The sequence below is a fragment of the Euprymna scolopes genome, chromosome 33, assembly GCF_053919585.1.
Source record: "Euprymna scolopes isolate OS-2025 chromosome 33, ASM5391958v1, whole genome shotgun sequence".
NCBI lineage: Eukaryota > Metazoa > Mollusca > Cephalopoda > Sepiida > Sepiolidae > Euprymna > Euprymna scolopes.
Window position 1 is genome coordinate 4,277,949 of NC_136514.1, and position 144,179 is coordinate 4,422,127.

The following is a 144,179-nucleotide window of genomic DNA, read 5'->3' on the forward strand; positions in this document are numbered from 1 at the left end:
AATCAGATCTTTTTTATATTTTAATTTTCAAGTTGTGGATTTTTTTTATGTATCCATTTTTATGGAAATTAGATTTAGATTACTTCAAATCGCTCTTGATGCAAGAAGCTAAAAAAAAAAAAAATTTTTTTTAATACTCTTTCAAGGTTAAAAACTAATCAAGGGTAAATGTTAGATAGATTCTGACTCAAGGAATAGCAATTCTTTCCTAAGAAAAAGTAGGATCTGGACTTTGGGTTAAGATCCGTTAAGTAAGATGACCTCTGGTGTGAATGTGGTATTATGGTGACTGAGAACTCTAGGTAGGAATACCTTAGACAAATCAAAAGTAAAGTGACAAGAATGACCATAGACCTCCCCCCCCCACTTTTTTGATTGGCCTTGTGCCTAATTTTGTTTTGTTAACATCTGTTTTTGAAATAAAATATATAAATTCAAGTTTAGTATCTGTTCTGATGCTACATTTAAATTAATTTGTCCTTAGTCAATGTGGAGGAAACCCTTCTATACTAAAGCAATTTTTATTCTTACTTACTACCAAACTGCCCCTTTTTGGGGAGCTGGTTTTCCCCAACATTAAAAACGACCTTGTGTCACATATTGTAAGGAAGCAATTAAACAATTAAATACCAATTTTTCAATCCAAATTAAATCATAATCAAACTATCTCCCTTTTTCATAATATTCCTCAGTACTAGGAGTTTGTCCCGGGAATCTCCAGAACATCAACAGGGCATCACCAGACCTCTGCTGTACATCATTAATTGACAAAAGTATTAACTTGAAAATAGATGACGTCATAAAGGATGATGAATGAGAGCTTTTTATGATGTCATCCATTTTCAAGTAAAAATATATTTTTTTCTTTGATAATAATCATTCATTTTTTTTACTCCCCCCTCTCTCTCTCTCTCTTTCTCTCACTTTCGCACACACACTCTTTCTCTCTCTCTGAACAAGTAATACAGAATTTCTTTCAAACATAACTCAATCCCAGATCTAAAGTGTACTTTAACATGTATGTTGCATTATTCAAATATAAAGGTTGTTTGTTTTATGGCATATCAACCATTTTCAGGTTATTTAATACCGAATTCAGTCATATCGGGAAAAGATTTTATGCTACAAGTTTTTTATATATTCAAATAGTTAATCGTGGTGTTTAATTTGTTTTTACGGCATATCAACCCTTTTTGGGTTCAAGCGTTTTGGCAAAAGTTTTATACTTTAAGTTCTTTATAACTTGAAATCTTCATAGTCTTTTGGTTGACTGTTTTGTTTTATGGCATATCAACCCTTTTTTTGGGGGGGTTATTTAATGCTGAATCCAATTATCTTAGTAAAAGTTTTTATGCTTTGTAAGAAATTATACGGTCATAATACAAGCCCTAACTGCCATTGTATCGATTGATTTGATTGGTCGAATCTAACCAGACATGTCAGGTGCCTTTGGCACTAATTTATATTTCCTTTTCATATTTATCAGTTCTTTTCAGACCAGTGAAGGAAAAAGGACTCATTTTTATTATGTTTTCTCGGAAGGATTCTTGGGCATTAACATTAGTGTCCTCTTTACTTCAGATCTCAGCCGTGGATGAAGTGTAGAACATTTGTAAATACCTATGAGTTAGGCTCACTTATAAGACAGAATGTCTTCAACCACATTACGGACTTTTCTTATTATTATGAACCTTTCATCTTCGGTATGCAGCCTGTTTGCATTGCTACCAATTTTTTAGGGCCATGAGGTGCAATGGAGCATGGCTAATTTCATCCTTCCTTGCAACAGACTACGACAACATTGTAGAATGCAAAAAGACTCAAACTACTGGTTCATTGAAGCAAACTACCAGCTCCAAAGTTGGATGCAAAATGGGCGCACTATTTTGCAATAATATCCTGTGTACCAATAAAGTTTGTCTTGAATTTTACAGGTTTGTTGTTTTGTGATTGTCTCATTTCTTGCCTTCAATAGAGAGTATCGAATGAACATCGATAAAATTCCCATCTTGACATAAAATAATTCATACAGTTTCATGCGTGGTATTATATTAACATGCTGAGAACCTGATCGATTATTATTATTAGAAAAATAGAACAATGAGATTTTGGAAATTGTGGATTTACATCTTGGAATGTTTAGTTAAGAATTTAACTCAGAAATAAAATAAACAAACTCGATTTAGGAATTTTCAGAGTAGTTGTGGAATTTGGTTTACATGAAGGATAACTTTGGACACATGATTGGGGTTTTGCTGATATAATAGGTAGTTAGTCAGCAGAGTAAAGCTAATGAGTTGACGAGAAGCACGTTAGCGAGCAGACATGTGGCTAACACCATTTGAAGCGGAAAGTGGAAGAACCAGTGAAAATATAGAAAGAGACTTAGTGTGCCAAGCTCCGATAATGGAATCCATGAAAGCCGTGAAAAATATAACTCGTTGTTATGGTGTTCTTTCAGGGTTTGAACAAATAAGAAGGTATGTGTTCCTTTTGGTTTGAAACAAGCAGACATATTGTTATGTTTGAGTGTAAGAAAAGCTGTCTATAAAAGTTTATATGTCACGTTTGTTAACTATATGTATTTGTGAAGAAGCAGTCGCACTCACAATAAACCTTTTATATACATGCAAGACACAATCAATATTTCTATATTCTGCATACATGTATTCATTGGATATCAAAGACACCGTTATATACACCACTAGATGATATACGAGTTCATGTAATATATATTGACACATATAATAAATACAAACACACATATATACAAGACATATCTATATATATCTATATCTATATCTATAAGCGAGATAAGACACAGATTAAAATCTGATGAAAAATTCTGATAGATATTACTAGAGGTAATACTTTCAGGGTGATCCTAGCCAAAAAGAGAAAGCTCAATATTTAAGAATAGAGCAATATATAAATTTAGTTGTTAAATTTAAATTCTGAAAATCAAAATATAGACACATCTATAATGTGTCTATATTTTGATTTTCAGAATTTAAATTTAACAACTAAATTTATACATATATATATATATATATATATATATATATATATAGTAAGTTATGAAAATATGCTACACAGAATATTCCGCGTTTCATTCTCGTGAGAATTCGTAAGCATGACGAATTCTCACAAGAATGAAATGCAGAATATTTTATGTGGTTTAATTGTCATATATATTTTCATAACTTACTACCTAGCTCTACATATGTATTGAGCACTGTTGAAGTAAATACTGAAAATTTACGCATAGAATTATATCTTTGTACATTAATTTATGTGATTAAATGAAATAGTTACATATATATATATATATATATATATATATATATATATATAAAGAGAGAGAGAGAGAGAGAGAGAGAGAGAGAGAGAGAGAGAGAGAGAGAGAGAGAGACCCCAGCTATCCAACACATATTCTTTATATCTTCAAGTATTTATTTATGATGTTTGGTTTGGTTGTTTTGTTTTGCAACACATCAACCCTTTTGGGACTATTTTAATGTTCAAACTTGTTATTTTGATAAACGTTTTTATGCTTCAAGTTCTTTATATCTTCAGATATTTATTCATACTTTTAGAGTTGGTTGTTTTGGAAAGGAAAAATGTCGTTTTTATTTTGGATTTGCAAAACATGATTGAGTTTTGCAAAGGGACAAAAACAATAACATCAATATTCAGTACATTTTTAATCAAGGAGCCGGTATTTCCAGACAGCCTGATCTTGTAGCATCGGATCAAGTATATAGGGAAAGGCTTTAAGGAAACAAACGTTGATTAACTCACATTTAGTTTAATTATAGGAGATAGATTTTGGAACTTTGTACCGTTCGCCCACTCTAAAATTTCTGTTAGCAACAATTTTAGTTCTTTGAGATTATTTATTAACCATCAATTCATCCCGGCTTTGCTCGGACCCTATATACTTTTCATAACTTTATGTGCATTTGTATATATATATTAAAAAGTATGATTCATGTCCAGGTAATCTACATCTAAAATTTCAAGTGTTTAGACCAAAAATTGGCAGAGAAGTTTGGTAGAGTCTGCAAAGGACAACTTTCAACTTCAACCTCTTGGGAGCCAAATTATCGCCCAAAAACTGATGATAAAGCTTGCTGCATGTTTGAATATCCTTTATGTAAAATTTCAAATGTTTAGACCCAAAATTGGCTTGAAGTTTTACCCCTTGGCAGCAAAATTTTCGGCCAAAATACAATTAAAAAGCTTGCCCTATGTCTGAATACCCTTTATGTAAAATTCTAAATGTTTAGACCAAAAATTGGCTGATTAATTTGGTAGAGACCACAGAGGTAAATTTTTTTAAAACTTTGACCTCAATTTTGACTCCTTAACATTTATTGTTTTGGGCTCAAATCAAATCAAAAAGTTTGATCCATGTCCAAGTAACCTACATCTAAAATTTCAAGTGTTTAGACCCAAAATTGGTGGAGGAGTTTGGTAGAGTTTTCAAAGGTCAAATCGTTGAACTTTGACATCTTGCCAGACAAATTTCTGGCCGAAAACCGATTAAAAAGATTTCCCCAAATCTCAATACCCCTTATGTCAAATCTCGCGTCTGTAGACTGAAAATTGACAGAGTAATTTGGTAGGCAAAGGTACACACACACACACACATACACACACACACACACACACACACATACACACACACACACACAGATATTTTCACTTTTACAGATATATAGATTTTTACTGCTTTTTTAATTTTTTTGTTTGTTTTTATTTTAATGTATCACAGATTTATTAACATATAGCTACCCATTGGAAACTCTTCTGAAATTAAAGATGGCTTCCAATTCAAGAGTTTGTGTTAAGAACAAATTCCTATCCATTGTCTATTGATAAATCCGTTTAATACTTAGTAAACTTACTTCCTTTTTTTTTTTTTTGTCATCGATTCTTTTTTTTTCTACCCCCTACCCCCACCCCAGCACTCAACGAGCATAATTTCACACACAGAGGATTTGCTAGCTCAAACTAATAATTGTTAAACTACTCTATTGTGATAAAGGGCAGCTTTATAGGGGGCAACCTGGGTGAGGAGTTGAGCAGCAAAATGTTTGTTCACATTACATTTAATTTTCTCAAAGTTGGTACTGTTTGGGAAACAGAATTCCAAAGGCAAGCACGTCAAAAAAAAAAAATTCTAATAAATGTACTGAACAGACAAAGAAACGCATTTAATTGTATTGGTTTTTATCTTTCCCTCCAAATTCATTATAGGCAAATAATCGAACACTTCCTATGCACACCTTTTCCACTTAACGCCACAGTGTGTGTTCAGGAAAATATTTTAGATTTATTTCGAGATTACTACACCTCCCAAATCCTCTTTCAAAAAAAAAAAGGGTAGCAACCATTCTCCCTCCCTATAGAATATCTATTAACATGCCATCACTTAACACCGGATTTACAATTTACATAAGTGAAAAAAATATTACTTTACAACTAAAGTCCATGCTTCTGGTATTTCTATTCGCTTGATAATTATACATTCAGCATAAATGAACACATTTAATGCTTCCATTCTAGTTAAAAGGTAAAAGTTTCTTAATAATTTCCATTGCTTCATACTCAATGGGTTATAGCAATAAAAAGAGGACATCATTCTAAATAAAGAAAGCTAAAAGTTATCGCTCTTTGACAACTGGAGAGTTTAAGAAACCAGGGAAAGACTTTTGTAGGGGGATACTCCCAGGCATTATCTCCTTTATCTTTTAGGGGTAGTGTATTATCTATTCGTTATATCATGCTATCAGTCATTACCTCCTCCTTTGGGAAGTAGTATAGCAAATGTTTGTTCATCATGACGTCATTCTCCCAGGCATTACTACTTCCTTTGTTTTTTTGTTTTTTTTTGTGGTTGGAGGGGGCATCCTCTCAGGTTTTATCCCCACCTTTGAAGTGTATTTTAGCATACTTTCATTCACCATGATATATTCCTCACAGATATAAACCTTTTTTGGGTGAGCACAGTGTAGTATATGTTCGTTTCTTACGATACCATCCTTTCAGGATGACTTTGTCGCTTTTGGGGGGGGGGCAAGGAGGAGTGGTGTAGTATATTTTCTGTTGTCATACGATGCCTCTGTTCAGTCCCAAGAAACAATGGACACCCATCTAAGCGTAGCTGTGTGTGCAAATATGAGGCAAGGGTTGCGCAGTCGCCAACCACATCTCTCCTGAATCAGCACTGCTTGGGTCCAGTGACAAGGAGAGGCCCAAGACTGACTGGAAACAATGCCGAGATAAGCAGAGAGCACATACAGCACCTGGAATTCCCAAATGGTCACCCATTTTAGTACTGACTAGGCTCAATGTTGCTTAACTTTGGTGACTGACAGAACTGGTGTGTCACTAGTCCACCACCTCGCAAATAAATATAAAAGCGAAAATGTATGTATGTATGTGTGTTCGCTTTTTCTGTGTGTCTACAAAAGGCTTCTTTCAGAGAAGCGGTTGGTCGGTTCACAACTTTTTAAAACTTTTTATATCACATATAAATATCTCACAGTTAACAACGAAGCTCGCCTGTCTATTTAATTTGTTTGATTTCGGGAAGATAAATATTCAATATTTGTCGCATGTGGGTTAGTCTTTTTCCTATAAGATCTTGGGGGAAAAAAAAAGCGTTCAACAGTAAATGAAATCCTGCAGTCAAATTTGACCTCATTAACTCATTAAAACGAGCACCTGCTAAATCCAAGTAATTAAATAAATTCAAACGTGTTTCCATAAACATGTCGCGGTAGGGCAATCGTTAACGTCGCACATTTTTTTTTCACAACTTTGCCTCAACGGTTCCGGTTCGATCCTCATACTTACTTTTTTTACCTCCCCCCACACCTCCAAACACCCGGGTAACGCCGGATACCCCTTACTAGTACTAAATATAATTAGATCCTTCTTAGACAATAGGACCGTCCAGGTTGTCATTGATGGACGTACATGCAAGCAGCATAATATTAATGCGGAAGTGCCTCAGGGGTTGATCCTTGGACCACTATTATTCCTGATATTCATAAACGACCTCCTTGATAATATTGTGTCTGAGATTTACTGATGATACAACACTCTATAACAAGCATTATAAGATGCCTCTCCAACCACTGATATCCATGACAAATAACTCCCTACCTGAGAATTCTTCCTTCAGACTCCTCATATTAACATTCATGGACAATATGAACTGGAACAAATATATTGAGGACATTGCGAAGACTGCTGCAAAGAAGTGGGTTCACTCTATCATGCTAGAAGACTACTCACACCTAAGAGTATCCTGTATCTCTAAAAAGGCCATCATTCGCCCATGCTGGTGTATCTGCCATTATCTTGGATAGGGTCCAAAGGTTCCACTTTGTCAACTAAGCTTCAACCCCTGTCCCATCGCCGCAATGTTGCATCTGCATGCTTGTTTTAAAAGTATTTTAATGAAATATGTTTTGATGAACTTATTGCATACATATCCCCGACAAATTTGCTTAGCAACAAAATCTCACCCCTTTACTGTTGAGGTCCCCAAATGTCAGAAAGCTTTCTATTCTAATAGTTCCTTCTCTCAAACAGCTAGACTTTGGAATTCCTTTCCTGCTGTCTGCTTCCCTGACTGTACTGATATGCAGAAGTTTAAATATAATGCAAACCAAAATCTTGCTAATCTTTCCTAGGAATGGTCTCAAATAGTAGCCCCTTACATCCGATATCCCTTGTTAGGAGTGAACATGATTAAAAAAAAAATATTATCTTCAGTTTATTACTTTTTCGTTCAGATTATCAAAACATCATTTTTATTTTTCCACAATATCCTCACCTATGTTCACCCGAAAACGACCCTCTTCAATCAACAGAAAGGTAGTGTAGTAGCTGAAACTCGTTACAATCACAGGCAGAAGTTAATTCTCGCGACTCGAGATTTGAAATCTATTTGCTCCCTAGCTTGTCCAACTAAAGCCAGCTCTCAATCACGTGACCGAATACATAGAAGGTGAAATCTGAAACTCTTAACCCTCTTTCATCCTGACCCTATCGGGCAGCAGACATGAGCGTGGGGCTTGGGCCCCCGGCTGAACGTAAGTACTACAAGCTAACATGGCGACCTTTCAAACTCCCATTTATTTCCATGTGCGGTATCCAAAAGAGCATTCTTCATCATGCTAAAGAACATACACCGACACACACACACACACACACACACACACACACACACACACACACTGCAACACGTGGCCACACTGAATACCTCTTACAAGAAAAAGGGTCTCCTTTACTTGTAAGTAAGAAGAACATTAGATAAGTGAAAACGAGATTGGGATAAGCCGAGATTCGAACTTTGAAAATGAATTTCTCCTCATTCAATTTCATATAAAATAGTTTAGATGTGTTTGTTTGTAAAAAGAATTAAATTTTTTTTATGAAAACTGAATTAAAATAAGGTCAGCTAGAAAATAATGAACAATGCAATTTAGAAATATATTAAAAATAGATTAGGTTGAAAAATAGGTTACTGAGAATTCTTTGCCTGCAGAAATGGTTTGGGAACATGTGCCGAACCAGGTATGTTAATGCCACATGAGTCAATCACGTTTTGAAGCCATACATGATGTCATAGCAGAAAGGGAATTTCTCAATATAGGAGCTAGTCAGTCGAAGATCAGGGGCAATCAAGAAGTCAGGCAGTCAAGTCCGGATCAAACGGTCAGCAGATTCGGTCGGACAGAGCTGATGATCAGAGAAGGGTCCCTTTAGAAGCGAAGGGGTAGAACATTAACGTCATCATCATTCGACTGGTCGATATGATAATAAAGAAGATCATCATGTTTTTGTAAAACTGTGCTGTGTCGTCATTCAACAGATTGAAAGTAATGTGTAATCATCTTTAATGAACTTTGTATAACACCCCCTTCCAAGTAATGTGTCCCCCTCTCCATCATAAGTAATGTCCCTTCCTGTGTTAAAAGAACTGATCAGCCTCTCCTCGCTATATGTGTTAAGAAGAAACACTCCAGAACTGTATAAATGTCTCTCTTCTCTCTCTCTCTCATCATCGTCTATCCTGTGTTACATTTCTCCATCTCTTCTTAATATGAACACTATTATACAACATACCTTTCCCCTTCTTTCTCATTTAACTAGTCTCCTCCATTCCGAGGATTACTTTTTTTGTTTTTGTTTGTTTTTTATTACATTTTCACCCCAAACAAGGCACATTGCCACTTTGGTGTAGGGAGCTACTACCAGAGGCAGGAACTACTGGGGCACTATGTTGGGATTTGGGCAGCAAGATGTCGGTTCACTTTACACTTGAACTTCTGCATGTCAGTACAGTTAGGGAAGCAGGGACCTGGAATGGAATTCCAGAGTCTAGCGGTTCTGGGAAAGAAACTACTGGAGTAGAAATATCTTTTACATCTAGGGATCTCTACTGTGTGGGGGTGGGATTTAGTTGCCTGTCGGGTTTGTCGAGGGTGTCTACGTCGTGGGGGCACAAGTGTATGCAGTTCGTCAGAGCATTCACCATTAAAATACTTGTAGAACAGAGGAATGCAACAGCTACAAACAGAGCTGTTCTCTCCTCAACAAGCCGGCAATATATTAAAATCTATCTTTACACAGGAACACCTCTACCTACTAACCCGTTTCTCTCGTGCACACGCTACTGACGAAGATGACAAATAAAGTTGTTTATTAATTGTTAAAATGAGACTTCCTTTCGTTGTCTTCGTTATTAACTAAAGTAGTCATCTTCCATCATGATAATGCTCATCCTCACACAGCATTACTGACCAAAGATCTTGGAGAATTTGTTTGGGAAATCTTGCATATTCTCTTGATTATTTGATGATTTAAGAAACAAACGAAACCATCCGGCTGTATTTAGTTTAACATCACAAGAAATGATTGAACAGGTGTTAGAGTCATGTTTCACATGAAAATTTAAAGAATGTTTAGGAAAGGTAATTGTTTTACTTTCCTAATAAAATATACAGCACAAAATCGCCTGTTCTTTCCTTAATTGGATTATTTCGATTATCGATACTTATCATTCTGATACAAAACCTATCTAAGAACACTGCTAGATACATAAAATGCATTTGTGTGAAATTTCATAAAAATCGACCCAGACGTTTGGGAATCCATAGGGAACTCACACACACACACACACACACACACACACACACACACACACACACACACACACACACACACACACACACACACAAAGTTTCTTTTACATATATATGTAATATATATAATAGTAGTTTAGGAGTGATAATTGTTTTACCTTCCTAATAAAATAAATTTAAAGAACACAGCACGAAAGAACAACAAACTTCTTGGTATTTGTGCATTTAACAAACCAGACGTAACTCAGCATTTGCTCGGCTTTGTCTGACGCATGACGTCAACAGCCGAGTTCTCTTTTGGTGGAGGATCAGTCCTTCACGACCGAGACAATTTTTTATTTTTGTACCTTTTCTCCACGTTAAACAACGACCCTGGTGTCTAACTCTGTCCCGTGGGGAGGCATAGTAAATAGGTACAACAAAATAACTGTACAATGAAATTGTAAAATGTAGAAACATAAAATTAAATAAGTAAATTAGTATTATTGTTTGAAATTGTTTTCTGTTTGCAAAATAAATACATATAAAACATTTTTTGTAAACAAATAATAGTAATTATTTTTTTTTAATGAAACGTTTTTTTTTTGTTTTTTTTTCAACTATTTACGTAAAATGACCAACAAAAATGATATTTGTAGGATCAATTTTTTTTAACAAATAATAGTGAGTAATTGCTTTTTATGAAACGTTTTTTTTTTTCAACTATTTGCGTACAAAAAAAAGAAAAAAATCGTAAGAAAAAGGAAAGGAACAAAACTTTCTTTTTTTTTAACAGGATCTACAAAATTAAGGCTGCTGTGGTTCACCGTTAAATAGTGATACGCCTCTCCTCCCACTTTGCTCCAACAGTCTGATACGACCGTGTGTGGTCCCCGGCAGAATGTATTTTCTTATTAGTGGAAGGAGGGTTTCGGCATTCCTATTTGCTATGTTACCAAAAAAGAAAAAAAAAAACTCCTTTTCGGCGAGGTCGGCGTATCCACCGAGGACCCAGACCAGTGTTAAACGTCTGCCACCGGCGGTTGAAGAAGACAGACTCGTCGATTTCGACCGTATGGCCTGCTGGGCCTCCTATCTGCCGGGGATTCCTGAGAAAGTAATCCCGGCATATTATATCTTGCAGGAAATTCTTCCAGTCCACAATTGTGTGGCATGACCGCAACCCACATTCGCACTGAAGATTCCTAGTCGCCGCCATCTCGAACGCCCATATTGGAATTCTCGTCTGCTGCTCGACGCACACGCACGTCGAGTTGAAACTAAGTACACAGCGTTTTGATTGGCTGATGACCATGTTTCGTCAGACAGCAGCAAAACCCGAGCTGTTGACGTCATGCGTCGGACAAAGCCGAGCAAATGCTGAGTTACGTCTGGTTCGTTAAATGCACAAGTACCAACTTCTTTTTACCAATAACAATTTGAAATATTTATTTGTAGCACGAACTGGCAGGTCGGATTGCAAAAAAGGAAGAAGGAACAGAAAGTTCTTTTGAGGTTGTTGTCGGTCAGTCAGTACTGTCTCATCCCCAGCTAATAGCAGTTGTCTTCAGTCGAAACCGTCGATGCTAAAGCAAGATGTTAGGTGGACAGGGGATGAGAGAAGAGGTGTTTAGGGAGCAGATGAATCAATGCGCCCTGTTAACAGATAGGTCAGCCTGTGGCCGAAGAACTCATTGATTCACCAAAGAAAATAGTTCTCCATAACTGCTGCAAATGTTACAAATGAGGCATTTATAAATTCGTTAACAGAGGCAATCAAGTTATAGAGGTAAAAAGTTGTTATTCTTATAAATAATAATTTTCAAAAACAGGTTTTCATTTTCAAGATAAAATTTTAAATCCACAAAACCTTTTGCACCGACCTATTATTTTCTCAGAAATATACATATTGTTCGAACATGTTTTTCCTCACATACACACACACACACGCATATACACATCCTCATACACACACCCACATGTACGCACGCACATACGCACAGACACGTACATATATTCACGTTCACATATATACACTCACATTCACATGCATACACACATACATGATAATGCACACACATGTACGCACACATGGGAAACGTCACTTCCCCTGAAAGGAATTCCAGACATGTGCAGTCAGAACACTCACCCTGATATAAAAGTCAACACAACCATTCAACTTCCTCTTTTCTTCCCTTTTTGCCTGGGTTCATCAACCAGGCAAGTTTTGCATCCATAGCTCTTGGCTTGAAGACTTTTCCATGGGGACGACTGCTATCATGAACGCACGGTTTTGCTGAGGCAAATACTCCCTTTCTATTCCCCTTTCTACGTGCAGGACGGCTATTTCTCGTCCTCGACGTCATTCCTTTCTTTTCCAACGCCTGAATGAACACGTGTTTCACCTAAACCATTTTATTTTTGACAGAAAATAAATGACATGTTTATTTTATCCAGCAATTGAGTTTTTGTGTCCTTCATTCCATTCGTTTCATTATTTTCTTTTGTAGTGAGTTAGGGTATTTATATCCTGGTCCGCAACAATATCAGTATATATTAAAAAAATAAACAAGAAAAAACATTTTCTCAAAAATATATAATATATTATTAAAAAAAAATTTTTCACAAAGGCGTACTTTTATAATTATTTACAATTAATAATTAAAAAAATATTTAAAGGTTTTTATAAAATTTTTATAAGTGCATTGAATTAGGAAAAAAATCATATGTATTAAGTGATAAAAAACATCAGGCCAATAATCTCTCCCTCTTAAACAGCCCCAAAAAGTCTACAATCTGCAATCCACACTTTCAACTAAACTCCAACCCCTGTCCCATCACTGCAATGTTGCATCCCTGTGCCTGTTTTAAAAGTATTTTAATGGAACGTGCTCTGATGAACTCATAACATTTGTGCTCCCTCGGTGAAAATACCCCTGATTAACTTGACAAGCAGCAAAATTCCAACCCTTCATTCTAGAGATTCCTAAATGCTTCTACTCTAATAGTTTCTTCCTTTAAACTGCTAAACTTTGGAATTCCCTCCAGTCTCCTGCTTCCCTGATTGTATTGACATGTAGAAGTTCAAGTGAACAGACATCTTTCTGCTCAACTCCCTACATAGTGTCCCTGTAGTAAAATAGTAACCCCTCTCGTCCAAATGGCATTGTGACTTTAGAGAGGGGGGCCTGAATAAGAGTAAAAAATATATAATTTATATATTGAAAAAATATTTTTAAAAAGAACTATTTTTATAATTATCCATAATGAATTAACTGGCATATTTTTGAGTTTTGGTAAGTCTTAATAAATGCGGTTCAAAAAAAAAAAAAAAAAAAAAAAAAAGTGATATTGTTATAAGGTTCTTATTGTGATATCAACTGCAGACGACACTTTTTGATCTCACCACAGCTGATATCTCACGATAACCTACGTGATGACGCATGGTCTCATCTCAGCCAATCAAAAACCGTTTTACATTCGCTCCGAACTTCCTGTGACATGTAAAAACCAAGATGGAGGGCAATAAGGATGAAAGCGAACGATGTATTTTGATAGCAGAAAAATACATCGCCGCTGGCGAAAAAGACAAAGCACTGAAATTTTTAAACAAAGCGGACAGGTTGTATCCGTCTGTGAAGGCCAGAGGTAATGTTAAACGCCATTTTCTCTTCTTATATATCGATTCACAGCAATAAACTTGCCTGTCTTATTTATTAATAAATCGAGTTTACCAACGAAGATCGAACACGTCAGGAGGCTAAGGTGGTCAGATCGAGTGGGATATGCAAGTCCACGGCTTTCTTTCCATATATATCCTAGTCTTTCGTATGTTATATACGTAAAATATATCTATTGTATTTATATTTGATACTTCTTGGGTCTCGTAAACTTTTATTTGGCTTTCGACATTTAATTTTATCGTCAGTTCATTTTCTATAGCTCGGTCCCGTGTGTTTTCTACGTGCCCCCCTTTCTCTTGCTCCTACCATTATAAATCCTACTGTCACCATTACTCTTTTTCTGCCGGATTATCACACACACATATATATATTTTTTTTCATTGGCTTTCTATAAACAGTCCTAGAAATCTGTGTTTGTATTATAATAGTGCTCAACAAGTAACGCTGTAAATTTAGTTAATATAAATTCAAATTTTATTATATTCTAATTTGAATGGCTTTTATTTATAAAAAAAAAAAAAAAAAGAAATATTGACTTGAAATGCATTTAGATGTGTGTGTGTGTGTATATATATATATATATATATATATATATAAATTCACCTAGAGCCTAAATGCCTAAATGTCACCATACTAAGGAATAGAATAAAATTATAAACTAAAAAAACAAAACAAGCAAACTATATTCTCCAACGGATGGACATTATATATATTTCAGCACAGGAAAAATTTCAGATTTGAGAAAGACCGAAATACATTTGTCATGTTTTAGTTTCATCCTGTATTTAAAAACTTTGCTAAATTTGTACCGAGTTTTCTCTATTCGGAAATATTTTGAATTTGATGTTTAGAATTTTGTAAGGACCGAACATGAAATCCAATTTTAACTTTATATCATTTGTGGTGGTGGTGGTGTATGTATATGTAATGTGTGTATATATATATATATATATATATATATATATATATATATATATAATCGGTAATTTTTTTTTTAAACGTTTTTGTGTCAATATTTTTAATTAGTTATCTCATTCATACACTAACCATTTAATTTTTATTCGGAAATTAAATTTTTCTTTAGTCTTGCTCGCTCACAACGAACACACACTTTGTTATTGCAGCGAAATTCCGAAATTGAAAATATTGAATTTCAAGTGAAACTAAGATTTACTGAAATTCTCATGTCGTAGTAATGAGTATATCCAAAAATTACGAAAATTAAGGTAGAAAATTTGAACACAATTAGCAAAAATTAAGTTTTGCAAAAAAAAAAAAGAAACCGGGGAATTCTAATCGCAATAAAAGGGAGGTAAATATTTTCTGAAAACGAAAAATCTTTGTTCAGTTTAGCAAAAGTTGAGGTGCTTCTTCTCTTTTGTTACAGCGTTATTTGTTAAAATAGTCTTTTCAAGTTTTACGATATCTTTTTTAGGTGTTAATGCACTTACTGATCCGCGCTATTATTAAAATCGTATTTCCAAGTTTAATTGAAGTTTTATTATTTAAAAAAAAAAAAATTTTTTTTTTTTATTCAATTGTAAGGTATAGAATAGGTACAAAACACCCTCCCCTCCCGTGTTAAGAATGGCTTTTTAAATGTTATTATTTCAGCACAGATCAATACTGCAGTGCAGTAATACTGCACTGCAGCCACTGCACTACTAGGGTCAATTAATAAAAAAGGGTACTAGTGCACGGTGCACTAGTACCCTTTTTTATTAATTGACCCTTCCCTCCCCATGATAAAAATGGCTTCCTAAATAATAACTGCCATTATTTCAGCACGGTAACGAAAGTGCATAAGTACCAAAGTTCATTGTTGCTATTGAAAACTATTTCCATTAATAATTAATTTCCTACCGTGTCATTATTCATAATTTTTGGATAGTTTCACTACTGTGACATGATAATTATTGGCTTCACTTGGAATTCAATACATTTTTCGAATTTCACTACAGGAAGAACCTACAAGTTCTTAAGCGCCAATGGACAATAGTTCCCAATAAAGCTTAAGGTTGAACTTTTTTTTTTGTCAATTCATCCAACACTAAAGACTAGAATTACGTTTTTCGTCTTTAATTCTTGCCCCCCCCCCCCATCACCAAACAATACGTCTGTTCTTTTTTTCTTCGTTTAATATTTATTTAAAAAACAAAACAATTTTATTAAATTAAAAAAAAAAAAAGAATCGTTTATCATCGGCAATTATTTTGCATCTCGGATTATTTCGGCGTAAATACATTTTTTTTTTACCAAGCTTCACATTAAAAATTGACTTTTTTTTTTTTTTTATAAAATATTGAATTATTGTATTTCCCTAAAAGACTTTGTTAATCGATTTTTAACTGTATCGTGAATCTTTTTTCGATGTTTTGAAAAACAAAAACCTTTTTTCCAAAAATACGTCATTCATTATTCGGTGCCTCTTGTCGTGCAGTTTACCAAACACATTAAAAACATATTGAAAAAGAACTACATTGTATGTACCCAGAATGTAATAAAATTCTCATTAAAAAAAAAAATTAACTTAATTTGATCAAGTATTTTTTTTTTTTTATTTTGAGTAAAATCAAATTTTTAATGAGAGCGATCGTGTCGCGGCCAACTTGCCTATTTCGCGAACGAGGAGAGGATACTTTTAAACGCAAAAGTGATTAAAAAAAGGACCAACTGAAAAAGGGATTAAGAAAGGACAAACTCTAAAATAAGTGAAATAAAACTAAAATATTTATTTACGTATTTTTTTCTGTCCATGTTTCAAAATCTCGTCAAATTTTGACACTTTAAGCGATGATTGAGTTATCTCTCCTGGCGCCCCCCCTCCTTGTCTGCAAAATAGGCAAGATGGCGGGATACGATTGATCTCATTAAAATTTGATTTTCTTCTGTAAAAAAGAAAAAAAACCTGCTTGATCAAATTAAGCGATTTTTTAAAATTTATTTTATAACTTTATTCCATAAGGGTACATACAATAGTTTTTTTTTTTTTTTTTTCTCAGTATCTTCGTTTTTTAATGTGTTTGGTAAACTGATCAAGCAAGCACCCGTCATTCTATACAATTATTCGATTTTAAAATTTACACTGCAAATTTAAGATTTTGTAACAATCTTTTTTTTTTTTTTTTTTTTTTTTTTTCAATGAAAATTTAATAGTTTAGGTGCTTGTCTAGATCAGCCCCTAATGCTGCTAACATCGACTCTGTAAATTTCGGTAACGAGTTACAACAGCTAAAAGGAGACCATACAGAATTAAACCCATGCGGCCGAAACGGAAAGCTAAAAGACCGAATCATACTTTTTATAACTTTAAATACTAGAAACAAACTCCTCAATAAGAGCAATAGAAACATCACTATTAAATAACACAAAGAAAGACAATGTATATAAAAAACTTGCCACTTCTGCATGTCAGTGCCATGAGGCGACTGTGACAAGTTATCGACTCCTGTTCTTTGAATGAGAAATGCCCTCTATCAGCCCGTGAACCTCAAATATAAACAAGTGTCTCCGTGAAGGCAAAAATACATAATAACGAAATAACACAAAAATATCTTAAATGCAAAACATTTATTGTATAAAAATATAATTTTAATGTTTTTAATATTATTTCTTTTAAATGAGTGATTTATAAGTGAAGATAAAATGTTGAAAACATGAAACATTTATAGATTGTTTTTAGAATTTTTTTTTTTTCTTGTATGATTGTATAAAATTTAGCAACATATAATTTTTTTTTTTTTCAATAAGATTGTATAAAAATATATCAAAATATAATTTTAGAAACATGAAACATTTATAGAGGGTTTTTTTTTTTTTTTTCAAGGTGGTCACCACTTATCAAGGCCCGAAAGCCACTCAGGGATTAGAGTTATTGCATGTACAGTACGTTGTACGTTAGTGTTGAGATTTCATAAAGTGTCTACTTAAGGGGGCGGTTCATCAGGAATTTGTTTACGTTGGATTTGAAGACATCCAAGTTGTAGTCAGGTGGGAAACAGGCAGACGGAACAGTTCCACTGGCGTGCTGTTCTAAGAAAGAAGCTTTGTTCATGGAATCTACGTTTTGATTTAGGCACAGATAGTGGGAAAATTTTTGACAGGTTTAGAATATTTAAAAAAAATTTTTTTTTTTTTTTCACAGTAAGATTGTATAAACAGATATCAAAATATAATTTTTGGTTTGTTAATAGAGCAAAATATAATTTTACTATAGAAGTTTTTATTTATTTATAAAAATTTATAGAAATGTTTAAATTTTTTTTTTTTTTTTTTTTTTTTTTCTCCATGAGTGATATGATTTATCGACCCCTGTTCGACTGACACATACCCTCTATCAGCCGCTCTTGAAACCAAAATACACACCTTTGCTTCATGGCACTGTCATGGAGAAGTGCCAAAAATTCTTTTAAAAATCAATATTAAATATTTATGAATATTTTTACTGTTTTATTGCATCTTAAATTCTAATCTTTAAAACTAAAATCGAAAAGTCGTATAGAAAACTTGGTACTGGTGCATTACTGTCATTTTTTTTTTTTTTAAGTTTGAAGAGTTCGCATCAGGGGGAGAGAATGCAATTTCAGAGGCTAGGGATAAAGATAAACTTACACTGACTGTTCAAACAATAAATTTTGATTATTTATATTTTATTTGTTACAAAATATTGAAAAATTAGAAATCTCTAAAAGAAAAATAACTATTCAATCAATAAAACAATATTTTAAATTAACAATCCTGTTATCTCAAAGTTAATTGTAACAAGTATTTAACATGTTCTGTAAATGGATGTTAATATTTAGTGCTAACTAACACGATTAAGATTCTTCATGAGAGCTCATCGTTCAAACTCCCCAGCTTAACATTCACAGGAAACATGAATTGGAACAAATACATTGTAGACATTGCCAAGACTGCTGCAAAGGTGGGTTCCCTCTACCATGCTAGAAAATTACTCACATCTGAAAGTATCATATCTTTACAAAGCCATCATTCGACTATGCATGAAGTAGTGTCATCACATCTGGGCTGATGCATCTCTCACTAGTTTCTCGCTCTCTCTTTTTTAGTATCCTAAAAAAAAAACTCTCCAATCTAATAGGTCTTACCCTATCAACAAAACTCCAACTTTTTTTACATTTTCACCCTAAACAAGGCATATTACCACTTTGATGTAGGGGGCTACTATCAGGGACCTAAGTTCCAGGCGTACTATGTAGGGAGTTTGGCAGCAAGATGTCTGTTCACATTACACTTGAACTTCTGCATGTCAGTACAGTTGGGAAGCAGGAAACCGGAAGAGAATTCCGAAGTCCTGCCATTCTGGGGAAGAAGCTATTAGAGTAAAAGGCTTTCTTACATCTAAGGATCTCAACTGTGTAGGAGTGGGACTTCGCTGCTTGCCGGGTTTGTCGGAGGTATCTTTGTTGAGGGAGTACAAGTGCTTGTAGTTCGTCAGAGCATCCACCATTAAAATACTTGTAAAACAGGAAGAGGGATGCAACATTTCGTCGGTGGGACAGGGGCTGAAGTTTAGATGACAAGTCAGGACCTATTAGGTTGGCGACTCTCTTTTGGACCCTGTCCAGGAGTGAGAGACTATTAACAGATGCACCAGCCCAAATGTGACGGCAGTACTCCATACATAGGCGAATGGTGGCTTTGTAGCGTTACAGGATACTTTCGGCCGTAAATCTGTCCCATCTCTGCAGTTACATCCCTGTGCTTGTTTTACAAGTAACGGAATGTACTCTGAACTTGTAGCACATGTGCCTTCTGGATGTACATACTCTCAACTAACTTGATAAGTAACAAAATTTCACCCCTTCACTATGGAGGTCCCTAGATGTCGGAAAACCTAATCTAATAATTTCTTCCCATGGACTGATAAACTTTGGAAATTCTCTGACTATACTAACATGCAGAAGTTTAAATGTAAACAAATATTTTGCAGCTCAACTCCCCATACGTGATCTCATTTAGTAGCCCCTCACATCAAATTGGGTGAAAGAGTCTTTAAAAAAAGCATGTAACCCTTATATTTTCTTAGCACATGGCTTCTTTATCGGCCATTTTACTGTTTTATTAGATTCTACCGAAGACAAATTTTTTCAACTAAAAAAAAAAATTTTTTATCTGGTTATTCTGAAGTCAATTTTAAACTAAATGATTTAAGGTTGTGAAAAATTGTCATCCCGCAGTAAATATCTATTTTTTATTGAATATAAATATATTGAGATAAAAAAAATAATTAAATAAATTTTGTATTGTATCCTAACCTCATTGAGGGCGGGGGCCACAAAATTTTAGGTATTTGGCATTAATCATTAAGACAAATTATTTTTCCATTCAAATTTTCTTAAAAAAAAAAAAATAAATAAATAATTGGAAAATTTTTAATTCTCTTAGTTTTTTTTTTTTTTTTTTTTTTTTTTTTTTCATGCATATCAACGTTTTTTTATGAAAAGTTTTTTTTTGTTTTTATACAAAGGAGTCACCACTTATCAAGGCCAAGGAGACTACTTGAGGATAAGGGTTAATGAGTGTATGATAGTCAATGGAATAATATCGTAGTAATCGTTAGTAGTGGAAATTTGGTAAATTGTATTAGTTAAGGGGACGGCTCTTCAAGAACTTGTTGAATTTGAAGATAACCATATTGTAGTTAGAACGGAAAAGAGTTCCACAGGTGGGTAGTTCTAAGAAGTTTTGTTTCTGGAATCTGCGTTTAAGTTTAGGCACAGATAAAGAGTGGGAGACATTATTGGCAGTGGTTTCAGCTAGATGAGTGTTTTTCATGAAAGTTTGGCTAGGAAGGACCATAGATTGAAGCTCAGACGAGCACCTGCCATGAAAACAACCATAGATTTTTTTTCTTCTTTGTTGCAGTTTTGATATTTAGACACTTCAGGTAACCAACGTCTCACACCTGTCCTCGATGTCTCACACCTGTCCTCGATGCAGTTGACACCAGCTGGATTGTATATTGTCATATCACTTGTTATCGACTCGAGCCAGGTTTACTACACTTCCTAGTTTCTGGGGTATCCAGCAATCCTATAGAGTTGATGGAAGAGGCAACTTATGTCCTGGTTGAATCATGTGGGATGCTGAGTGCATAAGGCATTTGTAATCTCACTAATACCAAGTTTCTAATGAAGTATAGTTAACGGGATCCTTACCAATTGTAGCTGCACATCCACCTTAGCATGGTTCGATGGTTATGCCAAAGCTTTTGTAGATTGAAAGCGTCTGGTGTCCATGTTTTATTGCTGTGTAAGAGGGTAGTAAATACTAACTGAAAAGACTTGAAAGGTTGAAAGATTAAAAAAAAAACTTTAAAAAAATCTACACTGAAACTTTTGGAATTAAAAAAAAAAAAACCCTGAAAAGTAAAGAATTAAAAATATCAAAAATTTAGTCTTTGAATAGTTCAGTGTTTCATTTCCTGATCATGTTTAAATCTGTCACCAAGTTTCAAATGGTTTTGCTCTGGTTTATGAAATTGGGAAATGGTCTCAACATAAATCGCAGAAAAAAAGCACGAGTTCTACCTCATCTTTGACTTTTGGATTTGGTCAGTTGCTGAAGAAAATCAACTTTTACTTGCTCCTTTTCTTTAATTCCAAAGACGATTTGATAAACCAACGTTGGTATTTCTTCAGAAACGTCTTGATGTCAGATCTACTGGCGTTGTCTCATCAGTTTTTGCTTTGTCTGCTTTATAATCATTTTGTTCAACTTTGAGACAATATCTTTTGGTGATGTATCCATTCTTGCAAAAAATACTAAGATTTGTATGTTCAATACATCAAGTTTTAAGTAGCTGAGCAGCAGCTTGGTTCCCACCAATTTTGGTGAATAACAAACAGGGTCCTGACAAGAACCATGTCCTAAATCTGTATCTGTGCCTAAATCTAAACGCAGATTTCATGAACAAAAATTCTTTTCTTAGAACTGCCCGCCTGTTCTGTTTCCCAGTTGAATACAAAATGGCAGCTTTCAAATTCAATGGAAACAAGTTCTTCTTGAGCTTTCCTCATAAATAATCAAATTCTACCCACTTTACACCATTAACAATTACTGCACTACAACTTTACATTCATTAACCCTTATCCTCGGGTGGCCTTCAGGCCTTGATAAGTGGTGACTCCCAAGTAAATAAATAAAAAAAAAAAATGTTCTAAAGCCAAAACTGTTTTTAGGACTGCTCGCAACCACTGCAAATGGGTCATAAAAAAGTTATGTCCAATCTGTTAAGGCTTAAGTGGCAAGAAACTTGGTTCTCCAGAGTTTTAGCGTAAAACAAGCTGGTTCTTGAGTAGATGCGATTGGATATACTGGAAGCTTGTTATTTCAGCATCTGGTGTTGAGCTGCAGAAAAGTGTACGTTGAAGTCTTTTTGTAATTTAATACTATTCATCGTTCTTACTTTGATTGCATCGTAAAATCTTTAGTGTTGTTCATAACGGCAGTATTTGAAGCTTTTTCATAATATTTTTTATTTAATAAAATAATAAAAAAAAAAAAAAATTTCAATGTAGCCTGAGACCATCTACTCATCTTTGCTGGCGGCACTGAAGTTATATTCGAGATTAACATTGTTTGCTGGATAGCATATTCACTGAAGTCGTCACATATTGTTTTTTTTTTTTAAATTCACTTGCAAGACTATATTTTGACACAAGTAATACCAGTAGATTTTGCATCATGAGTTCAATCTGTGGAAAGTACCACTGTTGACTTGTCGTGGTTCCAATGTCACTGACATGCGAGTAAGTTTGGATCCAGCTGACAAGTGTAAAGAGCAAGTTGGGCCTGGTTCCAATGCACGGACTGGACTTATGTCCCACATGTGAAGCTTTTTTGTATAATCCATCTATAACATCAGTTTTGTTTGCTTGTTTTATGGCATATCAACCCTTTTCAGGTTACTTAATGCCGAATCCAGTTATTTTGTAGGTTTTTATTCTTCAAGCTCTTTGTATCTTCAATCGTTAGTTTGTAGTGTTTGGTTGTTTTATAGTGGATTTTATCGTTTTTGTTCCCTGTTCTGCATAACATGAATGAGTTTTGCAATGGGAGAAAGGAAAAGGGTTTACAGTATTAATGTTTCGTACATTTTAAGTTAGAAAACTAGTCAGGAAGTGGGGGAGAGAGAAAGAGAAAGGGGGAATAGGGAGAAGGAAAAGGTGGGTGGTTGTTTTTCCTTTTGCAGAAGGAAATAGAAAAACAAAAAGCGTCAATGTTAGGTGCATTTCGTCTCGGGAAGTCAATATCTTCAGACAGCCTGATCTGGTATCACCGGCATGACATCAGTATTGTCCTTTTCATGGCTTCTTGCTTGTCTAAAGCCATGAAGGCAAGAATGGCTTCATATGTGCAGTCATCGTGTAAAGCTCAACTACTTTTCCTGATCATGTTTAATAATTTATCGGTTCACGTCGTCTTGTTTGAATCGTTTAGTTTTGTTTTTATGTTTATCCTCTTGTGGGATGCTGTGAGTGAAGATAAATGCGAGAATTTCTTCTTCTGTGATGACAGGTTTATAAAACTGAACACAACTGTTAAACAAAATACACTTAAGAATAAGAAATCCAGTACCGTTTTTCTTTGCAGAACAATGCGTCCAGGATAACCGCAGTTTGTAAATGATTATTGAGTAGTTCTGTCTTTTATTTGAAAACAATTAATAAATGATTGACACGACGTTAATGCATTGCTCACTTCAACTGAAACATTGTGAAAACAACACTCAAGATGAGAACAGTAGTCTGAGCTATCCAAATAATACAAACCTTTTTTTTTTTTTTTTTTTTTTTTAATTCATGAAGACTTTTTTATTTGATTCAATTTGATAGTTATAACATCTTCAAAGGACGTTGTTCTGAGGTTTTGTCTGGAAATGATTTTTTTTTTTTTTTTTTTTTTTTTTTCCATGTAAAACACCAAATTTATTGTAGAATCATAATAATGGTACTATATATAAAAAAAATCACTTTTTTGTATTCCAATTGACCTTACAAAGTTCTAATATGTATTCAAAGTAATAATCACTGATCATGAAACAATATAAGATTTGAATGCAAAATAATTTTTTAGAATCAATGTTATCGTTACGTTATATGACTATAACTCTGAGGATAAAAATATCGCATGAAATGTTGTGGAGACAGATTTTATGGAAAAATAATTAAACAAAAAATTTTTAAAAAATGAAATAAAACGAGAGATTGCCCAGTTTCATTTGGATCAACAAATGTGTTCAGAAAAAAGTGAAGATTATAAATTTGAGAAAAATGACAAAAACAAAAGCTGTAGCTACTAGAAAATAAGTAGCGTGTGTGAAAATACCTTCATTAGAAAAGGGGGGGCGTGAAATATGGCCATAGAAAATGAGTCGTACTTAGTTGAAGTTGATAGAGCTACAGCGGCGTATATTACATGATGTATGATTTTTACAAGATGTTAAGTTTTGGTAAACGAGTAAGCGCCAAGCCTGAAGTTGATGCTGTATAAGAGAAGGATGAGAGCACTTTTTTCTTTCTTTTTTTTTTTTCTTGATCGCCCACACTGAGGATTGAACCGTCAACCTTCACGAGAATATCACTTTTTACAATTGATTTTTCCAAGTATTCTAACCACTGCACCATGGGTTCTTGCGTGTCGGATATGTGACACAGTGGTTAAAGTACTTGAAAAAATCTATTGTAAAAAGTGACCTTCTTATGAAGGTTGAAGGTTCAATCCTCAGTGTGGGCGACCAAAAAATACAATTACGAATTACTTAGAACCTCTATCCAGTCATGGCTGAAAGAACAGAAGCACACTACCTCCGTGAAATAAATAAAAAGTTCCGCTCCAAATTCCGTTCAAATTCCCAAGTTCGACAAGATACACCTGAAGAAGGTCGGAGGTTACATTGACTGAAATGTTGTGAAAATCGCACTCAGGATGAGAACAGTAGTTTGACGAATCCAAATAATACGATTTAGTCTTAAGTTTGTAAGATCTAAAACTTGTTAACTTTTAGTAGTTTAATGGTTGATTGGAGAGTGTCAAGATTACAACAGAAATTTGGTCGAGTTAGCTGTGTATGTATTTTAGCAAAGAGTCCTCATTTTCCAAGGAAAAACATACCAATGCTGCAGTCGGCAGATGCATCCAACTTCAGCTGACACAGAAATTGTTGCAGATGTCGAAACAATCAATATATTATCTACCTAGGCAACACAATTGATTCCTGCGGGCGAAATGGCACAAGCATAAAACAATGTATATGTGTCACAGCAATAATCTTACAAAATACAGGAATATTATTGTATGTGAGCAAGATGGCATGCAACGCACATGTCTCACTATTGTATAGCTGCAAGACATAGTTGATGAAACGCCAAAATCATACAATCATTAGATGGAGAAAATTGCTAATTTCATTGGAAAGGTTTCAGTGAAAAATGAATCTGTAAAGTTTATTTGATGCAAAAGTTTTCCTTTTCTTGCCTAATGCATTTTTTGTGATCAACAATCTGCACTCAACCAAGTCAATCAAATTTATGACAGCAAACACCCGTCAAATGTACACTTTACATCCAACATCTGTATGCGTTTCATGAAGATAAACCGGACTGCGTATTCTGTATAGAGGTGCTTTCAATAAGTTTCCAGACTTTTCGTAAAAACATTTAAAATTATTGTAGACTTTTGAAAATTTAGTATGTTATTGCCATACATCTTATGAGATGACTAATTTTTATGATTTCAGGTTCAAATGAACAGCTATAGCAGGAATTGGAATACACCCTACTAAAGCCTGATTGTCAGAGTTGGTGACTTTTAAAAATGCATTGTGGGCATGAGGACACTTTAGAAGAATAATATGCAATAAAATTCTGTTTTAAACTTGTATGGAATGCTTTAGATTGCTTTTGGACCATCTTGTATGAATCGAGCACCAGTTTTTGAGTGGCATAGGAGATTCAAGGAAGGCAAAGAGTCCGAGGGATGATGAGGAGTAAGGAAGTTAGAACAACAGAGTTGATTGGCCAAATACAGAATTTCATGGATAAGGACCGTTGTCTATAGAGACAATAAGTGCAGTTTGCTATTAGTGTAGGAACTGTACACATAATTATTCACAAGAAATTGAAGATGTAGAAGATTTGCGCGACTGCACCACTCCACAACTTCATCCTTGACTAAGATGAGCATCAAGAGTTCCTCACCCTTCCTATTCTCCAGACCTTGTTCCCTATGACTTTTGCTTATCCCCTAAGCTCAAGGAAAATTTTAGAGGCTGTTATGAGACAACTGAGGAGATGAAAGAGGCTGTGATGAGGGTCCTTGATATGCTCACACAAGAGGACTTTAATGGGGCCTTCCAGAAATTGTTGGAATGATACAAGTGCGTTGCAGCCGGAGGAGGTTACTTTGAAGGGGATTAGTTTCATGTGTGTACTGACAATAAAAGTACCCATACAAAAAAGTTTGGAAACTTATTGAAGTAACCTTTTACACCTAAGTAGACTGCCAGTTGGTCAGAAACTGTTTATTGGGTATTTGCAGATAATCTCTATCTGAAGGCAGTTTTTGTATCTGCCACTGAGGGACCTGATGGATGGAAGATGGTCGCTCTTCACTATTAAAGCAAGTTATTCAAGAAATGCATTTATGTTATTTGTAATTTTTAATGTTAAAGACTGGCTTAGATCAGTGAATTAGGAGATAGATTAAATCTTGACCGTAAAGAGAGATGTTTAGAGAACGGGTAACTCCAATGATATGGCAACACTAAAAGAATGGGTGAGAGTTCTTGTGTTGAAAGATTTGCAACAATTTTGGTAGCAGAATCAGTTCACGGGGGAATGCCAAGAAAAATTTGAGGAAAAAGAGATAAAGATCTGACCAGAGAAAACTTAGTTTGGAGTCAATTTCTAAAAGCCATCCAACACATGCCAACACATAAAATGGATGTTAAACTGAATATAATGATGCAATTCTGAATTTTTGAGATGAGATGTAAATGCTTGTGTTGTGTTGATTAATCGGACTATTATTCTCATCTTGGGTGTTATTCCCCCCCCCCCCCTGCATTGTGTTAAAAAAAAAAAAAAAAAAAATGCGCATGGGTATCGATCATCTGTTTCATAAAACATTTTTTCACTAATATTAACAATTAGTATAGATATCCCGAAAAATTGAGTCCTAAAAAAGCCTTTAACAAATATCTTAGTGACCCCTAAAGATTGAACCTTCTTTATGACTTACGGATCCACCCTCAAACGCACGGTTCAAAATCTTATAATGCAAAGTCAACCCTCTTTTTCTTAGTAGAGAGAAAGAAGCATGTTTTCAACATTTGAAGAAGGTCGCAGGTTGCAGCAACCGGAACGTTGTGCTAATAACACCCAAGATGAGAATAATGGTTCAGTTAATCAACATAGCACATGAATATGATGATGTTTGGCAGCATTTGCATAGTTCTTGGTTAAAAACTGTCTTTATGATTGTTTGTTGAAGATCTGATAGACTGAACGGCTAAACCGTAGAGCAGTGGATAAAAACAACCCCACAAAATAAAATAAATCTGTAGATATTATTCTGAAAAGATTTGAGAAGGTCAGTGAGCAACAGATTTTTTTCTCTTTAATTGGATGGTATTAATTACACTCTGGAGTGACCTTCTGTTTGTCTCTCGAACAGCTGGTATACCAGAGAGAAAGGACACCAGTTGCTCCAATTTAATTTTCATAAATAATTCTCAATGCATTAGAGCCACTGTTATTTCCTTGTAACTATTGAAATGATGTTGATGTTCAAATACTTAATGTTTTATTGACCCCCAGCATTGCCCGGGAAGGGACACGCTGCTGGGGGAAGGGCTTAGAGAAAAATAATTAAAAATTTAGTCATGCTTATGTGTGTATATGTAATGTATGTGTGTGTTTCTGGATATTTATTTAATGATATGAAAAAAATGTCTTTTACTATTCAACAAAACGTGTGACAGGCATAAGATGATGAAAATTTAGGCATCTGCCAAGACAAAAAAAGAAGAAAAATTTATGAGTGTAAATTTGATTCTATCTTTTGGTATTTAGAATGAAAACTACTGGTGGGTGTGTGTGTGTATATCAGGGCTCTACGGACAAATTTATCTTTAGTTGACCTTTGGCAACTAAATATTTTCGTTTACTTGCTGAATAGAAAACTTTCTAGTCAAATCCACATGATTTTTAGAATATGACATTTTCGTTCTGTGATGAGTATGTACATCATAAAGATTTTTGTTTTCTTTTAATAATTGTAATTCTAAATATACAACAAATTGTATGTTGATACTTGAAGTTTTAAAATAAAATGTATTTTTTTATTTTTGAAGAATTTCAGATGTTTATACCTTCCAAGTCTCAACATAAAATTTAGTGAATTTAAACTTATTAAAAAAAAAAAAAAAAATACAGAAATCTTTTTATGTGCATACTTGTCATGGAACGGAGATTTCATGTTCCAAAAATCATGTGGGTTTGACTAATAATTTTTCTATTTGTCTAGTAAACAAAAATATTTAGTTGTCACTGGTTAACTTAAGATAAATTTGTCTGCATAACACTGATATATAATTTGGTATCACTTGATAAATACTGCCTCTGGTTGAAAACAGTTGATGTAAACGACTTTTGCTGTTGATTAGGTCGAGGGAAAAGTAAAACTAACCCCAACGTATACTTTTAACGTTAATGTTGCATAATGTACAAATAATTGTAATTGTAAAGAGATACAAGAAACAAAGATGTCGAACTAATGGTAAGCGTTTCTTTTGATATATGTTCTGGCTTGTAGTTGTTGCTGCCATCAATCAACTTTCAAAGACTTTTGGTAAATTGTGCCTTTCATGTTTCTTTCCATGCCGAAAAATGTATACACACCACATTTTAGCAGTTGTCTGTTGAGAACTGTTTTCTTTTGTGTAAGTTTACTTTCCCACACTGAGTGATTGATCCATTTTTTAATTGGAATATTTTGCATGTGTGGTACTTTTTTTATGCACAGTATCTTCGCCAATTTTCGAGCGGTTGTATTACAGGCATCAGTTCAATTAAAAAAACTTAGGGTATTTTGACTTCTGCTTTCTGTTTAACGGAAGTCATGTCAACGTATAGCTAGGAATAGTCTCTTCTGATTAATGTTTACGTAATAGTTTACCTTTATAATTAAGAATTTAACACCTGAATTTTTTTCCCTTTAGATTTTTTGCTAAAATATTTTCTTTAATTTTTTTTTTTTACAATGTGTAATAAAAACAAAACATTTCAAAATCAAGACTTACAAAAAAATAATTTCGATTGACATTTTATTAAAAATAAAATCATTACGAAAACTCCCGCTTTCCTTTAGTCCTAACATTCCATGAGCGATGCTTCCGACAAAGAGGAAAGAATTGCTGTTTTCTGGGTTAGAATCTATTCCATTTAACGCTTATCATTGGCTAGTTTTTGACCTTGAAGTAGTATTTTTTTTTTTCTTTTTAAGTGGTCTTGTCTGGCGCGATCCCCCACCCCCATGAAAAAGCATTTCAAAGTGAAGACCAGTTATTTATGTAACGTGGAAATACGTAAATATCAGATAGTGCTGTTCCTTTGTATACAGTGTCGTCACTTTCACTAAACAGAAAGCGGATATCAAAATGATGCAAGTTTATTGAATTTGACCCAGATATCGGATGTGCATAATGCGTGTCCCAGTCAACTTGAAGTAATCAAACCGGGCGCACGTTGTGACATGCAAGGGATGTAAGCTCTGATTACGACTGATGTGTATAAACGTCTGAATGAGAGATATGAAATTTTTTAACCTGTAACGCCATTGTCTCTTGCTGGTGAGGGAAAGATGTAAATAAAATTAATTTAAAAATAATATATATATATATTTATATATATATCAATTGATAAATACTCCCTTTGGTGGGAAACAGTTGAGTTTTTTTTTTACATAGGCATCACCACTTATCAAGACTAAGAGGCCACTCAAGGATACGGGTTAAAGAGTGTACAGTAGACAATTGGACAATATAGTACTCGTTAGTAATGGAAATTCGTTAAATTTGTTAACTTATATGGAACGGCTCATCAAAAACTTGTTTACGTTAGACTTGAAGACAACCATATTGTAGTCAGCTGGAAAGCAAGAAAACGAAGACAATTCCATAGTTGTGCAGTTCTAAGAAAGAAGCTTTGCTCATGGAATCTACGTTTAGGTTTAGGCACAGATAAAGAGTGGGGGGAAGCTAGTGATAGTGTTTTCTGCTAGATGGGTGTTTCTTGTGAAAGTTTGGCAAGGGGGGGGTCATAGATTGGAGCTCAGTCGAGCACTTGATATGAAAATAACGATAAAGCAGAGACAAACTCGCAACATCTCTTCTGTGAGAAAGAGGTTACAGTTTGCGATGCTACGAAGTCTATTTTAAACTCTGTCAAGGCAGGATAAGTCCTTTCTAGCAGCTCCTACCCAGATGTGGCAACAGTACTCTATCCTTGGACATACCTGGCTCTTATATAGATAGAGAATTGCATCAGCAGTGAGATATCTACTCGATCGATAGAAGGATCCCACCATTTTTCCAGCGGCGTTGGCAACGGATTTAATGTATGTGTTCCAATTCAGATCAGGTCAAGCCCAGAAGCTTGTCAAAATATGAGGCCTCCCCAAGACGAGAGCCATTCATTTCAATTGATGCCAGATGGGGATCAGTGTTGATGATGTAAAGATAAAAGCTTGGTTTTAGATGCATTAAAAGTAACCAGCCACCCTTTTCCCCATTGTACCACTTGCTCAAGATTAATATAGAGAGAATCGAATCGTTTACGGTCTTAGATGTGCTGCCATAGATGGTAGTATCATCAGCATAAATGTCTACGAATGATGTAAGGTGTAATGATGTAATGTAGATCAGGAAGAGAGTTGGGCCCAGGATGGACCCCTGAGGGACTCCAGCATTAAGTGAGCTTCTGATTTCTATCCATCAACTACCACTATGATGTATATGACTTTTGCTATTGATTAAATCTGATGTAGCAGTGGGAAAAGTTAAACTAACCTCAATGTATACTTTTAACGTTAATAGGAATACATAATGTTGCATAATGCACAAATAATTGTAAAGAGATACAAGAAACAGATATCGAACTAATGGTAAGCGTTTCTTTTGATATATGGTCTGGTTTGTAGTTGTTGCTGCCATCAATCAACTTTCAAAGACTTTTGGTAAATTGTGCCTTTCATGTTTCTTTCCATGCCGAAAAATGTATACGCAACACATTTTAGCAGTTGTATGTTTTGAACTGTTTTCTTTTTTTCTGACAAAGAGGAAAGAATTGCTGTTTTCCATTTAACACTTATCATTGGCTAGTTTTTGATCTTGAAGTAGTGTTTTTATTTTTTATTTATTTATTATTTTTTATTTATTTTTTTTGAGCTCCTTATATCAAGTGGCATGGACTCGGGCTGATGTGTACAAACGTCTGAATGAGATGTGACATTTTTTAACCTGTAACTTAAAAATTTGCCATAGTGTCTTGCTGTTTGCTCGTGAGGAAAAGATGTAAACAAAATTAATTTAAAAATAAAAAAAATGTTAAAGAAATTTGTCCTAATCAATCTAATAGAAATGACATAAGCAGATACTCTTCCGATTAAGTATGACAATCGTGAGCAGTCACCTGAGATCAGAAATGTTCTGTTTTTCTATCCTTGTAACCATGTCACTAATAAGAATGTTGGAGGTAAAGATTTTACTGGGCTGCCATAATCCGCCTGATAGTCAGGGAGCCAAATCTTGAACTGACCACTAAGGAGGCCGTTCTATCAGCAGGTGCAAAATTCTGGGGCTTCTGTATTGCCATTTGGTGAATGGATTCTGGTCTATGCATTGGCTTCTAGTGGGGTTTCTTGATGCCATATTAGTAGGTAATTGTTACGACTTTACCTCATGGTTGATGGTCAGAAATCAGAAACTCACAGTATTAATGCTTGAGTCCCTCAGGCCCAACTCTGTTCCTGATTTACATCAATGATCTCTCAAATCACCTCCTAAAATCATTTGTAGACATTTATGTTGACAACACTACCATCTATGGCGACACATCAAAGGCCGTAAACAACCTAATTCTCTCCGATTCTCTCTCCTCTGATCTTGAGCATGTGGTACAATGAGGAAAGAAGTGGCTGGTTAATTTTAATGCGTCTAAAACCAAGCTTCTATCTTTACATCAATGTTCTGATCCCCCGTCTGGCATTAATTGAAATGAATGGCTCTTGTCTTGAGAAGGCTCCATGTTTTGACAAGCTTCTGAGTCTGACCTTTCCTCCTAATCTGAGATGGAAAACGTACATAAAATCTGTTGCCAAGGTCGCTGGAAAAATGGTATGATCGTGCTATCATTCCAGTAGACATCTCACTGCTGATGCAATTCTCTACTTGTATAAGTGCCAAGTACGTCCAAGGATGGAGTACTGTTGCCATATTTGGGCAGGAGCTGCCAGAAGCAGCTTATCCTGCCATGACAGTTCAAAATATACTTTGTAGATTTTTTTTTTTTTTTTTTTTTTTTTTTTTTACACGGTGGTCACCACTTATAAAGGCCCGGAAGCCACTCAGGGATAAGGGTTATTGCAAGTACAGTACGTTAGTGTGGAGATTTGATGAAGTGTTTACTTAAGAGGGTGGTTCATTAGGAATTGTTAACGTTGGACTTGAAGACCTCCAAGTTGTAGTCAGATGGGAAGCAGGCAGATGGAACAGAGTTCCACAGGCATGGAGTTCTAAGAAAGAAGCTTTGTTCATGGAATCCACGTTTTTATTCAGGCACAGATAAAGAGTGGGGGAAATTTTTCATAGTGGATTCAGCTAGACGGGTGTTTTTCATGAAAGATTGGCGAGGGGGGACTAGAGATTGGAGTTCAGACGAGCACCTACCATGGAAATAACGATAAAAGAAGGATAGGCTCGCAACGTCTCTTCTGTGGGAGAGAGGTTGCAGGGTAGAGAAAAGGGCATCCCCCACTAAGCCACAAAGTCTATTTTGTACTCTGTCAAGGCAGGATAGGCTGTTTTTAGCAGCTCCTGCCCAGATATGGCAGCAGTATTCCATCCATGGACGTACTTGGCTTTTATAGCTTAGAGGGGGATGCCCTTTTCTCTTCTCTGCAACCTCTTTCCCATAGAAGAAACGTCTCTGCTTTATTGTTTTTTTCATGGCAAGTGCTCATCTGAGCTCCAATCTTTCCCACATGGTCTGGCTTTCATGAAAAACCCTCGTCTAGCTAAAACCACTATCATTAATTTCCCCTACTCGTTATCACTGCCTAAACCTAAACATAGATTCTTTTTTAGAACTGCTGGCCTGTGGAACTCTATTCCATTTTCCTGCTTTTTATAATGGACTAAAATATTGTCGTCTTCAAGTCCAATGTAAACAAGTTCTTGATGAGCTATCCTTTAAGCAATCCAATTTACCAAATTTCCACTACTAATAATTACATTTTTCCATTGACTACCGTACACTTAACTCTTATCCTCGAGTGGCTACTGGGCCTTGATAACTGATGACTCCTTGGGGGGTGGGGGGGAGCTATCCCTTCATTCTTACAGAACTGCAATTCGTGCTTTTTAGGCTTTTGTTTATGTTTTTATATTTTCTCATTGCTTATCGTTTTGAAAAAAGAAAATCTTAGAACCATTCGTTTATTTTGAACAAAAGCTATGTACACACGATTTGGATTCAGCGGACTACTGTTCTCATCTTGAGTGTGATTTTTCACGTTTTCATCAATGTAGCCTCCAAAACAGGGTTTAAGAACAGGTCACTGGGCAAACTTTGACAAGAATAACCTTTTTAACTCAAATTCCAAACACGTCGACCAATGAGGCTAACTTCAACCGTTACACACACAACATGAGAAATAAATGATAGACACGCAATCATAACCATCATAACAATGATCAACAAAAAAAACCCCTTCATTTATAATATAACTAGCAGGCTGCCTGGTTGTAAAATATGCATAAATTATTGTATTTTAATGCAGATTTCTTATTTGTTATTAACAGAAATGCTGTAGGTATTAAATGTAATGTGAAATTCTTAAAAAAAAAAAAAAAAAAAACCCCAAAAAAACTGAGACATGTGCATGCAAGTATTATGTTTTTTCTAAACAGTTCATTTCTCGTAAGTAAAAAAAAAATAACCGAACCAGGATCGAAACCAAAACCTAAAGACAGGGAGTCAAGTACGATAACCATTAGGCCAGCTTGAGAGGATCTTGAAATGTTTTCAAACCTACTTATTATTAACATAAAAGAAGCTGTCAGGTTTCTCAACTGCACATGTACAGTGGAACAGTTGGCAAACGGATAAAAATCCAATCACCTCCACTTACTACTTTGCTAATTTTGACCCCTTAGCAGCCCTTTTTTCGGATTAAAGAGTTTTCCACATGTCTGAATATCCTATATATCAAATTTCAAGACTGTAAATAAAAAATTTGAGTATGTAGGTTGACAAGTGTTCTCACGCACACACATTCTCACTTTTATAGGTATATAGATTAGATTAGATGGCTTATATTATTTTTTATTAATAGCCCAGATGCATGAGTATCGTTGTTGTACGGCTTTCGTGTTAATGCCGATGTTCTTCAAAGTTAAGCCATTTTGTTCTGAATAAACTTGAAAACCTTAACCTCTTGATGTTATTTTATTTGTTTTTGCGATACGTTTTGAATGAATTTAATTATTTAGATGAAAGTGTATTTTTAACTAAATGCGAGTTGGGAATAATTTTCCCTTTTACCAATTTTGGTACCTCCAAATGGGGGGTCCTGGATATGACCTTAAACTATATCCGATGGTGAGGCCCCAGCTTGCTTGAGTGTTTTTTTAACTATTCTGTACTTTCAACTAACAATTTCATTTGAAAAAGATATATCAGAATTTGAATTGAACTTGTAGTACGGTATCTGTTCAGTGCACATTTACTTATAAGTATGGCAAATCACTTATAATTCAATGGCTGTAAGTTTTTTTTTTTTTTTTTAATAAACTATTATAAACAGAATGACTCATAGAAATCTATCTATATTCTTTTTTCATTTTAATATACTTTCATCGAAATGTTTGTCATATCACAAAAACTATTTTCTTTACGTCAGAAGTGTTACGCTCATACATTAATTCCATAGCTAATCTAACATACTGACCCAACGAGTCATGGGTAGTCTAGTATCTCTATATTAATAATTCACTATAAATTTATATCAAAGAAAGGCCTTCTAGAGACTGAGACATCTAAATTTATTTGTTTTTTGGTCCTTTCTACAAATGGTAATGTAACCTCACTTAAGGTTACCCATGTGTGTATTGTATTGCTACACAATAGTGTAGGAAAGTTTCCCTATAAACTGCAACATGGTTGTTTTCAAGTCTAATTTCAACAAATATTTGTTGATGTCTTTTGTAGTATTCGATTATCCAATTGAAAATCTCACTCTTATCCTCAGATGACTTTTGGCCTTAATAGGTGGTGAACCATTAGTATTGAAATTTTTTTTTGGGTTTTTAAAATTTAAAAAAAAAATAATAAATTGTATAGTTTACTAGATGTACACGGTGTTGCCCGGTATTAAACGTAACAAATTCCTTTAAAAAATGAAGTATAAAAATGAAGTATAAAAAACCGAAAATAAACTGAAATGTACCAATTTTTAAATTTTGACTCCTTAGCAGCGCTTTTTTTTTTTTTTTTTTTTTTTTTTTTCAGATGAAAACCGATTAGTTTTCCACATGTCTGAATACCCTATATACCAAATTTCAAGTCTGTAGATAAAAAATTTGTTGAGAAAATAGGTTGAAGCATCTTCACACACATTCTCACTTTTATAGATATACTAGCAGATTACTTGACGTTGCCCAATATTAAATGTAACATTAAATTCCTTGAAAAAAAATGAAGTAAAGAAAACGGAAATAAACTGAAACGTATGCATGCAAGTATTATGTTTTTTTTTCTAAACAATTCACTTCTTGTAAGTAAAAAAACTGAGTTGAGATCAAAACCAAGACCTAAAGATAGTTAAATATGATAACCATTACGCCAGCTTCAAATGATCTTTAAAAAGTGTTTTCAAACCTACTTATTCTTAACATAAAGAAGGTGTCATTTTTTTCACATGCACATTCGTGAAACAGTTGACAAAAAATAAAAATCCGACAACCTTGCGTACCAATTTTTCAATTTTTACCCCTTAGCAGCTCTTTTTTTCTGGATGAAAATGGATTCAAAAGTTTTCCACATATCCGGATCCCTATATACCAAATTTCAAATTTGTAGATCAAAAATTTGTTGAATATATAGGTTGAGAAGTGTCGACGCATGCCTATTCTCACTTTTATATATATAGATTATATGATCGTCATAGTTGACTAAGTTGTTTACTAAGCATGAAGAAATGCTCATACGTCTAACTTGTTTAACAAGTTCGAAAACAAAAAGAAATTGCTTTTTATTTAGTAACAAGTCAGCGTATTTTTGCATTTGTTTTTATTCAGAACAAAAATATCTGATATTTTTTTAAATCTGCATAAAAATGTGATTAAAAACCTTATTTGCATTAAGGTGGAAGGTTTATTTTACACATGGAAATTATTTTGTTTTAAACGGAAAGTATTTTACCCGTTATTAGAAAAGCACTTGTCTATGTACATGTTGGATAGAAATAACTTTTGATGATCGCATTTATCATGAAACTCATCTGTTCTTTCAATGTGGCCATACCATCAAAGTCTCCTGTCTTATATGATAAAATTGTCACCCTAGAAAAAGATGACACGATTCCATTTCCGTTTGATGAAAACTGGTTTTTTGTTGCAGACCATCTATTAGTTGGCCAGTTGTGTACAAATCCCAAGATCGATATGAGCCTTCTATCATGTCTGAAAGTGATACAATGTTCAACGAGCGAGATTGGAGATGCGTCGCTGTTCAACTCATGCTCTCTATTGATTCAAGTTATGGTAACAGGCCCATTGCCATCACCCTCAAAATGCAATGTTGGATTGCCACGAATAACAGGGATGTGCCCAGGGTGATAAAAACAATTTCCAGCCACGGTTATGGTCTTAGGTGTGGTTTCAAGTGAAGGCCACATCATGCTACTTCACATCTTCAAAGTAAGCTTGAAAGTCAACACCAAACGTATCTTGAAGAGTGTGGTGATCCTCTGGTGGCATTAGGTGGCCGCTGGCAGACTCTTGGTGTGGCAGCAGGATTCGACACCAGCTCACAAGTCCAAAGAGACCCAGGCTTGGCTTCAGAAGGAGTGCTACAACTTTGTACCCTTCTCTCACTGACTCCCCCCTCCCTCTCCTCCTCAAACCTGAACTTGCTGGACTAATTCGTTTGGTCATACGACAAGAACATCACCAACATGACCTCCTACAACACGAAAGCCAGCCTGATCGCTGCCATCTGCCTAGTATTCGCTGAGCTCCCTCCTGCGCTTTTGGAGAAGGCATGCTCTCAGTTCCAGACCTGTATTGAGGCAGTGATTTAGGCTGAAGGCGGCTACATTGAATAGATGTCAGCTCTACTACATAATCAAGTTACCTGAATTGATTTTTACAATGAAAGTTTTAAAATAAGACTAGTGCTTTCTTTAAGGCGGCAAATTTATTGTTCCACCTTGAACGTATCTCCCAATTCTGTGCAAATTTAATAACTTTGAACTCCTCTCTAAATGAATCTAGACTTAAGTTGAAAAAATATAATAGTTTCACATTCGATCTAAACTTTCTTGAACAAATCAACAGAACAATTTAAAGGATATTCTTTGGAGACTCTGGCTTGAGTTTGATTTTGTAGTTCAAAGTTAATGAGGCAAAGGCAAGCTTTACTGCAAAGAATGTGATGTAAGAGGACACTATACTCGTTATTGCTTGGAGACGAAGAAAGAAATACTGGCACACAAGGAAGGGCTCTCTTTCAATCTTTGCTTTTATAAACAAACTCGTTGCCCGGGTGTTTGGAGTTGTATGTTGAGCAAAGAAATAAACAAAAAAAGTGGTAGTAGGAAGACGGGCTCGAACCCGTACCGCGAAGGAGGAAAAAAATGGGGGAAAAAGTGACATCTTTGCTGTAACGACCACCGCCAAACCGGAGGTGATAGGCTGCAATTAAGGCTAGACAATCGAAAAAAAGGGGATGACTTTCGACAATATCGGCAAAAAAAGTGACCCCTCCCTGTAGAAAAGGGCTCAGTTGAAGGTGAATAAATTAATGTTTTTAGCCAATTTTTCGATATTTGTCGTCTGAAAGGTCGAGCTTAAAAACGATACTGATCTTGTGAAAATCCGTCGCCTCTATCGAAAGTTTTAGGCAGACATGCAAACATACATGCATTTATATATTGGTAGCTCAAATTTTCGACCCAAACTGATTAAAAAGCTTGCCCTATCTCTGAATACCCTTTATGTAAAATTTCAAATTTTCTGAGTAGAGACTGCACCGGTCAATGTTTTTTTAACTTTGACACCTATTATGACCCCTTTAACATTTATTGTTTTGGGCTCAAATCAAATTAAGTTAGATCCATGTCCAAGGAACCTATATCTAAAATTTCAAGTGTTTAGACCCAAAATTGGTGGAGGAGTTTGGTAGAGTTCTCAAAGGTCAAATCGTTGAAATTTGACCCCTTAACAGTCAAATTTCTGGCCGAAAACCGATTAAAAAGATTTTCCCAAATCTCAGTACCCTGTATATCAAATTTCGAGTCTGTAGACTGAAAATTGACAGCGATATTGTGTAGGGAAATGTATAGACAGACACACACACACACACACACACGTTCACTTTTATAGATATATAGATTGTAATGTATGTATAGAAATATTGATATCTTCAACATTGTTCAAGTTGAATGATGCTACTCTTATGCGATAAACTTTTTGAAAGTATCATAAGATATCAACACGTCTTGTTACTGTATCTCACACTTTACGAATTGCGATGAAGCTTTCAACTTATCAGACTACTTTCAGGGTCTGATCCATCAACTTTATGATTCCGTAACTTGTTAATTGTAAATGATGTAGGTACATCTCTCCAGACGGATGGTACCTGGCAGGTTCTTTGATAGTTTCTGAGTTTCTGGCTAGAAATGGCTGCGGAGATGTGTGATTTCACATTTAATTGTATAAATAGATAAACGCTAACATTTTGGTAATTTTCATACAAATTTATTTTTTTAAATCTGATCGAAAAGACGAAATCAATAACTCAGTTCCTCCAAATAAAATACTAGAGAACAACAAAATAATGATGCGGAAACAACTTTCATGCCATCATAAGGAAAAACAAAAACACAATCATTAGTATTTCTGAATTCCATTGACTTACTAGATGTTTGCCCACAAAATATAATAATATCCCTAAATGTATGCCTCTTGTCTTGAAGAGGCTCCATGTTTCGACAGGATTCTGGGTTTGACCTTTACTCCTGATTTGAAATGGAAAACTTACATCAAATCCGTTGCTGGAAAAATGGTTGGATCATTCTACTGCTCCAGTAGATATCTCACTGCCTATGCAATTCTCTATCTGTATAAGAGTAAAGTACGTCTTAGGATGGAGTACTGTTGCCACATCTTGGCAGGAGCTGCTAGAAGCAGCTAATCCTGTCTTGACAGTTAAAAATAGACTTTGGAGCCTAGTAGGGATGCTCTTTTTCACTTCCCTGCAACCTCTTTACCACAGAAGAGGCGTTGCGAGCCTGTTTCTGCTTTATCGTTATTTTCATGGCAAATACATGTCTGAGTTTCAATCTATGGTCCTCCCTCACCAAACTTTCATGAAAAACACTTGTCTTTCTAAAACCACTATCAATAATTTCCTTCACTCTTTATCTGTGCCTGAACCAAAATGCAGATTCCATGAACAAATTTCTTTCTTAGAACTGCACGCCTTTGGATCTCTTTTCCATTTCCCTGCTTCAAGTCCAATGTAAACAAGTTTTTGATGAGCTGTCCCCTTAAGTAATCCAATTTACCAAATTTCCACTACTAATGATTACTACGATTTTTGTCCCATTGACTACTGTACACTTATTAACTCTTATCCTCGAGTGGCCTCCAGGCCTTGATACATGGTGACTCCTTTATATTAAAAAAACACACACACAAAGGGTATAATTAATGAAATAGTTTTTGCACAGCAATATGCAAATTAGTTAATTTTTACTACTGAGATTATATGTAGGTAGCAGTATAGAAAACGGAAAAGGTGCTGCTATTGTGTAAACTTGAAATAAGGTCTTTTGATCTTGTTATTCATGCAAGAAATGAGTCCATCTTTCGCTTTATTCATTAGTATATCACAAATACTGACTCAGCAGGTCACTGATGATCTTGTAATTGAAAGTTTCAGAAATTTTTAGACAAGGACTAACAATTTGGATCTAGCACTCGTGTAATGGATAAAAGTGCTAAGTTATAATCAGTTGTAAGTGATAGTCTGCTGGAGGTTGATGGTTCAATCTTTAGTGTGGATGATACTAGTAAAAAAATTATGAATTATTAGTTTTTGTGAATCCTTTGAGATGAGGCTTCATAATTTTTTTTTTTTAATGCCAAATTCATGGGCGCAGTGGATAGGAGCATTGTCTAAAGATAATGGTTTCAATCCTACTTAAAGCAGGCCATAGTTGGCCAAAACGTGGTGATACAACAACTATGGAAAGCAGTAATTACTGGGAATACAGTTAGAAGTCTCAGCATTCCTATCCCAGCGTCGTTAATCACCTGAAGAAGGCCAGAGGATAAATTGACCGAAACGTGGTAAAGGAAGATAAGGATAAATCTAAAAAAAAAAAAAAAAAAAAAAAAGTGCCCAGGGTGGCCAAAAGATGAGGTATAAGGACAACATCAAAGCAAATCTAAAGCGGTTTCACATGGACCTTGAGACATGGGAGGACGTGGCTGGGAGCAGGTTGGCATGGAGGAGCGCTGTCCACGAAGGTGCTGCGCTTTATAGTAGTGACCTAAATCAAGCTGCTGAGGATAAACGCAAGCACAGAAAGGACAGATTATCAACCAGACACTCCCAACCCCACCCCACCACCACTACCTTTATCTGCCCAAATTGCACAAAACAAATTGGGTCTAGGATTGGGCTCTATGCTCACCTGAGGACCCACAGAAGCCACAACGGAGGACAGTCTTACTCGGACACGAGTGACCGCCGATGATGATGACTTTCTGTTGATTAAATAAAGAGTTCCGTTTCTAAAGAAATGGCAGAAACACTAGAGGAAGACCTCCAATCTGTAGTGGAATGGGGACAAAAGTGGTTGGTTGCGTTCAATGCTGCCAAGACTAAACTAGTTTCATTCAATAATTACAAGAAACCCTCTCTACCACCCATAGCAATGGCCAACGACTCTTTATCTGAGAGTCCATCTTTCAAACTCCTTGGCCTAATGTTCACAGGAAACATGAGTTGGAACAATTACATTGAAGGCATTGCCAGGGCCGCTGCAAGAAAGGTGGGCTCTCTCTACCGTGCTAGAAAACTACTAACACCCGAAAGTATCCTGTACCTCTATAAGGCCACCATTCGCCCATGTATGGAGTATTGCTGCCACATCTGGGCTGGTGCATCTGCTACTAGTCTATCGCTCCTTGACAAGGTTCAAAAGAGAGTCGCAAACCTGATAGGCCCTGAACTGGCATCTAAGCTTCAGCCTCTGTCCCATCGACGAAATGTTGCATCCCTCTGCCTTTTCTACAAGTATTTTAGTGGTGAATGCTCTGACGAACTGCAATCACTTGTGCCCCCACGACGTGAGCACCCCCGACAAACCCGACAGGCTGCTAAATCCCACCCCCACACTGTAGAGATCCCTAGATGTAAAAGATCTTTTTACTCCAATAGTTTCTTCCCCAGAACCGCTAGACTCTGGAATTCCATTCCAGGTCCCTGCTTCCCCAACAGTACTGACGTGCAGAAGTTCAAGTGTAACGTGAACCGACACCTTGCTGCCCAAATCCCTACATAGTACCCCAGTAATTGTTGCCCCTGATAGTAGCCCCCTACACCAAAGTGGCAATTTGCCTTGTTTGGGGTGAAAATGTAATAAATAAAAAAAAAAAAAAAAAAAAAAAAAGAATCTGTACAAATTCTTGAGTTGACAAGATGTATTGCAATTTGATTGGATGTTACGTCGCCTGAAACATTGATTAGATTTGGTTAGCTATTCATTATACAACTAGCATGAGGTAGGATTGACCTTACCAGGTTGTAAAATACACTTAGATATATTTTAATCAATGCAGATTATGTATTTATTATTACAGAGCCAATTCTCTATTGAATATTATATTGTACCTAAGATATAGTAGTGATTTCAAAAGTTAAAAAAAAAATATGACTTGGATACCATCAGTTTGAATCAAAAACAAAACATTTAGTGCTCCAGCCACATTCCCTACCGTTTGAGCTATTGACAGATAAGATTTAAAATTAAATCACTTCAAGCTATGAATGAATTTGTAAAAAAGTAATAAAAATATATTGGCAAGTTGGAATGAACATTTTGCATTTCAACTTACTGACAGATTTCTCTAAGCGTTATTCATCCATCCAAACAAAGATTTTACTTGTTGTAAACCATTGTTAGTGTATGATTACTATTTCCTCTTAATTTCAGTCTTATGTGGTCAGGTTGTTTATCGGTTAAATATTTTTACACACACATACTACTGTTTTATTTATATAGATAAACGGGACCTGTAGAAATTCCCCAGGGGACTCATTCATATGTAATATATTGATGTTTGCATTCTGTAGATGTTCAGTGTAAATGGAGACGCTCTATTAGTGTAGCTTTTTTGTTAAAACTGCAAAAGTATTTATCTTAGCTAGCACGAACGCCTGGCAAAGCCCGGTTGTAAAGTACGCTTCAATATGATATTTTAATTCTTGCAGATTTTGTATATATTATTATAGTTAATGTTCTATTGATTTTTATATATTAGAGTTGTGATTTCAAAAATAAGATAAAAATATATATTCATATGACTTGGGTGCATTAGCTTGAACCAAAATAAAAATTTATGAAAAAAAAAAAAAAAAAAAAAAAATATATATATATATATATATATATATAAACTTGAGTTCCTTCAGCCATAATCAAAACCAAAACTTATGAAGAATTCTTGATAAAATTATTTATAAAAAAAAAAAAATAGAGAACTTGAGTGCCATCTGCTATAATCGAAACAAAACTTATGAAGAATTCTTGGTAAAATTATTCATTACAAGAAATGGAAGTACATAACAATTAAACGACCCGGATGTAAGCATGACACAGAAAATAACACCCACGCTATCGTATTAATATATTGATTATACAAATTTGATTAGTTATTCTTTTATTTTCATATGAAGTTATGTCTTCAGTGAGACTTATGACCAATCCTTTTACATTTTTTGACGTTATTTATATAATGTGAAGAGTGTTTGTACTGCGCTTGATGAGTGTCATCCTTGTTATATAAAGAGATTAATCTGTGAGATGAGCTTGCTTGCTCTTGTGCAGGTGTACTGAACACTATGCTATGATACCTTCTTCTAGCACCGGCAAAATATCGCCGACTCTTGTGTAACTGTGTATCTTGCTATTTTTTTATTTTATTTTTTTTCGAATCACTTAATCCTCTCCTGTGTATCTTTGACAAGATGTATGTGAAATGATTTGAGGCTTTTGGCTGTATGCCAATTGTTGATGTGCAATCATGTTGCGTTATTCAGTGTGTCGCTAGAGCAATTGCTTAGTTGTGGACGGATGCTGCTACTGCCTCCTTTTTAGCTTCGTAGACACATACAAGTTAGCTTAACTTTTATTGTGTGTGTGTGTATTTTAAGGTTATCATAGCTATTTTTGTAATCTCCTCATTCAAATATATATAAATATTAAAGTGAGAATGTGTTTGTGTGAGGACACTTCTCAACCTATATACTCAACAAATTTTTGATCTACAGACTTGAAATTTGATATATAGCATATTCAGATATGTGGAAAACTTTTTAATTGGTTTCCTCCAGAAAGAGGGCTGCTAAGGGATCAAAATTGAAAAATTGGTATGTGGGGGGGGGGTCTTCAGATTTTTATGTTTGTCAACTGTTTCACGAATGCGCATGCATGAATTGTTCACGTGACTGATTACTTAAGTTAATAAGTAGGCCTAAAAACACTTTTTTAAAGACCATGTCAGGCTGGCCTAATGGTTATCATACTTGATTCACTGTTTTTAGGTTTTGGTGTCTAACCATTTATTATACATATTGAAATCGATTGCATCTTTTTTTTTCTATTTAGAATAAACGCTAATACGTTGCAAACATGTTTTAAAATAATAAAAAAAATACATTCTTTATTCACAAACGGCAAAAATAATTCATGTGAACTTTTTCAAACATTGTTGCAAGGAATAAATGCTGTTCAAATTACAAATTTCCAGTTTTTTTTGTTTTTTTTTTAACATTTTTCATTTGAATATTTTTTTTGTGACCAAGAGCGGAGAACCGCTTGAAATATAAAATATTAAATCCAAAAAATATTGTTTTTATGCTTCAAAAAAAGCCTCCTAACCTTGAAATCACTATTCTAAAAGGATATGTGAACTTTTAACATTATATAAAAGTTTGCAAAAGCTTTTAATAAAATTTAGAAAATAAACTGTTTTGAAAACACTTGAAGGTGCAAAGATTTAAAAAAAAAAAAAAAAATCGACCCCCCCCCCCCGTTCATCCAGTCCTGTATCGTAATTTCAGATCATAAATATCCATTTTTTTTTTTAAAGTGTAATAATTTTTATATCTAAAGAACTCATGATAATTGTAATAATGCTTACATTGGTGATGCCAGATCCACTTGGCTTCATTGATGTCAAATGAAAACACAAGCTTCATCTTGTTGATTGCCTTTTAAAAAATCCTATTTATATGATTGGTCGACGTAATTTTACAAAATATGTCTACTAGCTAATAATATCTACCCGACGTCTGGGAATCTAGTTTTAAGTTTTTAAAAGAAAAAAACTATGCTGTTATTTTTACTGAATAAATTTTTCCAAATAGGATTGTTACATTTAACATGATTTTTGTAATATGATGTTTGTTATAATTTGTAATGTTTTTTATAATTTAATGTTATTTTATGTAGGTCTATCTAGTTTCAAACTATAAAGGTTATGACTGAATCTGTTTTGTCCATGCTATATTTCATTTTCTCTTTGTCCATTCCACTTTTTCTGAGAAACTACTGGGCTGATCTGGCTAAAATTTTGCATGGACCTATGTTATGATGAAGTGCAACAAATTAAGTATTGTAGTATCCATTTTGTGCACAGTTAGGGGATTAGTATTTAATGCAACTGCGAGGTAAAATACCAGGTTGAGAAACTGGTGCGGTCTAACATTCTCTCGAGAGTAGATGGGACTCTCTTAAGCCATGGTAGGCATCCCAGTTAGTGATGGCGTCATGATAAAAAATACCCTTGATAGTGTTATATAAGCAGGTGTATGAATACGCTCTATAACGACATACGCGTTGAATAGTTGGGTTTATCTTTTTCTGTATATTTGTGTACGTGTAAATGTGTGTATGTATATACGTTGTATCATTTAGTTGATCGTCTAGTGTGTATATTTTAACATTTATGCAACAGTTCTAACGGAAACGATTGACGTGGACGTATTGAAACCTTTGCAGACAAACAGTTCTTTTAACAGATGTAAATAACGCAACACATACCTGAATTATTTGAACATTTATTTTCATGATCCGGCCGGCATTTTCAGAGATTACAAGTTCTTACATCTTGGCTGCATGAAATAACGCTGCTTCCCGCGTCATGGAAGCTGACTCTTGAGTCATCCATTCCCTCTGATGTCCAGCTAACGACTGCCTAGAATCTCTCCAAATCTACATACATCACATCTCATTACGTCTCATCATTACGTGTCTCAGACCAACCTGATGTAACCCCAATCTAGTTATTTGTTTATGCAAACCCCAAAATAATGTTTACATCTATTTTCTATTTTGACATTCCTTTTGTGATTTATATTGTATGTCAATCATTTTTCCCCAATTTAATTGTTTATTTTTCTAATCATGAATAATTGATCCAGTAACCCTGCGGTTACTCGGATCAACTTGCCACAGTTAACAGATACTACGCTATGATCACAGCCCAAAGGGTTACAACATTACAATAGCTCTGTCGAAGCATCAAGTATTCAGCTACGGACAAGATTTGAATTACACTACAAAAATGATCGCAAATTTAACCATATTCAGCCATCAAATTGGCATAATGCACGCATTCTAAGTCAACGGGCTATAACTTTTGCCTGTTTTTAACATGCAAAAAAGTCAAATGTATGTATATTTAGAGATAGGCACAAAAATTTAAAACGATACATCTTTATAGATTATTTTTATTTTTTTATCTTTTAATATTTTCTATTTTAGATGTTTTTATTATTTATTTATTATGAAAATGTTTGAAGAAAAACATGTTTTGAACTTTATTCATAAAAATGTTCAAATATGTCAGTTGGTAGGCCCCAGCTACAACCACTATATAAGACCCCCCCCCCATTCTCTAACTGTGCTTAAATCTAAACAGATTCCATGAACAAAGTTTCTTTTCCAGAACTGCCCGCCTGTGGAACACTGTTCCACTGGCCTGCTTCCTGGTTGACTACAACATAGTAGCCTTCAAATCCAATGTAAACAAGTTCTTGTTGAGCCGTCCCCATAAATAATCAAATTCTACCCAATTTACACCATTAACGATTATTTACTCTACCACCTTACATTCATTAACCCTTATCCTTGAGTGGCCTCTGAGTCTTGATAAGAGGTGATTCTCCAAGTAAAAAAAAAAAAAAAAAAAAATCTGAAGGTTTCTGTTTTCTGTCATGATTACTGCTTTATTTGTTGGGAATTATTAACTATTAATGCAATAATTTTGAATTTCTAAAACTTAAGATCTCCGATATAATTCGAAATGTGACAAATTTCATAATATATAAGGTTTTAAAAAATTGCAATTGACGGACAAATTGACAAAATCTTTATATATAAAATTTAGTCATGAGGAACATTGGATTGGGAAAAAGTGAACATTGCTTCAGTCCATAGGATTTGCTCTAACAGTAGATAGAACAAATATTAAACCAGGATTGGATCAAAATTTCTTTGATTCGAGCGCCAAAATTTTATCGTTCGTTTTCATTAAAAGTTGTTTTAATTTTTAAAAATTATTTGTTTATTTTTAATTTTATTTATTGCCAAGTTTCAGTAGAAATCAAATCGTGTTCCTATCCTTTTTAATAGAATTTTTAGAAATAGAAATTTTAAGCAAATTTTAGTTTTTTTTTTTTTTTTTCATCCATGAAACAAAATGTTTACATTTAACACAGAAACACCACCAGTTTACTTTTTGAATTCTTGTTTTTATGTTTTTATTTTAATTTTAGTGTCAATCGTGTTCCTTATTTTCTCTTTTGCAATAAAAAATTAGTTGATAAAAAAGTTCATGTTTTTTATATTTTTATTATAAGGGTGAAACAAAAACAAAAAAAAAATAAACAAAACATATTTGAAAATTGTATCCATTTTGTGCTTCTATCCCTCAACTGACAGATGCAGGCACCATCTGCCGGCGTGTATGAAAGTTAGGGTCTGGTTTTATGCGCAATTACCAGAAACTCTTGATTTTCTTTCTTCCATCAGGGAATTCTCCTAGCATTTCTCAAAGCATTTTCTCACAAATAAAGACTCGAAAACCCAAAAAGGAATTTTCATAGCTGGCTTTTTATTTTTTGCCTTTTGTATATCGTCTTTTTCTCTTTTATGTACAGTGGGTGTCTTGCTTAACCCACTAAGAGAGTCAATGCTCAGGAGTTCCTTGCAATCTTTGATCATCTTGGTTCTCTCTCCCATTTTTGATTGCCATTAACATCAAAAATGTTTTTCGTGCATTCTTAATCTAAATGATGTTTTCTTTTTAACTCAACAAACAGCAATATATCAAAACCCATTCAAATCGAAAAAGTTGATTCCTAATTAAATTCCAAACTTACATTTTATCGTATTTGGATACTTCATACTACTGTTCTCGTCTTGAGAGTTATTTTCACAATGTTTTCATCAATGCATTCTCCGATTATCTTCAAGTGCATCTTGTTGAACTCTTAATTTGCATGGAATTTCAAATAAGACCTTTTATTTAATCCAGCATGCTTTCATTCTGTCAGTTACCACCAAGGAATTTGCAATTGCATTTTAAGTGTCACCCCCATGTGCGATTGATTCTTCAACCTCCAGAAGAGTGTACCTATTTACAATGCCTCCCCACGGGACAGAGTTAGACACCAAGATCGTTTTTTAACGTGGAGAAAAGGTACAAAAATAAAAATTGTCTCAGTCGTGAAGGATTTCTCCTCCACCGAAAGAGAACAAGAAATGGAATGGCAACATCCGAAGAACAGACATCACACTTTGATCTTGGCCAGAAGAGTGTAACTTACAACTGAATTTTATCAAGTACTTTATCCACTACACCATGGGTTCTTGCAGATTCCCAAGTTCAGCAAAACACCTGAAGGTCAGAACTTACATTAATCGAAACATTGTGAAAATGACACTCAGGATAACAGTAGTCCAAAGAATCCAAATTCCAAAAGAGTAAATTCTATCGGCGTACAATTGGTCATGTTCTATACACGATGAGATACTACAAGAGATACTACAAAGGAATTAATAATAGCTTTTTTTTTCTTTTTTTTTTAATCCTAAGCCCATTAGGACCACATTTCTCAAATGATCAACCATCTAAATACATTTAGTCACAACAAAGTAGCAGTTAAAGAGGAGTTGAGAAGACAGTTGACAATATGCTTTTATTCAGAACAAATCTGAACTATTATGTCAACAATCATAAAGGTTGGGTTTATATACCATGAAAAAAAAACAAGGACCTCTCGCTTCCCCAGGTGTTGCAAGCCATTATAATCAGTCGGCTCCTCGACTCTGTCTCCTTAAACCTGTGAACTCTAATCACCACATATCTCAAAAAGACCATCCCCCTCTAAATGATGTCATTAGTATACGTCACTAAGATGATCACCTGATGTTTTTACATGTCATTATTTCTAAGTTGTCAACTAAATTGTTATGACATTGTTTTAGTTCACATTTCTAGTAACTATTACATGTAAATAAATATCTATATATTTTGATTATTCTAAAACATATTTTAGCTGCCCAAACTTTTTGGTTTGAATAATTATAACAATCGTCAACCAGCCACCTTTCGGCGTTGCTTGGTTAATATCTAACACTGTATAGCAGATAGAATCTGTTAAATGTTTGAAAATATTACAAACCTTAAACATAAAATTCTTTTCCAATAATAAATGGAATCAGCATTAAATAACTCCAAACGGTTTATATACTGTGAAAGAAAACATACTATCCGTTAATCACCACTAATATTACTTTCTCTGGCTCCCCATGGATAATCTCATTACAACAGAAATGTCTGTTATATTCGTATGTATAAATTAGTAACTGTCTTGTCCTTAAATGGTCATTAGGATCGCATTTCTCAAATGATCAACCATCTAAGTACATTTAGTCACAAAAGACTAGCAGTTCAAGAGGAGTCGAAAAAGACAGCTGACAATATGCTTTTATTTGGAACAAATCTGGACAATTATGTTTACAATAACGTATGGCATGAAGGTTTTCTCAGGAAAATCAGATCATGCGGTATCACTGGACGAATACTCAACATAATTAAATCCTTCCTATATAAGAGAAAAATTCAGGTTGTCCTCGACAGTCATGCATCTAAACAACATGATATAAATGTGGGAGTGCCATAGGGGTCCATCCTGGGACCTTTATTATTCCTAATATTCATAAATGACCTCCCTGACAAAATTGTCTGTGAGATGGGTATATATGCTGATGACACCACGTTCTATAACAGACACGACAGGAAAACAATTGAACACATATCTAAAGAAATGGCAGAAACACTAAAGGATGACTTCCAATCTGTAGTGGAATGGGGACAAAAATGGATCGTCACATTCAATGCTGCCAAGACTAAACTTGTTTCCTTCAATAATTACAAGAAACCTTCTCTACCACCAATAGCAATGGACAAAGACTCGTTATCTGAAAGTACTTCTTTTAAACTCCTCAGTCTAACGTTCACAGGAAACATGAGTTGGAACAATTACATTGAGAGCATTGCCAGGACCACTGCTAAGAAGGTAGGCTCTCTCTACCGTGTTAGAAAGCTACTAACACCCGAAAGTATCCTGTACCTCTATAAGGCCACCATTTGCCCATGTATTGAGTATTGTTGTCATATTTGGGTTGGTGCATCTGCTATTAGTCTCTTGCCCCTAGAAAAGGTTCCAAAGAGTCGCCAACCTGATAGGTCCTGAACTGTCATCTAAGCTTCAGCCTCTGTCCCATCGACGAAATGTTGCATCCCTCTGGCTGTTCTACAAGTTTTTAATAGTGAATGCTCCAACAAACTGCAAGCACTTGTACCTCCTCAACGTAAATATCCCCAACAAACCCGACAGGCAGTTAAATCCCACCCCTACACAGAGATCCCCAGATGTAAGAGAGCTTTGTACTCCAGTAGTTTCTTCCCCAGAACTGCTAGACTTTGGAATTCCCTTCCGGGTTCCTGCTTCCCCAACTATACTGACATGCAGAAGTTCAAGTGTAACATGAACTGATATCTTGCTACCCAACTCCCTACATAGTACTCCTGTAGCTTAGACCCCTGATAATAGCCCCCTACATCAAAGTGGCAATGTGTCTTGTTTGGGATGAAAATGTAATAAAAAAAAAAAAAAAAAAAAATTACAAGTGATGTAGTATTAGTCCCCCGACAAATGAGAGATTGAACCTAGTAATTCACTCTCATTGGTCTGTTTGTTTACATTTTTCTCAATAACCACACCTTGGAATTTAAAATTTTGCACAAACATTAGTCATGGTGAAAGTAAACTTTTTACCAGAACAGATTTTCCAGGATAACTCTGATTGCCTCCATAGGGGCATTATAGTAGTAAAATTGCCCCCAAATTGTTCATCCATTTGTTTGTTCACACTCTTCTCAATAACCACATCTTAAATTTTTTTGAATTTTTGCACAAACATTAGTCATGGTGAAAGTAAAATGTTTATAAAAAAATATTTAATTTTATCATTTTTTTTTTTCAGTTTTGATTGAAAAATTGAACACCCAAAATGGTAGTACTACTGGACGTAGACAGAGTGCACCCGACAATAATATTCATAAAGAGAAATCATCAAAAAAAAGTAATTCTTCAGAGCGGACTGAAAGTAGTCCTTCTCATGAAAAAGCACCGGATGAGTTTACTGATGAACAAGTAACAGCCGTCAAAAGGTAGGATATATTTATATATATACATCTATTTTTATGTAAAAAGAGTGAATTAACATTTGTTTCCTTAGGGATATTTTTTTTTTTCCTAGGATCAATTAGGTTTCAAGGACCCCACAAAATAAGCAAAACAAAAGGGATGCCTTTGGGTCGACAGCAGTTGACTTTCAATGCATGTGGTGTCTGCAAACCATTTTTTTTTTTTTTGCACAATATCAATTTTTTAATATGGGGAAAGATTCACTGAAATGTTTAACTAACGCTAAAAATGAGAACAGTAGTTCAAAGGATACAAATAATACGAATAATCATTCCTCATCTCAAAAATTCATAAACATTAGTTTCTATTAGTGTGCAATTTGTCATGTTGTATGACCCCATGCAATTTGTCATGTTGTATGACCCCATGTAATTTGTCATGTTGTATGACCCCATGTAATTTGTCATGTTGTATGACCCCATGTAATTTGTCATGTTGTATGACCCCATGTAATTTGTCATGTTGTATGACCCCATGCAATTTGTCATGTTGTATGACCCCATGCAATTTGTCATGTTGTATGACCCCATGCAATTTGTCATGTTGTATGACCCCATGCAATTTGTCATGTTGTATGACCCCATGCAATTTGTCATGTTGTATGACCCCATGCAATTTGTCATGTTGTATGACCCCATGCAATTTGTCATGTTGTATGACCCCATGCAATTTGTCATGTTGTATGACCCCATGCAATTTGTCATGTTGTATGACCCCATGCAATTTGTCATGTTGTATGACCCCATGCAATTTGTCATGTTGTATGACCCCATGCAATTTGTCATGTTGTATGACCCCATGTAATTTGTCATGTTGTATGACCCCATGCAATTTGTCATGTTGTATGACCCCATGCAATTTGTCATGTTGTATGACCCCATGCAATTTGTCATGTTGTATGACCCCATGCAATTTGTCATGTTGTATGACCCCATGCAATTTGTCATGTTGTATGACCCCATGCAATTTGTCATGTTGTATGACCCCATGTAATTTGTCATGTTGTATGACCCCATGCAACAAAGATGCTACAATGTTGGTACTATGAAGGAATTGATAACTTTTGTTTTTTTAATTTTGCTTCACTTCAGTTAGTTTATATGCATGCGTGCGTGTATTAGTGACGGGACGATTCCAATATTTTTCCTGATTCCGATAAAATTACCGATCCTGATGTTTTATAAATCTCTAAATATTTAGCCATAAAAGTGTTATCTTGTCCCGATTATCATAAAAACACATCTTAAATGTGCCTATATTTTCTAAGACGTAAAACACACCCTTATGATGAAGTAATCTAGCAATTTTAGTGTTACTAGGAGTTTAAATCAATAAATATTTATTTTATTATTACTACAAGCAGTGGAAGATGTTTCTTAAACCAAAATCAAATAAAAAAAGATAGTTTAAGGAATCGGTTTTGGCATCGGAAAAGAGACTCAAATTTTTCCGATATCCCAAAAAACTGATTTTTCTGATTTCAATTAATTGTCCTAACACTAGTGTGTGTGTGTGTGTGTATGTATATGTAGGGATATTTTTTAAAAAGGGAGGGGGTGAAGTTAGACAAAAAAAATAAATTTATCACTTGTGAAAGGAGTTGTTTGAAGGTTATAACAATGCAGTCTCGCAGAAAAATATTGTTGGGTACAAGACAAAGTAAAAAGAATGATAATCTTGAAATATTGCAATAATTTTCAAACATAAGTTATTTATTTACTAATAATTGAACCAGGATGCTATTGTGGTGTTCTTAACTTTTCGAGGTATACCTCAGCTTCAAGAAAAAACGAGAAAGAAGAATAAATGTGCAATCTCTCGGTTGAAGTTTACTACCTTTTCCTATAAGCAAAAAGTATAACATTTAACCTTTTTCTTTAGTTAAAACTATTCTTGAAACCTAAGTGATCGTTTTTCTAATATATATATATATATATATATATATATATATATCGCATGTATATTTAGGCAACAAGTTTTCATTTAAACATATTGTTGAAAAGCACAGTTTCTGTTTAACGACTTTCTTTTTGATTTTTTTTTCCAATTTACGTATTAATCTTTTTTATATATATTTTTTATATTTTTTATTAATGAATGTTTGTATGTAGGATATGTTACATGCTGTTCTATTGTTTCCATTTGATAATACTGCAAAAAGATTAATACATAAATTGGAAAAAAAAAAAATCAAGAAGAAAGTCATTAAACAGAAAATCTCCATGTTTTTCAATGTTTTTATATATTCAGCCACTCTGATGAGTCATAGATAACGAAACGTGTGTCAGTGGGTAACTATGTTAAAAACAATCTATATATCTGTGAAATTGTGTGTATGTACATTTCTCTATTAAACTGCTGTCAATTTTCAGTGTACAGACTTGAGATTTGGGAAAATATTTTTAATCAGTTTTCGGCCAGAAATTTGGCTGTCAAGGGGTCAAAGTTCAACGATTTCACCTTTTGAGAACTTTACCAAATTCCTCCATTAATTTTGGGTCTAAACACTCGAAATTTTAGATGTAGGTTACTTAGACATGGATCAAACTTTTTAATTTGATTTGAACCTAAAACATATGGTAAGGTGTCAAAATTAGGGTCAAAGTTTTAAAAAATTTGACCTCTGCAGTCTCTACCAAATTAATCAGCCAATTTTTTGGTCTAAACATTTGAAATTTTACTTAGTGTATTCAGCCATAGGGTAAGCTTTTTAATTGGTTTTTGGCTGAAAATTTGGTTGCCAAGGGGTCAAAGTTCAAAAGACTTGACCTGACCATTCAGCCAATTTTGTGTCTAAACATTTGAAATTTTACATAAAGGGTATTCAGACATGCAGCAAGTTTTTTAACCAGTTTTTGGGCAAAAATTTGGCTGCCAAGAGGTCAGTCGAAAGAGTTGACCTTTGCAGATGCTACCAAACTCCTCCGCCAATTTTGGGTCTAAACACTTGAAATTTTAGATGTAGGTTACCTGGACAGGAGTCAAACTTTTTAATATATACACATAAAGTTATGAACAATATATAGGGTTCGAGCAAAGATATCAGTTGCACCACTCCACTTTGGTCTCGTACAAGGCTAGATGGATGATCGGAGAGGCCCGATCTGATCAATTGGCTAGTTACGTCAAGCCCTAACACATCTTCTACTTTTCTATAAATTTCCTCTAAACCGTAACAAATACAGTTCTACCCTGTACTACTATAAACTATATACATACTGGCGGGGGGGGGGGACCCGGCGATGCCCGGGTGTTTGGAGGTACGTGTGGTGTTAAATAAAAAAGAACCCGGGGGGGGGGGGGGAGTCGAACCTGAAGCCCCTAGGCAAAGTTTGAAAATAAAATCGGTCAGCCAGAATGAGTTAGTGGAAGATGTTTGAATTTATTTAAGTAAGAATCAAATTGACAGGTGCGCGGCCAGAAGTCGTCGAGCGTTACAACGACGACGTAGATTTGTTTGTTATAAGCGAAGTAAAAAAAAGAAAACAATGTTAACACTTAAGCGGGGAAAAAAAACACAAAGAAAACTAACATAAGGCAAACGAACGATAAAAACAGAAAAATGAACAAGTGTAAAATGGCTTAAATAAGCCGGTTTCGATATTAAAATTTAAAAAATCGGTGGGTACCTGGGTGTTTTTGGGTGTCGTTAAGAATAAGCGAAGTAAAAAAAAAAAAAAAAAAAAAACAGAAAAACGAACGTTACATGAAAAATGGCTTAAATAACACTGATTCAATATTTAAATTTAAAAAAAACAAAACAAAAAAAAACATCTCACACCACGATTCAAACCCACAACGTTTATATAATGAACCAAGGTCTTAAGCAATTGAACTAACGCGACATACATGAAATTTGTTCGGTTTTTCAACTATTTAAAGTAAATCAGGTCACGGCGTCATCTGATGCATGCGTAGAATCGATCATTGTCACGAGAGGACCGTTTTTGTTGACCCCCCTCCCTTCTTCAATGTGATACCGAGTTTGTGAATTTTCGTCACGTCTGTCGAAAGTTTTTAGCAAACATACACACAAACATACATACATTTTCGCTTTTATATATATATAGACTAGCGAGGGGTACCCGGCATTGCCCGGGTGTTTGGAGGTGTAGTGTGGAAACTGGGGGGGGGGGGGTGTTAAAAAAAAAAAAAAGTAAGTATGAGGATCGAACCCGAACCCTTGAGGCAAAGTTGTAAATTAAAGTGTGAAAAAAAAAACACGTGCGACGTTAACGATTGCCCCACCGCGACATGCTAACGGAAACATGTTTGAATTTATTTAATTACTTGGATTTAGCAAGTGCCCGTTTAAGTTAATGAGGTCAAGTTTGACTGCGGGATTTCATTTACTGCTGAACGCTTCCCCCCTCCCCCCCCCAAGATGTTATAGGAAAAAAAAGACTAACCCACATGCGGCGAGCGAGATAATATTGAATAATTATCTTCCCGAAATCAAGCAAATCAAATAGACAGGCGAGCTTCGTTGTTAACTGTGAGATATTACAATTTGTATGTGATATAAAAAGTTTTAAAAAGTTGTGAAGCGACTGACCGCTTCTCTGAAAGAAGCCTTTTGTAGACACACAGAAAAAGCGAACACACACACACATACATACATACACACATACATACATACACACACACATACATTTTCGCTTTTATATTCATAGATTTTCCTCTCTTTTCCATGTGTTAGAAGGCGGTGGCTAGGGTCAAATGTGCGAAATGATTAAAGTCATGACATGGCTGTATAGTGCCAGAAGTTACCACAAATGACTTGGATTGTGTAACTAAAGGATTATGTGTGCTCATGGCTCCCATTTAGAACATGTATACTGTTTATGTAGCCCTGGCATGACAAGACGAATGGGTTTCTCCCTTAACATGCCCCAATATTTGACTCTGAGGTGGGTGGGAAGCATAAACAATGAATTTAAAATATATATATATATATATATATATATATATATATATGGCCAAGTATAAAAACTCCAAGCGCCAACATGTCGCCTCGGATAGTTCAGATAATGAACTACATCAAACATCCTCAAAATTTATTGTATTGGAATCCACCGAAGAAACCAAAATAACTGACTTATCACCTTTTATTATACATAAAATGATATCTGCATATATTACCCCCAAAAATGTAAAAACTTTAAAAAATAAAACCCTACTAGTGGAAGTGGAAAGAGAAAAACCTGCCACTTTTCTCCTAGAAATGAAAACTTTTCACAACATAAATATCAAAACTTATCCACACAAGAATCTGAATACATCTAAAGGTGTAAAATCGAAAGACCTATCAATGTGCACTACTGAAGGGATAACAAAAGAACTTAAAAACCAAGGAGTAATAAACTTTTAAAAAATTACAATAAAAAAAAGAATCGGACTATACATACGAACACTTACATTATGCAGTTCGATAGACCCACTATCCCCAAAGAAATCAAAATTGGGTTCAACGTTGAAAAAGTTGAACCCTTTATACCAAACCCACTTCGGTGCTTTAAATACCAGAAGTTTGGGCACCATGAAGATGCATGTAGGGGGTGAGCAGTGTGCGGCAGATGTGGCCAGAGAGATCCAGACCACACTGCCAATGACTGCAATCTTGATTGCAAATGTGCAAATTGTAGAGAAAACCATCCTGCTTATACAGAATCTGGAAGAAAGAAAAGGAAGTAGTGTCAATAAAACATATCAAAAACATCTTCCGTGAAGCCAGGAAAATAGTAGATGGATACATGAAGGAAAAGACGTACTCTCAAGTTGTATATCATCCAACATCACTAACCAAGACTCCAAATACGAAATACTCATAAACAAATTGTTACAATTGGGACCAAACGACTGGCCCAAATTTATAAATGAAATCAAACCAAACATATCATCAAAAATTAATCATCCCATTAAATCATCAACTAATGTTACCAATAAAACAAATTCTCAATCAAAATCAGAACATCCAAGAAAACAAAGTCGATCAAAAGAAAGACCACAAAAATCACCAGTACGTCGTGCAGATGCTGAAAAAGACGAAACTAAGGAAAAACAAAATCAGTTAAAAGAAAGACCACACAGGTCACTAATATGTCTTCCCCGTGGTGAAAAAAACACACTTGAAAAACAAACAAAAAATACATCTACCAAAAAACAAAATAATATAAAGAAATTACCACAAACAGAAGCTACCACTACTACTACTACAAATAGATTTATGGAATTAGAAGACATGGAAACTGAAGTTACTCCTCAAACCAAAAAAAAATCGTCATGAATTACAAGAAAATCCAATGGAATTGCCGTGGAGTGAAGGCAAATTACAATGAAATTTTATTGTTGCAAACCAAATTTAATCCTTTGGTTATTTATTTCCAAGAAACCTTCCTTAAGAATGAGGAAAATTTGAATATAAAACACTATCAACAATATAACTACATTTATAATAAGGGACTTAATAATACTGTAACCCTTTTCCCCCTCCCATTGCAAAACCCAATCGTATTCTGCAAGGTAGAGAACAAAAATGTCAAAATCCACTATACAACAACCAAATCAAAAGCTATGAACTAACGATTGAAAATACAAGGAGCTTGAAGAATAAAAATCTCATAAAATTAACTGGATGCAACATCGAATACTATTGATAAAATAACTGGGTCTGGCATTAAATATCGGGTTGATATGCGGTTAAAAAAAAATCAAATGCACTGTACATCAAAGTTTTTGTCACTTTATCTCTTTGTAAAATTTAATCATGTTCTGCAAAACCAAAAAAAAAAAAAAACATTCCCCCTATTCCTAACTCCCTTTTCTTTATTTTAACCCCCCCGCCCCTCTTTTTCTGACCCAGTCAGTAGGGCATCAGAACATGCTGACTGTTCCCCTACAGAGAGTAAAAGTCTCAATGAGGCCACCTGTTGGCTGTGGGTGGCCACCTATGATGTTTTGGGACAGAATCATGGTGGTTGGGCAGACCTTCACCTAGATACAAAGAAGAAATGGCCCTGCAGCACACCACTTTAGCCCTTACCCGGGCTAGACGGGTGATCAGAGAGGCTCGTTCTGATCAGTTGGCTTGTCATGCCAACCCTAATTCAGAAGACAAAATTAACATCTATATAAACACACAAGTATCACAGAAAAAATATTCTAACTACTTAATTAAAAGGCGGTGTCTCTATGGTCAATCGATTTGAAGGGTATATAACATTGTATTTCTCATTAAATTGGATTCCGTGATGGGTAGAGCATAGGGACGATGAAATTTAAAAAAAAACAAAAAAACTTCATGGCAACAAAATCAATCAAGAGATCTCACATTAAGTTCGATTTGAACACTGAAAATAGAGAAAACTTCCCGTAATTCATTATTTTAGAAACATTAGACAACACCCGATTGACAAAACTATCTCTATTTTTAATACAAAGGGTAATTTCTATAAAAAATAGCGCCCAAAGCAGTTAAATATTTATGAAATGGGACAATCCTAGTGGAGATAGGAAAAAAAAAAAAGATGTTCTACGAAAAGTGGAAAAATTCCGTGATCAAAGAATTAAAATCTATCCCCATGGAAAAATGAATACTTCAAATAATTAAAACCTATCCCCATGGAAAAATGAATACTTCAAATAATTAAAACCTATCCCCATGGAAAAATGAATACTTCAAATAATTAAAACCTATCCCCATGGAAAAATGAATACTTCAAATAATTAAAACCTATCCCCATGGAAAAATGAATACTTCAAATAATTAAAACCTATCCCCATGGAAAAATGAATACTTCAAATAATTAAAACCTATCCCCATGGAAAAATGAATACTTCAAATAATTAAAACCTATCCCCATGGAAAAATGAATACTTCAAATAATTAAAACCTATCCCCATGGAAAAATGAATACTTCAAATAATTAAAACCTATCCCCATGGAAAAATGAATACTTCAAATAATTAAAACCTATCCCCATGGAAAAATGAATACTTCAAATAATTAAAACCTATCCCCATGGAAAAATGAATACTTCAAATAATTAAAACCTATCCCCATGGAAAAATGAATACTTCAAATAATTAAAACCTATCCCCATGGAAAAATGAATACTTCAAATAATTAAAACCTATCCCCATGGAAAAATGAATACTTCAAAGAATTAAAACCTATCCCCATGGAAAAATGAATACTTCAAATAATTAAAACCTATCCCCATGGAAAAATGAATACTTCAAAGAATTAAAACCTATCCCCATGGAAAAATGAATACTTCAAAGAATTAAAACCTATCCCCATGGAAAAATGAATACTTCAAAGAATTAACACCTATCCCCATGGAAAAATGAATACATCAAATAATTAAAACCTATCCCCATGGAAAAATGAATACTTCAAAGAATTAAAACCTATCCCCATGGAAAAATGAATACTTCAAAGAATTAACACCTATCCCCATGGAAAAATGAATACATCAAATAATTAAAACCTATCCCCATGGAAAAATGAATACTTCAAAGAATTAAAATCTATCCCCATGGAAAAATGAATACTTCAAAGAATTAAAACCTATCCCCATAGAAAAATGAATACTTCAAAGAATTAAAACCTATCCCCATAGAAAAATGAATACTTCAAAGAATTAAAACCTATCCCCATGGAAAAATGAATACATCAAATAATTAAAACCTATCCCCATGGAAAAATGAATACTTCAAAGAATTAAAATCTATCCCCATGGAAAAATGAATACTTCAAAGAATTAAAACCTATCCCCATAGAAAAATGAATACTTCAAAGAATTAAAACCTATCCCCATGGAAAAATGAATACTTCAAAGAATTAACACCTATCCCCATGGAAAAATGAATACATCAAATAATTAAAACCTATCCCCATGGAAAAATGAATACTTCAAAGAATTAAAACCTATCCCCATGGAAAAATGAATACTTCAAAGAATTAAAACCTATCCCCATGGAAAAATGAATACTTCAAAGAATTAACACCTATCCCCATGGAAAAATGAATACTTCAAAGAATTAAAACCTATCCCCATGGAAAAATGAATACTTCAAAGAATTAAAACCTATCCCCATAGAAAAATGAATACATCAAAGAATTAAAACCTATCCCCATGGAAAAATGTATACTTCAAAGAATTAAAACCTATCCCCATGGAAAAATGAATACTTCAAATAATTAAAACCTATCCCCATGGAAAAATGAATACATCAAAGAATTAAAACCTATCCCCATGGAAAAATGAATACAGCAAAAAATTAACATGGATCCCTATGGAAAAATGAATACATTAAAGAGTTAAAACCTATCCCCATGGAAAAATGAATACTTCAAAGGGTGCTGTTCAAAACTATCCAGTTGTTCAATTGACAAAATAAAAATGGAATTAAAATCTCATGGCTTAATTGATATAAAAAGAACATCCATTAAAAAAAGAATGAAAACATACTATCAAATACCTGCATCATGACGTTTAACCGAAAGTGATAACAATTAGCTATTCAATTGAAAAGGTAGAACTATTTATACCAAATTCCCTACAATGTCAAAAATGTCAGAAATTTGGGCATCATGAGGATGTATGTTACAATCGACCAGCGTGTGGCAGATGTGCTAAAAAGAAACCCTGACCATAACACAAATGAATGTGTAAACTGTGGAGAGGACCACCCTGCCTATGCAAGGACCTGCAATATATGGAAAAAAAAGATAAATGATAATGTTAAAACAGAACCTTTTATTCTCGGAAGAAAGAAAAATTGGGAAACAAAAGTGATGCACAGATTACCCCCCCCCCCAAAAAAAAATCAGATTACCAAAAAAAAAAAAAATCACAGAAAAAAGTGATAAATATGACATACTCATTGAAAAATTAATGAAACTGTGCCCAAATAATTGTCAAAAATTTGTAACCAAAATAAAATGTACAGTCACAGATTCCACAAACGTGAACACCTACCTTGAAATAAACCAAAACAAAGACCAAATAAATCAAAAAAAAAAATAATAGCATCAAACCAAACAAAAATAGAATCTCTACAAATCCCTAGCACATCCGGAAATAAAAAATCACCAGTCCAAGAAGGAATCGATAAAAAAAAGAAAATGAAACAAAGCAGGACCCCCCCCCCTCCATACATCACAATCATGGTCACAAACAAAAAAATAAGAAACTACTGAAACTAAAGAAGTGGACAGTAACCTCAGCAAAACAAGAAAATGAAATATAACTAATAAAATAAGAGGCTTAAAAATTAATATTGAAGAAATAATATTCCTCATCAAAACCCTTCATCCTGCAATAATTTGCCTATAAGAAACAAACTTAAAAGAAAATGATATAAAACATTACTCAATATGCAACTATGTGAACAAAATATAAAACCTAGCTGCTGCTGGATCATCATTACTAATAAAAATATTCCATACAGCGCAGTAAACTTAAAAACAAACATGCAAATCGTTGCAATAACCGCAACACTGCACAAACCACTAACCCTCTGCTCGCTCTATATATAATCAACCAAAAACCAGTTCTGTTTACTCAATAAGAAAGAACACATCTCCACCCAGCAACAGAAACACTTTCAGCAATAGACCCAACATTGAGACCCAACCATATACATGGAGAACACACAACGAAACATGTGGGAGCAACCACTTCTCAATTCTACTAGAAAACCTTAACCCTAACCCAATTATACTAGAAACCTTAACCCTAACCCAATTATACTAAAAAACCTTAACCCTAACCCAATTATACTAGAAAACCTTAACCCTAACCCAATTATACTAGAAAACCTTAACCCTAACCCAATTATACTAGGAAACCTTAACCCTAACCCAATTATACTAGGAAACCTTAACCCTAACCCAATTATACTAGGAAACCTTAACCCTAACCCAATTATACTAGGAAACCTTAACCCTAACCCAATTATACTAGGAAACCATAACCCTAACCCAATTATACTAGGAAACCATAACCCTAACCCAATCCTACTAGGAAACCATAACCCTAACCCAATCCAACTAGGAAACCTTAACCCTAACCCAATCCTACTAGGAAACCTTAACCCTAACCCAATCCTACTAGGAAACCTTAACCCTAACCCAATCCTACTAGGAAACCTTAACCCTAACCCAATCCTACTAGGAAACCTTAACCCTAACCCAATCCTACTAGGAAACCTTAACCCTAACCCAATCCTACTAGGAAACCTTAACCCTAACCCAATCCTACTAGGAAACCTTAACCCTAACCCAATTATACTAGGAAACCTTAACCCTAACCCAATTATACTAGGAAACCTTAACCCTAACCCAATTATACTAGGAAACCTTAATCCTAACCCAATTATACTAGGAAACGAGAACCCCCAAATTAGGACAAAATGCCTCACTAGGATATACAAAAAGCAAATTGGGGGAAAATCCCAAATGCACACCAACATAGATTAATACCCGAAGCAAACATTAACTCTGAACATATTACCTATTTCAGCAATACGTTACTTTCCATTGGAAAAGAGAACATACCAAAAAGCTCTCCATCCCCAAAATACAACAAACTCTCGTTCAATAAAGTATGCAAAAAAAGCCATGCCAATAAGACGTGCTAACTTAAGAAAATTCACAAATAATCCAACAAAATAAAATTTGGACATATACAAAAATAGCAGAGCAAAAGCATGGAAAACTATCAAAAAATCAGAGCAGAACACATGGAAAAACTATGTATCAAAAATAAATGAACACCCTAAAACCAAAAAAAAGTATGGGAGATGGCCAGGAAAATATCAGGGAAGAACAAGAAGAACCTGATCGAACACCTCATACACAACATTAATAAATGGGCCACAGAAAATGGATTCAAATTTTCAGGAGAGAAAATAAAATACATTTCTGTAAACTACAAAAATTCCATCATAACCTCATCTTGGAACTGGACAATAATAATATCCTTGTCATTGGCCAACACAAATACTTGGGCATCATATATGATAGGAAATTGACGTTCGTACCACACATAAAATAAAGATTAAAAAAAAAAAATATGCCACAAGACTATGCAATTAATCAAAGTGTTAACACACACCGACTGGGGTGCCGATAAAACTACATTATTAAAACTACCAATCTTTAATTGAACTTGACTATGGATGTTACATATATGGAGCAGCCAGAAAATCATGTGATGGAATTGGATACGATGCATCACCAAGGATTGAGATTGTCCTTGAGAGTTTGTATGTGGAGGCTAACGAACCACCACTGATCCTAACAAAATAAAAACTAGCTCTACAATATTACTTAAAGCTCACATTATGGCCATCAAACCCTGCATATCAATGTGTTTTCTATCCACAATATGCACACCTCTTGAACACAAAAGAAAATATTATCAAACCCTACAGCCTCCGTAAAAAGAACCTCCTCACAGAAACCCAAATAGACATAACAAAAATCCATGCATCTATCAACGTGGAAATTCTGCCTTGGATGGTTGAACAACTACCCATGATATTAAAATTGAATAAATATTCTAAAACAAATGCCCATCCCTCGACCTTCCGTGAAGAACTGCTTAACATCCAAAATAAATATAAAGAATACTCACAACTCTACACAGATGGATCAAAAGCTGGAAAGAAAGTAGGATGCGCAGCCGTCCATAAAAATATAAAATTAAAGAAAAGACTCTCGGGTAGGGTTTCAGTGTTTAGTGTAGAGGTATCTACCATTGACTTGGCGCTAGATATAATAACTGATAACCATAAAAAATATCTCCTCCTTACAGATTCTCTATCAGTACTCATATCACTGAATGAAAAAAAAATAACAAATTCCTTATCTATAAATATAAAAGCGAAAATGTATGTATGTATGTGTGTTCGCTTTTTCTGTATGTCTACAAAAGCCTTTTTCAGAGAAGCGGTCGGTCGCCTAACAACTTTTTAAAACTTTTTATATCACATATAAATCGTAATATCTCACAGTTAACAACGAAGCTCGCCTGTCTATTTAATTTGCTCGATTTTGGGAAAATAAATATTCAACATTTGTCGCTCGCCGCATGTGGGTTAGTCTTTTTCCTCTAACATCTTGGGAAGCGTTCCCGCAGTAAATGAAATACTATCCCGCAGTCAAACTTGACCTCATTAAGTCATTAAAACGGGCACCTACCAAATCCAAGTAATTAAATAAATTCAAACGTGGTTCCGTTAGCATGTCACGGTGGGGCAATCGTTAACGTCACACTTTTTTTTTTTTCACACTTTAATTTACAACTTTGCCTCAACGGTTCGGGTTCGATCCTCATACTTACCTACCAAAACATTTTTTTTTTTTTTTTTTTAACACCCACCCCCAACCCCCGGAGTTTCCACACACACCTCCAAACACCCGGGCAACGCTGGGTACCCCTCGCTAGTTACAAATAAAATAAACACCATAACAATGAATAAATACATAATCTGTTGCATTCCAAGCCACATCGGCATATGCATGAACGAAAAAGTGGATAAAGTAGCAAGAGTCACTTCAACAAAATCATACAATGGGAAAAATCCCTTATATAGACTTAACCCCCCCCCCCCAACACACACACACACACACACACACACACACACACACACACACACACACACACACACAGTGACCCAAAATAAACGGGCCCCAACTCTAATTAGGCCCCCGTTTCTTAGTGTTTTGTCCGAATGAAATGAAACTTTGTCATAACTAGTTTATTATATTCAAAACATCACATCAAACACTAGGGTTTTTGGCCTTTTTTTCTCCGTTCTACAACATATGTTCTAGATGGCCTCCATTTAGCTTTTGTTTTTTTTTGGGGGGGGGGTTACCCTGTATATATATATATATATATATATATATATAAAATGGCAAGAACATTGGAACTCCTGCACAGAAAATAAACTATTCAAAGTAACACCAAACATTAGAATTGGGGGGGGGGGTTACCCTGTATATATATATATATATATATAAAATGGCAAGAACATTGGAACTCCTGCACAGAAAATAAACTATTCAAAGTAACACCAAACATTAGAATAAGAGATATAAAAAAAAAGATGTCACAAAAAGAATAGACTAGGAATAGGTCACACTCCTGTCACTTCCTCACATCTACTAAAAGGAGAAGAGGCGCCTATTAGCATAACGTGTCAGGAGCTGACGGGCTGTGTGGACTTTAAACAGGCTCGAATATAGCATTATCAAGAGAATAGTCTAAGGTCGATATTTAACAAAAACGATCCAGAAAAAATTAAATTTCTGAAAGCGATTAAAATATACAACAAAATATAACAAAAGATTCCACAAGAAAAACCAAAAACAACTAACCAACATCTAGTACGTTACAATTAATGATCCAAAAGGTTAATATGCCGTAAAACAAACAATTAGAGAAGGTTAAAAAAAAATGTCGCTAACCTAATGGGTCCCGTATTAACAACCAAACTCTAACCTGTCCCATCGCCAAAATGTAATTTTTATGCCTTTTTTACAAGTATTTTGATGGTATGTGCTCTGATGAACCAAAACACTTGATGTAAATACTCCGGAGTAACCCAACAAGCAGCAAAATCCCACCCTACACTCCGAGATGCCAGAAAACCTACTACAAATAGTTTCTTCCCTTGAACTGCTGGACTTGCAAATTCCCTCCAGGGTCCGTTACATCCAGAAGTTCCAAGTGTAATGTGAACAGATCTTACTGCTCAACTCCCTACTTAGTATCCTTGTAAACTTGGTCCCAAATGGTAGCCCATATCTAAGTGGCAATGTGCCTTTGTTTGAGGTGAAAATAGCAGTTACAAAAAAAAAAAGGCTCAAATTTCTCATCACCAGTTTAACGTTTACTAACGTGCATTGGACAGCTTTTCGAAACTAATCTTTATTCCCTTTTCTTTCAGGTCCATTCTTAGCACTTTCAGTTTTTTTTTTTTTTTTTACCAAGGCTACACCTACTGTTCTACAAGAATGCTTATCCATTCTTTCAATATGGTCATTAGCCATACCATCCATTCTTTCAATGTGGTCATTAGCCATACCATCAAAGTCTTCTGCACACATTTCTCTATACTGTCCAGATTTCATCTTCTGAGGTCATCAGATTTTTTCCTGTCTATAAGACTCGCATTACACATCCATCCTATTCTTCTTGAATCACTCCTCTTCATCCCACTCATCCTCAACCTTCATTGGCCAGGTTTCGCTTTCATAAATAATTGCACTGCATGAACATGGTGCCCAATCATAGAAATTTCTAGGTTGGTATCTGGCAGCATGTTTAATTCACCGGGGGGGAAATGCACCCCCAAATAAACGGGCAGGTAGGCAACAAGGCGGTACTCCATGTAATAGTGTACCTGCTGCAAGATGCTTTTCTGAACCTGCATGTTAAGCACGTTTGCATCAGCGAATGGCAACCTCTGAAGTGTGTGCAACGTAAAGTTGTACCTTGTGAATCGCCTAAAACACTTTGTAGCTGTGACTGGCTCGATCCTAATGAGCAAAATGTATACTCATTCCAGAGTTCTGACAACGACATAGCTGACAGACTTTTTTCCTTAGTTGACGGTAGTGATACTCTGCTGGTTAGTAATAACATAAATTTCGTGAACTAATTCTTACAATCATACTAGCACCTGCTCCATCTTGTGCTCCAATGTTATCATCCAAGAAACAAAACTTCTGCACAATAGATTTGCTATCCATATCTGAATTCTCATTCGTTTCTTTTGTCTTGCACTTGTATCACATGAACTATTATTTCTAAACAGTTCATGGAAATTCTACTTAGCATTAAGCACACAGAAAGCATTACCATGAACTGGAACAAATACATTGAGGACATTGCAAAGGTTGCTGCAAAGAAGGTGAGTTCCTTCTATTATGCTAGAAAACTACTTGCACCCAAAAGTATCCTGTACCACTACAAAGCTACCATTCACCCATACATGGAGTATTGTTGCCACATCTGGGCTGGTGCATCTATCACTAGCCTCTCCCTCTTGGGGCGAGTCCAAAAACAAGAGTCTTTAATCTAATAGGTTCCACTTTGTCAACTAAGCTCCAACCCCTGCCCCATCGCGGCAATGTTGTATCCCTGTGCCTGTTTTACAAGTATTTTAATGAAATGTGCTCTGATGAACTCGTTGCACTTGTGCCCCCTCGACGTACATATCCCCGACAAACCCGCTTAGCAACAAAATCGCATCCCTTCACTGTTGAGGTTCCTAAATGCCAGAAAGCTTTCTACTCTAATAATTTCTTCCCTTGATCAACTAGACTTTGAGATTCTCTTCCTGCTACTGACTTCCCTAATTGTACTGATATGGAGAAGTTTAAATGTAACGTAGACCAACATCTTGTTAATCTTTCCAAGGCATGGTCCCAAATAATAGCTCCTTACGACCAAGTGACAATATGCCTTGTGAGGGGTGAACCTAAGTAAAAAAAACTTTTTTTTTTTATACAAATCAAATTCTGTTTCAGATGAGGATAACATGTCTATGTTTCGACTTAGATTTTTATAATTATAGTTTGTAAGTTTCATAACGTTTCAGCCAATGTAACCTCTGACCATTTTCAAATGCACAAAAACAATCTATTACTATGGATTAAATGAGGGGTTCAGTTTGAAATCCTGTGTAGGTTCCAGAAGTTGATGAAGATGGTCAAATTTGTAAAGATGCATCTAAAGAAGGTTGGTGGTTAAACCAACAAAAACATTTTGAAAAAAGATGGGGATAGTTGTCGGAATGATACAAAAGATGAAATTCTATTAAATATTTCATCTGATAGTTTCCAAAAATTTTTTTTATTTTTTTTTTAAACCAACGTTCTTTCAGTTTTTGTTCTTGATCAGATTCAGCAAGTTTTTCCGAAAGTACATTGCTCTATTTACAAAATGAGTTATTTAAAAATATTAATCATTATTTAGATTCATAATCAGTGATTATTATGATGCTAATGTATCAGACATTTGATGTGCCAATTTTTGAATTGAAAGCCATGTTTAATTTCAGAAGAGTTTCTGATGGGTAGCTAATCTGTACAAGATAAAAAAAAAAGTTTTCAGTGGGTAGCTAATCTGTACAAGTGTTGAATTTTAAGTTTGCAAACAAAGGGCAAAGATCTTTCTCATGTGGACATAAAAATATCATGTGCTAGAATTCTGAAAAATCCTATATTTTTATGGAACAATTCTAGTTTCTGATTGGTTGCTAGCAGAAGTAGATCATTTGATTGTTTAGTTCCTATCACCAGTGTCTATAAGTAAAATCTTCCAATTTTCTTTAATCATATTATATTGTAACCTCAATATTGTATTGTTGAGGGTCAACTTGGGATGAGGTGCAGATTGTACTGACTGGGTCATACGCGGTCGCATTTTACATGGGCATCACCACCTCTCCTTGGTCGACCCAGCAATCTGGAAACCACCTGTTACTGAATCGCAGTATTTTGAAGGGAGTAAAATCGTTTGTGTTCATAATATTCATGGTTGTTTCATCTGGCAAAGTGTAGTTGAGATCGATCCGCAAGTTGGAGTCATTAAATACTGCATTTGATTTGCCTTTTCTTCCTCTATAATTTTACCTGCTCAAAAATAGAAAATTAGAGAAAATACTGAGGTAAATATAGTTTTAAAACGAGCCCCTGTCCCCAAAAGAAAATAAATTTGCATATTTTTTAGGTAATGTCCAAAATCACTGCTGGGAAAAAAATCAAGCTGGATATAGTTGATTATGTAACGAAACCAACCTGAAGACACGAAAAACGAAACCATATATTTATTTTTTAAAAAATTACTTTAATTTTTAACACTTCTTGTTTTATTACGAAATAAAAAAAGGGTTTGTGTTGCTGTGCACAGAGATTCAAAGAGATGGTCAAAAAAACAAATACACTGCCAACAAAAAGAAAGTCTGCACTTGGAATTTTTTTCAAAAACTGCAAATTTAAGCTAAATTTAATGTAACTGTTTAAACAACCTATACCTCATTTGATGCACCTTTTATTCCTCTATAATTTTACCTGTTCATATTTGACTTTTAATTGAAATATTCTAGTGTTCACATCAATTTAAAAAAAATAACTTCAAATTGAGGAGGCAAAAAGACAGTCCGCAGCGAAAAATTCGCTTAAAACCAGCTTTAATTATCGCCCCTAAATCAGTTTAAAATATCCACCAACAGGCAACAAAGAATCTCTAATTGTAATTGTTGTTCCAGGTTATACAATGTAACATTTAGTCCATATGCCACGACTCTCTGGTAGTGATTGTCAGGAGCTCATTAATCTCCAATTTTCTGGTTTATCCAATTGAGAAATTGGCTGCAGATTGAAATGTGATGCGAAAACTGTATGAAAGACTGTGCAAAAGCACCAAAACACCAGCAGTGTTCGTGATGTCACTAAATCTGGTCGTACTAGAGTTACGTCTAACAGGGAAGACAGTGCTATCAAGATCTGCAGCCTTAGAAACAGATTGGAAACTACTCCCTAAATCCAACAACAGTGCAATCTTGTTAAAAAGTGCTCTTAACAGATTAAAGGAATTTAATTAGTGAGGATATGTTGCAAGACGCAAGGCAATCATTTCTGTAATGACCAGAAAGCGCCGTCTGGACTTCGTCAGATGCAATGAAGATCATGACTCTTCATATTGGTCAAAAGTGCTTTTTAGTGACAAAAGCAAGTTCAATAGGCTAGGCAGTGATGGTAGGCAGTACGTCCGTCAGAGGAAAGATGAAGAATTTAATCCTAGGTGCTCAGTTTCAACGCTGCAAGGTGGTGGAGGTTCAGTTTTGGTGTGGGGCATTATTAGTACCAATGGTCCAGGGCCTATAGTTCGCTTGCAAGGTTGAATTATTTCGACCAAGTACATTAATATGTTGACTGAGCATTTTCTACTCTCCTTTGGTTGGAATTTGGATGATAATCCCGTCTTCATGCAGGATAATGCTCCCATTCACACAGCTGGCAATGTCAAGAGGTTCCTGGAAGGCATGATATTCCATGTTTGGATTGGCCTGCACAATCTCCACACTTCAACCTATCAAAAACGTATGGCATTACATCAAGCAACAGCTACGCAATGATAAAATATCAAATATGGAAGAACTTTGGAAAAAAATTAAAGAAAAGTGGGATGTACTTTCCCCGGAATATTGCTGCGGCCTAATTCAAGGAATTCCCAAAAGATTGCAGGCTGTCAAATTGCAGAAGGACTATGCTACTAAATATTAACTAGTTCATTGTGATCCTGTTGTATTTGTGTTGTATTAATTTTACATTAATTTTGCAAACTTTCTTTTTGCCTCCTCAATTTGAAGTTATTTTTTTAAATTGATGTGAATGCTAGAATATTTCAATAAAGTCAAATATGAACAGGTAAAATTATAGAAGAATAAAAGGCCAATCAAATGAGGTATAGTTTGTTTAAACAGTTACATTAAATTTAGCTTAAATTTGGAGTTTTTTAAAAAATTACAAGTGCAGACTTTCTTTTAGCCGCCTGTGTATATCCGACACAGACAATCGAGAACCACATCCATCTCTCTAAAAACATAAGATATTAACTGATTTCTATCAAAGAGTCAAAATAGTGAAAAGAATATTCTCTTGTCATAGCCTTAAATATAAGTGACTAACATGTACAAAAATCCCGTACTGTATAAAGAAAAAAATTTAGCAATTTGAATTGTTAGAAAAATATTTTTAATATCGAGGCTTTACGTTGTGAGTGAAACGTTTGCATTTGTGAGTCGTTTATTTACTTTTTCAATTGTTGACTAGAAATGATGAAACGCTTTTCTTTTAGTGACTGTTTTTTACACCGACAACCTTCCAAAATTTATTGTCGAGTTAAAAATATCTTTTCAACTTTTTTTTCTTCTTTTTGTTTTTTGTTTTTTTGTTTAAATAAAACGAGCAAAGTCAAATTATTTAAGCGCTAAAAGTTTAAGAGAACAATATATTATTGAAATAGTTTGGAATTATTTTGGAGATGAGTAAATTGTATAAGTTTTTTATTTAATTATTTGGACTATTATCCCCATCTTTTAGTTATTGTGTTTACGATGTTGGATTTATAAGACCAAAAATTCCAACCTTGATTGCCCTTTGGGGCCAGTGGTGCAATGGATAGAGATGCAGAATATCTATGATTTCAGGTGAGTGTGGAGGTAGCAGTTTCGATCCCACCCAAAGCTGGTCAGTGGATTTGTTGACCAAACCATGGTGAGATGACAACAATAACTAGAAGATGAGGATAATAATCCAAAAAAATTAAACATATATATTTATATATATATATATATATATATATATTTATATATATATAAATTTTAATGAAGGCTGTTTAAAAACATCTGAAGAAATTTGAACGTTTATATCTTAAAGTCTAAGCATAAAATTTAGTGCATATTTAGAATCACACTAATTTAAACAAAACAAAAATAAAAACAGAAAAATCCTTATGTATGTATGTACTCGTCACGGGACAGAAGTGTCATATTCCAAAAATTCACATGGGTTTGACTAGTAACTTTTCTATTTGGCTAATAAGCGAAAATATTTATTTTTCAAAGGTCAGCGAAAGATGAATTTGTCCGTAGAGGCCTGAATATTCAACTAGAAGAATATCTGTCTCAAGATGGATAAAGTAATTATCAGAATAGTTTTACACTTGTTTTTTTGTTTAGTTATTTTGTTATAACTGGGAGTGGGGCATCCTACTGGCTGTCAAATATTCATTCACGATCTCATACATTCCAACCGAGAGATCTTAAGATTTTAACCGTCCCATTAAGTGTTATGTCCCCTTATGGAGATTAAAATCAAAATATAAAAATACTAAACTTGATGTGGAGAATCTTTCTTCTGATTTTGATCAGAATCCATTTTCAAATGGTTGTGCATATATTATGCTTCCCCTCACCTGAAATTTTTTTTTTTTTTTTTAATTCAAGAATTTGGGAAATTTAGGAAATGTTTATTGATGGATATCTAATATTTATCAAAATTTCACAGAACTTAGAGGTATCTGAATTTTTATCAAAGACTTACTCCCTTTGTATAAAACTTAAATCCAACTAAATATAGTTCACATTACAACTCTTTTCCTAGCAGCTGTTTGCAATTTTATAATGATTAGTTAATTAGTTTAGGAGTGAATTCTGTTCATGTAAATATATAAATATATACACATCTCTATAGAAATGGACATGTACATGAAAAAGCAATTTGTTACTTGCATAGACAACTGTCCATGGTTGACTTCCATATCTTCGTATACTTTCAGAGAAATTACAAAAATTGTCCTGTTTTAATCTGGGTATTATCTACTAGATTTTAATTGGCAAGGTGAAGCTTTTTAAGTTTTCTCCTACTGCAAGAACTCCAACATATAGGTAAAAAAAATGGGATTGAGAAGTTAGTGCTCTCGAGGAGGGACACTCTGACCTGCAAAAAGTGCCTGGACAACCATGTCAGCATTTCCTTGTAAAGGTGTCTCAGGCAATTACCAATGAAGTAACCCCCTTTTCGAACCTCCTAGAACTGCACAGAACTAACATCCCACCACAATCAACAGAGACCAGAACATTACAGGAATGCTTTAATTGCTGTTGATTTTGGGGCTAGAGATAAAAATCCCTCGCTGAAGATTTTATCAAATTGATACTAGTAAAACATAAAAAATTTTAAAGTGCGTCAATTTGTACACGAAAATGAACTACGTAAACATTAAAATAGTAGACATAATTTTGTGTGACTCTAGTTTATAAAGAGATTGTAACATTATTTATGGAGTAAGTAAAATAAAATCTACTAGCTTTGATTATTTATGTCTTTTACTGGCTGTAGTTAAGGGTGTTTTCTGTTTGTGGTGTCGTCTTTTTAGGGTTACTGTATCGCTTTTAAGCCATTTGTTTGAGGTTTAGTCTAGATAATCCATTTTAATGTTTACAAATTAATTTCACTATTAGAATGGTGATTTGGTGGATCCATAAAATTTCCTTGATGGCTTAAAGAAAAAAAAAAATGTCCAAGTTTCATTTTTATTGAATTTTGCAAAGTCCTTGTAATTAATTAACTTTTTGTATGATTGATCAAAGAGATTTAATATTTTTTGCCGAAAGTAATTAATTTTTATTATTTTTTAAAAATTTTTCTTAAATTTAAAAAATTTTTTTTTTCAGAATAAAGAAATGTAAAGATTATTACGAAATACTTGGTGTCTCAAAAGATGCTACGGATGCCGACCTAAAAAAGGCTTATCGAAAGTTAGCACTAAAAATGCATCCTGACAAAAACAAAGCCCCAGGTGCCACTGAAGCATTCAAAGGTAAGTAATTCTCTGTGCATAATTAGCTAGCTCTTGTGTGTGTGTGTGTGTATATATATATATATATATATATATATATATATATATATATATATAAAATGGGTAAAGAAATTCCAACGAAAGAAATATGTATATTTAAATAAGGGAGTAGCCACCAACAATGTGTATTTTTTAACATTATTTTATTATTCCATGTCTTGATTTTTCATTGAGAATTATGTTTGGATCATTGTAATAATGTTTTTAAGTCATTGAAATCGTTTTTAACGCGTTTCAGATGTTCTGTGATGCGTCCTCGTCAGAAATTATTTTCAAATGTGACAAACATAATTCTCAATGAAAAACCAAGACACGGAATAATAAAATGTTAAAAAATACACATTGTTGGTGGCTACTCCCTTATTTAAATATATATATATATATATATATATATATATATATACTAGCAGGAGCTGTCTCCTAGCATTGCCCAGGATGGAATACAAAAATATTTTAGGTTTTAGAGTAGGGATCACTGAATGGAGAGGAGGTAGACTTGATGCTAATACACAGTATGAACAGAACTAAATTAACTTTGCAAACTAAAACTTAGTTTTTGGATTATGTTGTGATTAGTTTAATTTGTTGAGATTAATGGATTTAGGAGAGGTAGACCATGTAAGACATGGTGTCCGTTTGTTGAGGATAACCTTAGGAAGTTGAGATTACGACCACAAAACCGTCCAACGTATGCTATCATGGAAACAAACGTTAAATAATAGGGTAAAAAAAAGAAGCCAGTTCAGTTTGTAATGTGTAGATTGTTCAGTGAAGTTAATGTTAATTTTTTTTATTTTTGTGGTTGAAATTAGTAATATACTGTTTGGTAGGGTTTAATGGTTATTTTGTAGTGATAAACATTCTGTTATTGTAATATAAGATACAAGAATTTTAGTTATTTTTTATTTTATTTATTTTTTTTTTTTTGGATGAGTAGAAGTATTGAACATATTGTTAGGTGTCATTAAGAACAAGGAGTGGAATTTTATTTGTTCTATGGTGAATTTAAAGTTTTTTTGTTTTTGTTTTCTTTGTGAAAAAGGTCCTGCATTTTGTGTATTTGATCAGTGTTATCAGCAAAATTAAGAATCTCAACACAACTTACGTAAATAGAGGGTTTTATTAAATATTGTTTTCTAGGTTTACCGTATAGAATTTGGTAAAATTCATCCCGAAAACTAAACCCATTAAACCTGTCAATTTGAGTTTGAATGTTTTCTTTGAAGTTATAGAAATGTACTTCAGTGATGCAAAGTAATAGTAATTTAATGTTGTTTTAATTGATTTTTAAGGGCAGGAAGAGATATGTTATTTTATATATTATTAAGTATATCAATTGTTTGTCTTGAAAGTAAATTACTTAATAATTTAACAATAATTTAATAATTGCTAAATATAATAATTTAACAATGTAATAATTGCTGAATATAGTAATGTAATAATTGCTGAATATAGTAATTTAATAATTACTGAATATAATAATAATCTTTTTTCATCAAAAGAAGCAATGATTTTATTGTCCAGTTGTTTTGTTTGTAGAATTTGTAAAAGTTCTTGCGTGGACTTACTGCTATACTACTGGATAGATACACGATAAGTTTGATTTTAGGTTTTTTGTTAACGAATATATTGGAGTAGTAATCTGGTATTTTATAAATAATCAAGTTTGTAATCACTGATTATTTTTGAAGTTAGTAATTATCTGTATGTTTTTGGCAATTATTAGTATAATTAGCCTGGGTGCCCGGCATTGCCCGGGTGTTTGTAGGTGTGTTGAGCAAAAAAAAAAAATTTGTAGTAGGCAGGTAAGCTCGAACCTGTGACGTGAAGGCGGAAAAGAAAGTGGTGTGTGTAACGATGTTGGTTGAGCAAAAAAAAAAAATTTGTAGTAGGCAGGTAAGCTCGAACCTGTGACGTGAAGGCGGAAAAGAAAGTGGTGTGTGTAACGATGTTGGTTGAGCAAAAAAAAAAATTAGGAGTAGGCAGGTAAGCTCGAACCTGTGACGTGAAGGCGGAAAAGAAAGTGGTGTGTGTAACGATGTTGGTTGAGCAAAAAAAAAAAATTTGTAGTAGGCAGGTAAGCTCGAACCTGTGACGTGAAGGCGGAAAAGAAAGTGGTGTGTGTAACGATGTTGGTTGAGCAAAAAAAAAAAATTTGTAGTAGGCAGGTAAGCTCGAACCTGTGACGTGAAGGCGGAAAAGAAAGTGGTGTGTGTAACGATGTTGGTTGAGCAAAAAAAAAAATTAGGAGTAGGCAGGTAAGCTCGAACCTGTGACGTGAAGGCGGAAAAGAAAGTGGTGTGTGTAACGATGTTGGTTGAGCAAAAAAAAAAAATTTGTAGTAGGCAGGTAAGCTCGAACCTGTGACGTGAAGGCGGAAAAGAAAGTGGTGTGTGTAACGATGTTGGTTGAGCAAAAAAAAAAATTTGTAGTAGGCAGGTAAGCTCGAACCTGTGACGTGAAGGCGGAAAAGAAAGTGGTGTGTGTAACGATGTTGGTTGAGCAAAAAAAAAAAATTTGTAGTAGGCAGGTAAGCTCGAACCTGTGACGTGAAGGCGGAAAAGAAAGTGGTGTGTGTAACGATGTTGGTTGAGCAAAAAAAAAAATTTGTAGTAGGCAGGTAAGCTCGAACCTGTGACGTGAAGGCGGAAAAGAAAGTGGTGTGTGTAACGATGTTGGTTGAGCAAAAAAAAAAAATTAGGAGTAAGCAGGCTCAAACCTGTAACACACCAGAGGAAAAGGAGGTGAAAAAAAAAAACCCAATGGTCTTATCGATGCGCCCACCATCATTGTGACGTCACAAGCAGTTGAAATAACGTCTTTTATGCGACATCGTTGACATGAGGTTTGAATGACTTGCAAAAAAATTGACCCCTCCTTGTAGAAAGTGCCCAGTTGAGGGTGAAGGAATTAATGTTTTTAGCCACTTTTTCGATATTTGTCGTCCGAAGGGGCGAGCTTCAAAAAGATACCGATCTCGTGAAAAACCGTCGCCTCTGTCGAAAGTTTTAGGTAGACATGCAAACATGCATAGATACATACATTTAAACAGACAGGTGAGATTTATATGATAGATTATATATTATGTGATCAAGAATTGTTTGTAGTTTGGTGTGATAGTTGAATTATTTTAGTACTAAAAATATCTTTTAGTTTTTGTTATTTTTTTATATAATTTGATTGTGCAGTTCAAATTTACACAACGCTTACATGGATGAAAAATATTTAAGTTACTACATGAGGTTTACAAATTTTCCACATATAATCAAGTAATTATCTCTATGTTCTTGGCGATTATATGTCTGTTGACTTGTGTCTTTAATATATTAGTAGGATTGCTAATTCTTTTGATTTTTATATGATCATAAAGAATTGTTTGTAGTTTAGTGTGATCGTTGGATTTATTAAATATCTTTTAGTTTGCTCTTTTTTTATAATTAGATGATTGTCGAGTTTTGTAATTTTATTTTCTCTTTCTACTTGAGCTATGTTTTCATTATCTAATTATATTTTTCATTTTAACTCCAAACAAAAAGCCGAAATAGAGAAATGATGTACATACTTGTGATGGAAAGAAAAATTCCAAAAATCACGAATTTTTCCAATGTCTCCATTTTAAGAATGGCTTTCTAAAATCTTGCAAGTTTGAATTATTTGGAGTTATCTCAATCGTTTTCAAGATAATACCATGATATCATTGAAGTTTGGTCACAAAATTTGATTTTCTTATTTAAAAATATAACTTGGAGTGATTTTATTTTTTTTTTAATTTTATTTTTTTGTACAATATTTTTTTCCCTCATGGGTATGTACGTCAGATTTTTCTTTATTTTTATTTTTTAATTTTGGGTGGAATTCTGGACCTGCACCGTATTATATGAAAACATTGCTGAACTAGATACAGAAAATAGGCTAGCTTGAAAGTCTAACCTATCTCTGTCCAGGTCTTAATTTTGTTCTTCCTAGTCTGATTTGGCAATTTTTATTCGTAGAATGAAATCTTCATCTCTATTATTATATGAAAGGGACTTTGTGTGTGAATTCGTTCTTTATCGGCTTGAAAAGGGCTGGGCTGATTTTTATGAAATTTCACACATACATTATGTATCTGGCAGTGTTCTTAGATAGGTTTTATATTGGAAAGTCTTCAATAAGTATTAATAATCAAAATAATCCAATGAAAGAAGGAATAAGTGATTTTGACCAAAGTTAACACCTTACACAATCTAAAATCACAAGGGCATTCGGAAAGTTTTATGACCACACAAACTAAAAGGCCCAACATATAAAATCAACAGTAAGTTCTTTGATATGACAGGGGCACGTTTGCAATGAATGTTTCTGTTTAAAGCACAATTTTACAATGATACTTGATGTAATGATTCGGAATACGGAACGGTTAATAAGGCTTTATTCCTCAAGAATCACAGATATGCTGAAATAGAAGAATAAAAAAATTACTAAGATTTTACACGAAGTAACAGTGGTAATGACATTCACCCCGAGTGGAAAGAGTTCAGGGAAAGGTTATGAAATGATATGCAATGGTTCAAGTTCAAGTATCTCTGTTTCTTAGATGATAGGGATGAACACGTTTTTGTCTAAGGATGAGTTCCCATAGGTTCTTATCAAATGTTACATCAGCCTGTGAGGTTTCACAAGGTTCTTCGGATATACCTGATCCAGACGGTAGAGATGGAGTCTCCGGTGAGATAACAGTTGTTAGTATTAGGTGGTACATTTTGTGTTTTTGGCGAAAGTTGACGCAGCGACACTGTTTCCTCCCTTCCAGTTGGAATCTAACATGGGTGTGTTGAGGGGTTGTGTTCTAGCAATTCATCTTCGTCGACAAAGGGTTCATACTTAGATGACCATATGTTACATTTCGTCAGGATTCAAAAGCCAACTTGGCCCTGTCGGTGGGGCATTAGAATATACAGACTGCCCCCCTGCAGAGTAAGTCCCTCAATGGGGGTCCTGGATATGACCTTAAACTGTATCCAGTGGTGAGGCCCCAGCTTGCAGGCTTTGGGGAGAGTGGAGCCACCCTTTAATTGCCATTGCTCCCAGGTCCACTCTGACCCGGAGTGGTAGTACCTGTTAGAGTTCTAACTATGGGTTAAAAACAACCAACCAACCAAAAAATCAAAAGCCAACTAGGAAATGAGGTACCAGATGTTGATTTCCAATTATACTTGAATATCACTTGTGAGGTGTCGCGTTAATGGCAGTACACAATATTGGAGGAATTGAATTCAACGCATTGTGCAAAACTGATTCCCAATGAGAAATTGGCAGTCTTCGTGACTTCAATGCCAGTGATATCGTTTTCCATAACGTGGCATTTAGTCGTTTTACCTAGGCATTTCCTTGTGGTTTATAGGTGGTTGTGTGGCTCATTGCTATTCCCTTTCTATGTAAAAAATCTATTAGTTCTGTTGAAAGGAATGATGGAGAGTTGTCAAATTGAATAAAGGAAGGCATGCCAAACAGCAAAAATAGTTGACAAAAACAATTTGACTGTTTGTGAGGACCTATCTTGACAAGGAAAGGCAAAGGAGAAGCGTCAATATTCATCGATAATTGTTAATATTTGTTTCGATTATTAGATGGCAGGGGACTTTTAAAGTTAACACTTAAGCGTTCAAATGATTGTGTCGCTTTGACAGGCTTAAAATTAGTCAGATGAAAAAATCATGGGTTTAATTCTGCACAGATGGAACTATTCCCAATTGTTAGTTGAACATCCTCGATAGCATAAGAGATTACGATGCGGTACAAAGTGAGACATTTGTGTGATACCTGGAAAACAAGGTTTCATGGACTGGTTGAATTAGTCGAGGAGCAAACCGCTCGAAAATGTGTGCCTGCGGCTGCATTATCTTTCCCTGGACGGTATATTACGCTAAATGTAAGGCTGATAGTTCGATTCTCCAGCGTTCTACCTTCTAATTCTTTATTTTGCTTGAGGTCATACATGAAAGCTATAGAGCATTGGTCTGTAATGAGTTTAAAGGCGGTACCGATAAGGTACTGATGCTATTTACACCCTACTTCGATGATGGCATGTGCTTCTTTTTTGACCAAAGTGTAATGCTGCTCACTGACTGAAAGAGATTGGAAAAAGAAATCAACTGGGTGGCCATTCTGATTGAGAGTGTCAGCCAGAGCAATGCCCGAAATGTCTGTTTCTACGGGAAGGGGTATGTTGGGATCAATTGTCGTAAGTAAAGCGTGCCCAAGTTCTTCTTTGAAGTTGATGAAATCTGCTAAGCAGGATTCAGGTAGAGGGAAGACTTTGTTCTGTGCTAGCCGTCGAATTTTATCTGAGAAACGAGGAATCCATTGAGCATAATATGAAAACAAAACCCGTTGTGATTTAGCATTTTGTGGTGAAGGTAGATATTTAAAAAGCACGGAAGCGTCCAGGATCTGGTTTCACAACTCCAAATGACACTTCATAACTCAGTTCGCATAATGCTCTTGTTCTCATTGAAACTTATACTTCCTGGCAACATCTAAGAAACAATTAAGATTTTCATCATGTTCTATCTTATTACGGTCGCATATAGTGATGCTAACATACATGAAAGTGTCGGCAACCTTCTCGCATTTTATTAGATTGTCTATTGATCGTTGGAAATCTGATACACCGTTTGTTATGTTAAACGGAATATGGCAGAATTGATATAGATTTTGAAAGCTGTGAATTTCTTCTCTTCTATCAGCATTTAATGATATGCATTCTGCAAATCCAGGGTAATAAAAACAGAAGAGCAAAAGATTTTTTTTTTTTTTTGTAATAGTTCATCAATACTTGATAAACGATAAGCATTCAGGTACATGAACCGGTTGATGGTCTGACTATAGTCAATGACAAGACGCTTGTGTTGATCGTTAGTGGTTACTAGAAACTATGATCTCCAGGGAGTGAGAGGGTTCGATAATACCGTTTTTTAGAAGGTCATGAATTTTTTTTTTTTTTTTTTTTTTTACAAGGTAGTCACCACTTATCAAGGCCTGGAAGCCACTCATGGATAAGGTTATTGCTTGTACAGTAATCAATGGGATAGTATCGTAGTAATCGTTAGTATTGGAGATTTGATAAAGTGTCTTACTTAAGGGGGTGGTTCATCAGAAATTTGTTTATGTTGGACTTAAAGACATCCAGGTTGTAGATCAGGTGGGAAACAGGCAAACAGAAGGGAGTTCCACAGGTGTGCACTTCTAAGAAAGAAGCTTTGTTCATGGAATCTACATTTTGGTTTTGGCACAGATAAAGAGTAGGGAAAATTTTTGACAGTGGTTTCAGCTAGACGCATGTTTATCGTGAAAGGGGGGGGGCCAGAGATTGGAGCTCAGACAAGCACTTGCCATGGAAGTAACGATAAAACAAAAACAGGCTCGCAACGCCTCTCCTCTGGGAGAGAGGTTGCAGGGAAGAGAAAAGGGCATCCCCCACCAAGCCACGAAGCCTGTCAAGGTAGGACAGGCCGCCTCCGGCAGCCCTTCGCCCAAATGCGGCAGCAGCACTCCATCCCTAAACGCACTTGGCTTTCACATAGACATATTGTATAAACTGCTGATCGGTAAGTGTCTTCTGGATTTTGTAGCAATAGGCCTGCAACCTAAATGTTCAAATAGTGATGGAGAAACAAGACTGGACCCCATTACAGCGCATACAGAGAAGGGATCTTTGTGACCCCCAAATGGTATTTCTATCTTTGAGTGTAGTGTGAGAAAGTTGTGGCCAAGTAAGACGTCTGAGCAAAGAGAAGAAAGGACTGAAAGTCAGAAATGCGGGTAAATTCTTTATATGCGAATGTCGCATAGAAGTGACCTAATGTTCTGCTTGATAAATAAGGCTGCGGACGCCATTAATGTTTTCCTGCAAGAAGTTTGTGTCGACCAGTTGTACTTATGGATGATGTTCGATGATATATTACTTTCTGAGCGACCAGTATCCACAAGAGCTTCCAGGATTATTCCATTCACTGAAAGTTTAATTATGGCTTTCGATAGGCAATCAGATGATGCGGCGGCAACAACAGATGCGTTGATTCACAAGCAAAAGTCACCTTCTTAAGGGAGCGATTTGATCAGCAGACGAGTTGAAAATGTCCTCTCTTGTCGCAGCTTCTACAGGCCACATCACGAGCAGGACATTTAATTTGTGGATGTTGTTGAGTATCACAGGAGAAGCATTTTTCCTCCCGCTGCAGCCGAAATATTTTCAGAAGTACAAGAAACCTCACAAGTTACTAATGGTTCAGTGGTGGCGCTACATAGTGTGAGGTTGATATAAGATTCGGCTTCTTCTGGGCTGTTTCTAGAGAAAAAGCTAAGGCGGAAGCGTCTTTCAAATTGAGTGTCCTTTCTAAGAGTCATTGTCGAATTGTATGAGAGTGAATGCCTGTTATGAGGGCATTATGAACTGCTTGGTCATGATGTACTTGGCTGTTACTGCCTCAAAGTGACAATCCGCAGTAAGCGAATCTAGCTTCTGTAAAAAATCCTCAATCGTTTTACCATGCTTCTGTCTAGAGATTACCAAAAAATGTCTAGAATGAACGATGAAAAGAGGCTGGAGTTTATCGATGGCTGATTTGTATGAGTCACAATTTATTAATTTGTGCACTGGATGGGAGATGTAATTGGTAACTAAGTTTAGTTTGAAGTTGGTGGACAGTCGATTGATCTTAGGAAGTGTTCAATTGTCTACTGAAGTGTTACCATCAAAATGCTGTGGCTTAAGAATTGATCCATTTTGGATTTGATTCTAGATGAATGAATTGTCGGAACACGGAAGACGAATGAAAATCGGTTAATAAGGCTTTATTTATCTCGAATCACAGATATGCTGAAATAGACGAATAAAAAAAATTACTTAGATTTTACATAAAGTAACAATGGTAATATGATAACTTTTGCATTTTAGACTTTAATTCAAGCTGTTAAATATAGAAGTCATTTTATAAAATCAACCATAGGTTCTCTACAGTGCAATGTATTGTGGACTAAATCACTGCTGGGAGGCATTGAAGTTTCCTTTTGATGCACCATGATGGGTCCCCAACTAGAGCAGGCACAATTAATCGATTTGATTGAAAAATGGGAAATTTCATTGATTTCAATGATAATAAAAATATAGGAGTGTGAAACGTTTATTGATCATCATTAAATCCTGGGCAATGTTGGGTCTCCCTGTTGGGCTATCATTAAAACCGATTGATTTGACTCTATTGAATGGTGTAATGTCTTTTGTCATTTTTATCTTTTGTTTCTCGTTGCTTTTGCAGCCATTGGAAATGCATTTTCAGTCTTGAGTGATTCCAACAAAAGGAAAAAATATGATCTTTATGGCGAAGATGTTACTCAGCAAACTCGAAGTAACAGAGATGGATACGATGGTTACGATTATTCGCGTGGATTTGAAGGTAATCTTTCTATTCATCTGTTTCAGATATTAATTTTTTTATATTAGCAAAGTTTTAGAATGCTTAAATATCTTTTCAAATAAAGCTCCCTCCACAAAACAATGGAAACTAATCATCTTGTGGGTTAAATTTTACTATTTAATACTTGTATTTTCTCTATATTTTTTTTTTTTTTTTTTATTCTCTCAAATGTTCGATAAAATTGGTTTGAAATGCTAGTTTTCCCCAAAAAACAAATTTCTAATTTGTTATTAAGCATACAAAGTGGATTTTTTTTTTTTTTTTTGCTAAATGTTTGCATGATATGGTTTTTGTTTTTTTACTATGTAAAATGTTCATTTTTTTCTTTTTTTGTGTCACAAAATTTTTTTTTTTTTTTTTTTTTTTTTTTTGTGTAATACAATTTTAAAATAGAAAAAATAATTTTTGTACCAGGAAAAAAAATAAACAATAGTTGCTAATGATTAAGACGATGAATTAAAGTTAATTTCTCAACACTTTTTTTTACTAATTATTCAAAAACTAACTCTAATAAATAATTTCAATTCACCAAAATTACTTTCCATTTCTTTCGTAACAAAAAAAAGTAAGTTTCTTTTCTTTGACTCCTAAACAACAACGTATAAGTAAAATTAGTTCATATTTGTTGTATTTGAGTGAATAGATTTGTAATATTGTGTTTCAAAATTTTTTGGATGATGCTTTGTGATTTGTTTTCTTTTTTCATTTTCACATTTTGGTCGATGTAACCTCTGATCTTCTTTGGTGCATCTTGTTGAACTTTGGAATCTGTACTGAATTTTGAACAGAATCCTGTATTCTTACTATGGTGGTAGATTTAATTTAAAAAAATTTTTTTATTACATTTTCAACCCAAACAAGGCACGTTGCCACTTTGATGTAGGGGGCTACTATCAAGGACCTAAGTTGCAGGGGAACTGTGTAGGGAGTTTAGCAACAAGATGTCTGTTCACATTACACTTGAACTTCTGCATGTCAGTACCATTGGGGAAGCAGGAAACCGGAAGAGAATTCCAAAGTCTTGCAGTTCTGGGGAAGAAGCTATTTGAGTAGAAGGCTTTCTTGCATCTAAGGATCTCAACTGTGTAGGGGTGGGACTTCGCTGTTTGTTGGGGTATTTTCATCGAGGAGGGGTACAAGGGCTTGTAGTTCGTCAGAGTATCCACCATTAAAATAATTGTAAAACAGGCAGAAGGGTGCAACATTTTGTCGGTGGACAGGGGCTGGAGCTTAGATGACAGTTCGGGACCTATTAGGTTGGCGACTCTCTTTTGGACCCTCTCCAGGAGTGAGAGACTAGTAGCAGATGCACCAGCCCAAATGTGACAGCAGTACTCCATACATGGGTGAATGGTAGCTTTGTAGAGATACTTTCAGGCGTAAGTAACTGTTCTGCAAACCTTGACTACTATTTCATAATTGTGTACTTAGTATCACCTGTTTGTTTGTTTAAAAACTAAATAAAATATAAATAATAATAATCTAAAAAAATGAATAGAGATTTAAGGTAAAACTTGATTAATCTTTTTTTTTTTTTCAAAATGTAAGTTGAACATGTTTTTTACTTTAAAAAATAAAATTCCTACAGTCATTATTACATTCAAATTAGCCTTTTTTTTTTCTTTTACCTATAAGAATCTTTTTATAAATGTTAGGAATATGTTTTGTGGTATTTCATTTTTGTATTTTATATTTGTTTTCTTTTTTAACATTTTTTTTTTTCTGTTCAACTTATAAAAATTTATTTTCCAGGAGATATTTTTGCAGGAGAACTTTACGTTCAAATTAGCCTATTTATTTATTCAGAATATTATATACGTATCTTATAGAATATAAGAATCTTTTTATTAAATATCTTTTTGTGGTATTTTTTTTTTTAACCACCTGTTAAAATTTATTTTCCAGGAGATATTTCTGCGGAAGAACTTTTCAACATGTTTTTCGGTGGTGGATTTCCATCAGGTAATTATTTTTTTAATTTTTTTTTTTTTTTTTTTTTTACTATGACATCAAATGAGAAAAAGAAGTTATAAATTCCAACAAAGTGAAACAAAGGTGCACCTTTCTCCAACTTGTAGGTTTGGATTTGTGTAAAGATCTCCAAATCTATAATCTCAACCTTCAGCTTGGTGTTTATGAAAAAAAATCCCTAAATATCTCAATTCAATTTTCAATTCTCAAGTGAACATGCCACTTGCAAACAAATAAATTGGTGAAATCATGCTATCTTTATGCAATGCATACAGTAAACATTTTTTACCTCCTATTTTTATTTATTTTATTTTTTTTTCATCATTTCAAGTTATATCAATCCACCAAGCATTTTTTTTTTTTTTTTTTGAAACAATTTAATTCAAGTTTGTGGCACGGATCAGGGAAATACATTTCTTGATTGTACATCATCAGTTGCATGTGAACAAAGATTCTCAGCTTAAAACTTCATTCTCACCCGTCACAAGAACAGTTTTTGAAATCTAGGCTCAACCATTCTTTGGAAAAATAGAACTTCCCCCCCCCCCCTATATAAATCCAATAACAATATAAATGGGAATATAAATAACCCTTCACCCATAAAAAGGATCACATAACCAGAATTTAAAAAAAAAAAAAGACCAGTTGACCCAAGAAAATTAAAAAAAATTGTTTTGTCTCATTTTGGGAATCCTAACAAATTACTTTGGAAGATCTGTGTGTATGGGGAGTTGGGGTGGGGGGGGGACTAGGCTAATAAAATTTGCCAAGAACTCCTTCAAATCAAACTCTTGTGTCATCACTAAATACTTTTGGACAAAAGTGACGTGGTAGCTAAGTGTAAACTTGGTTGACCACTGTAAAATGTGACTTTAAACTTGAAAGCAAACATTTTGTCTTTTACTTATGTTGGCAGGAAAACCTGGCATTGCCCGTGATTGAATAAGGTACTCTTACCCAACTCCTGACACCATATTACTACTTTTATTTACTTTTTTTGCAGTTTATATATTTAATCTTTTGATAAATGTTTAATCTTTAAACCTTCTGAGACATGTTTCTGAATTTTTGAGATGAGGATTGTTAATTCGTATTATTTGTAAGACTGTTCTCATCTTGAGTGTCATTTTCATATTTTGATCGATGCAACTTCCGACCTTCTTCAGGTGTATCTTTTGAATTCTGAAATGTTTTTATCGAATTTAGGAATTTGGATGGAATTTCTAACAAAACATTTACTTTCTAACAAAACATTTACTTCAGAGGTAACATGCTCTTGTTCCGTCAGCCATGACTGGATAGAGTTCCTTTGTAATTCCAAATTGTATTTTTCAGTTGCTCATGCTGAGAATTGAACCTTCAACCTTCAGGAGAATATCACTTTTACAATTGATTTTTTCCAAGTACTCTAACCACTGCGCCATAGGTTCTTGAGACATATCCAGCATTTCCTTAAAATCAATAATCATCCCTTTGAACGTAAACTGAAAAATAAGCAGTGCTTGAAGCTTTTCAAATTTTGCAAGTTATAAAATAATGGGAAAAAAATGTCCTTTTCTTAGCTGTCAGGTGCCAACAACGATCCCATAATGTTGTACCCCCCTCCTCCTCATTTGATCAAAATGAAATTACTGCTCCAAGTTGACAAATAACCCCCCCCCCCCTACCAATTTTTCAATTTTTACCACTTAGAAGCCCCCTTTTTTTTTTCCAGATGAAAACTGATTAAAAAGTTTTCCACATGTCTGAATACCCTATATACCAAATTTCAAGTCTGTACATCAAACATTTGTTGAGTATAAAGATTGAGTTGTCCACACACACACACACTTTTATAGATGTAGAAGTAAAGAGAGTTATTTTGTTATTTGCATGTTTTGTAATGCGTGCGTACACATAGTTAAATTAGATTGCACAGATGAAAAAGAGCTCCCTCCTCCTCCTCCTCCTCCTCTCTATTTCTATAGATGTTCACACCTTATATTCATTTCATTTTATTGTCCCCAGGCAGTGTATATGTACATCGGCGACATCAGAATGGAAATTATCAAAGGCATTCTCATTCAGAAGTAAGTACCAATGTCTTTTCTTTATATTTATATATTCTTTTATATATATATATATATATATATATATATATATATATATATATATATATATATAATAAAATTCCCTTATGTTTTAAAGTTTTCATTTGAATCTTTGGTTATATTGAATTGTGTGTGTGTGTTTCATTTTACTTCAAAGTTCTCAGAAATCAAAGGGCCCCCTTCTGAGGGCTAACACTTAATTTCTATATGAGATACATAGATATTTGAATGTTCCAGTAAAGTTCTTTTATCTCCCAAACACTGAGTTAGTAAAGAAATTGAGAACCTAATTTCTCTCTCTCTAAATGACAATTTAAGTATGTTATAGTATACCTTTCCTTTTGATTTCTTGGTCTTACTGGATTCCAGGACAAGAATTCTTCTAGTCTGGTGGAGTATCCAGCTTCGTGCTGTTACTTGAGGTAACATCACTTGATCACTTGTAGAAGGTGCACTCTTCCTCATCACGACCAGTAGTGATTAGCTATACCAAGGAGATATTATTTGGGCTGCAAATGCTATGTAAATTTAAATATTTAATCAGGATTTACTTGTACGGAACAGTATCCGCATGCTAGATTGTCCTGACAATCTCTGTACAGAAAGATCTTAGACACTCGAGGATAGTATGTAGTAGGCATCCAAGTTGTGTAAAAATTGTAATTTGAATCGATAAGACATTTTTCTGGTTTGAATCTCTTTGGTTGGCATTGTAGTCACCATAAAATCTCACGGAAACGATTGCATGGCAGTTATGTTTTAACTTCAGTTTCTCTAGAAACATGTGTAAAAAATTAAAACAAGTTTGTTCCTAAACTGTTATAATAAAATAAGTATTAATTTAATATATATTTATAATTATTTGATAAATATTTATTATCTGTATACATTTCATCCTGATGGAATCATTATCATAGAGATAACTGTTTGAACCGTTGAAATACAAGTAACTTTTTAGTCAATTCTGAGAACTCTAACCAATGAGTCCAATTCAAATTGTTATACAAGTAGACATAAGTTTTATCAAATCAAATTTTCAAATCTAGAATTCTTGTCTCGTTTCTATTTTACTACTGGGGTACTATGTAGGGATTTGTGCAGATAGATGTCAGTTCCCGTTACACTTGAACTTCTGCACGTCAGTACAGTTGGGGAAGCAGAGACCTGGAATGGAATTCCAAAGTCTAGCGGTTCTGGGGAAGAAACTACTAGAGTAGAAAGATCTTTAACATCTAGGGATCTCTATTGTGTGGGGGTGGGATTTAGCTGCCTGTTGGGTTTGTCGAGGGTGTTTACGTTGTGGGGGCACAAGTGCTTGCAGTTCGTCAGAGCATTCACCATTAAAATACTTGTAGAACAGACAGGGATGCAACATTTTGTCGATGGGATAGAGGTTGAAGCTTAGATGCCAGTTCAGGGCCTATCAGATTTGTGACTCTCTTTTGAACCTTGTCTAGAAGTGAGAGACAAGTAGCAGATGCACTAGCCCAAATATGACAGCAATACTCCATACATGGGCGAATGGTAGCCTTATAGAGGTACAGGATACTTTCGGGTGTTAGTAGTTTTCTAGCACGGTAAAGAGAGCCTACCTTCCTTGCAACGGCCCTGGCAATGCTTTCAATGTAATTTTTCCAACTCGTGTTTCCTGTGAATGTTAGGCCAAGGAGTTTGAAAGATGTACTCTCAGATAAAGAGTTGTTGGCCATTGCTATAGGTGGTAGAGAAGGTTTCTTGTAATTATTGAATGAAACTAGTTTAGTCTTGGCAGCATTGAACGTGACCATTTTTTGTCCCCATTCCACTACAGATTGGAGATAATCCTCTAGTGTTCCTGCCATTTCTTTAGATATGTATTCATTTGTTTTCCTGTCGTGCCTGTTATAGTGTGGTATCATCAGCATATATACCATCTCGGAGACAATTTTGTCAGGGAGGTCATTTATGAATATCAGGAACAATAGAGGTCCAAGGGAAGACCCTTGTGGCACTCCCGCATTTATATCATTGTTTAGATGTACGACCGTCGAGGACAACCTGGATTTTTCTCTTATCTAAGAAGGATTTAATTATGTTAAGTATTCTACCAGTGATACCGTATGATCTAATTTTCCTGAGGAGACCCTCCAGCCATACCTTGTCAAAAACCATAGATATATCTAGAGCTACTGCTCTGCCCTCCCCCGCTTTGTCCAGTGAATGGTATATACGTTCAGAGATTAGTTAGGATGCCTGCTGTGAAATGGGCTTGTCTAAATCCATATTGTTAGTCAGTCAGAAGTTTAGCATCTTTAAGGTGATGGACTAGAGCTTGGTTAATTAAGGTCTCAAATATTTTGGCAAAAAGTGAGACTAATGGGGCGATAATTTAATGGGTCAGTTCTTTCGCCAGAATTCTTAAATACTGGTACCACAGAAGCAGTTTCCGAACAACCCGGAAAGCAAGATTCATTAAGACATTTGTTGTAGAGTTTGGAGAGAACTGGAGCTACTTCGGCTGAGCACTTTTTTAATAGCACAGCTGGGATGAGATTGGGTCCACATGCTTTTGAAGTGTCAAGGTTTTTTATGATAGCATGCACCTGAGCAGAGGTGATTTTCAGATCGTCTAGCGTGGCATCCGTCCGCATAGGAAAGTCAGGTAGGAGGTGGTTGGAAGGGTCCAGTGTAGAGTTTGAGGCAAACCGACTGACAAGCATGTTAGCCTTGTCGGTTGCTGAGCAAACAACCTCGTGATTGTTGGGTAGTGGGGGAATTGTTGATGGCTCATTATTTACTACACTGTTGTAGATTTTCCAGAAGTCATGAGTTCCTAATTTTTGTGCTTTGATGCGTTTTTTAGTGATTTCAGTAAATTCTCTCTTAGCTGTCGCTATTCCTTTCTTAACATTACTTCTAGCTTCTATATATTTCTGTCTGTTTGAACTGGACTTATGTCAGTTAAATCTGCGGTATGCATGCTGCCTTTGAGCAATGGCAGTTGCGCAAGTCGAAGTAAACCATTGGGGAGAGTGGGGCTTGCTATAAAATTTCCGCATTGGAACATGCGCTTCGATTGCAGTTTTGAACCATTCAGTGGTCTCATTTTCACACTGTTCAGCAGGAAGAGAAAAAATATTTCCCCATGGGGCATCTCTGATAAGATCTCTGATAGCTTCCCAGTCAGCCTTTTTATAATATCTCATTTTGAGCACTGGCTCTTCAGTTTTGGCTCTAGAGTTTAAGGCGATTTCAACCATTATCACTGTATGATCAGCGTTCAAAAGTTGGCTGTTGGCATTCATTATACAATCGTAGGGAACTGTGGTCAAAAACAGATCTAGAAGTGATGTGTGTTGTTCTTGCTGGTCAGGGAAATGGGTTGGAAACGTAACCATTTTTGATAGGAAGTGAGATTCTAGTCAAGGAAGGGTATTACGAATGTAAACTCCAAGTTCGTGCATCTGTCTGTCAATCCTTACGGCAGAGTGGGAGATATCCAGGCATGTTAAAGTAGTTAGAGGGGATGGAGAGGTGTAGGTTAGTCTTACTTAGTGCTAAGATATCCAGGGTATTTGTTAGGAGAAATGCTTCAACATCAGCTAAGTTCTAAGCTCACGGATATTTGTGAATGCAAGCCTCAAGGGAGGAGGCAAGTTGGATTTGTTTGACGCTAAGCCTGGTTTAAGCTTATTTTTAGATTGTACTGTCATATTTTTTAAAGAGTTTCAGTTTAGGTAAGGGGGAGCTGAACAAGAGGTAATGCAGAGCATCAGACATGCATCACAAGTAGACCGTCAGCTGGCCTTTCTTCAGTTAGGATTGTGGCCTTAGGAAAGCCCACTGGGGATGAGTGCAGGGTCCCCTTCCATGCGCGACATGCACTACAAACATCCCGATATTATACAACTGTTGATGGAGCAGCCGCTCTAAGCGCTACCAAAGAGTTAGGGTACCTGTACTACCAGTCATAAACACCAGCCAGGAACTGTCAATCCGGTACCCTCAACCCATCAGAAGAAGGTCAAACCAATCTAATTGCTCAGGCATATATGGTACTCAAGCACTCCCAAGTGCCCAGTTTTAGTGGTGGGATGTGTCAGGAATGGGGAAAACGGTGTTCATTGCCCTAGACAAGAAACAAGATCTACCACTGTGTGTTTCTGTTGAATCACTGTGATAATGTCTCTTCGCCTGACTAATAGGCAAAGAAGGAGTATGGAAGCCGGGCGATAGACAGAGCCTATCTACTCCTTAACCAGTTTAGGTTTGCAAACCGGTAATTTATTTGAGTCACCATCTCTAGGAAGGTTGTCATCCAAGACTGAAAGAGGCCTCCCTCCCCTTTGGTTTAGTTTTCCTTCTCCTAGACAGATGATCTGGGAAGATCTACTGGGTCAATCAGCACTGAGAGGGTTTGCTCAGTGCCTGGGTCCTAATCCAGGTATTTCTGCGACTCCGCGTGGTTAGAGTTAATGTTACTGGGTTAGTTTGTAGAGGTTATATATCTGCTGAATAGTTACACTCCTCAAAGTGATTTAGGGGCATTGCAATTTCATTGTTACTGAATAAAGGGTGTGAGTAGAGCTCATGCCATGTAAGCAATTAAGATTGTAAGAAAGCTTGTTTGAAAGGAGATAATGTGGTTTGAGGCTTTACCTTTATTTTTTTTTATTTATTTATGTTAGCTTAGGTCTAGGATAATGTTACAGTATGAATAGGTATTAAGAATTGAACTACGAGTTGTGCCCAAACTATATTTTAGATGACAGGAGAGTTAAGATGCAAGTGCAATATAGTACGGATAAAACAGTATGTAAGTTTTGAGTCATTTGCAATTAAGTAAATAAATATATGGATGGGTTTTCAGTAGGTGCGAATAAAGTTGAAGTTGTAGGTATTAAGTGTGTTTCTATTATTGAAGGAAGATAATTTCAGCTTTCAAGTAAGAGTCATGGGACATTTTGCATAACAAGGAGTATCGGTTCAGTTTTGTATTAATTGTTGCAAAACCATCTAGGAGAGGACATAGTTAGATATGTTTTGTTAATTGTTGTGAAATCAAGATATGATGTCATAAAAGGATGATGTCATCCATTTATACAGAATTTTATATTTTAAAATATGTTGTATTCATGACTTTCTTGTAAAATATAAAATGAAAACTTTTATTGATAAACATTAACATTTTTAATAATAATTTGCAATGCAAATTCATCTTTTAAATAAAAAACAAGAAAAAATTTGTTTTGGCATTTTTTGTGGGGGTATAACTTACAATTTAAAAATAGTACATAACTTTTTTGAAAACTGGTTTCCTTCTCTACAGATAAAATAACATTTTAACATGATTATTAAATACTTGTCCATACAATAACAATATTCCTAAACAACTTGTTTAAATCAAAATGATCATTGAACATAAATAATTACAAAAAATAGTTAATACCCTCACTTTTTTCTTTTTCTTTTTTTTCTTTTCCTTTTTCTTTTTTTCTTTTTTTTCTTTTTCTTTTTTTTCTTTTTCTTTTTTTTCTTTTTTTTTTCTTTTTCTTTTTTTTCTTTTTTCTTTTTCTTTTTTTTTCTTTTTTTTCTTTTTCTTTTTTTTTCTTTTTTTTCTTTTTCTTTTTTTTCTTTTTCTTTTTTTTCTTTTTCTTTTTTCTTCTTTTTTTCTTTTTTTCCTTTTTTTCTTTTTTTTTTTTTTCCTTTTTTTCTTTTTTTTTTTTTTCCTTTTTTCCTTTTTTTCTTTTTTTTTCTTTTTCTTTTTTCTTTTTTCTTTTTTTTCTTTTTCTTTTTTTCTTTTTTTTTTCTTTTCCTTTTTTTTCTTTTTTTTCTTTCTTTTTTTTTAAAGCAATATCTAAATTAGTGAACATTTATTACTTGAAATCACATATACAAAAATAAAGTATATATGTAAAAAAGATATTTCCATTGTGTAAATTTGAATTGAAATAGAATGTTTTAACTTGACTGTTAGTGTGAAATATAATCCCAACTTTTTTACATATTTTAACATTTAAGTACAAATACAATGAATACCCTTTCTATTTAAGGGTCTAGTTGATTGATAGAGTAGAGAGAGAGAGAGAGAATACTATGACTCGAGGATGCAAGAACAGACACTAAGCTTTATTGGAACAAAAGTTACATAAATGGTCTCGAATGGCGATTCTCATGAACAGCAACAGTTATGATATTAAAAGTCCACTTTTTAAACCTGTTTTTGTAAATACTGGATTTATTTCTAAAATTTTTGCTAGATTTTGCTTTTCTTTCCATTTAAAATCTTTTAGTCTTATGATCATATTTTTGTTTGAAATATCTTTTTTTTTTTCCAAGGCTCTAACAGACAAATTTATCTGTAGTTGACCTTTGACAACTAAATATTTTTGTTTACTAGTCACCAAATCACTGATTTTTAGAACATGACATCTTCTTTCCGTAACAAGTAGATATATCAAAGATTTTTCCTGTATTTTTTTTTAATATGTAATTCTAAATATGCACCGAATTTTATGTTAAGACTTGAAGGCATAAACGTTTGAATATCTTTGCCTTCGTTTAAAAAAAAAAAAAAAATTGTTCTCTTAAGCCTTTTATTGTTTAAATAATTTGACCTTGATTGTTTTACTAAAAAAAATAAAGGTTGAAAAAAAATTTACAATCAGTAATGAGCTTTGAAAGATTGACGGTAAAAAAAAAAAAAATTGCCAAAAATAGGTGTTTATAGAGAACGAAGCCGCCCTCTATTAAGTAGAGGAATAAGAGTCACCAATCTTGTAGTGGGGAAGGGTGCCCGCTTTGTTTTAAATTGAGGAATTAGTAGGATTAGTCGCATGGTCCTCTTAGCCAAGAAATGAGTACACAAAATTTGCTGATATATTTACAACCGAAGTACATGGATACAAGTTAAACAGTTCAACACCGAAGATGTATAAGTAAACATTATTTGCGTTATTGTTACAAGACTGTTTTGTGGGAGTTCAAGTGTGTTTTGCAATCCTGCAAAACAGGAGCGTCTGCATGGTCCTAGGTCCAAGGAAGAAAGAGAGAAAGCAATGCAAACCGGATGTGGAAGTAAGATGTGTTGCCCCCTTGTGGCAAAGAATGGTATTGCCAGAATTAAAGGGTAGTAATTAAGTTTACCTTAATGTTACAAGTTTGTGTTCATGTGTTCGCTTGTATATGGAACTCTGTTTCCATGTTTTATTATTTTTAGTCGTCACTTGGAAAAATCACTTGCAAACGTTTCACTTGTAACCCTGGTTTTTCATCAAATTGAAAAAATGATCATTAGACGGGGAGGGTGTTTCCTTCAGTTTTGCACTAATATTCGACGTCTTTGCTTTAAAAAAAATCTCATTTTATTGAATTTCCTCAGCAAGAAGTGTTTCAATGGAAAATAATTCCTTGTCTTTAGAAAATAAAATAATACAGTCACTTTTGGACATTTTTTATAAGTAACTTACAGTGGTGACAGTACAGCTCAATGTCGCGGACAATTAAAAAAGAAAAAAGTAATTTATTTACTTCTGGTTGTCTCTAATCCATGATATTAACAGGTCTTACGTAACTTATGACGGTGATGCTCATACTTTCTTCTTCCCCGCGTTCTCTCTCTCTTTCTCTCTCGCGCGCGCGCGCGATGCTGAAGCCAATTTGTCTTATAGTTTTTAAAGGAACTCTTTATCATGTATCGTCACTGAAGTGAATTTCTTTTTTTTCTATCCATCTGTTATTTAAAAGAATTTGCATTGAATTTACCAAAATATTAATGTTTTTTTATATGAATAAATATTAATGTTTTCTTATGTTGTTTAGAAGAATAAATGCAAAAGTTTTTGTTCACAAGAAATGAATGAAATGTCTATTACTTAAAATATTTTTTTAAAGTAGAAAACTTTGCAAAGCGGTTTTATTTAGCCAAAAAAACAAAACGTTTACATTGTTGATGTAAAAAAAAAAAAACCCAAAAAACAGGCGACTTAAAGTAAGGAACAGTGTTTGATAAAAAAAAAAATTTTTTTTTGCATAAAATAGTAAAATGTTGTTTCATTGTTTGGAATTTGTTTTTAGTTTTATGAAAAATATAAAAAATTTATTGAATAGTTTACTTTTTTTTTTTTTTTTTTTTTTCTTTTCTTTTTTCTTTTTTTTTTCTTTTTTTTTCTTTTTTTTTTCTTTTTTTTTTTCTTTTTTTTTTTTTTTTTACAAGAATAAAATAATTCATCATCTAACACTGTTTCACTGTTTCCTTTCTACATTTGTTTTTAGTAAAAAAATATTTATGAAATGTTGAACATGAAGCCCTAATCATTATTGGGGTGGGGGATGATGTTTATACAATTTTGACAATTTTTTCTTTTTTGGATCAATATTCATGCCTTTTTTTTTTTTTACCAAAATACCTTAGACTTACTCTACATTGGATGCTTTAACCAAAATACCACATTAATTTTATTGTTTAATCCTTATTTTGCGAAGTGATAAGAAACTGGTAAAGCCGCTTAATATCAAATCAAGTTCAAATGAAAATTCCTTTTGTGTTTTCTGAGTTTTCGCTGATAAACTATCCATACAATCTTTTGCAAAGGATGAGAGGCCAACATGTTACAATGCAGTAGATAATTATGTTTCAAATAAAATAAAATCCTTTTTTGTTTTTGCTGTTTTTATTGGAATGCATTATAATTATCAAAGTTTTTAATTAAGATACCTATGCTAAAAATTGGAGTATTAATAAAAATAAATTATTTATTTTGATTTAAAAAAATTTATTTTTTCTTGTGTGACTGGGCCATTGTATAGAAGTACCAAACATATATGTTAAATTTTTAACTGTCATCATGTTCCGGAAACTTTACTATTTTCAACAGAGATTTTCGTCATCCAAGCGTAGGCCCTCCACCCGCAAAACCTCCTTCTCTACTACTATTCCTACTACCGGAAGTGAAAGGAAAGAGAAAGTCCCCTCTCACAGTGCTGCCGCTGGTATCCGTAGAGCCTTCTTTCTACGCTCATTGGCGGTAAGCATTTTGCTAGACAAGAGGGGACTTTTCTTTAAAAAAAAAAGCCTTGGTGTTTGTTTTTTGATTGCAGTAACAACTCCCTCTCTTTTTTTTTTCGTTTACATCATTGCATCAGAATTATTTGAATGATTGAAAGCTTTTCTTTTTTGTTATTTTTTTTATTTTATCTAAAAAAATTTTTTTTTTTTTTTTTTTTTTTTTTTTTTTTAGATTTTAATTTTGTAATTAAAAAAAAAATTAATCTTAATGTTAAATTTTAATAAAAAAGTTTATTTTTATTGAAAAATTCTTTTAATTTAAAATTTTCTTAATAACTGAAAATATACTACCTGATTAATGTAATCAATTTGAAGGCTCTAGGCCACCTAATACTCTCCATAAATACAAAAAGAAATAAAGTGACTCGTCATGTGGCTTATCCAACATGGTTTTAGCCTTAGTCGCTTTGTTTCATTGCATTTGAATATTTTGAATCATTGAAAGCTCTTTTATTTGTTTTTTTTTTTTTTAATTTTTAAAATTAATTAATTTCAATTTATTTTAATGTTTTAATTAAAATAAATCGTTAAGTTTTGATAAAAAATTTATTTTTATTTAAAAAAAATTTTTTTAATTGAATTGTTTTGACTTTAAATAATTTTAATTTTCTTAATTTTAATTAAACATTTTTTTTTTTTTTTTTTTTGCTAATTCACCACTTATCAAGGTTAAAAGCTACTCAAGGATGGTTTATGACTAGTATTTGTTGGATTTGACTAGAACCGTGTAGTGGGAAACGTTTCCATGGTAACATGTTCCACAGATGGGAAGTTTTTTTGTTCATAGAAATTACATTTGATGTTAGTTATATGGAGAAAGAAAAGTTCTTTACAGTTGTGGTAGCAAGGAAGAAGCTCAGTTGAGTATGCTCTATGAAAATAAGAGTAGAGAAAGATTAGCGATGCTTTTTTGTGAGAAAGTCACTGTACAGAACAGCAGAGATTAATCTCCATTTGATTGCAAAGTTGGTTTTGTACTTTGTTATGTTAAGGTGATCTAAGCAGCACTTAATGGAAAATTACACACCTGCATCATTGTGAATTATTAAATAAAACAGAAGCAATAAAAAAATATGTACATAAAAATGTAACTATACTCTAATAATGAAATTTGAAATTTTTAATAATTACAAAAGACAGTAAGGTAGAAAAATTATTAATGAAAATTAGTGAAAATGTTTGGCACCCCCCCCCCCAAAAAAAAACTGGGGATTTGCCAATTTTTTTAATAAGTTGTACGTTTTGCATTGTTTTTAACATAACCGAGTTACTTCCCTTGTTATGCCATTTGTTTTCAAAGAAATATGGCAAAGGTTTTTAAGATAAAGATTGAAAACTCATTTTTTTTTCTTTCAAATAATGTGGTAATATTTAAGTACTTCTAACATGCCAATTAAGTAGATATCTTTACTTTTAGTTAAAATTGGCACAAAAAGTCAGTAGATACCATTTTCTTTAATTTAACCTCTCCTTCGAATTTTGCTATTATAATGTAGTTGCGCCAAATGTTTTTTTTTTCCATTTTCTTGTAATTAATCATAATTTTTTTAAATTTTTTTTTTTTTTAGGCCATGTTAGTAAATTTTTTAAAGTTATTTAAAATTTTTTAAAGTGATATTTTAGTTAATATTTTAAGCCAGTTGCTTGAAAACATACAGAATTACCTCCCTTTCTTGTTTCACAAAGGAATAGTAATTTATACGTATCGATATTAAAACAGATAACACATATAACTAAAAAAGTTGTAAACTTTTAAAAATTCATGATGCATGTTATAAATTTATTGGTTTTCTACGTCTTTCCATTAAAAAAAATGTTGCTTTTGTTAATACGCTTTTGTTCCTTTTCAATTTATAACAAGACTTTCACTAAGCATGTTGTTTTTTTTAACCATTACGGAAAATGAACTTTTACATTTACACCTCGTACAGGTTGTCCATTTTACATGCTGGCATGTGTTGTACGGCTTTGAGAAATTTACTTCTAAACTAACCTATCACTTTATCTATTAAGTCCACCCTTATCACTTTCTCCCATGTTTTCCTTGGTCTTCCCCTGTCACCTGACGACAGTGTTACCTCAACTGTTCTACATCTACTAACCCAGAACCTTTTCGCCATTCTTTCAATGTGTCCATACTATCAAAGTTCTGCACACACCTCTTGATATTGTCCAAATTTAATCTTTCCTTTCATGTCATCAAATTTAAGCCTGTCCTAAAGACTCCCAGTAGACATCGTATCATTCTCATCATATCTCCATGCAATAGATGTTTTAAAAAAACGTGTAACGTTAGAAGATTTAATTATGGGAAGATTTTAAATTATTGCTCAAAATAGATGAGTGCTAATTTCACAAGTATGAACAATAGCTTTGTGCATATATTTCCCCAAAACCTCTGACCTTGATGGAGGGGAGACTAAAACTTGTTGCTATGGTTTCAAATAATCTGAAATAACAGCAAGGGGAGACTTGATTCCAAATATTTCTCATGTTATATCTCCCCTCTTTTGGAAATAGGGTACAATTATGAATATCTCCAGTTTCAAATGATCCTTATACACTGTGAAATTTACTTTATGTATGAAAACCAAAGAGAGGAGATATAACGTATAAGAAATATTTGGAATCAAGTCTCCCCTTGCTGTTATTTCAAATCATTTGAAACTATAGCAAGCTTTAGTCTCCCCTCTATTAAGGGTTTGAGGAAATATCAGATATTTTGTAATTCATATGCAAAACTAGAAAAGCAAAGGACTATGATTGAAACATTTTATGGCTGTAAAAAAAGTGACAAAAATAGGTTCTGAATGGTGGATGATCCCCTTTGTGACCTTAAGTTACATAGCCCACTACGCAACTCGGATCATTAGCTTTCCAACAAGCCTTCATTTAATAAATTCTGAGCAATAGTCATTGAGATTTGGAACTTATGAAATTGCCAAAAAAGGTGGTATGTATTAGTGGCCTGGCAAGGACACAGGGAAGACAACCAAAAAAAAAAAAAGCTTGAAGTAAAATTCATCCCAAAGCAGCAAAACCAAAGCTGGTCTGCAAAGAATGGAACCTTGTCAGTGTTGAGGAAGATAAAAACAAGTGATATATTTATTTATATATATATATATATTCAATGAATTTTTTTTTGTCAATAATTTTGACTTAGTAAGTAAGTCTTATCATTGAAAAAAAATAATAAAATTCATTAATTATATATATATATATATATATATATATATATAACTACTTCATTTACTCACATAAATTTAATATACGAAAGTATAGATTTATGCGTAAACTTTAAGTATTTACTTCAAAAGTGCTCAATACGTAGGTAGAGCTAGTTAGTAATTTATAAAATATATATGGTGATTAAGCTACACTGAGTATTCTGCGTTTCATCCACTATAGGATTCGTCAGGCTTATGCATAAGCCTGACGAATCCTATAGTAGATGAAACGCAGAATACTCAGTGTAGCTTAATCACCATATATATTTTATAAATTACTATATATATATATATATATATATATATATATATATATATATAGAAAATCGAGACTTCCTCTGGATGAATGAGATTAAGAAACCAAAAAATATACCAGTACAGGTTTCTTAATCTCATTCACCCAGAGGAAGTCTCGAAATAAAGACGAAACGTTGATGAACACATAATACGGTTTGTTCCTTTTTATTTTCTCTATTTTGTCGGAATACTATTTCCATTATTTTCATCATATATATATATATATATATATATATATATATATATAGTGATTTAAACACATCACTTGTTTTTGTCTTCCTTAATACTGACAACATTCCATTCTTTGCATTATGATAGCCTTCTAACACTTAAGTTATCTTTTATATATAATTCACACAATGCTTCAAGAAAAACTACATTTTATTTAGTGTTATATATATATATATATATATATATATATATATATATATATATAAAATACTAGCAAAATTCTCTGGGTCTTATTTATCTTGTTTGAATAAATGATATGTATTGTGATGTCAACAAATCGATGACATCATAAATGTCATGTGTTCTCAATTTTCATCGACCAAATATTATTACATGTGCCTGACAAACTCTTCCTTTGGTTAACAATGGTAATGCTCTGCTGTTTAGTAATGACCAGTTTATTAAACTTATTCTATCCATCCAAACTCTTGCAATCACACCAGATCCTCCGTTTGCTCCAATCATACCTTTGTTATCCGACTATTCTTTCTCCACATCTGAATTATCATCCATCTCCACTTCATATTCCCTGCAAACTGGTTATCATCTCTCAATCTATTTGTAATTTCACTGCAATTCTTTTGTAAATAGTGTTTGATTTTATTAAAATCAATTTTAAAGAAACTGCTTTATTTTAAAATTTTTGTTGATATGAAACTTATTTGAACAATACATTGGAGTTGAGGTATTGTTTTTAAATTAACATGTTTTTGACTTTGGTTGTTTTCTCGATTTATTAATGTGTTTTATTTCAAGTTGTGAGTCATCAGAGTAAATTAGTTTTGGAGGGAACCTTATCCATCGAAATATATGAACATATCTAACTTTTAATAAAGATAACACAAGTGATTAGACAATACTGTAGAAGACTGTTGACTCGCTGCAAAGTGAGCTTGCAAAAGAAAAAAGTCCGACCCTAAACAAAGTGACATGATATCTGAGTGCAATCAGTCATTGAAAATTCATAAGCACATAAGTGAATGAAACGAAAACTAAATGTATAACATTCTATTTCGTACTGAGTGTTTTCGACAATTTTAGAAGCCGTGTTCTTTGTTGTAGTTGTTTTTTTTTTTTTGTTTTTTTTCTTTTTAGGATATTCTGTAGGTAATATTAGAAATTCTTTTCCTTTTTCAAGCCTTCAGTGAAGTGTGATTTTCTAAGAAATATGAGTTTCAAGGTGAAGACGCTAAGTTAATCATATCATTTAAAAAAAACAAAACAAAAAAAATCTACGTAAATATATAAGCAATAAAAATAAACAGTAAAATTGTCTATGGCTTCATAGTGTAAGGGATTAGACACCGGACTTTAATACATGAGGTACGGGATTCGATTCCTAGATATAGCAAGCTATGCCAAAGATGGGTAGGGCACCGAAACCTGCATGTCTGTAGATTAGTTTTAAAAAATGATATATATTTCTAATTTATTTATTTATTTATTTATTTTTTTCAAATTTTGTTTCAGAGTGGATATAGTTTACTTACCCAACTTGCTCCAGTTTTGATGTTGATATTGTTATCACTTATGGGAAGTTTTCTTGTTCCAGATTCACCATTTAGTTTACAACACTCAGTGTAAGTTCAACCTTTTTTTTTTTTACATGAAGATGAATAAGCTTTACCTGTGATATTAAAACTGACTTAAAAAGTTTTCTACTTTTATTAACTATCAAATCTCAAATCTCCAACTGTAAACAATAAAAACATTTTTTACTCACAAAACGTTTTGTTGAGTCACATTTAGTTTTAGATGATTGACTGCCTCCTGTGCATTATGAGGAACCCATCCTCATCTCTTTAGCAGAATATTCGTACACCTGATTATCATAGATGCAGCTGGAATTTTGTTGCATCTTGATTAATGACTGTTCGAAATCATTTGAAGTTCGACAATACTTTTGTTTGTTTGTTTTTTTGTTTTGTTTTTTTTCAAAGATGACTATGATCATGCGATTTTTGTGTGGGTTCGAAGATGGTTTGTTAAACTGATTCGAGCTCTGAAGTATTTCTGCATGTTGGACACTTGTGCGATAATTCTGCTCTATCTTTTCTAACGTAACGTTTTCTCTTGCGTTCTTCATTGAATGCAGATTCAGCAGTTGTAGCCCATTTGTAAGCTGCGGTAAGCCAGGAACGTCTGTTAGCTTTTCCCAGTTAATTAGAATGCAAATCGAACTGTTTGAGGAAGACATTTGGATTGTCCTTAAACTGTTTCTGCTGTCCTCCTGCGAGTTCTTTTCTTTTGAGCAGTTCACCATAAAGAAGTTGTTTTGGGAGCTTTGAATCAGGCATGCTGCATATATATCTCCTGCCCAACGAACCTGGCACTGCTGTAACATGGTGTGTACTGACGGAAGGTTTGACCAGGCTAGAACCTCTGTATCTTAATTTTCAATAATCTACAGAAGCAGGTCATATATAGTATAAAACTAAACTTGTTCCCATGACAATAGTCCAGAAAAAATGAGTTGTTTTTTTTTAATCCACTATGCAATATCCTGACACAGTTCTAAATTCAAACTTTTAGTGGAATTTTCCTCTACTCTGATACATTTATTTCTAGGCTTATTTTGAAAAATATTGTTTATAACATTTTTACACACTTGTATTTAAATGTTGCATCTTGATGATGGAGTGTTTATGGAGTGTTCGATCGAAAAATCAAATTGTTTCAGTTTCATTTGTACATTACAAACATGTTTTTTTGTTTTTTTTTCTTTTTCTACTGAAACTCTTGAATTGGAAGCCATGTTTAATTTTGGAAGAGTTTCCAATGGGTAGCTATTCTATAAAAGTGTTCTGGAATTCTGTACAGGTTCTGGACTTTATTGTTTTGCAGCCAAAGAGCAAAAGGTCCTTCTTGTGTTGACACACAAAAAAAAAAAAATTATGGGCTGGAATGCTAAAAGGTTTAATTTGTATGGAGCAATTCTGGTTTCTGATTGGTTGATCGCAGAACGTGAATTAATTTGATTCATCGGTTTCTATCGGCAGCATTTATAAATAGAACCTCCCAACTTTCAATGAGCATATCCCCTAATAATAATAAAAAAATATTGCAACAGAAACCATTCAGTAAAGTGCTATTTTCTCTCTTGCACACCACTATTCTGAATTTGTAGCCGTGAGCCATCATCAGCGAACTATTTCTCTTGTATAAAACGATTATAAACAATTTTTTAAAATGTAATTTACACATTTTCTAGTTGATGTAAATGCACACCAGAAATAATAATAAAAATCTTTTTCATTATTACTTGATAATTAATTTTAGTTTTAAAAATTATTGCAGCCAATTTTAATGAATTCCTGAAAAATTTTGTGATATTTTAATTATGACCATTTGTTGCATTAGTTTTTCTTGCTTGTCTTGCGCTTAATGATCAAATGAACATAAATGCTGTCATATCAGTACTGATACATTGTTGGCTGAATATGCTAAAGTCTGTTGAACTTTTGACGGTCAATCAGTCACATTGCTTTGGCCATGTTGAGAGAAGAGACATTTACACACCCACTTGACCACTGACCATAGTTGGATCACGACTTGGGTGACAGATAGTTGCAAGTCTAGGTAAAATCAGCATCTTGACATCACAAACTCTCTCTTACTATCGGATAACAAAAAAGGCTTCCTTTTAGTTTTGACAGACTATGGATACCCACGGTAAGGGTGTTTGCGCGTTAAATTTTTGTGGCAAGAGTTGCGCTATCTCTGCCCACACCTCTCCTGAGTCGACATTGTTGAATACCAGTGGTAGAGGTTCAGGATGACTAGAAACAATACCAAGATAAGCAGAAAACACATACAGCGCCTAGAATTCTCAAATGGTCACCATCTGGTACTGGCAAGGTTCAATGTTGCTTAACTTTGGTGATCTGATGAGAGCTAGTGTGTCAACGTGATTATGCCGTACATATCTATCATACTATCGGATGGAGGATATATAACAGTTGTATTACAATGCTGGTGAGGATGCTGCTTGTTTGCCAATCTTCGGATTAATGATAAGATGAATGTTATGTAGAGTCAGATTGAACCAGAATATCGCTTCTGATGCAGTGTCAATAAGATTGAAGATACCAAAGCTTGAAAAATTCCTAACCATTTAGTTTGATCACATCGAGGAGATTGACCCTCAAATAAGAAAATGTAGTGGAAGACCAGCGGAAAATTGGACAACTAAGAAAACTTTTATGCAACAAAGATTTTAGACAATAGAATTTTAACAGAATCAATCCCCAAGACCGCCAATTCCCTTGACAAATAAATCAAGGATATACACAGATGCACTGCATGTTTCGATTTTCAATTTCTGTTTTTCTTCAAATCCGTTATCTTAAGAAAGTCTTAGAACAATAAAGATGTAATGTTAAATATATAAACAATTATTGTGTTTTTCTTTTCATTTTTCATAATTTATTCATAACACAAATTGACAATTTGTATTTCAATTTCATTTAAAATTTAAATCCTCTCGCTTTAAATCTTATGCTTTTTTTTTTTTTTTTTCCTCTTCAGGAAATATTCTACTGAAAGGTTAACGAATCACCTGAAAGTTCCATATTTTGTGAAAGATGATTTTCATGTCGATTCCAAATATGATTTACGAAGAATAGAAAGACAAGTAGAAGAAGAATATGTTTCAAATCTGCGTACCAGTTGTTTCAAAGAAAAAAATTATAGTAAGTATTGTTTAAGAATAATCATATTCTGCGTGTTGTTTGCATTCGAAGCAGCCGGAATTCTTTATAAACATTTTGTGCAATGTCTTTTATTTTTAAATTTTTTTTTTTTTTTTTTTTTTTTTTTTTATTGCATTTTCACCCCAAATAAGGCACATTGCCACTTTGGTATAGAGGGCTACTATCAGGGGCAACAACTACTGGGGTACTATGTAGGGATTTGGGCAGCAAGATGTCTGTTCACATTACACTTGAACTTCTGCATGTTAGTACAGTTGGGGAAGCAGGAACCTGGAATGGAATTCCAGAGTCTAGCGGTTCAGAGGAAGAAACTACTGGAGTAGAAAGATCTTTTACATCTAGGGATCTCTACAGTGTGGAGATGGGATTTAGCTGCCTGTTGGGTTTGTCGAGGATGTTTACGTCGTGGGGCACAAGTGCTTGCAGTTCGTCAGAGTATTCTCAATTAAAATACTTGTAGAACAGTCAAAGGGATGCCACATTTCGTCGATGGGACAGAGGCTGAAGCTTAGATGCCAGTTCAGGGCCTATCAGATTTGTGACTCTCTTTTGAACATTGTCCAGGAGTGAGAGACAAGTAGCAGATGCACCAGCCCAAATATGACAGCAATACTCCATACATGGGCGAATGGTGGCCTTATAGAGGTACAGGATGCTTTCGGGTGTCAGTAGTTTTCTAGCACGGTAGAGAGAGCCTACCTTCTTTGCAGCGGCTCTGGCAATGCTTTCAATGTAATTTTTCCAACTCGTGTTTCCAAGGAGTTTGAAAGATGTACTCTCAGAGAAAGCCTTTTTTTTTTTTTTTTTTTTTTTTTTTACAGTGATCACCACTTATCAAGGTCCGGAAGCCACTCAGGGATAAGGGTTATTGCAAGTACATTACGTTAGTGTGGAGATTTGATGTAGTGTTTACTTGAGGGTGCGGTTCATTAGGAATTTAACGTTGGACTTGAAGACATCCAAGTTGTAGTCCGGTGGGAAGCAGACAGATGGAACAGTTCCACAGGCATGTAGTTCTAAGAAAGAAGCTTTGTTCATGGAATCCACGTTTTGATTTAGGCACAGATATAGTGGGGGAAATTTTTCACAGTGGATTCAGCTAGACGGGTGTTTTTCGTGAAAGATTGGCGAGGGGGGGGGGCCAGAGATTGGAGTTCAGACGAGCACCTGCCATGGAAATAATGATGAAACAAGGATAGGCTCGCAACGTCTCTTCTGTGGGAGAGAGGTTGCAGGGTAGAGAAAAGGGCATCCCCCACTAAGCCACGTAGTCTATTTTGTACTCTGTCAAGGCATGATAGGCTGTTTTTAGCAGCTCCTACCCAGATATGGCAACATTGCTATTGCTATTGGTGGTAGAGAAGGTTTCTTGTAATTATTCAATGGGCAGGTTTTCAATAGTTGCGAATAAGTGGTAGGTATTAAGTATGTTTCTATTATTGAAGGAAGATAATTTCAGCTTTCAAGTAAGAGTCATGGGACATTTTGCATAACAAGGAGTATCGGTTCAGTTTTGTATTAATCGTTGCAAAACTATCTAGGAGGAGACATAGTTATTTAATGCAGGTCGCTTTGCTTCTGAGTACATACTTTGGCTGTTAAGTACCTAACTGGATAGGAATGAACTCTAATGCATGTCTTAGAGGTAGAAATGTATAGATGTTTAGTGGTTACTATTAAGCAATTAGCATGTGAAGGTTAAGGGCTGGATGTTAAAGATTCCACTACAAAGGCGTGTGCAATGTAGGAGTTTAGTGGCAGCTTGGGGGGATAAAGCAGATTGTTAGCTTTCAAGAGACGGGGGTTATTAACTTACAAATAACAATTTCCATTAGGATTTAGAGTTTCAAGTAAGGTTGGGGGGGGGGTATTTTATTTTTATAAGCTTTTTGTTGTTTTAAGCTTAATTATTTTGGTTCTTGTCCAAAATTCCCTTTACATTAAAAAGCAAAACTAAAGAAAAATCACTGACGAAATAAAAATATCATATTCCAAAAATCACATAAATTGATCAAGTACTTTGATTTGTAAGAAAATCATTTTTAAGAGATTGATGCACAGGACAATACTTGGTCAGCAATTCCAAAATAATTTAGACTGATAGATTTCTTCCTTCGATTGGAAAAAGGGGGTAGTGGAAGCAATTTTTAATTTGATTTTTTTTTTTTTTCACTTGCCTGAAAATTGAATGAGACAAACAACGATAAAAAACATTCATCATATTCTGTTCAAGCAACAGATTCATAATCATCATCATCATCATCCATAACATTCATATCATCATCATTCATCATTCATCATCATCATTCATCATCATCATTATCATCATCCATAACATTCATATCATCATCATTCATCATTCATCATCATCATCATTCATCATCATCATCATCATCATCCATAACATTCATATCATCATCATTCATCATCATCATCATCCATAACATTCATATCATCATCATTCATCATCATCATCATCCATAACATTCATATCATCATCATTCATCATTCATCATCATCATCATTCATCATCATCATCATCATCATCCATAACATTCATATCATCATCATTCATCGTCATCATCATCATTCATCATCATCATTATCATCATCCATAACATTCATATCATCATCATTCATCATCATCATCATCCATAACATTCATATCATCATCATTCATCATCATCATCATCCATAACATTCATATCATCATCATTCATCATTCATCATCATCATCATTCATCATCATCATCATCATCATCCATAACATTCATATCATCATCATTCATCATTCATCATCATCATTCATCATCATCATTATCATCATCCATAACATTCATATCATCATCATTCATCATTCATCATCATCATCATTCATCATCATCATCATCATCATCCATAACATTCATATCATCATCATTCATCATCATCATCATCCATAACATTCATATCATCATCATTCATCGTCATCATCATCATCCATAACATTCATATCATCATCATTCATCGTCAGATTCATCATCATCATCATCCATAACATTCATATCATCATCATTCATCATCATTCATCATCATCATCATCCATAACATTCATATCATTCATCATCATCATCATCCATAACATTCATATCATTCATCATCATCATCCATAACATTCATATCATTCATCATCATCATCCATAACATTCATATCATCATTCATCATCATCATCCATAACATTCATATCATCATCATTCATCGTCATCATCATCATCCATAACATTCATATCATCATCATTCATCGTCATCATCATCATCCATAACATTCATATCATCATCATTCATCATCATCATTCATCATCATCATTCATCATCATCATCATCATATTTTTGACATCTATTTTACATGCTGGCAATCTCACCAGAATTTCTATGCAAGATTCCAACATTCAAACTGCACATCCTGAAGTTGAACGAATTTTCTTTTAAAATCATTTCCTTAGTTACAACAAAATTTTTATAAACTGTCTGCTTCACTTATGACGAGGTGTGTGTGTGTACGCGCACACTTGTGAGCCTTATAAACTGTGTCCATGAAATAATGCCAAATAATATGTATTTTAGTATAAATTTTTAATTGTATCATTACATACAAGCACTTGCCATGAAAATAACGATAAAACTGAGACAGGCTCGCAACGTCTCTTCTGTGAGAAAGAGATTGCAGGAAAGAGAAAAGGGCATTCCCCACTTGGCCACAAACTCTATTTTGAACTCTGTCAAGGCAGGATAAGATTTTTCTAGCAGCTCCTACCCAGATGTGGCAACAATACGCTATCCTTGGACATACCTGGCTCTTATATAGGTAGAGAATTGCATCAGCAGGTAAATATCTACTGGATCGATAGGATCCCACCATTTTTCCAGCGACCTTGGCAACAGATTTGATGTACGTGTTCCATTTCAGATCAGGCGTAAAGATCAAGCTCAGAAGCTTGTCAAAACATGAAGCCTTCCCATGACGAGAGCCGTTCATCAATTGATACCAGATGGGGATCAGAGAGTTGATGATGTAAAGATAGAAGCTTGGTTTTAGATGCATTAAAAGTAACCAGCCATCTTTTTCCCCATTGTACCATATGCTCAAGATTATTGGAGAGAGAATCAAAAACTTGGCCATTTACGGCCTTTGAAGTGTTGACATAGATGGTAGTGTCATCAGCATAAATGTCTAAGAGTGATCTTAGGATGTGATTTGGAAGATCATTGATATAAATCAGGAAGAGAGTTGGACTCAGGATGGACCCCTGAGGGACTCCAGCATTAATACTGCAGGCCTCTGATTTTTGTCCATCAACCACTACTCTTATGAACCTATCAGTAGGTATCCCAAACCAAAATTTTATTTTTATCATATCTAAAAAAAAGTAATGTGGGCATGTAGATTTTTGTAAACCATTTACAAAAATACCAAATTTATTTTGGTAGGTCAATTAGCCATCAAGTTATGATCATTCAAAATTTGTCGGAAAGTTGAAATTTGCTATTGTGGCCGAGAAGCCAAATTTCATAGTCTATAACTAAAAATGTAAGCTACTAACAAGTGAAAAATCCTTATAAATGTAATGTCATCTTGTAGTAGATGAAAATTAATACAAATTTAGGCAATAAATATTAGATGAAACCAACTTAAACACTAGGCAAAATCCCTCTATCAAATTGAAAACAGTGAAAATACGACACGGAAATGCAACTTTAACTGTTCATATCAATTTCATTTTAATAGCTAATGTATTGAATCTTCTTAGTATGATTCAAAACACATTAGAGATCAAGATAATTCTTTCTTTTAATTATAAAGTGATAAAACCACTCAATTGTGGACCATGTAAAAGCAGTCAAACAGGCAATTTTGTAAAAAGGGCAAAAAAGGTAAAAAAAATGAGTCAAAAGTATACGTTACTGAAATTGCTATAAAACTGTAACCATTGGTGGTAGAAGCTTGAAACTTTGCAACTTTACTAATTTTGGAGTGAGGAATTCAAAAAAATGGTTGCCTTGTTTCTAATAACAAAACTTTTTGCCACAGAAATACTTTTACTTTGGGAAATTTAAACTCGCCAAAAAAGCACCGACGACAATAATATTAAGAAATTTTTTATACAAAAAAAAGGCACAAATCATTCTTTTTAAACATTGAAAAACTTTCAACTTAAAAAAACAAGTAAGAAAGATATTTTAGGTCTTACTACAATTCCTTTCTTATCGATCTTCTCTCAGAATTCTTTCATAGGCTTCTGCTATGGTAGATATCTCAGGAACCCTCCAAATCCTACCATCACTTGAAACTGGCATTACCTCAAAATCCCATCTGTAGACAAATGCTGACTCTACTTGTGCAATGTCATCTGATAAAGGCCATCGAAAATAATCTTTTCTACTTTTTGTTTGCATTAAAAATTTTACTACAGCGCTGGATGCAGATATAATATCAATGACTTGGCCAATGTAAAAGTTGGTGTCATAGTAGACAGCTACCCATTGTCCTTGATGTTCATAACTGAAGATATCCTGAGATGGATCTTCATCACAACTGCAGGAGTTATCTGAATGTTCAGCAGATTCACTTAGGGAAGACATTTTTTTGTTGCTTTGGTGGAGGTGGAGATGAATCAATTGGATTTCTTTTCAAGTAGTCAGAGAGAGCAGCTTCCAGTTGAACTTTATTTCCACTGGTGTTGATTTTGACACCTAAAACAACCTTGAGGTATCTCAATTGGTCTTTGAGTGCTTCCAAACCACTTTCTGAAATTTCTTTTATCTGTTTATCAGACTTCACTGGACCACCATGCTTAATAACAGAGTTAATAATTCTCTCTTTCTCAGCAGCAGCTTGACGTTCTTTTTCCTTCTTTAATCTTTCATTTTGTGCAATTTTTTCTTGGACACGTAGTTTCACAAGGGCTTCTTGTTGTGCATGTTTTTGTCGCAAATGTTTTGCATGTTTTCTGGAGATGCTCAGAATGGATTGCCTCTTTGTTGATGGTATTACTTCCAACCAAGCTGTTGTCCGATTGCGCTTAAGCATATTTGAAGATGATCGATTATGTAGTGATGCATGTCGTTTTGTTTGCATGCTAAAATCGAAATCTCCAAAGGCATGCTCACCTGACAGATTTGTTAAAGGGCAGCTCTTCAAGGCATCTCTCGTTTCCTGATCTACATCTTTTCCAAAAGCACCTCCTTCTAAAAAGTCATGCAACTGGTGCTTAGTGACAATGAGGAACTTACTGAGTATCTTGCGCAAACATTCTAAAACAAGTTCAGGGGCTGTGAGACTAATACAGAGAGACACATTGCCTTCCTCAAAGAATTCCCCATTAAATACACCTTTACAGTCAGATTTTAATAACAACTGGGGATTGTTGATCCAGCATTCTAAACTTAGAGCCATTTTCTTGATATAGTGATGGAAGTCAACATACTGAACAGTGCTGTTAACAAGTTTCCAGAAAGGTTTGGCCAAATTAATGTTCAGCAAACCAACTGCAGCAAGTAGGGAATGTAGTCTCTCATCAGAAATGTCAGCCAAAACACTCTGTAATTTCATATTGCAAGATATTGCAAACACAGATAAAAATAATTTTATGTGGTCTTTATGGTGATATATTGCCAGGGCATTTTCAAATAGAGAATTAAACCTATTTGCCCGATAACTTGTGATTTGAGATTGATACCCTTCTTTGCTGCAGAATGCCAGCCATTCTGTCCTGCAACCACTTTTATTGTTTATGAGTGTATGTACGGGTGACGACAAAAAAAAAAATTAATATGCGTTCTGTCATAATTTCTGTTAATGCTGACATAAAAAGTTTTTATGTAATTATTTTCAAATTTTAGGACAAAATAATTTAATATATTTGCTAATATATAGCCTTGGAACTGAGTTTTTATATTTAGTCAGTTTTTTTTTCTACAAAGCGTAAATGTTGACATGTTTTACGAATCCAAAACAAAGAAACAAAAAATTAGTAAATAAATAATGCTTATTTTAAGTAATTTATTTTAAATAATTTTTTTTTTTAATTCTCTTTTTGTTTTTCATAATTAAAAAAACCTATGTTTCTGAACAATAACAAAAACATATACTTTATCGTCATAAGTCACTAGCCGAACGTTTTGTTTATGGAATTTAATTAAAATAATTTAACAATGCTAAAGTTTATCCAACCGAAAAAAATAAAAGTTTCCGTCAGTCCCACACAACTAAAAATGTTTTGTACACAGTTGTATTAATTAATTTAATTAAAATAATTTAACAATGCTGAAGTTTATCCAACCGTAACTGAAGGAGAAAGCGATGAAAGATAATATGAAAGTTTGAAAAAAGCTATAGAAAATAAACTGGCATTATTTTTTAAACTGTAAATTTTCATTTTTTTTAATGACGTTCTAAAAATATTAATTAAAAAAATATCTTTCTATAACTTTTAAATAATAAAGAAAAAACAAACTCACCTAAGAACTTTGGTAAGTCCATAGTGAAACGAGTTGTTTGTTTATGTTTTTCCGTTCAGTCAGTCAGTACGTTGTGCTGCTGTGTGGCTACTGGCTAGCTGACAGTTGATAATTGGTCTCTCTGGCATTAAGTTGAAAATCTCTGTAGGTACCCCAACTTTTATTAGTGTGCGCTCCTTGATTTATGGGGCCATAAACATGACACCAACAGATTATTAAAGAGGAGATATTCCTCTACAAAACGATGCCTTTTTCTGAATTCTTACTATAAAATTTCTTTCATGTTTCTTTTACTGAAGTTTTCAAGTTGGTTTTTATTTTTAGAAAAACCACTTATAACCTTTTAATAACCTCACCATGTTATTAAGTGACCTTTTTTCTTTAAAATGATACCATTTTTATATACTTAGAGACTCACAATATGAAGCGCAACAAATTTGAAAAACATCAACATTTTTTTTGTGTAAAAAATAAAGCGACATTTACCAAAATTAGAGGCATAACTTGAAAAATCCTGAAAAAAAAACTATTAAAGACACAAGAAAAAGAATTATATATCTATAAAGACAAAAGATTAAATTTTATTTAAATCAAAACCATATCAAAATAACCCAAAAAACAAACGAGATATCGCAAGTTGAAGTTAAGGGAAATTTTACTTTATTTACTAGTTTTCGCACCTAAACTAGGCCAGTTTGGGATACCTACTCTCAGAGAGAAATGATTTAATAATTGAAAAAAAATTTCCAGTTATACTATAACTGGAGATCTTGTGAAGTAGACCTTTATGCCATACCCTACCAAAGGCCTTTAATATGTCAAGAGCAATTTCCCTAGAAAGGAAACCTCCGTTAAGAGATTGGCTAATCCTATATGAAATAATCGTAAGCACATCTGCTATAGATCTAGCAAAAGAGAAACCATATTGGGTGTCACCAAGAAGGTTATTTTTGCTGAGGTGGTTGTCTACTTCTCTATCTCGCACAGATTTCAGCACAGCAACTTACTTATGACACACAGGAGACTTATTGGTCTGTACTGAGAGGGAGATGATCACCTGAATTCTTAAATATAGGGCATACTAATGAGATTTTTCTCTTTTACACATTCTTCTGCTATCGAAAACACTCATTGGTCTCCTGTAAATTCATCACTCTTGTCCATTTGTCTGTTCGTCCGTTTGTCTGTCCACACTTTTCCCAATAATTACACCTTGAAATTTTTTCAGATTTTGCACAAACATTAAACATGATATGAGAAAAAAAAAAGGGAACAGAACGGATTTTCAGGGGTGCCTTTCGGGTTAAAATGGCTAAAATTGACACTTTTGGGCTTAGTAAAAAAAAAAATTGATGCCTTGGATTTTTATAAAATTTTCTGAAAATTTGTAACTAACTGATTTTTATATAATTTTGTTTGTCTATACTTTGCGATAACTCTTGGGTGTGCCCAGGGGCTCTTTTAGAGCTAATAAAAACACTCCATTTCTGGGACTATTTTACCATATTTGTCCGAAATTTTCTGTGTTTCTATTTAGCAGTTTTGCATGGTGCTAAACTCAAATTTAAATATGTTATGGCCTTGGGGACTTTTGGGACTAAATGGGGGGGGGGGGCAAATGATGGATTTAGTCATTTCTTTTTTGCATAGTGCAGAACTCAAATTTACATGTTAAGGCCTAAAATTGCACCGTTTGTTCATTTTCACCAGGATTTGATGACCCCTGGGGACTTTTGAGGCTAAATGGGGGGGGGGGGCTTGTTTACTGTGCATTCGCAGGGTATGCTTCACTTGTTTTCTTTTGTTAATGAAATATTCCATCTTGATGAACAAAACTTCCAACACATCCCAACATCTTATCTCGCTTTAATTGAGTCAATATTCAACACTGCTGCTCGCTTTTTCTTTGGTCATGAATGGTCGTAAACTTCTCTTCATACAGAAAGGAGACGCTCACTGAGAGTTTCTAAGGGTTTTATTTCTGGAAAGAATTGATTCACACAAGTAAGAGACTAAAGTCTTTTTAGCTGATTAATTGACTTAGCACTAATGGGTGGGCATAGCAGCAGATGTCTAGGGAGGGGGGGCATTTTGCTCTTAATGATTTAAAGTTTCTTTATAGCATTAGGGAGCGACTTCCATGGACAAACTCCCATTATTGACAATCCCTCTCTTTCTCCCGCATTGCTCCCATAGGCACTCATTCGAAATCCTTTCTTTCTCAGCTCGGCAAAAGGTCATGTTACTAATAACCTCGACTCCACCTTGCTTTGTCTGTTTCGTTTGACTTCATAACTAAGTTTTGATCTTCTAGGTCATCTATCTATGATTCATCCCGTGGGAATGATTTGTTTTGCAGATTTGGTGTCATTGTTTGTACTGCTCACCTTACTTGAGAATTAATTACCAGTTCATTCAGGGCGATCTTTCATGTAACGTATTCATATATGTAGCCATAAGGTTTATATATATATATATATATATATATCATATAATATATACTAGCATTTCAGCCTGGCATTGCCCGGGTGTTTGGAGTTGTATGTTGAGCAAAAAAGAAAAGTGTCAGTAGGAAGGCAGGTTCTAACTCGTACCGCGAAGGAGGAAAAGAATGGGAAAAATCATGACGTCTTTGCTGTTACAACCACCGCCAAACTAAAAGTGACGTAGGTTTAAATTAAGGCTAGACAATCGAAAAGAGGGGATGACTTTTGAGAATATCGGCGAAAAAAGCGACTCCTCCCTGTAGAAAAGTGCCCAGTTGAGGGTGGAGAAATTAATGTTTTTAGCCAATTTTTTGATATTTGTCGTCTTAAATGTCAAACTTCAAAACGATATGGATCTTGTGAAAATACGTCGCCTCTGTCGAAAGTTTTAGGCAGACATGCAAACGTACATACATACATACATACATACATGTATTGGTAGCTCAAATTTTTGACCCAAACCTATTAAAAAGCTTGCCCTATCTCTGAATACCATTTATGTCAAATTTCAAATGTTTAGACCAGAAATTGTCTGAGTAATTTGGTAGAGACCGCAGAGGTCAAATTTTTTGAAACTTTGACCCCTATTATGACCCCTTAACATTTATTGTTTTGGGCTCAAATCAAGTTAGATCCATGTCCAAGGAACCTATATCTAAAATTTCAATTGTTTATTCCAAAATTAGCGACAGTATGGTAGAGTTCTCAAAGGTCAAATCGTTGCACTTTGACTCCTTAACAGCCAAATTTCTGGCCGAAAATGGATTACAAAGATTTTCCCAAATCTCAATACCCTGTATATCAAATTTCAAGTCTGTAGACTGAAAATTGACAGTTATTGCGTAGGGAAATGTATACACACACACACAGACACACATTTATAGATAATGAAATAAGAATTACGATTAAGTTTACAAAGATAATCCAAAATAGTAAACGTAAAATATATTATAAATATTAAAGACTTAATATTTATAAAGTAATCCTAACCAGATGTAAAAGCCCAATAAAACCAAATAAGAAATAGCGCTTATGAGAACAAAGAATTAATAAAACACTTTAAGAAGAGTTAAAAACATATTTAATTTTCAAAAGGGAAACAAAAATTAAGTGGACAATCCACTAAATTGTTTCCTTTTTGAAAATTAAATGTTTTTAACTCTTCTTAAAGTGTTTTATTCATTCTTTGTTATTATATACACATAAAGAAAAACTTTTTTCATGGTTGTCTGTAAAGAGATTTATTTTAATTTGAAAATATTTGTGTAATGTATATAATAATTTCCCACGTATCCACGAAAACATAATTTTGTTTTGTTTGTTTTTCAGAAGAAACGATGATGTGGCGCGCAAAGAATTATGGTGATGTAAAATTATATCAGAAAGCTGTAAATTTGGACACTCCCTCATGTAAACGTCTCAATTCTTTGTACGGAGGCTGAAAAGACCTCCCTAAAAAAATGTCCAGTTTTTTGGCCTGACCCTCCTCTCCTTGATATGGCCAGCATGAAGGATAGTTACGTTATTCTTGTCAATGTTGTATAAAAAAATGAAAACCATTGGCAACAAGAAAAACCCACTTTTGTATAGACATTCTCTTTAAATAAGAAAAACAAAAAAATATGTTCTTTGCATACAATCACTTTTTGAAAACTATTGATCATCAAAAATAATTGATAAAAACAATGTCTGCATTGATTTAGATTTGCATATTTGCTCATTCCTGTGTGAATAACTCCACTTTGAGATAAATATATAAAATGTGAGATACCTACTTTAATATATACGTATGAATGAGATATTTTCTTAGAAAATCAAGGTCTTTAATCAGGCAAAATTGGTTTTAATTAAAAAAAAAAAAATAACAGCTGTTTCTTCATAGCTACACAATCAGAGCAAAATGACAAAATCTGTATCTTTTAGATTTACGTAAGAAAAAAATTGAAGATTCAGACTTTGTAATTATCTAATTTTGTTTTTTATTTGTTTTTCCAAGACTAATTTTGATTGATTTGAGATCCTATTCTTATCAGAAAATATCTCAGTTTATAATTGCTCTGGAATTACATACTAGAGCTCTAGGATTGTCTAATATCCATTGAGCTTAACCATTTGAGTTTGATTACGCAACCTATGTGAGTGTGTGTGTGTGTGTGTGTGTATATATATATATATATATATATATAATCATCTGGCCAATTGACAGGTAAGAAATGTGGAGATGATGATAACGTATTTGTTAATGATGGAGGAGGAAGAAGTTATGAGTCTTTCTTTCCTGCCCCCTCTCCTACCCCTTCGAGACTCCTCCATCAGTTTTTCTGCCTTTTACTTACACTCCATTTATATAAACGTGGAAGATAATTTATTGATTGTTTTTTTTTTTATTTTTTTTTTATTTTTTTTTTTTAACAATTTGTTTCTAGAAAGTTGATTAGTTTAAAACATCTTATATAATACCAGAAAAGAAATAAACACCCAGGAACCTTCTCCTTACATCTATTATTTCTTAGGTTGTAATTTAGAGATATAAAATGTATATTACTTTTATGTTTAACAGAAACTGCATCAGGATCGGTTCTAACTTTTTAATAAATGCGCACACATATGCAAATATACATTATAACACATACACACACACACACATAATGGGAAAGAGACAAAATGAAAAATTTATGCCTGATGCATTTTTGCATTTTGTTCCTCCCAGAAATTTATGAAAAGGTAAAATGTTGATATTTTCAAAAAGCAAAATTTCTTTCATGTCACTTTTTTTTTTATTTTAGTATTATTTTCTCTTAGCTATATGAATCTTACACATACATATGTGTGCGTTGGGTTAGTCTTTAGAAAGTTTTGTTTGAAACAAAACTGACACTTGTGTAGGTTGAAAAATGTTTATGCTAACAAATAAAATGAGAATTGTTTTTCTTTTTTTTATTTTTTTATTTTTCAGTTTTAAAAAATAAAATTCCGTTACAATCTCTTTGTTTCATAGTTTGAGTGAAATTTTGTTCAGATTTTAAACGAAACATAACGTAAGCGATAACCTGTAGAAAAAAAAATTGATATGTATTTTTATGCCAAGAAAACTAACCCCTCATTTGGAACAAAACCGAATTAAAATAGCAAATCTTAAACAAAGGGTTCTATATCACATTTAATAGAGCGGACTACATTTAATATTTTATGTATATGTACATAAGAAATAACTATGCATGCACACGTAATATAAAGGATACTATTCAAAATAAAAAGAATATAGCCGTAGCTACCCAGTGTTGTCTAGGAGACAGTGAAATTACTTTAATTTTACAAACTTATAAAATTTTAGTTGTAAGGGAGACCACTCTTTATGTAAAAATAAAAGTTGTTGCCCTCATCTTGATTTATCATTAATCAGCTAACAAAATAAAATCCTTAAAAAAATTTTAATAAACCGTAACAAAATGCATTTCTAATAACAATTCAAAAATTCACTAATCGGAAGCAAAGTTTGATTTTTCAACTTAAATGCTATTTGAGTCTGATTTTGTAAAATCCTACAAGATAACTTTATAGATATAGAAGATAAAAAAAATGTACAAAATTGAATAATTCTTTAATATTATTTACATATTATTATTTTTTTTTTTTTTTGTCTATTGAAATTTCTGCTTCAAATAGTGTCAGGTATACAGAAATTAAGATTTTTAAATCCTCTCAAAATACAAGTTTTGATTCCCCCCCCCCCCCCCCCAAAAAAAAAAGAGAAAAAAAAATCTATGAAATGAAGCTATTAATTTTTTTTCTGTTAACATCTTTCCAGTCCATGACCCCCCCCCCCCCCCCGGGAAAACATTCTCAACTCGGACATACAGATAATTTTTTCTCGTGCACACTTCCTGGTCTAAGTAATTATTCTGAATAAATACTAATCAAGATTTTTAACTTATGCTTTTTTTCTTTCTGTTATTTTCACACGTTGCCAATGTTCCTTCCAGCTGTAGACATTTCAGACCCTTTTTAATAGTATATCTGGTTCAAGTATATGATAAGGGATGAGGTTTAAAAAAAAAACGGGAGAGGAAGGGGTTCTTTCGTAAGAGGAGCACAACCGAACCATAATTATAATTATGATGTTTCACAATTTTTGAGATGAGGATTCGTTATTCGGATTATTTTGATTCTTCGGACTACTGTTCTCACCTCGAGTGTGATTTTCACAGCGTTTCAGTCAGTGTGACGTCTGACTTTCTTTAGGTGTATCTTGTCAAACTAGGGAATTTGGACAGAATTTAGAAACGTGAAAATCACACTCTAGACGAAAACAGTAGTCCAATGAATTCAAATAATATGAAATGTCTTTCTTTAATATTTTCCCAAATGCAAAAACAAATGTTAGCAGGAACTTACCTCTGAAGTACTATTTACCCAACTCCCTAATTAAATTATTCTATATATATATATATATATATATATATATATATATAACATATATAACTTTGTGGTGTTTGTGGGAAAGAACCTCAGAAAAATGCTCGATTTATAAAAAAAAAATTCAATATAAGGGGACCAGTTTATTGGTCAAAAAATATTGGATTCTCCTCAGTCGTTCTTCTTGGAATTGGGAGAACAACATGCAGTCCCCATTTCCGGTAAGAACAGATGAAAACAGAAGCTGAAGGGAATCCAATATTTTTCGACCTTAAATTGATCCCCTTATATTGGATTTGAAACCAACAGTACTGATGTTTTTCTGCCATTCTGTAAAATTTTAGAAAAGAAATTAGGAATCACTTATTCACGTGCAGAAATTGTGCACACGTCATCAATAAAAAAATTTTTTAAAATATGAAACGTGCGCACACGTATACTTCAACATTAATTAAAACCAGGAAGCAATTTGTCATTCTCATTCAAAATCACTTTTAAACTTCACAGTGCCACGATAAGTAAAAACCTGTCAGCCATTTTAATCTATGTTTAATATAGATAAGATATGTCAGTTTAAGATATCGTGACTCTTTCCAATCTTAAAGTGATAGAATTATTTAAACTAACAAATAGAAAGTAAATTTTTGGCTGAAATTAAAATTTCAAGTGAAACGTCAGTTGTGTTTTCGATTAAACTGTTCTCTTAAATCCAAAACATGTTATTATTTCAACCCTAATCCCTGTCTATTTTGAACCCGTACATGTATAATTTTTTTTTTTTTTCATGTAAGGTGTTCCAATGCTCTTGCTTCACTAATAAATAATCTGTTATTATTATGGCAAGCAATATATTACCTTTGTCTGTGTACTGTCTACTATGTAGACCTACACCTGGTTCAGTCGTGACTTGGATTGGATTCGAAACACCAACCTGATATGCTGATGGACCTCAAGAACAACGTTTGTTTCGGCTCTTGTGAACAAAAAAAAAAAAAAAACTAAACCATGTCAACAGAGCTATGAATTGTGATCACTCCAAATGATGCCCCCCACTCTTTAATATTTTTTTTTTTTTTTTTTTTGGTCTTAAATCTTTTATTTATTTGTGTATATCTATATCTAGAAAAAAAATGATTCTTGAAGGATAAATAAAAGCTGGCAAGATTTTTTTCTATGTTTTCCTCGTTTTCTTTATTTTTAACATCCAAACAAATTCCTTGTTTTTTTTTTTTTTTTTTTTTTCTCCATATTTTAAATCCTTAAAATAATTTAAATGTTTTAAACTTTTTAAAATAATTCTGTTCTGAGAAATTCTTTATTTTTTTGTTTTATGGAACAAAGAAAATCTTATGTATATGAATTCTTGAAAGGATGATTGGTTAATCATATTATTTGGATTCTTCGCACTACCGTGCTCATCTTATGCAAGGACCTGTGGTGCAGTGGTTAGATTAAGTGGAAAAATTCAACTGTAAAGTGACCTTCTCTTGAGGTTGAAAGTTCAGTCCTTAGTGTGTGACCGAAAAATTCAATTGCAAATTACTTAGGACCTCTGTCCAGTCATGGCTGACAGAACAAGAGTATGCTACCCCCGTAAAGTAAATAAGGGGTCTGTTTGAAAGTCCATCCAGATTCTCAAATTCGACAGAAACATTCCAGAGTTTGACAAAATACACCTGAAGAAGGTTGGAGGTTACATCAACCGAAACGTGAAAATAACACTCAAAATGAGAACAGTGGTCTGATGAATCCAAATAATAGGAAAGAAACTTTATTTAAAAAAAAGAAAAAAAAAAATTCTTTACATTCTAAATATATTTCAGTTATTTTATGGACCTAACTGAGAATTACCTCTAATGACCACAGAATCAAAGCAGAATTTCAATGGTGTCTTTAGATTTTGTGAAACTTTTTATCTGTATTGAATTTTATTTGAATATCGATTTTTATTTTTTTTTTATTTTATAGATCTTTATGCACAAATTGTTTATTTAAAAACTATATGTTGCATATTTCAGACTTACCATGGTTTCATTGAGGTTATTTAACTTTTAAAGGTCATTAAAATCCAATGACTCATGAAATGACAAAAAGAATGGAGTTGAAACTATAGTTTACGATAAAGTTAAAAGTCTAAATGTAATATGAACGGAAATGTTGCTGCTCAACTCCTCATAGTTCCTTGTTTAGCTCTTTATTACTTTGAAAAATGAGCATTCATTCATTATTGATTTTTACGCTTTCTTGTTTGATGATTGGTTTCATGCTATTATGCTGAATTCTATTTATGCATAGTTTCTACAATTGCATACAATTAAAGATGAAAATGTTCTAGCACACAAATATATATTATATAAAGTGACTTTGTCGATGTGTGTGAAAACTATCAAACTCCTCTCTGAATATTTAGCCTACAGAGTTGAAATTTGATATATAGGGTATTTGGACCTGTAGCACATTTTCAGTTTGGGTTTTTAGCAAAACAAAACAATTGACCTTGGCAGGGTTAGTCGAATAAAAGATTACACTTGCTGTTACTTTTGCACATGCGCAAAATGAAACATTCATAGATCAAAGTCGCTTGTTATTTAACCTTTTGTATCCATCTGTCAGTAGCTCAGACGGTAATGTCGCTGGAGAGATAAATAATGATGAAGGTTTGAGTGCTAAATGTTCTGGTTTTGATTCTAGCTGATGGTACCCAAGTCATACTTGTGTTTTGGAAGTACAATTGTTGAAGATTGCCACATCTCCTTACATATAAACATCCATTGAATACTTTTACAGATTCCAGCCTAAATATCTGAGTTGAGTGAGTATTAGACAGAGATACTAACGATCCGTGTTTCTGAAGTTTTGTGATGAGGATTGATGATCCAGATTGTTTTCATGACATTATGTGGTGCAACGGATGAAGTAATAAGTGAACTTCAATTGTGACACTCTTTTGGAGGTTGAAGGTTCAGTATGGGTGATATTCAGAATACAATTACGATTAATGTAAAAGTTGGTCATGGCTGACGGAACAAGAACATGATACCTCCGGGGAAGCGTTCTGTTTGAAGTTCTATGTAGTACCTATCCCATGTATAACAGTAAGATTATGGAGTTCAACAAGAGGTGTTTGAAGAAGGTCAGAGGTTACAGTGGCTGAAACGTTATGAAACAAAAAAAACACTCAAAATGAGGCGGTAGTCCAAAAAATCCTAATAATGCTGAGGATTCAATCGTGTTTTGTGGTCCATTTCTTTACCATACGTCTGATCGAATATTTGGGATCGTAAAATTTACATGTTCAATAAAATGAATTTAAAAAATCGAAATATTTAATTATGGAATCTGCCTATAGAGATTTAGTTCGGAAACAAGTTCTCTTCCCTGCAACACCTCTCTCCCACAGAAGAGACGTTGCGAGCCTGTCTTTGTTTTACCGTTATTTCCATGGCAAGTGCTCGTCTAAGCTCCAATCTCTGGTCCCCCCTTGCCAATCTTTCATGAAAAACACCCGTCTAGCTGAAGCCACTGTCAAAAATTTTCCCCACTCTCTATCTGTGCCTAAATCAAAACGTAGATTCCATGAACACAGCTTCTTTCTTAGAACAGCATGTCAGTGGAACTCTGTTCCGTCTGCCTGTTTCCCACCTGACTACAACTTGGATGTCTTCTAATCCAACATAAACAAATTCCTAATGAACCGCCCCCTTAAGTAGACACTTTATGAAATCTCAACTCTAATGTACAACGTACTGTACATGCAATAACCCTTATCCCTGAGTGGCTTCTGGGCCTTGATAAGTGGTGACCTTGTAAAAAAAAAAAATATATATATATACTAATGTTCGGAATCGGGAATTGGAGCAATCAAAATTTTTAGGGATATCGGAATCTGAAAAACTTGTGCCTATTTTCCAATGCCAAAAACAATTCTTTTAATTGTATTTCTTTATTTGATAAAGTTTAAAGCAAAATCTTCCACTGCTGGTAGTAATAATAAAATCAAATATGTATTGATTTTTTTTTTTTTTTTTTTTTTTTTAACTACCAGTAAAACTAAAATCAATAGATTAGTGTTTTTATGTTTGAGAAAATATCTGCACATTTAACTTGTGTTTTTTTTTTTTTTTATATATATATGGTAATTGGAGGAAAATACCAACTCCGTAGTTAAGTATTTAGAGATTTCTGAAGAATTGGAATCGTATCGGAATCGGGTCATCGCATCACTAACTAGTATATACATAATATACTAGCATGCTGCCCGGTCGTAAATACGCTTAAATATATTTTAATTCATGCAGATTTCGTATTTATTATTATAGAGCCAATTCTCTATGAATTATTTTAGTATATTTAATATATAGTGATTTCAAAAGATAAAAAAAAAAAAAAATTGATGACTTTGATGCCATCAGCTAAAATTGAAACCGAATCATTTTCAGTGGTATTCAGTACCATATGACCTAAGGAAAAATGGATATCAAAACTTGACAAATTAACATAGTTTAACATAAAGATGTATATTTGTGCATGCATAGAGAAGCATTTCAAGTTGACTTAACGCTTGCCCAGTTCGAATTTTTCAATTTTGACCCCTTACCAACTATTTTTATCTGCTAAAAACCAAATCAAATTTCTTTCCCAGGTCCGAATCCCTTATCAAGTTTCAAGTCTGTAGACCTAAAATTGAGAGAGGAGTTTTGTAAAGACCGTTTTACACACAGAAAGGTCACTCATATATATTAGTTGTACCTACCTGGGATTATGTTTTAGTTTCTGTTATGTTTAGCTAATTGATCCTCTACACTTTTTTTTTTTTTTTTTTTTTTTTTTTTTTTTTTTTTTTTTTAAAACAACATACTAGCATTTCAGCCCGGCGTTCCCGAGTGTTAGGTGTATGTTGGAGAGAAAAAAAAAAAAGCGGTCAATTTTTTTAACTTTGACCCCCTTAACATCTATTGTTTTGGGCTCAAATCAAGTTATTAAGTTAGATCCATGTCCAAAGAACCTATATCTAAAATTTCAAGTGTTTATACTCAAAATTGTCAGAAGTTTGGTAGAGTTCTCAAAGGTCAAATCGTTGAACTTTGACCCCTTAACAGCCAAATTTCTGGCCGAAAACTGATTACAAAGATTTTCGCAAATCTCAGTATCCTGTATATCAAATTTCGAGTCTGTGGACTGAAAGTTGACAGTTATTGCAAAGGAAATGTACACAGACAGAAGTACCGACGCACGCACGCACGCACGCACGCACACGCACACACACACGTTCACTTATATATACTAGCATTTCAGCCCGGAAGCCACTCAGGGATAAGGGTTATTGTAAGTACAGTATGTTAGTGTGGATATTTAAAGTGTCTACTTAAGGGGGTTGTTCATCAGGAATTTGTTTACGTTGGACTTGAAAGCATCCAAGTTGTAGTCAGGAGGGAAGCGGGCAGACGGAACAGAGTTCCAAAGGTGTGCAGTTCTAAGAAAGAAGCTTTGTTCATGGAATCTACGTTGTGATTTAGGCATAGATAAAGAGTGGGGAAAGTTTTTGACAGTGGCTTCAGCTAGACGGGTGTTTTTTGTAAAAGATTGGCAAGGGGGGACCAGATATTGGAGTTCAGATGAGCGCCTGCCATGGAAATAACGATAAAACAAAGATAGGCTTGCAACGTCTCTTCTGTGGGAGAGAGGTTGCAGGGAAGAGAAAAGGGCATCCCCCCACTAAGCCACAAAGTCAAGGCAGAATAGGCTGTTTTTAGCAGCTCCTGCCCAGATATGGCAGCAATATTCCATCCTTGGACGTACTTGGCTTTTATATAGATAGAGAATTGCATCAGTAATGAGATATCTTCTGGAGCGGTAGAAGGATCCCACCATCTTTCCAGTGACCTTGGCAACAGACTTTATGTACGTGTTCCATTTCAGATCAGGAGTGAAGGTCAAGCCCAGAAGCTTGTCAAAACATGTGGCTTCTCCTAGACGAGAGCCATCCATTTCAATTGATGCCAGATGGGGATCAGAGTGTTCCCAAATCTCAGTACCCTGTATATCAAATTTTGAATCTGTAGACTGAAAATTGACAGTTATTGCATAGGGAAATGTACACAGACAGACAGACACGTTCACTTATATAGACTAGCATTTCAGCCCAGCGTTGCCCAGGTGTTTGGATGTGTATGTGGAGCAAAAAAAAAAAAAAAGAAGTGGTAGTAGGAAGGCAGGCTCGAACCCGTACTGCAAAGGAGGAAAAGAACAGGGTAAAACCCAACGTTTATGCTGTTACGACTACCGCCAAACTGGAAGCGACATTTTTAAAAATTAAGACTACACAATCTAAAGGAGAGGATAACTTTAAAAAATATCGGCGAAAAAAGTGACCCACCCCCTCTGTAGAAAAGTGCCTAGTTGAAGGGGAAAATATTAATGTTTTTAGCTAATTTTTCGATATTTGTCGTATGAAAGGTCGAACTTCAAAACGATATTGAAAATTGACAGAGTTATTGCATAGGGAAATGTACACAGACACGTTCACTTTTATATAGATATATAGATTATGCATATTTTTTGGAAAGATAATTCAATTAGTGAATGATGTAGAGACCAACCGCATGTCACAGAACTAGTTTTAACAAAAGGAAACAATGGATGATGTTCATATAAAAGCGATTATAAACAATTAAATCCAAAATGAAGGTGAAACCCAATGAATGCCACGCATGAGAAAGATAGTCATAATCAATCTGTTAATCTGCTATTTTGGTAATTGAGAATATCAAAAGATTTAAACAAAATAATTATTTTATTTCACTTAAGGTAAACTAGTAAATGAAAATAATATGTAATAATAATATTTAACAAAGAAAAAAAGTTTAATCCATAAATATTTGTTATAATAGGACCTTAACATTTTAATTAAACTCGTTTCCTTCAATAACTACAAGAAACCTTCTCTACCATCAATAGCAATGCCCAAAGACTCTTTATCTGAAAGTACATCTTTTAAACTCCTCGGCCTAACGTTCACAGGAAACATGAGTTGGAAAAATTACATTGAGAGCATTGCCAAGACCGCTGCGAAAAAGGTAGGTTCTCTCTACCGTGCTAGAAAGCTACTTATGCCTAGAAGTATCCTGTACCTCTATGAGGCCACCATTCGCCCATGTATGGAGTATTGTTGTCATATTTGGGCTGGTGCATCTGCTATTAGCCTCTCACTCCTAGACAAGGTTCAAAAGAGAGTTGCCAACCTAATAGGTCCTGAACTGTCATCTAAGCTTCAGCTGCTGTCCCATCGATGAAATGTTGCATCGCTCTGCCTATTCTACAAGTACTTTAACAGTGAATGCTCCAACGAACTGCAAGCACTTGTACCTCCTCAATGTAAATACCCTTGACAAACCCAACAACAAAATCCCACCCCTTCACAGTTGAGATCCCTAGATGTAAGAAAGCCTTCTACTCCAGTAGTTTCTTCCCCAGAACTGCTGGACTTTGGAATTCCTTTCCGAGTGCCTGCTTCCCCAACTGTATTAACATGCAGAAGTTCAAGTGTAACATGAACCGACATCTTGCTGCCCAACTTCCCACATAGTACCCCTGTAGCTTTTGTCCCTGATAGTAGCTCCCTACATCAAAGTGACAATGTGCCTTATTTAGGGTGAAAATGTAATAAAAAAAAAAAAAATTAAAAAAAAAAAAAGTATATTTTGGTTATTAACCAACTGGCAGGGAGACCTAACATTGCCTAGGATTGAATGATAATCAATGTTTTACACTTCCGGTAAAATTGCTCATCTTTCAATCAAATCGATTGATTGCCTGCTCTAATCGGGGACTCACCACGGTGCACCGAGAGGAAGCTTCACATGCCTCCTGCAGTGACTTAGTCCACATTGCACTGTAGAGAACATACTGTTGATTTTATAAAAATATTTGCATTATTTGAATTAAAATTTAAAATGTGATAGTCAATTATCCTGCTTCAATTGTGCTCTAAACAAAAATATAGTCATTTTGAACATGCCCGTCATATCAAAGAAATTTTTCTTTTCTTTTTTTTAATCACATTCACCTCTAACAAGACATTTCACCACTTGGGCGTAAGGAGCTTGGGACCATGCCTAGGAAAGATTAACAAGATGTTGGTTTACATTACATTTAAACATCTGCATATCAGTACAGTCAGGGAAGCTGTTAGCAGGAAGGGAATTCCAAAGTCTAGCTGTTCGAGGGAAGAAAGAAAGAAAGCTTTCTGGCATTTAAAAACCTCAACAGTGAAGGGGTGTAATTTTGTTGCTAAGCGGGTTTGTCGGGGATCTGTACATCAAGGACGCACAAGTGCAATGAGTTCATCAGAGCACATTCCATTAAAATACTTGTAAAACAGGCACAGGGATGCAACATTGCAGTGATGGGACAGAGGTTGGAGCTTAGTTGACAAAGTGGAACATATTAGATTGAAAACTTTTTTGGGCCCTATTAAAGAGGGAGAGATTAGTGGTAGATGCACCAGCCCAGATGTGGTAACAATACTCCATGCATGGCAAAGGTAGAGGATACTCTCAGGTGTGAGTCATCTCCCAGCTCGATAGAGGGAACTCACTTTTTTTTGCAGCAGCCTTTGCAATGTCCTCAATGTATTTGTCCCAGTTCATATTGTCCTTGAATGTTAAACTGAGGAGGTTGAAGGAAGAATTCTCAGGTAGGGAGTTATTTGGATACCGGTGGGTGGAGAGGCTTCTTGTAATTGTTAAAAGAGAGCAGCTTAGTCTTATTCACATTAAATGTTACTATCCATTTGCGGCGCTATTCAACTACAGTCTGGAGGTCATTTTCTAATGATTCTGCGATTGTCTTAGATTTATGTACATCAGTTCTGACCTCATGCATATTATAGAGCGTTGTATCATCAGCAAAATATACCCATCTCGGACACAATATTATCAGGGAGGTTGTTTATGAATATCAAGAATAACAGAGGTCCACGGATCGACCCATGAGGCACTTCCGTTAATGTTATGCTGCTTGGATGTATGTCCATCAATGACAATCTGGATGATCCTATTGTCTAAGAAATCTGTTGATTTTATATGCCTGGCCTTTCTGCTTGTGTGGTAATAAAACTTCTCAAATGCACTTGTGATGTTAGGCTGTATAAGGTGTTGACTTTGGTCGAAATCGCCTATCCCTTCTTTCATCAGATTTTTTTGATTATCGATTATCAACACTTATCGAAGACATTCAGATACAAAACCTATCTAAGAACACTGTCAGATACATAAAGTACCTTTGTGTGAAATTTCATAAGAATTGAATCAACTGTTTCAGAGTTCATAGGGAACAAATTCAAGCACACACACGCGCGTGCGTGCGCGCAAAGTTCTTTTTATATAATGGTAGAGAGGTAGATAGATTAACGTTCATTGTTTTAAGACTAGAATGATAATTAACAATACTTCAACATCTGTATTTTTTTTTGTTTTCTAGTCCCCGTACAAAAGGAAGGTAGACCTGTAAATTCACCCTTGTCTGTTCATCTGTCCGCACTTTTCTCAATAACTACGCTTTGGGATTTTTTGAAATTTTGCACAAACATTAAACATGGTATGAGTGAAAAAGTAACAACGGATGTTCCGGGGAAAACTCTGCTCCCCCCCGCCTCATCCCCTAGGGGTGCCTTTTAGTTTAAAATGGCTAAAATTGACACTTATGTGCTTATTAAAAAAAAATTGATGCCTTGGATTTTTATAAATTTTCTGAAAAGTTGTAACAAACTGATTTCTATATAATTTTGTTTGTCTATACTTCGTGATAACTCTTGGGTGTGTCCCAGGGGCTCTTTCAGGGCTAATAAAAACACTTCTATTTTGTGACTGTTTTACTATATTTGTCCAAAATTTTCTGTGTATGTCTATTTAGCAGTTTTGCATGGTGCGGAACTCAAATTTACATATGTTAAGTCCTTGGGGACTTTTGGGGCTAAATGGGGGTGGGGGAATGATGGACTTAGTCATTTTTTTTTTGCATGATGCAGAACTCAAATTTACATATGTTAAGTCCTTGGGGACTTTTGGGGCTAAATGGGGGTGGGGGAATGATGGACTTAGTCATTTTTTTTTTGCATGATGCAGAACTCAAATTTACATATGTTAAGTCCTTGGGGACTTTTGGGGCTAAATGGGGGTGGGGGAATGATGGACTTAGTCATTTTTTTTTTGCATGATGCAGAACTCAAATTTACATATGTTAAGTCCTTGGGGACTTTTGGGGCTAAATGGGGGTGGGGGAATGATGGACTTAGTCATTTTTTTTTTGCATGATGCAGAACTCAAATTTACATATGTTAAGTCCTTGGGGACTTTTGGGGCTAAATGGGGGTGGGGGAATGATGGACTTAGTCATTTTTTTTTTGCATGATGCAGAACTCAAATTTACATATGTTAAGTCCTTGGGGACTTTTGGGGCTAAATGGGGGTGGGGGAATGATGGACTTAGTCATTTTTTTTTGCATGGTGCTGAACTCAAAATTTACATATGTTAAGTCCTTGGGGACTTTTGGGGCTAAATGGGGGTGGGGGAATGATGGACTTAGTCATTTTTTTTTTGCATGATGCAGAACTCAAATTTACATATGTTAAGTCCTTGGGGACTTTTGGGGCTAAATGGGGGTGGGGGAATGATGGACTTAGTCATTTTTTTTTTGCATGATGCAGAACTCAAATTTACATATGTTAAGTCCTTGGGGACTTTTGGGGCTAAATGGGGGTGGGGGAATGATGGACTTAGTCATTTTTTTTTTGCATGATGCAGAACTCAAATTTACATATGTTAAGTCCTTGGGGACTTTTGGGGCTAAATGGGGGTGGGGGAATGATGGACTTAGTCATTTTTTTTTTGCATGGTGCTGAACTCAAAATTTACATATGTTAAGTCCTTGGGGACTTTTGGGGCTAAATGGGGGTGGGGGAATGATGGACTTAGTCATTTTTTTTTTGCATGATGCAGAACTCAAATTTACATATGTTAAGTCCTTGGGGACTTTTGGGGCTAAATGGGGGTGGGGGAATGATGGACTTAGTCATTTTTTTTTTGCATGATGCAGAACTCAAATTTACATATGTTAAGTCCTTGGGGACTTTTGGGGCTAAATGGGGGTGGGGGAATGATGGACTTAGTCATTTTTTTTTTGCATGATGCAGAACTCAAATTTACATATGTTAAGTCCTTGGGGACTTTTGGGGCTAAATGGGGGTGGGGGAATGATGGACTTAGTCATTTTTTTTTTGCATGATGCAGAACTCAAATTTACATATGTTAAGTCCTTGGGGACTTTTGGGGCTAAATGGGGGTGGGGGAATGATGGACTTAGTCATTTTTTTTTTGCATGATGCAGAACTCAAATTTACATATGTTAAGTCCTTGGGGACTTTTGGGGCTAAATGGGGGTGGGGGAATGATGGACTTAGTCATTTTTTTTTTGCATGATGCAGAACTCAAATTTACATATGTTAAGTCCTTGGGGACTTTTGGGGCTAAATGGGGGTGGGGGAATGATGGACTTAGTCATTTTTTTTTTGCATGATGCAGAACTCAAATTTACATATGTTAAGTCCTTGGGGACTTTTGGGGCTAAATGGGGGTGGGGGAATGATGGACTTAGTCATTTTTTTTTTGCATGATGCAGAACTCAAATTTACATATGTTAAGTCCTTGGGGACTTTTGGGGCTAAATGGGGGTGGGGGAATGATGGACTTAGTCATTTTTTTTTTGCATGATGCAGAACTCAAATTTACATATGTTAAGTCCTTGGGGACTTTTGGGGCTAAATGGGGGTGGGGGAATGATGGACTTAGTCATTTTTTTTTTGCATGATGCAGAACTCAAATTTACATATGTTAAGTCCTTGGGGACTTTTGGGGCTAAATGGGGGTGGGGGAATGATGGACTTAGTCATTTTTTTTTTGCATGATGCAGAACTCAAATTTACATATGTTAAGTCCTTGGGGACTTTTGGGGCTAAATGGGGGTGGGGGAATGATGGACTTAGTCATTTTTTTTTTGCATGATGCAGAACTCAAATTTACATATGTTAAGTCCTTGGGGACTTTTGGGGCTAAATGGGGGTGGGGGAATGATGGACTTAGTCATTTTTTTTTTGCATGATGCAGAACTCAAATTTACATATGTTAAGTCCTTGGGGACTTTTGGGGCTAAATGGGGGTGGGGGAATGATGGACTTAGTCATTTTTTTTTTGCATGGTGCTGAACTCAAAATTTACATATGTTAAGTCCTTGGGGACTTTTGGGGCTAAATGGGGGTGGGGGAATGATGGACTTAGTCATTTTTTTTTTGCATGATGCAGAACTCAAATTTACATATGTTAAGTCCTTGGGGACTTTTGGGGCTAAATGGGGGTGGGGGAATGATGGACTTAGTCATTTTTTTTTTGCATGATGCAGAACTCAAATTTACATATGTTAAGTCCTTGGGGACTTTTGGGGCTAAATGGGGGTGGGGGAATGATGGACTTAGTCATTTTTTTTTTGCATGATGCAGAACTCAAATTTACATATGTTAAGTCCTTGGGGACTTTTGGGGCTAAATGGGGGTGGGGGAATGATGGACTTAGTCATTTTTTTTTTGCATGGTGCTGAACTCAAAATTTACATATGTTAAGTCCTTGGGGACTTTTGGGGCTAAATGGGGGTGGGGGAATGATGGACTTAGTCATTTTTTTTTTGCATGATGCAGAACTCAAATTTACATATGTTAAGTCCTTGGGGACTTTTGGGGCTAAATGGGGGTGGGGGAATGATGGACTTAGTCATTTTTTTTTTGCATGATGCAGAACTCAAATTTACATATGTTAAGTCCTTGGGGACTTTTGGGGCTAAATGGGGGTGGGGGAATGATGGACTTAGTCATTTTTTTTTTGCATGGTGCTGAACTCAAAATTTACATATGTTAAGTCCTTGGGGACTTTTGGGGCTAAATGGGGGTGGGGGAATGATGGACTTAGTCATTTTTTTTTTGCATGATGCAGAACTCAAATTTACATATGTTAAGTCCTTGGGGACTTTTGGGGCTAAATGGGGGTGGGGGAATGATGGACTTAGTCATTTTTTTTTGCATGATGCAGAACTCAAATTTACATATGTTAAGTCCTTGGGGACTTTTGGGGCTAAATGGGGGTGGGGGAATGATGGACTTAGTCATTTTTTTTTTGCATGGTGCTGAACTCAAAATTTACATATGTTAAGGTCTAAAACTGCACTGTTTGTTTATTTTCACCAGGATTTGACATCCCCTGGGGACTTCTGGGGCTAAATTGGGAAGTTGGGGGCAGATCAATCTTAGTCATTTTTTTATGCCTCGTTCACTGTGCACTCACGGGAGACCATGCATGCTTCACTTGTTTTTTCCAGCACCTGCTGTCCGATTTAAATTAGCAACACTGACTTTTCATTTTTCAGTGAAAATCTAGGGTGAAACAATACAATTAATTTCATCATTCAATCACATTTTTTTTGCTAAGTTTTTATAACAAACCCAGATTTTTATCATCTATATATTAATACCATAGTACCTTTAATGTATTTTTTTTTTTTTTTTTATTTTTTTTTTTTATTCAATTTTCACCCCAAACAAGGCACAGTGCCACTTTGAAGCAGGGGGCTACTATTAGGGAATTAATTAGCGGGGTCATTATGAAGGGAGAAGAGTAGAAAGATGTTTGTTAACATTAAACTTGAACTTCTGCATATCATTGCAGTTGGGAAAGCAGAATCCCGGAAGGGAGTTCCAAAGACCCGCAGTTCTGGGGAAGAAACTATTGGAGTAAAAGGCTTTCTTGCACCTAGGGATCTCCACTGTAAAGGGATGAGACTTAGTAGCTTGTCGGGTTTGTCGGGGGTAGTTACGTCGGGGAGGTACAAGTGTTTGCAGTTCGTCAGAGCATTTACCATTAAAGTATTTGTAGAACAGGCAGAGGGATGCAACATCTCGTCGATGGGACAGAGGTTGAAGCCCAGATGACAGTTCAGGACCTATCAGGTTTGCGACTCTTTTTTGAACCCTGTACGTGTGTTATGGTTTCCAGATTATAAATTATCCGATCGGGAGATCCTATTTATTAACAAGGAGGATAGAAGGTGATAACATACTATGAACATTAAATTAATATATATAGAGACGCTAATTTAATGTTCGTAGTATGTTATCACATTCTATGATCCTTTTTAATAAATAGGATCTCCTGATCACCAAAGACGCAATTTAAAAAAAAAAAATTTTAAATGATTCGCTTTTGGGCCGTACATGAAACTAAAATATACCTTCTTGATCTTCTGGCTAGGATCCAAGAGTAGTATCTCTTCTGTCTAAATCTGGTATAATGATATCGTGGGGGTTTTGTTCGTGCCTGGTGTTCATACAATGGAAATATGACACAGACTCTTATAAGGAGATAAACCATATTATTGGAGATAAACCATAATAACCAGATATAGTCTAGCACTACATTAACCGAATTACTTAAATAAATACTATTACAGTTTTAACAAAAGGGCTTCAATAATATTGTGGGGTCTCCATTCATGCTGAACGTCCACAGAATGCACAGCAGCAATATATGACATATGAAAGCTGCTGCTGTGGAATTTCCACAGGTCCCGCTAGTTTAAATGAATGCTGTTTCCTATAAAGTCAAGTAAATCTTTTAAAGTAATTTTGCTCAAATATAAAATTGCATTTATAAAAAATTTAGGTAATAAATTAAATAAAAAAAATGTCCATGAATGTGTAACTATTCTACAAATTGAGTAGTAATCGCAGAGAGAAACAACTCATACTTTATTTGTTTCAACAACAGTCCTTCTAATGACGAGGATGAGGTCGTGATCAAAACAGGTGCAGGTGATCATGACCGAAAATAAATTTGCTCGGTAATCAGTGTATATATAGATAAGCAACAAGATTTATCATCGTTCACTGAAACTAATCAACGTTGGAATTCTGTGGAAATATATATCTATAAAAGTGAGGATGTGTGTGTGAGGACACTTCTCAGCCTATATACTCAACGAATTTTTAATCTACAGATTTGAAATTTGATATATAGGGTATTCAGAGATGTAGAAAACTTTTTAATCCATTTTCATCCACAAAAAAGGACTGCAAAGAGGTCAAAATTGAAAAATTGGTCCATGGGGGTCATCGGATTTTTATCTGTTTGTCAACTGCTTCACAACTGTGCATGCATGAATGGTTTAAGTGACAGCTTTCTTATGTTAATAATAAGTAGGTTTGAAAACACTTTTTAAAGACCATGTCAAGCTGGCCTAATGGTTATCGTACTTGACTCACTGGTTTTAGTTTCGATCTCAGTTTTTTTTTTTTTTACTTACAAAAAGTGAACTAATTTTTTGTTCTTTTTTTATCTAATTATTTGGGCTATTATCCTCATCTTCTAGTCGTTGTTTTTACGACGTTTCGGCCAATTATTCCTCTGGCCTTTGTCAGGTTAACCGCGACGGGATAGGAATCTCGAATCCTCCAACTACATCCACAGCAATTGCTGCCTTCAATAGCTGTTGTCATCTCGCTACGGTTTAGTCAACTATTCCTTTGCCCGGCTTTGGGTGGGATCGAAACCATTACCTCTAGCTCAATGCTCACCTGGAATTGTAGATATTCTGCATCTCTATCCACTGCACCACGGGCCCCAAAGGGCAATCAAGCTTGCATTTTTTGGTCTTATAAATCCAATTGTTCTTCCAATTGCCGGGTCCGTGCCGATTGTTATTTTATTGAATTATTTATTTTACCATTTACTCATCTCCAAAATAATTCCAAACTAATTCAATAAGAAGTGAACTGTTTAGAAAAAAAAAAAGATACTCGCATGCACCCGTCTTAGTTTCTTTCTGCTTTTTTTTTTACTTCACTTTTTTTTAAGGAATTTAACATTACGTTGAATACCGGGCAATGCCGGGTACATCTGCTAGTAAACTATAAAATCTATTTAATCAGTTTCTTTGTTGTCAAAGTAAAACAACTTTTACTTTGGTGAACCTATGAATAGTATACCCCACCCCCACCCCCACCTCCACTAAAAAAATGCTATGAAATCATTAACAAAATTCAAAATCCTTTTAGTAATCTAACCTTATTTGGTACTAGCAGGGAGACTCAACGTTACCCGAGATTGAATGATGATCAAATGTTTCACACTCCCATATTTTTATTGTCATCGGAATCAGTGAAACAGCCCATTTTTCAATCAAACTGACTGATTGCCTGCTCTAGTTGGGGCGTGTGGTGTAAATGAAGAAAAAAGAAACAAGAATGACCGACCGCGTTTTTGTGTGGCTTACCTCGTGTTCATAATGAAGAAGAAAGAAACAAAAATGGCTGCCCTGTTTCTTTATATGCCTACAGGGTGACCACGAGGTATGCAAATGAGATGCTCCTGATTGGAGATAAAAAAGGAGTGATTTGGGGAAGGAAGGCATTCTGAAGTTAGATTGCGAGCAGAGAAGTTGTATTTGTAGAAGAGAAAAGTCGGATTCGGGGAGAGAGAAAAGCTAAAGTTGCAGAAGTTCGTTTTGGAGTGGAGAGAAGACGCGTCAAGTGGTAACCAGAAAGTGAAAGTTCGGACAGCAGTGTCACGCAAACGACAGGGACCCATCATGGTGTACCAGGAGAGAGCTTCACATGCCTTCCCACAGTGACTTAGTCCACAATATTTTGTAGTCTACATTGCATTGTAGAGAACCTACTGTTGATTTTATAAAATTATTTTTTAAATATAATTGCTTGAATTAAAGTTTATAATGCAAAAGTCAAGTATCAGGGTTCAATTGTGCCCTAAACAGAAACATTCATTTCAAACTCGCCCGTCATATCAAAAAACCTACTGTTGATTTTATATGCCTGTCCTTACTGCTTGTGCGGTGCTAATTGTTTGAATTTGAGTTTAAAATGCAAAAATCAAATATCATGGTTCAGTGTGCTTTGAACAGAAACATTCTATTCTCAAATGTGTCCCTGAAATATCAAAGAACTTACGGTTTATTTTATATGCCGAACCTTTCTGCTTGTGTGGTAATAAAAATTCTTAAATGCACTTGTGATGTTAGGCTGTGTAAGGTGTTAACTTTGGTCCAAATCGCCTGTTCTTTCCTTAATTGGATTATTTCGATTATCGATACTTATCATTCTGATACAAAACCTATCTAAGAACACTGCTAAATACATAAAATACATTTGTGTGAAATTTCATGAAAAATAAACCCAGACGTTTGGGAATCCATAAGGAACCCACGCACATGCATACACACACAAAGTTTCTTTTATATATATATATAATCTATCTATCTATATATATATAAAAGTGAACGTGTCTGTGTCTGTGTACATTTCCCTACGCAATAACTCTGTCAATTTTTAGTCTACAGACTCGAAATTTGATATACAGGGTACTGAGATTTGGGAAAATTGATGTAATCGGTTTTGGGCCAGAAATTTGGCGATTAAGGGGTCAAATTTCAACGATTTGACCTTTGAGAACTCTACAAAACTCCTCTGCCAATTTTGGGTATAAACAATTGAAATTTTAGATATAGGTTCCTTGGACATGGATCTAACTTAATAACTTGATTTGAGCCCAAAGCAATAAATGTTAAGATGTTATAATAGGGATCAAATTGGAAAAAAATTGACTTCTGTGGTCTCTACTAAATTACTCAGACAATTTCTGGTCTAAACATTTGAAATTTTATATAAAGGGTATTCAGAGATAGGGCAAGCTTTTTAATCGGTTTGGGTCGAAAATTTTTAGTTACCAATATATAAATGTATGTATGTTTGCATGTCTGCCTTAAACTTTCGATAGAGGCGACGGATTTTCACAAGATCAGTATCGTTTTGAAGTTCGACCTTTCAGATGACAAATATTGAAAAATTGCCTAAGAACATTAATTTCTTCACCCTCAAATGGGCACTTTTCTACAGGGAGAGGTCGCTTTTTTCACCGATATTTTCGAAAGTCATCCCCTCTTTTTGATTGTCTAGACTTAATTTAAACCTATGTCACTTCCGGTTTGGCGGTGGTTTTAACAGCAAAAACGCCAGGGTTTTTTCCCATTCTTTTGCTCCTTTGCGGTACGGGTTCGAGCCTGCCTCCTACTACCACTTTTTTTTTTTATTTTTATTTTTTTTTGCTCAACACACACCTCTAAACACCCGGGCAAAGCTGGGCACGATATAATAGTAGTTTAGGAGTGGTAATTGTTTTACCTTCCTAATAAAATATATTTGAATACCACAGCACAAAAGAACAACAAACTTCTTTTTAACAATAACAATAACAATTTGAAATATTTATTTGTAGCAAAAACTGGTAGGTCGGGCAGCAAAAAAGGAAGAAGGAACAGAAAGTTCTTTTTGAGGTTGTTGTTGGTCAGTCATTACTGTCTCTCCCCAGCTAATAGCAGTTGTCTCCAGTCGAGACCATCGATGCTAGAGCAAGATGTCCAGACGAGTTGCTTGGCTGAAGGTCCGGTCCTGATTGACTGGCGTTCTCTCAAGACTTTTTAGAGATCAAATGCATCAATGCGCCTTGTTAGCTAATAGGTTAGCCTGTGGCTAAAGAAATCAGAGGCGGGGGGGGGGCATTAAAACAACAGAAAAAATAATTCTCTGTAACTGCTACTGTAGAGACAGAGATAAATAAACTTCATGCATAGATAAAATCTATAAAAAAAAAAACGTTTTTTTGGGTTTTTTTTATCTCACCTATAGATAAGTTATAAAAGAAACAATACACTAAACTTGTAGATAAATATATTTCCTTCCATGTGATAGGATTTTGTAAAGTTATATGAATCTTATAGGGACTTCTGCCACAGAATTTGAATCGCCTGATGGCTTTTTTTTTTTTTTAAATCTCCTTTTTTTGGGAGAAGGGGGTCATATTTTTTGCATTAACATTTTAATTGGGTATCTAACATTGAACGAGTTTATTATTAACAATTTGTTTGTATTTTTCGGTCATTTTATAGAATTTATTGTAAATATTTTTTCAGGATTAGCTTTATTAATTACTAGCGGGGGTACCCGGCGTTGCCCGAGTGTTTGTTTCCGGGACGGGGGGGGGAGTTTTAAAAAATGTTATGGTAGGTAAGTAGGAAGGATCAAACCCGGAGTCATGAGTAAAAGTAGGAAAATAAAGTGTGAAAAAAAAAAAAAAAACATCTGCAACGTTAACAGTTCGTCCACCAAGAAAAGTCCATTCCAGTTGTTTAGGGAAAAAAAAAAAAAAAAAAAAACCGACTACGGTAGGTCGGCGCAAACGTGAAAATATAATGTGAATTGTCCAGCACGCTAACCACTATGCCACAGAGCACTGCAGCTTAGTTTAGTGATTTTAAATAACTTCACATGAAAGAACTACGAAGCCAAACCGGTGTTCTCTTCTCAACTGTTCCTTGTGAACGATCCCCAAACGGTATTAAGTGGTGGCAGGGGGAGGAGAAATTTATTAGAGAGAAAATATTTTACCACTTCCATTGATCTTAACCGATTTTGGCCGTGACTTCTCAGCAGAAAAAGTATAGAAATCTAAGATTATCGAGGAATTTGAGAAATAATAAGCCTATAACACACCTCAGATATTGTTCTGCCGTTTGTGCATATTATATTTGCATGAAATATCTTGATTTTTAATCCTATTAATGTCAAAATCCGACGGGAAAAAATGAGTTCATTTTATTTATATAGAGATGGTATTTATTTGCTCCCCCACTGAGCAAATTAGAATTTTTATTTATATAGAGATAGAGAAGAAGAGATGAACTGTTTATTTTCATTTTAAAGAAGCAAACATTTGTTCATAAATTATTTTCAAATGGAAGAGAAGCAAGATTATAATGCTTAAATTTAAAGATATTTTAAAGAATTTTTTTTTTTAATTAGTTAAAATCATGAAAAATATGTTTGTTTTTGATTAAGTTTTTGTTTTACAAACTTAGTCTACATATTATTTTAGTGCTCTCAGTATCGAGTCGACAGATCGTTTTTTTTTTTAAATATGGGATTTTAAGCAAAAGCAATAGTACTTACTTGTCATGTCGAAAATATTAGTATATCTAAAAATTGCAAAAATTCTTTGTATAGAAAATTTATAGTTAAAAATAATTTTTACAGAAGATTGGGAGAAATTGCATTTTCCCTATATGTGAACACAGGGAACATACATTAATCTTTGGCCTTTGGTAAGATCAAAGTGTAGTATCTGTTCCGGCAGATACTGCAAGCTATGACTAGCTATGACTAGCAAAGACCAGATGTGGGGGCAACCCCGCATGCCTGACCTTTAACCAGCTCCCATTTCCCACTTCTCGGGAGCTGGTCCCCTTTTTCCCTTCCCCCTCCTTTCACTCCTCACATTAAAAATTGGCCTTGTGCCTAATTTGCTCGGTGGGGGAGCAAATAAATACCATCTGTTCTGGCAGATACTGCAAGCAAAGACCATATGTGGGGGCGACCCCACGTATAAGACCTTGGTCAATGAAGGGGCAACCCTTCATACCAATTGTCACTATCCAGCTCCCCTACTCCCCGGGGAGTTGGTCCCCATTTCCCCTTCACTCCTCACTTTAAAAATCGGCCTTGTGCCTAATTTGCTCAGTGGGGGAGCAAATAAATACCTCAAAGTGTAGTATCTGTTCTTCAGATCTACACTTCAATTTCTTGTTCTCTGTCAGTGGAGGAGAAATCCTTCGTGACTGAAACAATTTTTTATTTTTGTTCCTTTTCTCCACATTAAAAAACGACCCTGGTGTCTAATTTTGTCTAATTTAATGGCTGACGTACTAGTTTAGACCATAGCGATAGACTTTCTTTTTTCTTTCTTTTTAACTAAAAAAAAAAAAATCAGTTGTTCTACTCGATGAATTTCATAATTTTTGGATATATTACTATTTTCGACATGATAATTAAATAAGTACTGTTGTTCTGGCTTAAAACCACATATTTACAAAAAAAAATTGATGTCAACTCTATCTTAACAAGCACTGTAATCAACAAAATAATCAAGTGAACAAGATACAAATTTTACTTATCGAATATATCTTGACTTTAATTATAATTAAAAGGAGAAAAAAATGTGGTCTCAAATAAATAACAGAATCGGTGCTTATTCAGATGGTGACAATTAAAATTAAAGAAAATAAAGAAAAGTCTGTATGATTCATGCACCAATCATGGAACGAAGATAAAATATTCCAAAAATCAGGTAATTTAAGTATTTTTTTTTTTTTTGATTCAAGAAAATCAAATTTTACTCTGTGTTGAGGAGAGAGAAAAAAGTAGACGCTAAATTAAAAAAAAATATTTTTTATAATGTCAAAAATACACCGAATTAAAACCAAACAATAATTTAATAACATAACATATTTTTATTTTATATTTTTTCAAAAAATAAAATTTTCAAATTATGAAAACATTTTTTTGAAAAAGGTCACTTTATGAAAGTTAAATAAGTTAAAAACAAAATTTGAAGAATCTTAAAAAAATTTTTACCGAAGACTGAAGGCCTTCATTGATTAAAAAAAAAAAAAATTTGTTTCTCGAAAAAAAAAAAAAAAAAATACTTGATCAATTTTTGGGATTTTTGGAATATGCCATATTCATTCGATGCCAAGTAGGTACAAAATAAAAGTTTTTCTTCATTTTTGTCATAAGTGCCAATCTGAATAAGCGCCAAAAGTTTTTCTTTCATTTCGTTTCTGTTATTGGTGAGAATTTTCTTTTGATTTAAACAAAATCCTTGTGCCTAATCTGTTTTTTTTTGTTTTTTAGCAAATAAATAATTAAAAGTGTAGTATCTGTTCTGATACTACCCTTTATCTTTTTTGTCCTTGCTTAGTGAAATAAAAAAGTAAAACTGTTTAACTCTGCCCTGGTGCGAAAATAAGTAAGTAGAATCACACATTCATTCATTTTATTGGCAAAGAATAAACACACAAACTATTGCCATTTACAAGGGGAAAAAGTCAGTGAGAATTTATGGGGCTATGTACAAAGATAAGCTATACAGAGATAAAACCGTGGAGGTTCGACCAGCATCTGTCCAAGGCCGCCTTGAAATCCTGTAGTGTGGGCTGGTTTACAACCTCATCAGGTAGCTGGTTCCTCAGAGATGCTGCTCGAACTGAGAGCGCTGCTTTTTGGCCTCCAGAACTGTCGAAGGTAGACCATTTTCGCGTGCCCACGTTGTCCACAATCTGGGGCAGGGGTGAAGAACAGGTTCTGGTCGAGGTCCATGAAAAATGTAGATGAGGATGAGATCGCCTCAAAGCCTCCATAGTTAATAACAGCCTCAATTAAATCACTCACACCACCAAAATAAGATTCTACGTTTTGTAAGAAATTGCATGTGAACACCCTGATTTTCTCATGAAGATTGAAAGTTCAATCCTCAGTGTGGGCAACTGAAAAATACAATTGCGAATTACATATCCAATCATGGCTGATGGAACAAGAGCATGCTACTTCAGTAAATGAAGGATTCCGATCAAAATTATGTCCAAATTCCTGAGTTCTACAGAAACCTTCCAGAGTTCGGCAAGGTACACCCGAAGAAAGTCGGAGGTTACATCGACTGAAACGTTATGAAAATCACACTCAAAATGAGAAGAGTAGTTCGAAGAATCCAAATAATACGAATAAGTTTACACCTTCAACTTTCATTTTTTCTTGTAACTTTATATTTCATTTCAAACCAAATATTTTAAAGGCGTTGAACAATTCTTGAAGAAAATGTCACGACTACGTCTTCTTCTTCTTCTTCTTCTTCTTCTTCTTCTTCTTCTTCTTCTTCTTCTTCAAATAAATAAGCATTACTTTCATTCCGGGGCAACGCAGGGCGCCCCTATTAGTTCATTTATATGTTGGCTTTCTATCAAGCAAAAACCAAAACGAGTTTCAATTATAGGTCAATGTAAGCAAGCTGTATATAAACATACATACTGCATAATTATACTCCTAGACACTCACACATGTACTCTATTGCAGATGTCCATATCACATGGATATGAAATCATAAATAGGCTCCCGCCGCCCCCGCCGCCTCCACCAGAGTGTCTATTTATAGATCTGGAAATGTAAAATCACTGTAAAACAAATAGAAGGATAAGAATTTCTATTATAATGGAGCACTTTTGTCTGTTAATCACAGATTGAATCCAATATTCCGCAACAGAATTGCACTGAATCAGGCATGAAATATCCTTGGCACACTGAACATATCATAGATAATGGTGAAAATACTACTACTACTACTACTACTACTACTACTACTACTACTAATTCAAGCCATAAACACTTATAGGCTCTAAAACTAAACTTTCTGCCAAATTTAGCATGAAGGACCCTTGATATACCACGCGCAGGCACCCTTACAGTGGATATCCATAGTCTGTCAAGACTGAAGGAAGCTACAATATGATACGAGTAAAAAATGTTGAAATTTTCTCTACAAAAAAACTTTGTATGTGTGTGTTCCCTATGGATTCAAAAACGGTTGGGCCGATTTTTATGAAATTACACACAAAGATCTTAGGCAATGGAATTTAAATGAAATCAATCCTCATGATCACCTGGGAGACTGAGATGGCAGGCTGTCAGAGAACGCCAGACATTCAACCGACATGAATAAAATAATAAACTGGATGTTGCTGCTGCTGATGATGATGATGGTGATGATGACAATGGTCATGATGATGATGATGATGATACCATTTGTATACAAAATAGCATCTATTAAATATTTGAAAATATTAGAAACTTTAAGCATAAAAACTTTTACCAAAATATGAGTTGATGACATTTTTTTTTTTTTTTTTACACAGTGATCACCACTTATCAAGGCCCGGAAGCCACTCAGGGATAAGGGTTATTGCAAGTACATTACGTTAGTGTGGAGATTTGATGAAGTGTTTACTTAAGGGGGCGGTTCATTAGGAATTTGTTAAAGTTGGACTTGAAGACATCCAAGTTGTAGTCCGGTGGGAAGCAGGCAGATGGAACAGAGTTCCACAGGCGTGCAGTTCTAAGAAAGAAGCTTTGTTCATGGAATCCGCGTTTTGATTTAGGCACAGATATAGAGTGGGGGAAATTTTTCACAATGGATTCAGCTAGACGGGTGTTTTTTGTGAAAGATTGGTGGGGGGGGGAACCAGAGATTGGAGTTCAGACGAGCACCTGCCATGGAAATAACAATAAAACAAGAATAGACTCGCAACGTCTCTTCTGTGGGAGAGAGGTTGCATGGAGAGAATGATACAGTTAGTTCCGATAACCTCAGAGGAAGATTAAATGTAAATAGTGAATAAACGCAGAAGAAGAGATTTTGATGTTATGGCCATGTTGAAAAGATGAGTTAGTAGATGTAGATCAGTTGAGGTAACAGGGTCAGTTTATGAAGGAAGGCAAAGAAAAATATGGGAGGAAGTGATGAAAATGGAATTTTGGCATTTATTTCCATCTGTGTTCGTTTACAATACACATCAACTGATATTTGGGCTTGACGATCTTAAACATAGCCTTTCTTCTCTTAGAGATGAAAAAAAATTTTTACAGAGGAATATTTTACATTAATATAAAATATTCCCCCTGTAAAAAATATTTTTTGGGGAGAAAATCGGATTTTTTTGATTTTCGGTTTTTATTGGATGAATTTCTGTACAAAACATATCTAAGAACACTTCCAGACATATAAATTACATTTGTGTGAAATTTGCAAAAGATCGGCTCAGCCATTTCGGAACATATGAGGAAGGAACACACATGAATGCACACACACACACAC

At 34.4% G+C, this 144,179-nt stretch overlaps 1 protein-coding gene across 2 annotated transcripts; it reads left to right on the forward strand.

Annotated features, from left to right (window-relative positions):
* Positions 1-13,615: 13,615 nt before the first annotated feature.
* On the forward strand, positions 13,616-117,304 carry LOC145258110 (dnaJ homolog subfamily B member 12-like). 2 transcript variants are annotated; one of them, XM_080115852.1, is made up of 10 exons: positions 13,616-13,793; positions 51,206-51,392; positions 73,696-73,841; positions 83,180-83,317; positions 85,244-85,300; positions 87,317-87,378; positions 96,255-96,404; positions 101,671-101,780; positions 104,728-104,891; positions 116,226-116,594. In XM_080115852.1, the coding sequence occupies exons 1-10, from the start codon at positions 13,661-13,663 to the stop codon at positions 116,336-116,338; spliced, it is 1,260 nt and encodes a 419-aa protein (XP_079971978.1). In that variant the 5' UTR covers positions 13,616-13,660; the 3' UTR covers positions 116,339-116,594. The 2 variants fall into 2 exon arrangements, with proteins under 2 accessions (XP_079971978.1, XP_079971979.1); XM_080115853.1 differs by lacking the exon at positions 96,255-96,404 and having other exon boundaries at positions 13,618-13,793; positions 116,226-117,304.
* Positions 117,305-144,179: the final 26,875 nt, after the last annotated feature.

Coding starts and splice junctions, on each gene's coding strand:
- LOC145258110 (XM_080115852.1), top strand. CDS start 13,661: ATGGAGGGCAATAAGGATGAAAGCGAACGATGTATTTTGATAGCAGAA. Junction 73,842..83,179: donor TGCCACTGAAGCATTCAAAG/GTAAGTAATTCT, acceptor TTGCTTTTGCAG/CCATTGGAAATGCATTTTCA. Junction 101,781..104,727: donor TTTAGTTTACAACACTCAGT/GTAAGTTCAACC, acceptor TTTCCTCTTCAG/GAAATATTCTACTGAAAGGT.